The sequence below is a fragment of the Salmo salar genome, chromosome 09, assembly GCF_965601325.2.
Source record: "Salmo salar chromosome 09, fSalSal1, whole genome shotgun sequence".
Taxonomy (NCBI): domain Eukaryota; kingdom Metazoa; phylum Chordata; class Actinopteri; order Salmoniformes; family Salmonidae; genus Salmo; species Salmo salar.
Window position 1 is genome coordinate 62,816,836 of NC_138299.1, and position 144,179 is coordinate 62,961,014.

The window sequence follows — 144,179 nt, forward strand, 5'->3', positions numbered from 1 at the left end:
CACATGTAAATATGTTATTTGAACTGACTTTATAAATATTTCCTGTATTTAGTATGCTTACTTAATTGTGTAATTCTTATGTTTTTTTTCTTCCAGTAATACATTGTTATCGGTTATTGCATTGTTGGGTTTTGAGTTTACAAGAAAGGCATTGTACTGTACTTGTGCATGTGACATTGAAACGTAATAGTTTCCATTATGCACAGATTGTTTGCAAGATGTTCGCATAGGCTACGCAGCAGAATGTTGTAGCGAATTCGGAGGGCAGGCTGAAGCCCATTCGAGATTCGTGGGTAAAATCACTAGGGAAACCAGAAAAAAAGCCATATTAAAACCTAAGCGTTTTGATAATTGCGTTGTTTGCTTCATAACCTCTTATACCGCGGTCGCAAGTCATATGAATTATAAACCTAAAGGCTGAGACAATAAATCAAACACACCTTTGTTTTATCACAAAACCCGGTAGCAACATCATCAAATCATCTCTGTTTAGTCTAATACAGTGACAACTAAAAGATACCAGAAACAATTTAGTCCAATCAACGTAAGCAAATATGTTGTGGCTGTCCATCCTTCTGATTTCTGAATTTGTGTGTGCAAGTAGAAAAACATGAGAGACAGCGATATCGGGATCCTTGTAAGAGTCCGACAGCAATTGGGTAATCTGCCTCTACCATCATTCCTATTAGCCAACATACAATCACTGGATAGCAAAAGATGAACTACGATCACAAATATCCTACTAACGGGACATTAAAAACTGTAATATCTTATGTTTCACTGAGTCGTGGGTGAACAACGACATGAATAACATACAGCTGGCGGGGTTTAAACTGCATCGGCAGGATAGAACAGCCGTCTCTGGTAAGACAAGGGGTGGCAGTCTGTGTAAATTTGTAAACAACAGCTGGTGCACGAAATCTAACAGTAAGGAAGTCTCGAGGTTTTGCTCAACTAAGGTAGAGTATCTCATGATAAGCAGTAGACCACACTATTTACCAAGAGAGTTTTCATCTATAGTCTTCGTAGGTGTCTATTTACCACTACAAACCAATGCTGGCACTAAGACCTCACTGATTGAGCTGTATATGGCCAAAAGCAAACAGGAAAACGCTCATCCAGAGGCGGCGCTCCCAGTTGGCGGGGTACTTTAATGCAGGGAAACTTAAATCCGTTTCACCTCATTTCTACCAGCATGTTAAATGTGCAACCAGAGGAAAATAAACTCTAGACCACCTTTACTCCACACACAGAGACGTGTACATAGCTCTCCCTCGCCCTCCATTTGGCAAATCTGACCATAATTCTATCCTCCTGATTCCTGCTAACAAGCAAAAACTAAAGCAGGAAGCACCAGTGACTTGGTCAATAAAGAAATGGTCAGATGACGCAGATACTAAGCTACAGGACTGTGTTGCTAGCACAGACTGGAATACATTCCGTGATTCTTCCTATGGCATTGAGGAGTACACCACATCAGTCATTGGCTTCATCAATAAGTGCATCTATGACGTCGTCCCCACAGTAACTGTACATACATACCCCAACCAGAAGCCATGGATTACAGGCAACATACGCACTGAGCTAAAGAGTACATACAGCTGCCACTTTCAAGGAGCGGGACTCTAACCCGAAAGCTTATAAGAAATCCCGCTATGCCCTCCGACGAACCAGGGTAGGGGTAGGTAACAACACACCTGCCACGCTGATCCTCAACATGGGGGCCCATCAGGGGTGTGTGCTCAGTCCCCTCCTGTACTCCCTGTTCACTCATGACTACATGGCCAGGAACGACTCCAACACCATCATTAAGTTTGCAGACGGTAAACTTAATGTACCGGTACCTCCTACACAGTCTCGCTACTGTTATTTTACTGCTGCTCCTTCATTTTTTTTTTACTTAACACTTATTTTTCTTAACTGCATTGTTGGTTAAGGGCTTGTAAGTTGCATTTCACTGTGAGGTCTACACCTGTTGTATTCGGCACATGTGACAAATAAAATTTGATTTGACATGATGACTCACCCTACTTGCAGAAAAACGCCAATGTCATCCTCCTCTCTTTCATGTTGACGAAATGGTCTATCACTCTGTCTTACAGTACACACTTTTATTTTTTGTTGTCCTAGACTATCTGGCTAAAATGCTTGCTCGTTAGCCTAACTTCCATTCATGGGCAACGTTAGCTAGTTAACATTAGCCTTTTACATCTAGCTACATATTGAACTTCCATCCTCTCAGGCCAGGGGCACAACAATGTATGAATTAATGGTTGGATCAGAATCGCCGTTATAATCATTGGCCAGTACAGATAATTAAGTAAAACCACAAGTCCAAATCCCTATCTCCAACCATGGCTAATTTAGTAAAGGGACAACTTTAGCTAGCTAGCCATCGGAAGACAACACAATGAGATACAAGAATTCAAGTTCTTTCTATCAATGACGTATGCTCTCAATGCGATTTTGATAGGAGTGAAGCCAATATCCAAGCTGGCTTCCCTTGACACATTGTTTTGGTGTGCCAAGACCATTCATAGTTGAACTCGCACAGTTTTGCTCAACGCTGATTGGCAAATTTTTTATCAAGGGAGGCCAAATGCTCGGTGGCGTCCCTTGTATTTCATTCAACGCTACGGGCGGCAACAATGTCATACTCGTTTGGACCAGACAGCATCAGATAGATGGCCTACACATACAGTGACAGTGGGGCACTGTTTTGCTTGCTCGTATGCTTTCTCCGGTGAGATATACATTCAGCCTTTTGCGAATTTAAGGAAAATTGTTTTGTATGACCAGACCGCTTACGCATATGTTGATTTTGTTCACCTACACCAGACGCAATCTGGACATGCAGGTTTAAATATCAAAACAAACTCTGAACCGTTTTTTTCTCTTCACTTGGACCTAATACTCTTCCATACATCTACACATGACCTCTGAGAAGAGTGGAAGAAAGATGGCGGAAACAGATGTATTGTTTGAAACTGTTGGCGAGTTAGGCGAAGATGAGAGGACGGAGAGTAAGAATGAATGGGTTACACTGGCTTAAAGGAAAGTCAAAGTTGTGGTGGAAATTAGGAAACCCCTAGACTCTCTTTTTTTTCTGAGTGAAGGTTTAGGACCAACATAACCTGGACGATCCTTTGGAAGTTTCGTTAAATGTCATGGGTGTGTTGGTTGAAGTGGCATCAGTGAGAGTAACAAGAAGTGGGATTATTTTGTGTTTACAGCTGAGGCATTGCAATAAATCCTGTCAAAGGATGTTCCGCCCTCACAGGCCCCTGAGCCTGTATAGGGATGTGACTTGAATTGGAATGTGACCGAAGGAGTGGGATGTTTTTTTTATGTGCCATATTTTTTATATTGTTGATGATGTTGGTTTATCCCCTTCCTACAATGGATTTTCTTCTATAGTTTACCACCCGTGCTGTAGGTGGCGGCAGGCACCTCTAAGGACTGTTTGGGGACCGCAATAATACCATAAAAGAAGAAAATACTTCGTTTGGGAAGAACAATCAATCATAAGGCTTGGCGCTGCAGGTAAATAACAAGTGTAACTTATAGAAGTCAACCTCGTATATTGGCCTCATCCAATAATTTTGTCATGATGGATCAGCGTTTATCAAAAACGCTGCAACCTGCCGCGAACCAGGAAGCTAACATCCCTCCCCTGCTAATAAGTAGCCAACTAACGTTAAGCTAAAGCTACTGTAGATCCTTTTCATATAAGTTATCCACAATAATCAACCAATACTAAGTTGTATCTCCCCTAATATGCATGTGAGCGAATAGATTGTATAGATACTAGGCTGCTTTAAATCATATTTATGTGATTGGCATGCAAGACTCAATTGTGTAGACCGGCCTTGTGTTAGTGAATGGTGTTAGGCTAACGTTAACTAGCCAGTAAGCTACAAACAATGCAGATTCTCGTTCGCTCATTCCTACAAAATTGATTCTGCAGTAGTGATGAGAAGTTCGGCTCATTACTGACTCTGATCGTTTTGACTCGTAAAGTAAAAAACAAACAAACGAATCTTTCGACTCATTTCGCTAATTTGAGTCAGTAATGCCCAGAGCACGCAGGACCCCCTACCGGCGAACGATGAACTGAAAACTCGAAGGAGTACATTCTACATGCCTCTCGTTCACTATAGGGGCCTTATTGGAGTGGTCATTTGTGACTGAGACTTATTAACATTTGTTGATTGCTAGGCATACAAATAACATTATTTCATGATAGGCCTACATTTCAAATGAATTTGATATTTTCAAATACATGCAACTTAAAAGTTTTTAATATCAATACATTTTTATTTGAAAATCTTTTGGACATCTGAGCAACTTGAGGGAACCCTATTTGAGTCAGAAAATGATATTTGTATGATAGGTAAGATATACACAGTGGTGTAAAAATACTTGAAAGTACTGCTTTAGTTTTTGGGGGGAATTTGTACTTTACTATTTATATTCCGGACAACTTTTACTTCTACATTCCTGAAGAAAATGATGTACTTTTTACTCCATATATTTTCCCTGACACCCAAAAGTACTCGTTACATTTCTACTTTTATTTTATTCATCTAGGTAAGTCAGATAAGAACAAATTCTGATTTTCAATGACGGCCTGTCCCCGGCCAAACCCGGACAACGCTGGGCCAATTGTGCGCCGCCCTATGGGACTCCCAATCACAGCCGAATGTGAATCAGCCTGCATTCGAACCAGGGACTGTAGTGACGCCTCTTGCACTGAGATGCAGTGCTTTAGACCGCTGCGTCACTCGGGAGCCTAGCATGCTTGAATGCTTAGCAGGACAGGAAAATGGTTCAATTCACACACTTTTATCAAGAGAACATCCCTACTGTCTCTGATCTGGCGGACTCACATGCTTCGTTTGTAAGTTATGTCTGAGTGTTGGAGTGTACCCCAGGCTATCCATAAATAAAACAAGAAAATGGTGCCGTCTGGTTTGCTTAATATAAGCAATTTGAAATGATTTGTACTTTTAGCAATTCCATTTACTTTTCATACTGTAGTATATTTAAAACCAAATACTTTTAGACTTTTACTCAAGTAGTATTTAACTCGGTGACTCACTTTTACTTGAGTCATTTTCTTTTAAGGTACCTTTACTTTTACTCAAGTATGATAATTGGGTACTTTTTCCACCACTGGATATACAAAACCTTGCAGAGAGCCTACACTACCGTTCAAACGTTTGGGGTCACTAATAGGCTGACCACACTGCTCGCGGGCGTTGCAAAATAAATTTAGAAATCTATGTTATTCAATTATTGCACCCACACTGCTCGCGAGCGCCAACGAGCGTCTGCGTTGCCAAGGGCTAAAATAGAACTCCTTTCTATTTCAGACGCAGATCGCGCTGTAAGTCCTGCCTCTCCCATCTCCTCGTTGGTTTATAGAAGCAGGTACCCACATGCCATCTCCTCATTGGTTATACCCACGTGGGTGTTTGAAAGACAAACTGTGTTGCCGGTCGGTGTAGTAATACTATGAAAGTTTAGATGCCAATCACCATATAAGTTAAAAGATGAAAAAGCCTGGAAGGAGGAGAGATGAATAGAAAAGATTTGGTTGACCGTTTTATGTGTGGATTAATTGTCGGAGTAGAGAACTTTGTGCATTTCAGGTAAAATAACAACTCAATGTTTATATCCCAGGACAAATTAGCTTGCAACAGCAAGCTAGCAAAATAGGACACATTAGCTTGCAAGTGCAAGCTAACTAGCTAAATTGCCATAAATGTTTAATGCTTTTTGACTTGTTCCCAAATGAATGTAATTGGTTCAGTTTGTTTTGATATTTTAACCTACGTGTCGTGATTGTGTTTGGTGTCGGGGGACAAAATACATTTATGCACGATGGCGCACGCGCGCAGCCGGTTTGGGTTCCGTGTTAGAAATGTCCTTGCTTTTGAAAAAAAAGCACATTTGTCCATTTAAAATAACATCAAATTGATCAGAAATACAGTGTAGACATTGTTAATGTTGTAAATGACTATTGAAGCTGGAAACGGCTGATTTACAGAGGCCCATTATCAGCAGCCATCACTCCTGTGTTCCAATGGCACGTTGTGTTAGCTAATTCAAGTTTATAATTTTAAAAGGCTAATTGATCATTAGAAAACCCTTTTGCAATTATGTTAGCACAGCTGAAAACTGTTGTTCTGATTAAAGAAGCAATAAAACTGGCCTTTAGATTAGTTGAGTATCTGGAGCCCCTTGTTCAGGGGTAGAACGACAGATTTTTACCTTGTCAGCTCGGGGATTTAATCTTGCAACCTTTCGGTTACAAGTCCAACGCTTTAACCTGCTGCCCCAAAACATTTAACAATGTCTACACTGTATTTCTGATCAATTTGATGTTATTTTAATGGACAAAAAAAAGTGCTTTTCTTTCAAAAACGGGGACATTTTTAAGTGACCCCAAACTTTTGAACGGTAGTGTAGAAAACTAACAATTTCTTACAAAAATATTAACTACTGGAACCAAGACTTGAAAATAACTGATATTGGCACAAGATGGAGGGAATGTTGGAACATAACTAACGAAATTGTAGTTAACGAAAATGTACACTTAATCCAGTACAAACTAATGTGTAGTATTTATTACACAAGACAAATTTCACAAATTCTACAACACATCGCCAGTCAGGTCTTAAGTATAGAAATAACAATGACTCAATAATCCATGCTGTCTGGGAATGCTGGGAAGTCCAAAGTTATGGGCAGTGTTAGAAAGTTGTATTACAATGTAAATTTACTATTAATCTGTCTGTCTGCATATTTCAAGACATGGCATGAGTGATACAGGTGCTGGAAATGGGGGTGTTAGCAGGTGGTTCTGGGCAGGGGTGATATCATGGATGTATGTCTGCGTCTGTAAAAAATTACAGTTGGTGGTCGGAGCACGTCTCAGGAGTCGCTGAACCAGAGGGGCATGTATTCAGTCTGTTGTAGGATTCATTGCAGCCACCACTAGCAGGTCAAACAAACGACTAAATTAATGAGTCACTCAGTAAAACGAATCATGACTCTCAAGTCAGTAAAAATAGTAGTTAAAAAATAACGAATCGTTCTCGAACGGCACTTCACTATTGTATCGATCTTGACTTTTATTTTCAATTAAGGCTATAGTTAGTTAGCTAGCTAGCAGTGTAGTTAGTTTGCCAATTATTTTATTCACCACTCTAGCTTGTAGAACAGCTAGTATAATAGGTAGCTGACTCCTACCTGCTTTTAAAGAGTGACTGCCCCTAAAAAGTAACTTCTCACATTGAAAATGGCATATATGCCATCGATATGAGTCAGAAACATTTATTCTAGTGTCAAAATTGACTACAAAGTGTAAATAGGAGCATTTTTGGTCATAAAGTCAGTCTCGTTTAAAACTGAGATTTGCGAGATGATAGGAAAAAATTGTTTGTCACGGAATGAAGGTTACCATAACAGTTTTCCGTGGGTTGGGTTTATTTTAATCCTGTCCACAGCTGGCAGCACCCAAGTAATCATACATTTGGAGCGCAGCTTCATGCGACCTGTAATGTCCATGGTCAATTTGGTTTGACATTCGATATCCCTATGGGGTTAGATAGGGACCATCAGTAAATCACACAATGTACATGGGACAATATTTTAAAAGGTCAGTAGCTCCACATTTTAATGACCTAAAAACCTCCAACTATAAAATGTAATAATTCATATACAAATATTGAAAGCATTTGAGACAACTAAAAGATGTGCAACATGAAAATATCGTCAGATTTCCATTTTGTAATTCATTGACGGTCCCTAACTAGCCTTAGAGAAAGGCTATCCATAGTCAAACTATCTTTGCCACGGCAAGCCAGCTGAAGCTAATTGGCTAAATAATTTGGCTAACTCTTCCCACCTGTAAACACACAAGAGACATCCACATCAAACCACACCCCGAAACCAACTCGCGTTTGAATTCAGTCAAGGCCGCTAGCCTTTAATATTATTTTTTTATGATCAAAACACAGATGTTTTACGCTTAGTTATAGTGAAACACGTAAATTCTGGTCTTAATTTTGACAGTTTGTTGCAAAAGTGATATATTTTGGTCTTTCAGTTGTAAATCTAGCTCTTTTTGCCACTAGCAGTTCAACTCTACCATTGAAATCATGATGTAGTTACGTCATCTCAAGGGAGGGTTCGGTTTGGGATGTACTGGGTGGTACCACCTCAAGGCTTACTATAAAATCAGGTGACAGGGCGACCTTATTTGTCAATGGTCTTGATAAGTGGAGTGTGCCAATATATTTTTGCATGATGCTTCCTTGACAAGACAACTGGCATTACACAAAATGAAAATGACCAAATTCAACGTTTTTGCTTACCGTTTCATCTGTGCTTTTACAAAGAAAAAAAAAACATGTAGGCTATGAGGATTATATGTTTATATTCATAGCTACATCCAAAGTAACAAGAAATAGATGTTGTGAGTTCTAATTCCACATGGGGGCAGATATATTTTTTTCTCTCCAAATCCTTTACAGTATTCATCCAATGCCCACACACTTTAAGTCAAAAGAGTGAAATCATACCTGTGAGAAGGGGTCACCCTGGTGGTAGTAGTAGTTGTAGGTTTTTATACAGTAAGACCAATCTGTGAGTTAATTTGACCATTTGAAAAAGAGCTACTGCATAAATACTGCAATGCGAGTTGGATTGAATTGAGCCTCTAATCTTCATTTTCAACGTGATGATTGCACTTTTCTTCCCAACACAATACTGCAATAAACGTGAGTCCATAATTCAAATATATTTTTTGTGCCCCATTGGGGCTTGCCCCACACCCCCCCAAAGTTAATATTTATTAGCAATTCCCCTCACCCACAACTTCTCACCTGAATGCATTTTTTTAACATTTGAAGGGGTTGGGAAAATGCTAAATTGGGGTTGAGAGTTACCCTTTAATGAACCAAATCTAAAATGAGGCCAAATAAGGAAGTGTAGTCGCCCTTTAAAACAATGAGCTACTACAGAGATCATTAAATGATGACGAGATACTAATGTCTCCACCCTAACATATCTCCACCCTAACAATGGGAGTCGTTGTCCCAAAGGCAGGAAGGCATGCGACAACCTTAGGTCCAAAATAAGCATTGTGCTTATTTTGGACAGATTCTGACGAGCGTGAATCCTCTCGCTTCGCCTCTTCCTCTCTGGCTACTATGAATGCATGATTAGGTTACCCAACAAGAAGTGAAAGGCGATTTTAAATTTACTGGTAGTAGTGCAGTCAAGCAACTGTAAGACTTACTGGGGTGGAGGAAATGTTTTATATTGATAGAAAGACTGTCAAGTGAATGCATTTGTCATTCATTGCTTTTGTCTTCACTCCACAGGGATGTCGGGCCTGAAGCTGATCTCTGCAACTGACACCCGGTATTCAGGAACGGTGCTGAAGTCGATGAATAGACAGCGAAATAATGGATTGTTCTGTGATGTCACCATAATTATACAGGACCGTAAATTTAGAGCACACAAAAACATCTTGTCCGCGTCAAGTACTTATTTCCACCAACTCTTCTCAGTGGCTGGACAGGTGATCGAGTTGAATTTCATCAAGGCGGAAATCTTTGAGGAAGTCCTGAATTACATTTACAGTTCCAAAATTGTCCGCGTTCGTTCTGACATGCTCAATGAGCTTATCAATGCTGGGCAGGTGTTGGGTGTGAAGTTCATTGCGAATCTAGGCGTACCGCTCTCACAAGTCAAGGGCCTACCTGGTCTGTCAAAAGACACAGAAAACAATGAAGTAAGCTCCATGGAGAAAAGCAGTACAGACTCAATGGGGATGATGATGCCCATTGTCACCGAGTCCTTTTCACTGTCTGCAGAGGAGTTCAGTCAAACTGACAAAAGTGCAAACAAGAATCAGGACTCAGACGATGATGACATTATGTTTGTATCCAAAACGGACGCCACCAAGAAATGCAAACCCTGCGAAATCATCGATTTGGATGGACCCAATACAGAGGAAGACTCTGTGACAAAGCAACCGGGAGAGGCCAGACTCGCTTTGACAAAGGACCAAGAGAAAACAGTCAAAGCAGCCCCGCACCTCAACAGCTCCTCGCAGACCTTGCGAGGCCAAAGTCCTCTGATCAGACCCATGGTGTCCCCTGACACAAGCTCAGATATTCCGTCTTCACCCACTGGAGCCTCCTCTTGCAGCACACCCACTACGCCGGCTAGAATTGGCACTTTCACCCCCGAACCCATCAGCACCTCCCTGCCCTCAGAAAACCACCAGATAATAGGAATCCACAAGAAGCAGGTTACACTAGCTCGACAGAGTGACTTAAAAATCAAGCTCTCGGCCGTTAAGTCACCCGGCGGATTCATCAACGAGGCAGGCCTCAACATTCCCCAAATGTCCGCAACCACAAAAAAGACGATAACACTAGATAAAGCCTCAGAGATCGACTCGTTTTCTCCAGGCTGCAAGGTGTATGCCAATATTGGGGAAAACACATATGACATTGTCCCCATGAAGGACGACCCCGGGGAGGGAGATTCTAAAAACAGTAGAGGGGGAAAGAGGTCTCTGATGGCTACCCCTCTTCAACCTTTCAACACCTCTCAACTGCCACAGGGTGCCTCGATCAAGAAGACCAAAACAGAGCAGCAAGATCACTACGAGCTCATCATGGACGGGAAGACTTTCTTTGTGTGCATGGTCTGCAAGCGTCCCTACGTGTGCTTGACGAGCCTCCGGCGCCACTTCAACACCCACTCCTGGGAGAAGAAGTACCCGTGCCACTACTGTGACAAGGTGTTTGCCCTGGCCGAGTATCGGACCAAACACGAGATCCACCACACAGGGGAGCGGCGCTACCAGTGCCTGCTGTGCAACGAGATGTTAATCAACTACCAGCTACTGTCGACTCACTGCAAACAGGCCCACAACCAGGACCCATCCGGGAGGAAACAAAAGGACGACACCAACAACAACTTGTACCGCCTGCTCCCTTGCAAAACGGTGCAGTTCAAGACCTACTCATATGAGACAGACGATTCAGATTCACGAGGGGTCCCTATTATCCAAGAGGATGGGAGCGTCCAGCACATTAACCCTGGAAGGGGGCACCTGGCCAACCCAATACAGTTACAGTCCACCCAGGGCAAGATGTTGAACTGGGATGACATCTTTGTGGAGCCAGAGGCACAGCCTGGATCAGGTGCCCACCGGCCAGGGAGCCACCCTATCCAACCTCCCCCAGGCTCTTCTGAGTTTGAGTTTGTCATACCAGAGACGTACTGAGCAGGGTGGCTCACCGCTCTGTGATCTATGCCTTGTCAGTGGGTCCCCCTATTTGAATTTTGTTTCCTGGGTCCACGTCAAATGTTGTCTTTTTTAAAAATGTTAAACAGTTGTTTTAGCTAAACTGTACTGAAAAAAATATATATAAACGCAACATACAACCATTTCAAATATTGTGCTGAGTTACAGTTCATATAAGGAAATCAATTAATTGAAATAAATTCATTAGGCTCTAATCAATGGATTTCACATGACTGGGCAAGGTCAGCCATGGGTGGTTCCTGGGAGGGCATAGGCCCATCCACTGGGGAGCCAGGGCCATCCACTGGGGAGCCAGGACCAGCCAATCAGAAAAAGGTTTTTATTACAAACAGAAATACTCCTCAGCACCCTGTGACCACCCCCACCTCACCCCCATTCAGATGATCTGGCAGGTGAAGAAGCTGGATGTGGAGGTCCTGGGCTGGCATGGTTCCACGTGGTCTGCGGTTGTAAGGCTTGTTGGACGTACTGCCAAATTCTCTAAAACGACATTGGTGGCGGCTTATGGTGGAAAAATGAACATTCAATTCTCGGGCAACAGCTCTGGTGGACATTTCTGCAGTCAGCATGCCAATTGCACGTTCCCTCAACTTGAGACATCTGTGGTATTGTGACAAAACTGCACATTTTTAAAGTGGCCTTTTATTGTCCCCAGCACAAGGCGCACCTGTGTAATGATCATGCTATTTAATCAGCTTCTTGGTATGCCACACCTGTCAGGTGGATGGATTATCTTGGCAAAGGAGAAATGCTCAATAACAGGGATGTAAACAAATTTGTGCACAACATTGTAGAGAAATACGCTTTTGGTGCTTATAGACAATATCTGAGATTTTTTATTTCAGCTCATGAAACACAGGACCAACACCTTACATCTTGTGTTCATATTTTTGTTAAGTGTAGTTGTTTTTAGGAAATTCCTATGTGCTCTAGCTAGCCCATCCGGAGTGTAATGTGACTTTTGTTCTTATCAAGCGCTTGTCATTGAACTATGTATTGGCGCTCATTGTATTTCTACTTACCCTTTTTAATGGTAAATATTTGTGAGTACTCTGTCTGGAGTGCTCATGCAGTTCAACAGAAGGACCCTAAATCTAGGCATATGCATTTATTTATTGTTAGATCTTTATTTTTCATGAAATATATTTTTCTTATCAGGAGTCAAATTACCTTATGCCTTTGGGAAGATAAAATGTACAGTGGTGCTGAATGGTAACAGTTGATGTTTGTTGTTTGAACAGAGATTGGATCAGGATGCTGGATATTGATGGATGTCATTCATCCCTTTGTTTTCTGAAATCCACACTTAAAAAAAAAAAAAAAACTTTAATTAAAAACAACCACCGACTGTTTCCTCATTGCTGTTGCTATAAGATGAACCTCAACAAGGAAACGGTCAATGGTTGTATTTGACTAACCTTTTATTAAAAAGTATGGATTTCAGAAAACAAAGAAAGGCACACAACCACAGAGGACAAACATAGGTACAAGGTAAGCATTTCATCGTTTATATTTTTTTAAGTGTTGATCCACAAAGCCTGGCCTCTGCTTTACTCCGTTGGTGGAGTTCATCAGAAACTTCCTTTGCCCTGGAGTTGAGTTTAGTCAGCTACCTCCTACTCTGTATGTATACAGTTTGCCTACATAGTGTATCATAGGAATCATGTAACTTGAAAACCATTTCTTTCTGTTATGAAATAGCACCTAGTGCAGGATTGTTCTGCAGATCGTTATTTTGTTTATGTCCCTTTTTCTTCCCTTCCCCTTGTCAGTATGTATTTGAATTGAGTTGGACTGCGGAGAGCTAACTTGACTTTTTATACTGCTTCATTATGTCCTTCACTGCCAACTTTTATGGCTAAAAGAAACCTTACACAATTAACAGTGTACATAATTGTGACCTTTTTTCATTTTGAAAATGTTTCTGTTTTAAAAACGTATTTATTAGGTATAGTGCTAAACAAATGTTAATAAAAGTAAAAAATAAAGTGTGCCTCATTTTGGCAGAATGGAAGAAACCTATTGAATGAGACTACACAGCCTTTTAGTTTGAAAGAGTTTAAATCTGACAGTTTTCCTAAATCCCATAGTAATGAAGGCCCCTCCATTGGCATTTTTTCCCCTGGTGGATGGTTATTCTCAAAAATGGAAAATAAAATGCACCTTGTGAGGTAGGGATTTCATTAAGGATGATGCATGTTGACTATTTAACCTATATGTTGTCTATGGAAAAGAACACCGTACAAGCATTTTACACAATTACTTTTAATGGCGAGACAATCAATTCACTCCAGTCCGCAGAAGTCCATCTTCAGCGGTTGAGAAAGTGCTGTTCAAAACAAATTGTGCAAAAACAAAACTGACTACTTTAATCGATCATCTCAAGAGGCTGTACTTTTGAGGTCAATGCATTTTGTGATTTAAGACAACACAAAGCGGTGTTCTTTTGGTATACTCAAGTGTACGTGTCTAATAACCTATTATATTACACCCATAAAGAGACAGGAGAGTTTAGTGTTTATTCCCTTTACAAAAATAAATAACATTAGGAGTGATAATTTATTTGTCACATTCCTATGGAGCCAGATACCTGCCAAAAGGTTGAATGTACATATTGTTAGGATCGTAAGAAAATCCATACTTAAATTGTTAGGATCATAACAAATGCCAAGTGTGAAACAAACGTAAACGTGACATTTCATCTGTGAACATACAAACACCATGTTATGACTACGGACCAACATTTTAGGCTTGAACAAATCTTGTGTTGCAATTCTGACACAATAATACCTTAAAGAGTTTTGACAGTTTAATCTCGCCTACAACAAAAAACGTACACCGAACGGCCTGTGAGGAGTGCTACCCAAACAAGTATAACAGTATAAAAAAGAGGATGTCAGGGAAACCGGAAAGAGGTATCCTGCACGTTTTTAAGTTAAGTCTCCATTCTCTATTACTTGTAATGCTTCACGGTGGGAACCACACATGCGGAGATCACCCACTCTGCATCTCACAAGACACGGCGGTTGGAACCAAAAATCTCAAATTTGGACTCATCAGACCAAAACACAGATCTCCACCGGCCTAATGTCCATTGCTTGTGTTTCTTGGCCCAAGCAAGTCTCTTCTTCTTATTGGTGTCCTTTAGTAGTGGTTTCTTTGCAGCTATTCAACCATGAAGGCCTGATTCACGCAGTCTCCTCTGAAAAGTTGATGTTGAGATGTGTCTGTTACTTGAACTCTGAAGCATTTATTTGGGCTGCAACCTGAGGTGCAGTTAATTGCCGATTTCTGAGGCTGGTAACTCTAATGAACTTGGGGCTTCCTTTCCTGTGGCGATCCTCATGAGAGCCAGTTTCATGATGGCGCTTGATGGTTTTTGGTATTACACTTGAAGAAACTTTAAAAGTTCTTGAAGTGTTCCGGATTGACTGACCTTAAAGTAATAATGGACTGTGGTTTCTCTTTGCTTATTTGAGCGGTTCTTGCCATAATACGGACTTGGTATTTTACCAAATAGGGCTATCTTCTGTATACCACCCCTACCTTGTCACAACACAACTGATTGGCTCAAATGCATTAAGGAAAGAAATTCCACAAATAAACTTTTAATGCACACCTGTTAATTGAAATGCATTCCAAGAGGTTTAATGTCCATTGCTTGTGTTTCTTGGCCATGAAGGCCTGATTCACGCAGTCTCCTCTGAACAGTTGATGTTGAGATGTTTTTGTTACTTGAACTCTGAAGCATTTATTTGGACTACAATTTCTGAGGCTGGTAACTCTAATGAATTTATCCTCTGCTGCAGAGACAACTCTGAGTCTTCCTTTCCTGTGGCAGTCCTCATGAGAGCCAGTTTCATCATAGCGCTTAATGGCTTTTGCGACTCCACTTGAAGAAGCTTTTAAAGTTCTTGAAATTTTACAGATTGACTGACCTTCATGTCTTAAAGAAATGATGGACTGTCGTTTCTCTGCTTATTTGAGCTGTTCTTGCCATAATATGATCTTGGTCTTTTACCTAATAGGGCTATTTTCTGTATACCACCCCTACCTTGTCACAACACAACTGATTGTCTCAAACGCATTAAGAAGGAAATACATTTCACAAATTAACTTAACAAGGCACACCTGTTAATTGAAATGCATTCCAGGTGACTGCCTCATGAAGCTGGTTGAGAGAATGCCAAGAGTGTGCAAAGCTGTCATCAAGGCAAAGGGTGGCTACTTTTTGAAAAATCTCAAATATAAGATATTTTGATTTGTTTAACAACTTTTTGGTTACTATATGATTACATGTGTTATTTCATAGTTTGTCTTCTATTCTACAATATAGAAAATAGTAAAAAATAAACAAAAACTCTTGAATGAGTAGGTGTGTCCAAACTTTTGACTGGTAATGTACCTTGAAATGAACAAGGGAGAGGTTAAATGTAGGCTAAGTCTGGCATAAGCTTATTCCCACACTTCACAATAACTCTGTTGCAGTGGTCTTAGGTATTCTCCATACAGGCTATTCCCTCCATCACAACACTGCTGCCCAGTTGAAGAGCTTGTGATCTCCATGCAGCACCATGAGCCTTCAGAAAAGCAACCCTCAGCCTCAGAAGTTGCCCTTCTGGAGGCATGCAGTCAGAGTCATTATACCCTAATGTAGGACTATTTGCCTACTAGCCAAATAAAGTGTAGCGCATGCATGATGCGTGCAACTTGTCATTCCAACATATTTTAACATTTAATTAATCCTTCATTCAGTTCAGTCAGTATGTCTCTCATTCAGTCATTTGTCTGAGTTGCAATAGGATCTAAATCAAAGAGAATAGAAGTCTTTTCCATTTGTTTATTCCAAATACATTTTTTACAAAATAGTTAAAGCATGTGCAGTGGCTGATAGGAAAGTTTTCACTCAGGACAGGTTATGACCAAGACCTAATCAATATTTAGTTTTGTCTTGTTTTGGATATATCCTCTGCGTAATGGGGTTGTGCATCGCAAATGGCTATAACAAGCCTACATACCGAGTCAGATTCACAAACACAACAGTCAAAATGCCTAATATACAGTGGAGGAAAAAAGTATTTGATCCCCTGCTGATTTTGTACGTTTGCCCACTTACAAAGAAATGATCAGTCTATCATTTTAATGGTAGGTTTATATGAACAGTGAGAGACAAGAATAACAACAAAAGAATCCAGAAAAACGCATGTCAAAAATGTTATAAATTGATTTGCATTTTAATGAGGGAAATAAGTATTTGACCCCTCTGCAAAACATGACTTAGTACTTGGTGGCAAAACCCTTGTTGCCAATCACAGAGGTCAGACGTTTCTTGTAGTTGGCCACCAAGTTTGCACACATCTCAGGAGGGATTTTGTCCCACTCCTCTTTGCAGATCTTCTCCAAGTCATTAAGGTTTCGAGGCTGAAGGTTTTGAGCCACTCCTTTGTTGCCTTGGCCGTGTGTTTTGGGTCATTGTCATGCTGGAATACCCATCCACGACCCATTTTCAATGCCCTGGCTGAGGGAAGGAGGTTGTCACCCAAGATTTGACAGTACATGGCCCCGTCAAATGATGCGGTGAAGTTGTCCTGTCCCCTTAGCAGAAAAACACCCCCAAAGCATAATGTTTCCACCTCCATGTTTGACGGTGGAGATGGTGTTCTTGGGGTCATAGGCAGCATTACTCCTCCTCCAAACACGGCGAGTTGAGTTGATGCCAAAGAGCTCCATTTTGGTCTCATCTGACCACAACACTTTCACCAGTTGTCCTCGGAGTCATTCAGATGTTCATTGGCAAACTTCAGACGGGCATGTATATGTATTCTTGAGCAGGGGGACCTTGCGGGCGCTGCAGGATTTCAGTCCTTCACGGCGTGGTGTGTTACCAATTGTTTTCTTGGTGACAATGGTCCCAGCTGCCTTGAGATCATTGACAAGATCCTCCCGTGTAGTTCTGGGCTGATTCCTCACCGTTCTCATGCTCATTGCAACTCCACGAGGTGAGATCTTGCATGGAGCCCCAGGCCGAGGGATATTGACAGTTCTTTTGTGTTTCTTCCATTTGCGAATAATCGCACCAAATGTTGTCACCTTCTCACCAAGCTGCTTGGTGATGGTCTTGTAGCCCATTCCAGCCTTGTGTAGGTCTACAATCCTTGGAGAGCTCTTTGGTCTTGGCCATGGTGGAGAGTTTGGAATCTGATTGATTGATTGCTTCTGTGGACAGGTGTCTTTTATACAGGTAACAAGCTGTGGTTAGGAGCACTCCCTTTAAGAGTGTGCTCCTTATCTCAGCTCGTTACCTGTATAAAATACACCAGGGAGTCAGAAATCTTTCTGTTTGAGAGGGGGTCAAATACTTATTTCCCTCATTAAAATGCAAATCAATTTATAACATTTTTGACGTGTTTTTCTCTATATTTTTCTTGTTATTCTGTCTCTCACTGTTCAAATAAACCAACCATTAAAATTATAGACTGATCATTTCTTTGTCAGTGGGAAAACGTACAAAATCAGCAGGGGATCAAATACTTTTTCCCCCACTGTAAGGCCTAAGGTGCTCCAAATACTGGAAAAAGTGTGATTCATTAGATTACATGATCACCACAAAAGCCCCACGCGGCTATAAAATGAAATGATTCCATTATATAACACACAACAGCATGGCATATTTAGATAGCGGGCTAGAGTTGCTTGATTGACTAGCTAACTTCGACTAGCTACATTCGGTTCATGTCCTTTGCCGATGCCACATTACTGACAAAAGTTTGTACGCATAAAAAAGATCTGTAAAGGGATATGTAAAGTAAGAATTGAATATGTAAATGTTAATTCATAATCGTAACATAGGGTTTGTACATTGACAGATCTATTTTAACGTTTAAGTTTCATGTTTCACGCATGGTTTTTCTTACGATCCAAAACAATTTACATATGGATTTTCTTACGATCCTAATGATACGCATGTTCAACCTTTTGGCAGGTATCTGGCTCCATAGATTGCCCCCCAATCCACCCCACAACAAAGGCTTATTGGCTCTGCTATATCCCTGCTCACAATCTGCAAACCACAATGTGAGATAAGGAGTAATAGGGTGAACTGTGATCTATGCTTCAATACCTTCATTTTACATTACACTACGAGATACAATTGTGTACCTTTACATATGTCCAAGCAACGTTACAGATTATATTTCTAATGATGTACAGTAAATGACAAGCTATACACTTTTAGTCCTAATGGAAATACACAAAAAGTTGAGCTTGAAAGCAATCTAACAGTATTAATACTGGTTCAATGTGACATTTACCAAGGCGTATAAATCAGTCCCGAATCAGACAAACCATTCCCAAACCATGACACCAGTGTCATGTCACTTAAAGGAGATGCAAAAAATAAGGAGCAATCACAGTGCCACTTTTGACAGAAAGCATTCATACTATACTAAGGCAGAGAGAGAGACACTGACTGAGGTGCGAGTCAGAGGGAGGAGACCACATTGTCCAAGGTGGCGAGCTTCTAATCTGGTCAGGATAACTGGTGCTTCTCTGAGAGTCGACAGATATGGATAAGGCACATCTGTAGACAGTCCTGGTATCTTGAGCGAGGTAAGCTTGTTTTTGATACAAGTACAACCGATCCCAATTCGCACCTTGGCTCTAACTCTTCGATGTTTGCAGAACTTTAAGGTGTAAACGATAGGATGTTTACATCCCCCACTACACTGTTTATACCTATCCAGACCCCTGCAAACATAGAATAGTTTGGGCCAAGGGAAAGATGTAGGGAGCGAACTGGCACCGACAGAGAGTCTGCTGAGAAAAGTGTGTAGGGCAAGCAGCATCTTGTTATATCCCCCGCTCCATCCAGGTTGGGCTGAACTGAATCCTAACAGGCTATACTTATTGGGGGATGAATGAACCTTGCAGCCCTCCTATGACAAATGGCACTGGCTTCTAGTCACATCAGTGACGCATGCTATTTTTTTCTTCCAGTAACTCCTTGTCTCTGCATACACAAAGCCCAGGCAGGCTTGGCTGCTTTAGAAAGGTATGGAGCACCAGATGTAGCAGCAGCTCTCTTTCAAACAGGTTAATATTCAAGGCCCACCAACATCCATCAATGCCCATTGTTGTTAATGCAGCTGGAAAAAGAGGAGATGATGCTGGATGCCCTCCCCTGTTCTTTCCCAGGACCAGCCACTCTCCTAGGGGCTGTATGGTGGGGGCTTCTCATCGGGGGGGAAGTAAGGGGGAGAGTAGCGTGGGGGGACCAGGGTGGGCCACATGCGGCTGGCCTCTATGTGGCTAGCCCCTGACTGGGAGTCATCAGACAGGCCAGAAGAGTCAGGGAACATCATGCTGGAGCCCTGAGGAGAAGGGAGGGAGAAGATGAGCCGGAGTTAAAACAAGACAGATAACTCGAGTTTGCAGAGTACTCATAGTATGATCAAGCAGTAAGGACAGAATCTTAACTTGAAGTCCACCAGTGTAACTTGAATTTGTGCATATTTACCATTGACATAAATGCGTGATCTCCTCAAAAGTTTGACTCACCCACACATAGTTCAAGTTAGTATTCAGTCCTAATGCATTATTCCTGTTAGTTGTGGCTATGTGGGGGATAATGTATGATGGGTATTAGTAGTATATTACCTGCAGGTCGTAGGCAGTGTAGGGTGGCAGGTAGGGGGCAATGTTGTAATTGGGGTTGAACGAGGGGCTGCTGGGAGCTGGAAACACTAAGGTGAAAGGGGCTGCAGGAAGGGGCTCTGATTCAGACAAGTCAGGGGTCAGCATGGGCGTCTGTCCAAAACACAAAGATATAATGAGCAATACTGATACCTGTGGTTCATGGTGTGTGCACGTCACAAAGGGCAACACTAAGGGCCACATATACTGAGAATTTGCATCCGGGGGGGAATACCTGGACTTGTCTAATAATAACCGCTTGCTTTCCTTTTTTTCTGTTGAAAAACGCTTTAAAACGTTATGCTAGGATGTGCCCTAATAAATACAACCCTGCTGCTCGTCTCACCAAGTCCTTGAAACCTCCCAGCACGGCGGCGGTAATGATGCCCAGGAAGAGAGCGGCAATGTTGAGAATGATGACGGACCACAGCAGGTGGTAGAGGTGCACCACGTCCTCGCAGCTCCCCACTTCCGTATACTCATGGTAGCCCCCCATAAGCTCCACACGGCTGGGCCAGTGTGCGGGAGAGGTGGGTGGACGAGATCAAGAAGGAGAACGAGTAAAGACATACAGAAGTAAGAACCACCTTATTGAGATGCAAGGCTAAAGAGAAATGTGTAATACCTACGACATTCATTGTGTATTTTTGACAGGAAAATGACAGGCAGGCATAAATCCCAAATCAACAACATAGAAATGAACACAAGTGCACCTTTTGGTTGTAAAACGGATGACCGTTTCAAATCAAGTTGGAAAGGGGGAACTACTGTAGCTACAGCTACTAGAGAGAGAGAGAGTTGGGAAACAGGTATGAGGATTGGTCTTCATGTAAGAGTGAGGGCAGGGCATCCAATCATTCCCATGGTGTATTCCAAGCAGGAAGACTTATACACAGCTACTCTTAAAATCAACCACAACAATGTTTCACAAGGGGCTAAAAGAAAGGGACCTACTTCCAAATCATGGACGTTTTCCTAAACTTTTTCAAAACATCTTTATTCGCATGTCCCAAAAGAGGGTGTTCTCTGAAACATAAGCAGTGCTGACCTTAAAGAAACTAAAAAGACACTAAAACAACAAATGTATACATTTGAGGCAAACAAGTAAATAATCAAACAAAATTGAGCTGAGTTTAGCTGCCCCTCAGGCAGAAAAATAATCAAAATAATCCTCTAATGACAGGAATTTGTGAAGGAGGCTTAGCAAACTCACTTGCCACAGTTGTAGAGGTCACAGCAGTAACAGGTATTGGATTTCACACGTAAGTTACAGGTAGCCCGGGCTGCTGTCTGGCAGTGAACCTAGATTTAACACAGATAGTCACTTTTATGACATGATAATGCATATGGGCCATGCTCTATATTATGTGAAAGTAATGGATTTTCAACTCTAAGGCAACATTTAAACAATTTTAAGGCAACCTTTCAACAAAGTGGTGATATGAGGTCAACAGGAATTAAGTGTGCACTCACATCTTCATAATCAACAGAGGGTTTTGAATTGGCGTGGAAATCACAGCGACCGGCGTAGTAGGGTCTAAGGTCCTGGGGCGCAACACAAAGTCATCATATCCACATTTTATCCTACTGTTTAGGTTTTACACATCAGTAAAGAAACAACAGCAGTAGACCCTAGACCCACTCCAATTTGTATACCGCCCAAACAGATCCACATATGATGCAATTGCTATTGCACTCCACACTGCCCTTTCCCACCTGGACAAAAGGAACACTTATGTGAGAATGCTATTAATTGACTACAGCTCAGCGTTCAACACCCTAGTACCCTCAAAGCTCATCACTAAGCTAAGGATCCTGGGACTAAACACCTCCCTCTGCAACTGGATCCTGGACTTCCTGACAGGCTGCCCCCAGGTGGTGAGGGTAGGTAGCAACACATCTGCCACGCTGATCCTCAACACTGGAGCTCCACAGGGGTGCGTGCTCAGTCCCCTCCTGTACTCCCTGTTCACCCACGACTGCATGGCCAGGCACGACTCCAACACCATCATTAAGTTTGCAGACGACACAACAGTGGTAGGCCTGATCACCGACAATGACGAGACAGCCTATAGGGAGGAGGTCAGAGACCTGGCCATGTGGTGCCAGAATAACAACCTATCCCTCAACGTAACCAAGACTAAGGAGATGATTGTGGACTACAGGAAAAGGAGGACTGAGCACGCCCCCATTCTCATCGACGGGGCTGTAGTGGAGCAGGTTGAGAGATTCAAGTTCCTTGGTGTCCACATCACCAACAAACTAGAATGGTCCAAACACACCAAGACAGTCGTGAAGAGGGCACGACAAAGCCTATTCCCCCTCAGGAAACTAAAAAGATTTGGCATGGGTCCTGAGATCCTCAAAAGGTTCTACAGCTGCAACATCGAGAGCATCCTGACTGGTTTCAGCACTGCCTGGTACGGCAATTGCTCGGCCTCTGACCGCAAGGCACTACAGAGGGTAGTGCGTATGGCCCAGTACATCACTGGGGCTAAGCTGCCTGCCATCCAGGACCTCTACACCAGGCAGTGTCAAAGGAAGGCCCTAAAAATTGTCAAAGACCCCAGCCACCCCAGTCATTGACTGTTCTCTCTACTACCGCATGGCAAGCAGTACCAGAGTGCCAAGTCTAGGACAAAAAGACTTCTCAACAGTTTTCACCCCCAAGCAATAAGACTCCTGAACAGGTAATCAAATGGCTACCCGGACTATTTGCATTGTGTGCCCCCCCAACCCCTCTTTTTACGCTGCTGCTACTCTCTGTTTGTCATATATGCATAGTCACTTTAACTATACATTCATGTACATACTACCTCAATTGGGCCGACCAACCAGTGCTCCCGCACATTGGCTAACCGGGCTATCTGCATTGTGTCCCACCACCCACCACCCGCCAACCCCTCTTTTACGCTACTGCTACTGCTACTCTCTTTTCATCATATATGCATAGTCACTTTAACCTGTCTGGGCTAGGGGGCAGTATTTTCACGGCCGGATAAAAAATGTACCAAATTTAAACAAGTTACTACTCTGGCCCAGAAACTAGAATATGCATATTATTAATAGATTTGGATAGAAAACACTCTGAAGTTTCTAAAACTGTTTGAATGGTGTCTGTGAGTATAACAGAACTCATATGGCAGGCAAAACCCCGAGAAAAATCCAAGCAGGAAGTGAAAAGTCTGAGAATTGTAGTTCTTTTGATTCTCTATCGAAGCTCCAGTGTCTGTGGGGTGACGTTGCACTTCCTAAGGCTTCCATTGGCTGTCTAAAGCCTTCAGAAAGTGGTTTGAGCATTTTCCTGTCACTGGGCAGAGTATAGGAGCTCATTCACTGAGTGGTCTGCCTGGCAACAAAGGGATTGGATATTCTCGGTCCCGCGAGCGAGCCCCTCTTCTTTTTCTTCTTGAATGAATATGCTATTGTCCGGTTGGAATGTTATCGCAATTTTACGTTAAAAATACCATAAAGATTGATTTTAAACAGCATTTGACATGCTTCTAAGTACGGTAATGGAACATTTTGACTTTTCGGCTCTTGTTCCGCGCTCACGCGTTACCCTTTGGATAGTGCTCTGAACGCACGAACAAAACGGAGGTATTTGGACATAAATATGGATTATTTCGAACAAAAACAACATTTCTTGTGGAAGTAGCAGTCCTGGGAGTGCATTCTGACGAAGATCAGCAAAGGTAATACAATATTTCTAATACTAATTCTGAGTTTAGGTTGCCCCGAATTTGGCGGGTGTCTGAATAGCTCGCCTTGATGGCTGAGCTATGTACTCAGAATATTGCAAAATATGCTTTCTCCATAAAGCTATTTTAAAATCTGACACAGTGGTTGCATAAAGGAGTAGTCTATCTATAATTCTTAAAATAATTATGTATTTTGTCACCGTTTATGATGAGTATTTTTGTAAATTGATGTGCACATTCACTGGCCGTTTTGGTTTGGAATACATTTTCTGAATATCACGCGCCAATGTAAAATGCTGTTTTTGGATATAAATATGAACTTTATCGAACAAAACATACATGTATTGTGTAACATAATGTCCTAGGAGTGTCATCTGATGAAGATCGTCAAAGGTTAGTGCTTCATTTAGCTGAGTTTTGGGTTTTATTGACACATGTCCTTGCTTGGAAAATGGCTGTGTGATTATTTTTGTCTATGTACTCTCCTAACATAATCTAATGTTTTGCTTTCGCTGTAAAGCCTTTTTGAAATCGGACAATGTGGTTAGATTAACGAGAAGTGTATCTTTAAAATGGTGTAAAATAGTCGTATGTTTGAGAAAGTTGAATCATGACATTTTGTTGTTTTTTAATTTTCCGCCCTGATATTTCACTGGCTGTGTCCTGCAGGTGGGACGCTAGCATTCCAACTAGCCCATAGAAGGTAACCATATCTACATGTACATACTACCTCGATCAGCCTGACTAACCGGTGTCTGTATGTAGCCTCGCTACTTTTATAGCCTCGCTACTGTATATAGCCTGTCTTTTTACTGTTGTTTTATTTCTTTACTTACCTATTGTTCACCTAATCCCTTTTTTCCACTATTGGTTAGAGCCTGTAAGTAAGCATTTCACTGTAAGGTCAACACCGGTTGTATTCGGCGCACGTGACAAATAAACCACACCAGCAGAATACACTCCAACAACACAAGATGCAAATGAACTTGTATCATAATCTATACGTAAGTAACCTGTATGTAAATAATAATTTCTCATGGAAAATTGAAAAGGTACAAAACAATGGTATAATCAAGTGGCAATGGTCAGTTTATATATTAAATCCGTTATTGGTGTGGTTACTATGTAATAACACTGAAACATTGACATTCCATATGACTGCATGGTATCCTGTGCATCTGTCTTCTGTATGTTTGCTGCTTAGAACTTGGCTTACTCGCTGTGTTTGTTACTGGTACTCACAATGTGTCTTGCTGCAAACACCCCATCCACAATGGCACAGCAGAAGGCAGCCACCACTCCGAAACTGATGAACATAATGGACGCCACCAGCTGGAAGACACACAAAGAGTGACAAGAGAAACAAAGTGCTTTCCACTCAGACCTTTGTCTTATCTTCCATAGCAAAGTCAAATCAGGGGGAATATTCTCATTCCATGAATAAATCATTGTGTTTGTTGTTCTGCATCTAATGCTGTACATTTATTTATTTTATATGATGTATTACCTACTACATTATGTATTGAAGTTGTAATATAATTCATTTAATGTGGCATTGTAGCTGTTGCAGGTGCCCTATGATAGTGTGTGCATGACTACATGAGGTGAGTGTGTATATGAGTACACATGATGTAAGTCAAGTCACTGAGTATGTAGCCTGCGTGAGTATGAATGTTCCTGGCGAGGGGAGGGCAACAATGATAGAGTGCTCTGGCTGTCACCTTGGTGCCTGCACCACATCTGGCAAGGTACCCAGCTCTTTTCAGTCCCTTCCACTCCTCAGAGAAAGACAGCACGTATTCAATTACACACCAATTTCTATATTTTATCCATTTAGCAGATGGTCTTATCCAGAGCGACATACAGGAGCAGTTAGGGTTAACTGCATAGCTCAAGGGCACACCGACAGATTTTGACCCGAGTTGGCTCAGGGATTTGAACCAGCAACCTTTCGGGTTACTGGCCCAACGCTCTTAACCGCTAGGCTACCTGCCACCCACAACACCCTACAGCCCTCCCTGGAAAAAGAGGATAGGAGGGAAGCAGTAGCCAGTGACACAACACATTCAACAGCTACCAGCAAATGCAGGGACTTGTGTCTGAGCCAAGATTCCTTCCATGGCAATATATTCCATCTATGCTTACTAAATATGTTGATGTATATGTGGCAACATCAACAAAAATATTTCTAAATGTTGACATCTAAAATCATGCATACATGTGTGGATGTGGATGGTGCAAAATGAAACATTTGTATGTTGTTGGTTTTTTGCAACAGCTCCACTGTGTGAAGTAGGAGGAATGCACTAGGGTGCGTTGGATGTTTGTTGTTTACTGTTAGCTATTTGCTCCTCGTCCAGTTTTTGTGTATAAAGGCTGACACGCTACACACTCATTCTTCATTTCGGGAGCTAGGGGGAGTAGCTATGCCCCTGGCAACACCCCATGGCTCTCATCTGCAGGTCCATCCATACATTCCTGCGTGGACATCTGTCCCCCTCTTACACATGTTTATTTCTGGCTGAATCTCGCAAGAAGCCCTAAGATACATGTTCTGACAGTCATGGTAAAATCCATGTGAGCCAACTGTGACATTCTGCTAGTGAAGGTAGCAGTGTTTCTGTGCCCATGCCACATGAAGACCACAATTTGGGCGTAGTCTATCAATGTCAAGTGATTGTAGCTTGACGAATTTAATTGGGTTATTGGCGGTGTTCGTCTGCAGAGAACTATAGAGGTGTGGCATAGAAACTAATATGGAAGCGCAGGCGTAATATAAATACTCTTACCATCTGCCTCTTATCTTCTATCAAATGGGCTCCGATGATTCCGAGAAAGGAGCCTAAGCCCAGCTGAAAAAAGAGCACAATGTTGTTAGGTCACCAGTCAAACCGGACTAAATGGGAAATTCATTTGAACGGTAATAAAGACCAACAGCAAATAGAACACAACACTTCACTTCTGTTGACTCATTCAGGATCAGGAAATGGTCCTTCTACTTAGTTCACCCAAATTACTTTCCCTGGAAATAATCAATCCCAATTATTGTGATAGAAAATGACCAAGTTCAAATTCTGTAGAAATGTTTCCTTGACCTAAGTGTAGCACATGTGAAATGTGGATGTGAAACTTACTCCTCAGCCTGAAGTGTCCCCACTTGCGCCAATAAATAGCTAGATATTCGTGCGGCACTGACTGGTAAGACGCTTCAGGAGGGCAAGGCAGAGGTCTCGAGTTCATGCCAGGTATGGGCTGAATTGGGAGGAAGTAGTACTCGCTAAAGGCCTTTGCAGACTGTACGATTTTAGCCTAATTTATGCCATGATTTTGACTTCTCAGACCACGTTGTGGGCAAATTCTTAGGTCGTAAACAATCGTTGTACGTCTTGGCTTGTTCAGTGTGACAGGGTCTAGGTCTGATTAAGTACCGACAAAGTTCTAGTAGCATCCGACTTTTTTGCCTTTATCGTGTAGATGCAGAATCATCTGGCCACGTGCATAAAGTTCCCTCAGTGCTCACAACAAACAACCTCTGACAAAAGTCCCTCTACCTATATTTGAGGTGAAAATGATGAATCAGGTACCTTATTGATAGCAACAGCTCACAGTCCTCCTGGAATCAGATTTATTTTGGACTCAATGGAGGAACGTAGTCAGAGAAATGCTGATGGTCTTGCTCGAGTTGTGTATGCAACTGGTTCACCTCTGATGCACCTCGTCACGGTTCTTTCACGGCATCCCAGCCTCCAACCCTCTAGGCTACATCCTTGACGATGACTTCACAGGTCAAGCCAAGTTAATGCTGCAGAAGGTTGGAAACTGGAACTTTGATATTTTCCTGTTTGACAGACTTACGAACGGGAACAGCCTCGTCAACCTGACCTTTCACTTATTCAACACGTATGGGTTAATTGAGCTCTTCCAGTTGGACATGGTTAAACTTAGGAGATTTTTAGTCATGATTCAAGAGGACTACCACTGCCAGAACCCCTACCACAATGCAGTCCACGCTGCAGATGTGACTCAGGCCATGTATTGCTACTTGCAGGAGCCCAAGCTTGCTGAGACGCTGACCTCCTGTGATATCCTGCTGGGTCTGCTTGCTGCTGCCACCCATGATCTGGACCATCCAGGTGTCAACCAGCCTTTCCTCATCAAAACGGACCATTACCTTGCAGCACTGTACAAGAATAGCTCAGTTTTGGAGAATCACCACTGGAAGTCTGCGGTGGGCCTGCTCCGTGAATCAGACCTGCTGTCCCACCTCCCCACTGAAGACAGATTGAACATGGAGGAGAGGCTTGGATCCCTGATTCTGGCTACGGACATCAGCAGGCAGAATGACTATCTTTCAGAGTTCAGGACACACTTGGACAAGGGAGAGCTCTGCCTCACTAACGGAGGACATCGACACTTTATCCTTCAGATGGCTCTGAAGTGTGCGGACATCTGCAACCCCTGCCGCCCGTGGAAACTCAGCAAACAGTGGAGCGAGAAAGTGACGGAGGAGTTCTTCCACCAAGGTGACATTGAGCGGAAACATAATCTTGAAGTAACCCCACTCTGTGACAGGCAATCCAACTCGGTTGCCAATATACAGATTGGCTTCATGGCGTACGTGGTAGAGCCTCTCTTTGTGGAATGGTCACGCTTCTCTGACACACGGCTGTCCATGACCATGATGAGCCACCTGAGCCTGAACAAGCAAGGCTGGAAGGAGGGGAAGGACAAGCAGGAGGCTAGCTCTAGTAGGGTCTCAGAGGAACAGAGGACTCCTGCCACCAAAGACTCAAACTCCAAAGTATTACCTCAGGGAAGCAAAGGGTCATGACATGCCAAGCATGACTGGCGCCCACGGTGAGGTGAGAAAGAGTGAAATTTGTAAGTCGCTCTGGATAAGAGCGTCTGCTAAATGACTTAAATGTAAATGTAAATGATGCTCACAGGCATGTGTATTGGAAGAGATTTCTGAATTTTTCTTCTCCCAGCATACATCCCTCCAACCAGACATGCTTTATCTACTAATTTGCTGGATGCAGAGTTCAACAGAGTTCAAGTGAAGATCAAGCAAATCATAGAGAAAGCAGACTGTATTGCATTCATCTCTGATGGGTGGTAAAATGTTTGTGGGCAAGGAATAATTAACTACATCTCCACCCCTCAACCAGTATTCTACAAGAGCACAGACACAAGGGACAACAGACACACCGGTCTCTACATTGCATATGAGCTGAAGGCAGTCATCAATGACCTTGGACCACAGAAGGTATTTGCACTTGTGACAGACAATGCTGTGAACATGAAGGCTGCTTGGTATAAAATGGAGGAGTCCTACCTCACATCACACCCATTGGCTGTGCTGCTAATGCATTCAATCTGCTCCTCAAGGACATCATGGCACTGAAAACAATGGATACACTCTACAAGAGAGCCAAGGAAATGGTTAGGTATGTAAAGGGTCATCAAGTTATAACTGCAATCTACCTCACCAAGCAAAGTGAGAAGAATAAGAGCACCACATTGAAGCTGCCCAGCAACACCCATTGGAATGGTGTTATCATCATGTTTGATAGTCTCCTGGAGGGGAAGGAGTCTCTCCAAGAAATGGCCATATCACAGTCTGCCGATATGGACAGCCCCATCAAGAGGATCCTCCTGGATTATGTATTTTGGGAGAGAGAGGTAAGCAGCCTGAAACCTATAGAGGTAGCCATTGATGGATTGAAAGAGACAATGCCATCCTGTCTGATGTTCAGACTCTGCTTTCAGATGTAAGAGAATAAATCCGTACTGCCCTGCCCACTTCACTGTTGCTCCAAGCAGAGTTAACTGCAGTTCTGAAATACATCAAAAAGCATGAAGACTTCTGCCTGAAGCCCATACACTCTGCAGCGCACATGTTGGACCTCAAGTATGCTGGCAAGAGCATCCTGTCTGGTGCAGAGAACAACAAGGCCTATGGTGTCATTACTACCGTGTCTCGCCACCTTGGCCTGGATGAGGGCAAGGTTCTTGGCAGTCTGGCGAAGTACACTTCCAAGTAAGGGTTTTGGGATGGAGAAGCCAACATATCTGATCAGCCACCTGGTGGAAGGGTCCTTGTTTGAGAACGCAACTGGTCCTTGTTTGGGAACACACACACCAAAGCATGCAACAGGCTGACCAATACAAGGGTTGAAAAATTGGTGGCCATCCGGGCTTTTTGGTGGCCATCTGGGCTTTTTGAGCCTGACAACGAGACATCCTCAACGAGGTTGGAAAATTATAGTGAAGATGAAGCCTCAGAGTTTGATGTTCAAGAGGTGGACATTGAGGAGGTCCAGGGAGAAGACATGGAAGCCTGAGAGGAAGACCATGAAAGCTTTAGTTTCTAGACTATAATTTTACAGATGTATGTTGAAAACATTTTTGGGAGATGCAATGGATCATTGGGGATCATTCAAAATTCCCTTTCTTTTGAAGACTCAGCGCATTTAATTAAAGTTCAATTCGTTACATTTATTATTTTATATATATATATTGGAAGGACTTAAGAATTTGTAATTATGTCTACTTATGATGAGGTAAAGGGTTTATGTTTCTGTCTCCATTTGATATGGTAAATATATCCAATGCAAAAAATATCTACATTTTAAATTGTATTCATACACTGCTCAAAAAAATAAAGGGAACACTTAAACAACACAATGTAACTCCAAGTCAATCACACTTCTGTGAAATCAAACTGTCCACTTAGGAAGCAACACTGATTGACAATAAATTTCACATGCTGTTGTGCAAATGGAATAGACAACAGGTGGAAATTATAGGCAATTAGCAAGACACCCCCAATAAAGGAGTGGTTCTGCAGGTGGTGACCACAGACCACTTCTCAGTTCCTATGCTTCCTGGCTGATGTTTTGGTCACTTTTGAATGCTGGCGGTGCTTTCACTCTAGTGGTAGCATGAGACGGAGTCTACAACCCACACAAGTGGCTCAGGTAGTGCAGCTCATCCAGGATGGCACATCAATGCGAGCTGTGGCAAGAAGGTTTGCTGTGTCTGTCAGCGTAGTGTCCAGAGCATGGAGGCGCTACCAGGAGACAGGCCAGTACATCAGGAGACGTGGAGGAGGCCGTAAGAGGGCAACAACCCAGCAGAAGGACCGCTACCTCCGCCTTTGTGCAAGGAGGAGCAGGAGGAGCACTGCCACAGCCCTGCAAAATGACCTCCAGCAGGCCACAAATGTGCATGTGTCTGCTCTAACGGTCAGAAACAGACTCCATGAGGGTGGTATGAGGGCCCGACATCCACAGGTGGGGGTTGTGCTTACAGCCCAACACCGTGCAGGACGTTTGGCATTTGCCAGAGAACACCAAGATTGGCAAATTCGCCACTGGCGCCCTGTGCTCTTCACAGATGAAAGCAGGTTCACACTGAGCACATGTGACAGACGTGACAGAGTCTGGAGACGCCGTGGAGAACGTTCTGCTGCCTGCAACATCCTCCAGCATGACCGGTTTGGCGGTGGGTCAGTCATGGTGTGGGGTGGCATTTCTTTGGGGGGCCGCACAGCCCTCCATATGCTCGCCAGAGGTAGCCTGACTGCCATTAGGTACCGAGATGAGATCCTCAGACCCCTTGTGAGACCATATGCTGGTGCGGTTGGCCCTGGGTTCCTCCTAATGCAAGACAATGCTAGACCTCATGTGGCTGGAGTGTGTCAGCAGTTCCTGCAAGAGGAAGGCATTGATGCTATGGACTGGCCCGCCCGTTCCCCAGACCTGAATCCAATTGAGCACATCTGGGACATCATGTCTCGCTCCATCCACCAATGCCACGTTGCACCACAGACTGTCCAGGAGTTGGCGGATGCTTTAGTCCAGGTCTGGGAGGAGATCCCTCAGGAGACCATCCGCCACCTCATCAGGAGCATGCCCAGGCATTGTAGGGAAGTCATACAGGCACGTGGAGACCACACACTACTGAGCCTCATTTTGACTTGTTTTAAGGACATTACATCAAAGTTGGATCAGCCTGTAGTGTGGTTTTCCACTTTAATTTTGAGTGTGACTTCAAATCCAGACCTCGATGGGTTGATAAATTGGATTTCCATTGATTATTTTTGTGTGATTTTGTTGTCAGCACATTCAACTATGTAAAGAAAAAAGTATTTAATAAGATTATTTCATTCATTCAGATCTAGGATGTGTTATTTTGGTGTTCCCTTTATTTTTTTGAGCAATGTATTAATTTGAATATATTTCTGTTAATTCCCATATATTGCCACAGAAAGTTTCCACCTCTGAATATTCCCCAAAATGTGTAACCCTAAATCCAACCAATTCAGATCTGTGATTACTTCAAGGAAAGGAAGGACTTCAGGAAACAGCAGAGGGAGCACCCCCCTATCCACATCGATGGGACAGTAGTGGAGAAAGTGGAAAGTTTTAAGTTCCTCGGCGTACACATCACGGACAAACTGAAATGGTCCACCCACACAGACAGCATGGGGAAGAAGGCGCAACAGCACCTCTTCAACCTCAGGAGGCTGAAGAAATTTGGCTTACAGATGCACAATCGAGAGCATCCTGTCGGGCTGTATCACCGCCTGGTACGGCAACTGCTCTGCCCACAACCGTAAGGCTCTCCAGAGGGTAGTGAGGTCTGCACAACTCATCACCGGGGGCAAACTACATGCCCTCCATGACACCTACACCAGCCGATGTCACAGGAAGGCCAAAAAGATCATCAAGGACAACAACCACACGATCCACTGCCTGTTCACCCCGCTATCATCCAGAAGGCGAGGTCAGTACAGATGCATCAAAGCTGGGACCGAGAGACTGAAAAACTGCTTCTATCTCAAGGCCATCAGACTGTTAAACAGCCATCACTAACATTGAGTGGCTGCTGTCAACATACTGACTCAAATCTCTAGCCACTTTAATAATTAATAATTGGATGTAATAAATGTATCACTAGTCACTTAAACAATGCCACTTTATATAATGTTTACATACCCTACATTATTCATCTCATATGTATATACTGTACTCTATACCATCTACTGCATCTTGCCTATGCCGTTCGGCCATCGCTCATCCATATATTTATATGTACATATTCTTATTCATTCCTTTACACCTATGTGTATAAGGTAGTTGTTGTTAAATTGTTAGATTACTTGTTAGATATTACTGCATGGTCGGAACTAGAAGCACAAGCATTTCACTACACTCGCATTAACATCTGCTAACCATTTGTATGTGACCAATAAAATTTGATTTGGATTTGGATGCATTTCTGAAGTATTTAAACAGGGCTCATATCTATGATCGTGGCATTGATCTCCCAGTAAAAATTATGTAATGAAAGTACAACCAGTCTCAGCTCTATTCATACAAGTCTCACGATAACATTTTTCTTGATCTATACTAGTTAAGTTTTTCTTCAATACCTGCCCTATTCTTGTATCTGAAATGTGATTCACTGGTCTTTCTTCAGATGAATAACCATATATTATTTATTCTTAGAGACAACCTAGTCATCACGCACACTGAATATAATAGAGGCACTTTATTTTTCCTGTTAGGGAGCTTATTTTTTATAGAATATCATGTCTATAGGATCAACACAGTTGCTTTCTCCTGGGGCAGAATGCTGAGGGTTATATAGATGGGGTCTCTGAAGCCACTTTATAGGTGATCACATATATTTTAGCCTCTAATGACAACAATGCTAAATAATGAATGTGGGGAAAAATCCTCCTTCTGGGAGACCATCATTAGTTAGCACTCAAAATGAGGTAAAATACAGCTTACATCATCCAGAAGATATTACCCTTGATTGTATGTGTCACGTCCTGACCATAGAGAGCTCGTATTTTCTATGGTAGAGTAGGTCAGGGCGTGACTGGGGGGGTTTTGTCTAGTTTATTTATTTCTATGTTTGGTTCTAGTTTCTTTTTTCTATGTTGGGTTTTTGTCTAGTTTACATTTTCTATGTTGTGTTCTAGGCTCTTTTTTCAAAATTGGGGATCATATTTAAGTTGTTGTTTTTCCCACTAGTGTTTGTGGGAGATTATTTTGAGTTTATGCATGTAGCACCTCTTCGTCACGGTTTGTTGTTTTTGTTTATTGTCTGTCTTGCATAGTTTCACATAGAAATAAAGATGTGGAACGATACGCACGCTGCGCCTTGGTCTCTTTCATACGACATCCGTGACAGTATGGAATACCCTTTCGGTAACACTTTACCTAAAGTCTGCAGGTATAACACGCTTTAGAGTAGAATAGAATAGAATAGTAAATAATAACTTAATTTTTCATGTGAGGAAATGTCTTGTTTATAACTTGTTATTATATTATATAAGCATGTGTGAATGTATACGCATGTATGAATCTTTATAATGTATTATAATAATCACACTTATAATAAGGTATGTCTCTCCAACTGACTCGAAATGGCTGGTATTTAGTCAGGATCGAGATGATTATAAGACATTAAAAGAGGGTCATATACTCATGACAAGTCTTGCGATGCATTATAACTGCATCATAATGCATTCGTAGTGTTACCCTCTTTTCATTGAGATATGACATGTCTCTAAGACAGTAAGATGTTAGACTGCTACTTACAAGGATTCCTGGGTAGTAGCCACTGACGGTGATGTTCTGTGTCCTGGTGGTGGCTGCCAGTCCAAAGACAAGGATGAGCACAGACAGAATGAGCAACATCACAGTGACCATGATGGACTTCTGTTTCCTCTTCTTGAATGATCCTGGAAGACATACACAGCGTTAGACAATATACTTGTATATCCATTCAATATACAGATCATTTAACAGATCATCATAACAGTTTTTGCTACTGAAAGTGTTCCTGAAAACTTAACTCCTGCCATGGAACATTTTGGTTGGATTGTATGAACAGTAGACTAATGAACAAAGTACTAAAATATATTTGGACTGTAGTATCCCTGTGTTAGTCATTACGCACACCTCTTCAATGGATAGGGTAATATCAACAGGAGTGTGTTTTGGTTAGCTGGGTCATTCCGCCAATTAAGTGCCTTTCGACATTTACATTTACGTCATTTAGCAGACGCTCTTATCCAGAGCGACTTACACATTTTTTGAGTAGTGTTACTTAAAAAAATTTAATAATAGGAATTTTGTAGTCGACTTCAGAAGTTTTGCTTGTTATTAATGACACAACATTAACTCTCTCACTAGAGGATTGTACAATATAATAACACTATTAAAAGTGTTAAACCTGCCACAGTTTAAGTAACAAGCTGAGGGATGGGGCTGGAGAAATGCAACCACTCAAATCCATAGACTACGCTGTGAATGCAAGGACTGATCATCTGTGGCAGTGGTTCCCAAACTTTTTATAGTCCCGTACCCCTTCAAACATTCAACCTCCAGCTGCGTACAACCTTCTAGCACCAGTGTCAGCGCACTCTCAAATGTTTTGTTTTTTGCCATCATTGTAAGCCTGACACACACACACACACACACACACACACACACACACACACACACACACACACACACACACACACACACACACACACACTATACGATACATTTATTAAACATAAGAATGAGTATGAGTTTGTGTTACAACCCGGCTCGTGGAAAGTGACAGAGCTCTTATAGGACCTGGGCACAAATAATAATATAATAATAATCACTAATCCTGCTCTTTATTTAGCCATCTTAAAAATAAAACCTTATTTGTATATCAAAAACTGTGAATAACTCACCACAGGTCAATGAGAAGGGTGTGCTTGAAAGGATGCACATAACTCTGCAATGTTGGGTTGTATTGGAGAGACTCAGTCTGTGAGACGCCTAAGAGACGCCTAAGACAGCGCTAAGGGAGACAGGACGGACAGCTGATTGTCCTCGCAGTGGCAAACCACGAGTAACAACACCTGCACAGGATCGGTACAGTCGTGGCCAAACGTTTTGAGAATGACACAAATATTAATTTTCACAAAGTCTGCTGCCTCAGTTTGAATGATGGCAATTTGCATATACTCCAGAATGTTACGAAGAGTGATCAGATGAATTGCAATTAATTGCAAAGTCCCTCTTTGCCATGCAAATTAACTGAATCGCAAAAAAACATTTCCACTGCATTTCAGCCCTGCCACAAAAGGACCAGCTGACATTATGTCAGTGATTCTTTCATTAACACAGGTGTGAGTGTTGACGAGGACAAGGCTGGAGATCAATGTGTCATGCGGATTGAGTTTGAATAACAGACTGGAAGCTTCAAAAGGAGGGTGGTGCTTGAAATCATTGTTCTTCCTCTGTCAAACATGGTTACCTGCAAGGAAACACGTGCCGTCATCATTGCTTTGCACGAAAAAATGGCTTCACAGGCAAGGATATTGCTGCCAGTTAGATTGCTCCTAAATCAACCATTTATCAGATCATCAAGAACTTCTAGGAGAGCGGTTCAATTGTTGTGAAGAAGGCTTCAGGGCGCCCAAGAAAGTCCAGCAAGCGCAAGGACCGTCTCCTAAAGTTGATTCAGCTGCGGGATCGGGGAACCACCAGTACAGAGCTTGCTCAGGAATGGCAGCAGGCAGGTGTGAGTGCATCTGCACGCACAGTGAGGCAAAGACTTTTGGAGGATGGCCTGGTGTCAAGAAGGGCAGCAAAGGAGTCACTTCTCTCCAGGAAAAACATCAGGGACAGACTGATATTCTGCAAAGGGTACAGGGATTGGACTGCTGAGGACTGGGGTAAAGTCATTTTCTCTGATGAATCCCCTTTCCGATTGTTTGGGGCATCCGGAAAAAAGCTTGTCCGGAGAAGACAAGGTGAGTGCTACCATCAGTCCTGTGTCATGCCAACAGTAAAGCATCCTGAGACCATTCATGTGTGGGGTTGCTTCTCAGCCAAGGCAGTGGGCTCACTCACAATTTTGCCTAAGAACACAACCATGAATAAAGAATGGTACTAACACATCCTCCGAGAGCAACTTCTCCCAACCATCCAGGAACAGTTTGGTGACGAACAAGGCCTTTTCCAGCATGATGGAGAACCTTGCCATAAGGCAAAAGTGATAATTAAGTGGCTCGGGGGAACAAAACATCGATATTTTGGGTCCATGGCCAGGAAACTCCCCAGACCTTAATCCCATTGAGAACGTGTGGTCAATCCTCAAGAGGCAGGTGGACAAACCAAAACTCACAAATTCTGACAAACTCCAAGCATTAATTATGCAAGAATGGGCTGCCATCAGTCAGGATGTGGCCCAGAAGTTAATTGACAGCATGCCAGGGCGGATTGCAGAGGTCTTGAAAAAGAAGGGTCAACACTGCAAATATTGACTCTTTGCATCAACTTCATGTAATTGTGAATAAAAGCCATTGACACTTATGAAATGCTTGTAATTATACTTCAGTATTCCATAGTAACATCTGACAAAAATATCAAAAGACACTGAAGCAGCAAACTTCGTGAAAATTTATATTTGTGTCATTCTCAAAGCTTTTGGCCACGACTGTACATCCGATCATCCCACCTGCGGGACAGGTACAGGATGGCAACAACAACTGCCCGAGTTACACCAGGAACGCACAATCCCTCCATCAGTGCTCAGACTGTCCGCAATAGGCTGAGAGAGGCTGGACTGAGGGCTTGTAGGCCTGTTGTAAGACAGGTCCGCACCAGACATCACCGGCAACAACTTCACCTATGGGCACAAACCCACCGTCGCTGGACCAGACAGGACTGCCCAAAAGTGCTCTTCACTGATGAGTCGCAGTTTTGTCTCACCAGGGGTGATGGTCGGATTCGTGTTTATCGTCGAAAGAATGAGCGTTACACCGAGGCCTGTACTCTGGAACGGGATCGATTTGGAGGTGGAAGGTCCGTCATGGTCTGGGGCGGTGTGTCACAGCATCATCGGACTGAGTTTGTTGTTATTGCAGGCAATCTCAGCACTGTGCGTTACAGGAAAGACACCCTCCTCCCTCATGTGGTACCCTTCCTGCAGGCTCATCCTGGCACAACCCTCCAGCATGACAATGCCACCAGCCATACTGCTCGTTCTGTGCATGATTTCCTGCAAGACAGGAATGTCAGTGTTCTGCCATGGCCAGCGAAGAGCCCGGATCTCAATCCCATTGAGCACGTCTGGAACCTGTTGGATCGGAGGGTGAGGGCTAGGGCCATTCCCCCCAGAAATGTCAGGGAACTTGCAGGTGCCTTGGTGGAAGAGTGGGGTAACATCGCACTGCAACAACTGGTAAATCTGGTGCAGTCCATGAGGAGGAGATGGACTGCAGTACTTAATGCAGCTAGTGGCCACACCAGATACTGTTACTTTTGATTTTGACCCCCCCTTTGTTAAGGGACACATTATTCCAGTTCTGTTAGTCACATGTCTGTGGAACTTGTTCAGTTTATGTCTCAGTTGTTGAATGTTGTTATGTTCATATAAATATTTACACATGTTAAGTTTGCTGAAAATAAGTGAAAATTATGGTCAGTAAAGAAAACTTTAAGCTCGTCTCTCAATTTAAAAAAACGTGTCAATACTTTTCTCCTTGGTAACCAGCGCACTTCAGTATGTTGTAAAAGCGTTACATGGTCCCTGCCCATATCATTGCATAGTGCAGAAAATACACGAGAGTTCAGGGGCCTTGCTTTAACAAAGTTAACCATTTTCACTGTAGTGTCCAAAACGTATTTCAAGCTGCCAGGCATTCCTTTGGCAGCAAGAGCCTCTCGGTGGATGCTGCAGTGTACCCAAGTAGCGTCGGGAGCAACTGCTTGCACGTGCGTTACCACTCCACTATGTCTCCCTGTCATGGCTTTTGCGCCATCAGTAGAGATACCAACCCATCTTGACCACCAAAGTCAATTTGATGTCACAAAGCTGTCCAGTAGTTTAAAAATATCCTCTCCTGCTGTCCTGTTTACAGAAGAGGATGTCTTCCTTAATTGACCCCCCATAAACGTAACGGACAGGTCCGCCACGTCTGTTGACTCATCCAGCTGTAACGCATAGAATTCACTGGCTTGTATGCGAAGCAGTTGCAACTCTTCAGACACTGGACAGAGGAACCCTGCCTGAAGGCCAGCATCCCGGAGTTGCCTCTTCACTGTTGACGTTGAGACCGGTGTTTTACGCATACTATTTAATGAAGCTGCCATTTGAGAACTTGTAAGGCGTCTCAATCTAGACACTCTAATGTACTTGTCCTCTTGCACAGTTGTGCACCGGGGCTTCCCACTCTTTCTATTCTGGTTAGAGCCAGTTTGCGCTGTTCTGTGAAGGGAGTAGTGCACAGCGTTGTACGAGATCTTCAGTTTCTTGGCAATTTCTCGCATGGAATAGCCTTCATTTCTCTGAACAAGAATAGACTGACGAGGTTCAGAAGAAAGAGTCTTTGTTTCTGGCCATTTTGAGCCTGTAATCGAACCCACAAATGCTGATGCTCCAGATACTCAACTAGTCTAAAAAAGGCCAGTTTATTGCTTCTTTAATCAGAACAACAGTTTTCAGCTGTGCTCACATAATTGCAAAAGGGTTTTGAAAAGGGTGACCCCAAACTTTTGAATAGTAGTTTATATATAGTGGCAAGAAAAAGCATGTGAACCCTTTGGAATTACCTGGATTTCTGCATAAATTAGTCAGAACATTTGATCTGATCTTCATCTATGTCACAACAATAGACAAACACAGTGTGCTTAAACTAATAACACACAAATTATTGTATTTTTCTTGTCTATATTGAATACATCACTTAAACATTCACAGTGTAGGTTGGAAAAAGTATGTAAACCCCTAGGCTAATGACTTTTCCAAAAGCTAATTGGAGTAAGGAGTCAGCTAACCTGGAGTCCAATCAATGAGATTTTGGTTCGAGCGGCTTTGCCCTATGAAAAAAAACTCACACAATTTTTGTTTGCTATTCCCAAGAAGCATTGCCTGATGTGAATCATGCCTCAAACAAAAAGAGATCTCAGAAGAACTAAGATTAAGAATTGTTGACTTGCATAAAGCTGGAAAGGGTTAAAGAAGTATCTCTAAAGGCCTTGATGTTCATCAGTCCACAGTAAGAAAAAATGTCTATAAATGGAGAAAGTTCAGCACTGTTGCTACTCTCCCTAGGAGTGGGCGTCCGACAAAGATGACCACAAGAGCACAGTGCAGAATGCTCAATGAGGTTAAGAAGAATCCTAGAGTGTCAGCTAAAGACTTACAGAAATCTCTGGAACATGCTAACATCTCTGTTGACGAGTCTACGATACGTAAAACTCTAAACAAGAATGGTGTTCATGGGAGGACACCACGGAAGAAGCCACTGCTGTCCAAAAAAAAAACATTGCTGCACGTCTGAAGTTCACAAAAGAGCACCTGGATGTTCCACAGTGCTTCTGGCAAAATATTCTATAGACAGATGAAACTAAATTTGAGTTGTTTGAAAGGAACAAACAACACTATGTGTGGAGCAAAAAAAGGCACAGCACACCAACATTAAAACCTCATCCAAACTGTAAAGTATGGTGGAGGGAGCATCATGGTTTGGGGCTGCTTTGCTGCCTCGGGGCCTGAACAGCTTGCTATCATTGCCGGAAAAATGAATTCCCAAGTTTATCGAGACATTTTGCATGAGAATGTAAGGCTGTCTGTCTGTCAATTGAAGCTCAACAGAAGTTGGGTGATGCAACATGACAACGACCCAAAGCACAGATTAAATCAACAACAGAATGGCTTCAACAGAAGAAAATACACCTTCTGGAGTGGCCCAGTCAGTGTCCTGACCTCAACCCGATTGAAATGCTGTGGCATGACCTCGAGAGCGGTTCACACCAGACATCCTAAGAATATTGTTGAACTGAAACAGTTTGTAAAGATGTATGGTCCAAAATTCCTCCTGACCGTTGTGAAGGTCTGATCCGCAACTACAGAAAACATTTGGTTGAGTTTATTGCTGCCAAAGGAGGGTCAACCAGTTATTAAATCCAAGGGTTCACATATTTTTTTCCACCCTACACTGTGAATGTTTACATGGTGTGTTAAATAAAGACATGAAAACATAATTTTTTGTGTGTTATTAGTTTAAGCAGACTGTGTTTGTCTATTGTTGTGGCTTAGATGAAGATCAAATCAAATTTTATGACCAATTTATGCAGAAATGCAGGTAATTCCAAAGGGTTCACATATTTTTTCTTGCAACTGTATATCTGTATATATATATATATATATATATATATTTTTTTATATATATATATATATATATATATATATATATATATATATATATATATATATATTTTTTTTTTTTTTATATATATATATATATGTGAATCACATTTATATTTGGCATACCCCTGACGGCATTGCGCGTACCCCAGTTTGGGAATACCTGATCTATGGTATCAAAATTATAGATTTAAACTAGGTTATTTACATTTACTTTGTTTACCAAGATTGGAGTAAAACAAGCTTATATTTTGAGTACTGATGGGGTACAACAGTTGAACTATGCTCATGAGGCAAAATGCATGACATTTTTCAAGAATCAAGTACAAAAATGGATGTAACAACTAAGGACCGCCCCTTTAACTTCTCTAGGGTAGGGGGCAGTATTTTGATGTCCGGATGAAAGGCGTGCCCAAATTAAACTGCCTGCTACTCAGGCTCAGAAGGTAGGATATGCATAGTATTAGTAGATTTGGATAGAAAACACTCTGAAGTTTCTAAAACTGTTTGAATGATGTCTGTGAGTATAACAGAACTCATATGGCAGGGAAAAACCTGAGAAAAATCCAACCAGGAAGTGGGAAATCTGAGGTTTGTAGTTTTTTCAAGTCATTGCCTATACAGTATACAGTGACTTAGGGTTCATTTTGCACTTCCTAAGGCTTCCACTAGATGTCAACAGTCTTTAGAACATTGTTTCATACTTCTACTGTGAATTTGAAGCGAACAAGAGGGCCTGGAGTCAGATGAGTGAGGAAATGACATGAGCTCAGAGGCGCGCACTCACGTGAGAGTGAGCTGTGTTCCTTTTCTATTCTGAAGACATTGGAATTGTCCGGTTGGAATATTACTGAAGATTTATGTTAAAAACATCCTAAAGATTGATGCTATACATCGTTTGACATATTTCTACGAACGTAAATATAACTTTTTTTTACTTTTCGTCGTGACATTTACGTGCGCTTCCTGCATTTGGAGTAGTGGACTGAACGCGCGAACAAAAGGAGATATTTGGACATAAATTATGGACTTTATCAAACAAAACATACATGTATTGTGTAACATGAAGTCCTATGAGTGCCATCTGATGAAGATCATCAAAGGTTAGTGATTAATTTTAGCTGTATTTCTGGTTTTTGTGACGCCTCTCCTTGCTTGGAAAATGGCTGTATGGTTTTTCTTGTTAGGTGCTTTCCTAACATAATCTAATGTTATGCTTTCGCCGTAAAGCCTTTTTAAAATTGGACAACGTGGTTGGATTAACGAGAAATGTATCTTTAAAATGGGATATAATAGTTGTATGTTTGAGAAATTTGAATTATGAGATTTTTGTTGTTTTGAATTTGGCGCCCTGCTATTTCACTGGCTGTTGGCAGTGTGTCCCACATACCCCAGAGAGGTTAACAGGTAGTGACCTTCATACAGCAGAACTACTGTAGATGTGGTCACCCCAATTCCACCGGTGGAAACTCTGCAACTGCAACATGATAACACCATCTTTTCACATGTGAGGAGAATAATATTATTTAACCCCACATGTGAACTTGCAATTCCACATGTGAAAGTGAGATTTTCACATGAGGAGTTCTTTCATGTGAAACTGCAAATTTGATTTTAACTTTCACATGTGGAATGTCAAGTTCACATGTGAAAAACAATCGGATGTAAATCTAATTTGCAGTTTCATATGTGAAAAAATGTCATGTGAAAAAATGTCATGTGAAAATCTCACTTTCACATGTGGAATTGCAAGTTCACATGTGAAAAACAATCACGTGGAAGTTTTTAACATATGAAACTGCAAATGAGATTTTCACGTGATTGAATTTCACATGTTTAAGTGCAATTTTCACATGTGAATGTTTTCACATGTGAAACTGCATATCTGATTTTCACTGCAATTCACGTGAACTGAAAACATGTTATTCTCCTCACATGTAAAATGTTAACATGTGAACTCTAAATGTAGCCCTTTCCTGTAGTTAAATTACCAAATCACCCTCTAGTGGCCTCATGGATGGAATGTTATTAATAGTTTTCAGAATTTCCTAATTAACATTATTTATTTTTTTAAACGACGAAAATCCTGTGTTTCAATGTCAAACGATTTTGTTATATTTCAGTCTTCTGTGATGTATATAAAGTGTAATATTGGGATGCAAACTCAAAATTAAATACATTTCAACTGACATGGTACAGGTGTCTTTTTTGTTACCTTAAAATGAATCACTAATTACATGAAATAAATAATAATCTTCAGAAATGACTATGTCAAAGCATCAAAATAACTAGGGCTTTACAATGATGGTGAAAATTTGAATAAATGTTGGGTTGAAGTGGATAAAAAAAATTAAAAAAAGGTTAATATTAAAAATCTGATTGAAAATTCATTCAATGTTGTCTATATTAATGGGCATTTCATTTAATATAACAGGCTTTTACAATTCAATATTTGTGCACAAGTTCTACTTAAAATAACAAAGGCACTCATTTCATGGAAGGACCCAGCTGTGTATAAACCAAGGAATCTAAAGCTATGATTAAACTAACCATGTTGTTCCCCTCATCCCATTCACAATGGTTGTTTCTTGTGTAAATATTTTCCGTCTGGATTTTAATGATTTGTCATCTTGACATTGATCATTTGTTTCTCATTACTAACATGCTATACACCTTCCTAATATTGATTTGCACCCCCTTTTGCCCTCTGAACAGCCTCAATTCATCGGGGCATGGACTACAAGTTGTCGAAAGCGTTCCATAGGGATGCTGGCCCATGTTGACTCCAATACAAAGTTGGCTGGATGTCCTTTCGGTGGTGGACCATTGTTGATACACACAGGAAACTGTTGAGCATGAAAACCCCAGCGCGTTGCAGTTCTTGACACAATCAAACCGGTGCGCCAGGCACCTACTACCATACCCTGTTCAAAGGCACTTCAATATTTTGTCTTGCCCATTCACCCTCTGAATGGCACACATACACAATCAATTTCTTAAGGCTTAAAAATCTTTCTTTAACCTGTCTCCTCCCCTTCATCTATACTGATTGAAGTGGATTTAACAGGTGACATCAATAAGGGAGCATAGCTTTCACCTGGATTCACCTTGGTCAGTCTATCATTACACAAAATCCAAGATCGCGTAGCAGTCAGGCGTCTTTGTCTTCGTCTTGTCGTGTATACATCTTTATTTCTTTGCATATATTTCGTATATATATATATATATTTTTTTTAACCTCAACTCCAACATACTCTCCTGCAACTCGCCTCACCCAATGTGGTATGGATCTGCTCTTTTCTTTACTTTAGAACCGGAACCCCCAAAAGAAGCTAGCCAGCTAACTAGCTACTAGCTAGTAGTCAGCTAGCCACTGCTAGCGGTCATCAGCTAACCTTCAGCCCGGACAACTCCTGCCAGTCTGCACAGCACGATTCAACCCAGAGCATATCGGACATCTTTTCTCCACATCTCCGGATTCCTACCGCAAGCCCTGAACCTTTTCACCTGGATCATCGCAGCTAGCTAGCTGCTATCCGAGTGGCTGCTCCTGGCTAACGTCTCTGTCCTGAAGCAAGCACCAATTAGCCTGGAGCTAGCCAATGCTAGGCCCATCTCCCGGCTAGCTGAAGAGGTCCATCAGCCACAATACTACAATACTTATTTTGCCAATTGGCCTGGACCCCTTTTACTGCCGATACGGAGCCCCGCCGATCCATCACGACTGGACTACCGACGTAATCCGCCCGAGGGGGTTTTCAACAGGCTCCTCCGTCGTGACGTGACAGGCTCCTCTACCCGTCTGCTAGCCGCGGCCTGCTGGCTGTCTAGAGCATATCGGACTGTTAGCTGAAGAGGTCCATCAGCCAATTTCTTGGGCTACAATACCTATTTTGCCAATTGGCCTGGACCCTTTACCTACACGGAGCCCTGCCGATACATCATGACTGGTCTGCCGACGTAACCGCACGAGGGGGCTACAACAGACTCTTCCGTCGCGACTTCCCACTTAGGCCCTTCTGCTAGCCTGCTAGCCCCGGCCCGCTAGCTGTCTAAATTGCCGTGTCTCCAGCCCGCCTAGCTACTCACTAGACCCCATGATCACTCGGCTACGCATGCCTCTCCCTAATGTCAATATGCCTTGTCCATTGCTGTTTTGGTTAGTGATTATTGTTTTATTTCACTGAGGAGCCTCCAGCCCTGCTCAATATGCCTTAGCTAACCCTTTTGTTCCATCTCCCACACATGCAGTGACCTCACCTGGTTTAAATGGTGTCTCTAGAGACAATACATCTCTCATTGTCACTCAATGCCTAGGTTTACCTCCACTGTATTCACATCCTACCATACCTTTGTCTGTACATTATAGTTCCCTGTAGCTCAGTTGGTAGAGCATGGTGTTTGCAACACCAGGGTTGTGGGTTCGATTCCCACGGGGGGCCAGCACAGAAATAAATGTATGAAATTGTATGAAATGTATGCATTCACTACTGTAAGTCGCTCTGGATAAGAGCGTCTGCTAAAATGACTAAAATGTAAAAAAATGCCTTGAATCTATTCTACCGCGCCCAGAAACCTGCTCCTTTTACTCTCTGTTCCGAACGTACTAGACAACCAGTTCTTATAGGCTTTAGCCGTACCCTTATCCTACTCCTCCTCTGTTCCTCTGGTGATGTAGAGGTTAATCCAGGCCCTGCAGTCCCTAGTTCCACTCCCATACCCCAGGCGTTCTCATTTGTTGACATCTGCAAGTGTAAAAGCCTTGGTTTCATGCATGTTAACATTAGAAGCCTCCTCCCTAAGTTTGTTTTATTCACTGCTTCAGCACACTCTGCCAACCCGGATGTCCTAGCCGTGTCTGAATCCTGGCTTAGGAAGGCCACCAAAAACCCTGAAATTTCCATCCCTAACTATAACATTTTCTGACAAGATAGAACTGCCAAAGGGGGCGGAGTTGCAATCTACTGCAGAGTTCTGTCTTACTATCCAGGTATGTGCCCAAACAATTTGAGCTTCTACTTTTAAAAATCCACCTTTGCAGAAACAAGTCACTCACCGTTGCTACTTGCTATAGACCACCTTCAGCCCCCAGCTGTGCCCTGGACACCATATGTGAATTGATTGCCCCCCATCTATCTTCAGAGCTCGTACTGTTAGGTGACCTAAACTGGGACATGCTTAACACCCCGGCCGTCCTACAATCTAAGCTAGATACCCTCAATCTCACACAAATGATCAATGAACCTACCAGGTACAACCCCAAATCTGTAAACACTCATAGATATCCGCCTACCCAACCTGCTCTCCAAATACACCTCTGCTGTCTTCAACCAGGATCTCAGCAATCACTGCCTCATTGCCTGCGTCCGTAATGGGTCTGCGGTCAAACAACCACCCCTCCACCCAAATCCAGATAGCTGATATTCTGAAAGAGCTGCAAAATCTGGACCCCTACAAATCAGCCGGGCTAGACAATCTGGACCCTCTTTTTCAAAAACTATCCGCCGCAGTTGTTGCAACCCCTATTACTAGCCTGTTCAACCTCTTCGAAAGCCAAGTTAACAAACAGATCACCGACTATTTCAAATCCCACCGTATCTTCTCCACTATGCAATCTGGTTTCCGAGTTGGTCATGGGTGCACCTCAGCCATGCTTAAGGTCCTAAACGATATCATAACCACCATCGATAAGAGACAATACTGTGCAGCTGTATTCATCGACCGGGCCAAAGCTTTCGACTCTGTCAATCACCACATTCTTATCGGCAGACTCAACAGCCTTGGTTTCAAATCAAATCAAATCACATTTTATTGGTCACATACACATGGTTAGCAGATGTTAATGCGAGTGTAGCGAAATGCTTGTGCTTCTAGTTCCGACCGTGCAGTAATATCTAACAAGTCATCTAACAATTTCACAACAACTACCTTATACACACAAGTGTAAAGGAATGAATAAGAATATGCACATATAAATATATGGATGAACGATAGCGGGCCGTGTCAGTGGCACTGTATTGTCCTCAAAGCGAGCAAAGAAGTTGTTTAGTTGGTCTGGGAGCAAGACATCGATGTCCGCGACGGGGCTGGTTTTCTTTTTGTAGTCCGTGATTGGCTGTAGACCCTGCCACATACCTCTCATGTCTGAGCCGTTGAATTGCGACACTACTTTGTCTCTATATTGATGCTTAGCTTGAGGATCGCCTTGCGGAGGGAATAGCTACACTGTTTGTATTCGGTTATGTTTCCGATAGCCTTGCCATGATTAAAAGCAGTGGTTCGCGCTTTCAGTTTTGCGTGAATGCTGCCATCAATCCACGGTTTCTGGTTGGGGAAGGTTTTAATATCCACCGTGGGTACCACATCACCGATGCACTTGCTAATAAACTCGCTCACCGAATCAGTGTTTACATCAATGCTATTGTCCGATGCTATCCGGGAAAATATCTCAGTACCCGTGATCGAAGCAATCTTGAAGCGTGGAATCAGATTGGTCGGACCAGCGTTGAACAGACCTGAGCACGGGCGTTTCCTGTTTTAGTTTCTGAGCTGGTCATGGGTGCACCTCAGCCATGCTCAAGGTCCTAAACGATATCATAACCGAATGACTGCCTCTCCTGTTTCCCCAACTACTTCTCAGACAGAGTTCAGTGTGTCAAATCGGACGGCCTGTTGTCCGGACCTCTGGCGTTCTCTATGGGGGTGCCACAGGGTTCAAATCTCGGGCCGACTCTCTTCTCTGTATACATCAATGATGTCGCTCTTGCTGCTGGTGATTCTCTGATCCAACTCTACGCAGACGACACCATTCTGTATATTTCTGGCCCTTCTTTGGACACTGTGTTAACTAACCTCCAGACGAGCTTCAATGCCATACAACACTCCTTCTGTGGCCTCCAACTGCTCTTAAATGCAAGTAAAACTAAATACATGCTCTTCAAATCGATCGCTGCCCGCACCTGCCTGCCCGTCTAGCATCACTACTCTGGACAGTTCTGACTTAGAATATGTGGACAACTACAAATACCTAGGTGTCTGGTTAGACTGTAAACTCTCCTTCCAGACTCACATTAAGCATCTCCAATCCAAAATTAAATCTAGAATCGGCTTCCTATTTTGCAACAAAGCATCCTTCACTCATGCTGCCAAACATACCCTCGTAAAACTGACTATCCTACCGATCCTCGACTTCGGCGATGTCATTTACAAAATAGCCTCCAACACTCCAGTCAGCAAATTGGATGCAGTCTATCACAGTGCCATCCGTTTTGTCACCAAAGCCCCATATACTACCCACCACTGTGACCTGTATGCTCTCGTTGGCTGGCTCTCGCTTCACATTCATCGTCAAACCCACTGGCTCCAGGTCATCTATAAGTCTTTTCTTGGTAAAGCCCCGCCTTATCTCAGATCACTGGTCACCATAGCAGCACCCACCCGTAGCACGCGCTCCAGCAGGTATATTTCACTGGTCATCCCCAAAGCCAATTCCCCATTTGGCCACCTTTCCTTCCAGTTCTCTGCTGCCAATGACCGGAACGAATTGCAAAAATCACTAAACCTGGAGACTCAAATCTCCCTCTCTAACTTTAAGCACCAGCTGTCAGAGCAGCTCACATATCACTGCACCTGTACATAGCACATCTGTAAATAGCCCATCCAAATACCTCATCCCCATACTGTTATTTTTTTTGTTGCTCCTTTGCACCCCAGTATCTCTACTTGCACATTCATCTATCACTCCCGTGTTTAATTGCAATTATTTTGCCACTATGGCCTATTTATTGCCTTACCTCCCTTATCTTACCTCATTTGCACACACTGTATTTTCTATTGTATTATTGACTGTATGTTTTGTTTATTCCATGTGTAACTCTGTGTTGTTGCTTGTATCGCACCGCTTTGCTTTATCTTGGCCAGGTCGCAGTTGTAAATGAGAACTTGTTCTCAACTAGCCTACCTGGTTAAATAAAGGTAAAATAAATAAAACATTTAAATCATGGAAAGAGCAGTTGTTTCTAACGTTTTGTACACTCAGTGTAACAGTATAAATTCCGACCCTCTCCTCACCCCTACCTGGGCTCGAACCAGGAACTCTCTGCACACATCGACGCTGTCACCCACGAAACATCGTTACCCATCGCTCCACAAGATCTCAGAACGAGTGACGTCACCGATTGCAACGCTATTTGCGCGCACCACCGCTGACGAGCTAGCCATTTCACATCGGTTACAGCAGCGCATGAGATGATGCATGGTAGTCTACCTTTTGAAAATACACGTCTTTGTTAGATTTTTCATTTGAATCTATAGGTCTATTGGTGTTTTTCATGATTTCAACAATTGTCTGATGTAGAATTCTTCTTTCTTTTCTCTCCAAAACTCTTGAACGTGCCGTCCTTGGCCAGCTCTCCTGCTATCTCTCTCAGAATGACCTTCTTGATCCTAATCAGTCAGGTTTCAAGACTGGGCATTCAACTGAGACTGCTCTTCTCTGTGTCACGGAGGCTCTCCGCACTGCTAAAGCTAACTCTCTCTCCTCTGCTCTCATCCTTCTAGACCTATCTGCTGCCTTTGATACTGTGAACCATCAGATCCTCCTCTCCACCCTCTCCGAGTTGGGCATCTCCGGCGCGGCCCACGCTTGGATTGCGTCCTACCTGACAGGTCGCTCCTACCAGGTGGCGTGGCGAGAATCTGTCTCCGCACCATGCGCTCTCACCACTGGTGTCCCCCAGGGCTCTGTTCTAGGCCCTCTCCTATTCTCGCTATACACCAAGTCACTTGGCTCTGTCATATCCTCACATGGTCTCTCCTATCATTGCTATGCAGACGACACACAATTAATCTTCTCCTTTCCCCCTTCTGATAACCAGGCGGCGAATCGCATCTCTGCATGTCTGTCAGACATATCAGTGTGGATGACGGATCACCAGCTCAAGCTGAACCTCGGCAAGACGGAGCTGCTCTTCCTCCCGGGGAAGGACTGCCCGTTCCATGATCTCGCCATCACGGTTGACAACTCCCTTGTGTCCTCCTCCCAGAGTGCTAAGAACCTTGGCGTGATCCTGGACAACACCCTGTCGTTCTCCACTAACATCAAGGCGGTGACCCGATCCTGTAGGTTCATGCTCTACAACATTCGCAGAGTACGACCCTGCCTCACACAGGAAGCGGCGCAGGTCCTAATCCAGGCACTTGTCATCTCCCGTCTGGATTACTGCAACTCGCTGTTGGCTGGGCTCCCTGCCTGTGCCATTAAACCCCTACAACTCATCCAGAACGCCGCAGCCCGTCTGGTGTTCAACCTTCCCAAGTTCTCTCACGTCACCCCGCTCCTCCGCTCTCTCCACTGGCTTCCAGTTGAAGCTCGCATCCGCTACAAGACCATGGTGATTGCCTACGGAGCTGTGAAGGGAACGGCACCTCCATACCTTCAGGCTCTGATCAGGCCCTACACCCAAACAAGGGCACTGCGTTCATCCACCACTGGCCTGCTGGCCCCCCTACCTCTGAGGAAGCACAGTTCCCGCTCAGCCCAGTCAAAACTGTTCGCTGCTCTGGCACCCCAATGGTGGAACAAGCTCCCTCACGACGCCAGGACAGCGGAGTCAATCACCACCTTCCGGAGACACCTGAAACCCCACCTCTTTAAGGAATACCTAGGATAGGATAAAGTAATCCTTCTAACCCCCCCCCCCCCCCTTAAAATATTTAGATGCACTATTGTAAAGTGGTTGTTCCACTGGATATCATAAGGTGAATGCACCATTTTGTAAGTCGCTCTGGATAAGAGCGTCTGCTAAATGACTTAAATGTAATGTAATGTAATGTAGAATCAGGTGTTATTAGGCCTACAATGTAATTCATTAATGATTATAACATCTCATGGAACTACTTTGTAAGGAATTTGAATACAATGTAACCGTAACGTGTGTGAATGTTGTAAGAAAAGTAGTAAAAACAGAATCACGAACGAACACTTATTGGCTACATTATATTGTAACGACCCTGGGTTTATAACGTTGCTGGTTGCGAGCAAGAAGCACATCAATTACTTAGCTGATGTAAACTAGCGCTTTTCCAATATTTGAATAATGTACCGCTCCACTCCTGTCAAACACATTTTATATCCACATAGTCAGTATTACATCCTATCTAAATCATTTATCCTGTCAATATGACCACGTCGTCAAATTGTACCTTCCTTTAGATTGTTGACAACACCACACAAAGATAAACAGTCTGACAGTTCAATGTAGCTTACAGCAGTCAATAGGCTACAGACAAAATATGTTATTGTCGCCCACCCTGATAACCGCACAACATGTGCTTCGATGTTACCAAGTAACCTATATTGTTTTTGCTGCAACCACGCAGTTGATCTTGCACACACATACCCATTGGAGTTTCAGTCAGAAATCCGGGTTGTTGATTCTGTACGCGAGGCATTTTCTAATCAAACGAAGGAGCTGGATATAGGCCCAGAATTATGATTCAAGGTTAAACACTAGATACCTAACAAGCAGAACAAATAGTCCAACTTGTCCACTGCTATGAACTAATGCAGGCGTGATATTTGATTGCAGTGGCATTCTCTAAAGCAGACGTCCCCGCGCCGTTACGGTTGTTGTCGCTTTTACGTCAACATACATTGACATGTCCACTCTCTTCATCTGTCGTGAACAGCGGAGCATCAATAAGTGCAGTTTTGAGCAATAGTCACGCTCCAGTTACAGGGCTCGTCCTCTGCCCAGGCGTTGCCGACACATGCCAGATCTTACAGCGCCTGGATAAGGTTTTTAACCATCAGCTAACCACATCATATGTTATACCAATCTGTCAGTCGATGACGTCATCGATAACGTCGCACGTAACCATTGGTTGATGCGTGCAACGTCTGAGCAGGGAATGCGACCACATTCACATCAGACAGTCCAACTCAAGACAGAAGTCCATTTAAATCAGTCCTAAAATCATCATAGGAACATTTTCATATAGACTAAATCTGAAAAAGGCAAACACTCGTTTTAGCCTAGTTTTTTAAATCCAAAATAACTAGATATATTTCGTTCCTGCTTTTTTAATTCGTTTTTATTATTGTTATAATACAGTAGCCTAGTTGTAACAGTTATTTTGATCATACAGGACGACATATTAGCTGACAAGAGGCTCATTTTACGCAAGAGTGGACTAAAATAGAGAATTTGAGATGTTCGAGCGCCACCCCATATCAAAACTGAAAATAGTTTCCATCAACTCCTATAAACTGCAGGGTCTTACATAGTGTTCCCTTTCATTGTGATCTGCGCTAATAGGCCTACTACCCATGATTAATTACTAACCTAATCATACGATGTTGCGTGGCGTGTAGCACTGAGGCAGACATTATGCTGTATCTGATTGGATATTCAAGGTGGACGCAATTGATTTATTAAAAAAAAAAAGTAGTATTATATTTTACAATGATTTTAATTCAATTAGCCTATAGTCTGTTTAGTGCATCTACCTGGCCTTTCACCTGACCATCTCATATAAAAAGGCCAAGTCGTGATAATGTAACTAGGCTAATTGACAAATACCAGGGTACATAATAGATACATGATAAAAGATAAGTAAAGCAAAAATGATATAGCCTAATGTTATAATGTGTAACAAGATCTAGGCCTATAACACATATATCACCCTTCAGTAGGCCTAACAAGTAAACAATTTGATTAATTAGCAGTATTAAAATAGCTATCTACGTTTGATTAATAAGAAAAGTGTTAAAATAACTATCTAGGCCTACAACAAATATATCACCCTTCAGTGGGCCTAACAAGCAAACCATTTGATTAAGAAGCAGTGTTAAAATAACTATCTACATTTTATTTATAAGCAAAGTGTTAAAATAACTATTTTGGTGCGTGCGAGAACATTTCCTTTCACAAATAAGAAAAAAAAAAGGAGCACAATGGTAAATTAAATATGTTTTTCCATGACGACATGTCTCCTTTCATGTAAAACAATATCAAAAACGAAACAAAAAAACCAGCAAGTCCATGGGCTAGCAGATCGGGACGTGACTGGCGTGCAGATAGATAGCCCTTGATGATGAGATATATTTGAACTTCGCAGAACGACGTTTATGGTGATCATTCGATGATGGGCGGTTGCACACATTGGGTCTGTACTTTCAGAGTGAGATGCGGAGACTTAATGCACGATCATCAATACACTACTGAAATGTACCAGTTGCATGCCATTTTGCCTAGCCTTCAGCAAACAATGGCCATTTAAAAAAGCACAAACATAGATTCAAAATTAGTGATAAAACCCCAGTTAATCCAGATTTGTGCACGACGGTGTCTGACGGTAGCATGTTGGGAATGACAGAAATATTGTTTTTGGTGTGCTGCGGCTTTGCCTGAGTCTCAGCTCAGTTCAACAGACAATGGTGATCTGGTGTGCGTGTGCAGAATACCGTACATCGGGCCATGCACTGTTGCCAAAAGTTCTTCTCCGATAAAAAAAAAAAAGCCCTTGCCCCCCCCCCCCCCCACACACACACACCAGTTTTCCTCTTTTCAGTGTTCACTCATTCATTCTATGATGCTCGCCTAGTTGAGAGGATATTCTCTGTGCCCTGCTCCCGTTGTTTGCGTTAAACTTTCTAATGAAATCAAAAATTACTTTTTGACCAATTTAGAATTCGTTCTACTTAGGGTCAAGAGGGATTCAATACACTCAATTACTTTCCCTGCAAAAGAAAACTCCAGGTATGTAAAGATACGTTTTTAATATTTTTGGGAAATCAGACCCAGGAGTTGAGTCCCAAAAATGTTTTAAATAGTTTTTCAATGTAGTTTGGTCCTCAAACTTAAAAAAACTGCAATGGATTTCCATAACTTTCTAAGGATGTTAGGATGTGTCCCTTTAATTCCTTGGGGACGGTAGTAGATGTGATTGGTTTAACAAGTACCTTTCTCCGTGAAGAATTATGGAGCCCAATTGTACTGCGGGAGGGGCTGAGGAAGAGCACCATGGAAACTACTCACCAAATCCAGTAAGTCCGCTTTAGAATACAGACAATGACATGAAAACGAATTGATATCTGGGACTTATTCTACTTTCTACTAGTGCATGTCACAAGAGGTTTGGGGTACCATTCCTCATGAATTTAATTTATAATTAATTCAACTCCCATTTCTATCTGAATAGAATATAATAGGATACAATAGAATAGAGAGTTCTTAAAAACAAAACTCACCTTCATTAAGGAAGTGACATTCTAAAAACCCCAGGGGGTTCCACTGACCGCTGGGGATCTTTCTGGGGCCTCTCGATGCTGAGAATCAGTGTATAACATCTGGCTGTCACCGTGACCCTTCAGCTTGGCTGCAGCTGTTGCTCCAAGCAGGAAGGTCAGCCTTGAGGAGGAGAGATCTCCCAAAGAGAGCCACTGGGGTCACGGCGAATGTCAATTTAGCAGAACATGGTGGGACATGATGGAACATGATGGGACAGGACCATTGCGGAGTAGTGTTGCTATAGCGGATGTCATACAGTTAAAAAAAAGTAAATACTTGATACAAAGGGAATAATACCATTTATCTAAAAAATAAACATGGCGGTTAACCTAAAAAACATGGGTGATTATAATAATCAAAATATGTATTTCTGTGATGAGTTGGAACAAATAGATAGTGATTGTTAACATCGTGGCAAGGCAAAGTCAGACTGGGAAGATTCTTACCTTCCTTTTCCCGTCTCATTTTTCCTTGTGCCAGTCTGCCGAGGTGACGCCTGGCAAGCACGCGGTGGCAGAGGCCTTGGAAGAGGTGCAGGAGGAGTTGATAGAACATCAACCTCTGGAGCAGGAAGACCTGAACTTCGAGAAGTGGAAGCCGAAGCCAAAACCCAAGAGGACGCTCCACGAGAAAGCGTTCGATGTGAAGACATATCTATGGAACGCTGAGACCAGAGAGTTCATGGGCCGCACTGGGCATAGCTGGTGTAAGTAGAAGTGCTCAGTTTGCACAAGTGCTCAGTAGTAGCGGTAGTAACTGCGTGTTGCCCATGCAAATCATATCATACAAAATATATCACCCACAAGAAAATGAATTCTGTGTTCAAAGCTGCAACAGGCCTGATGACACATTGGTTCTTAATTTTTATATAAATCCATTAAGTTCTCTTTCAAGTGTAATCATTACAATTTTAATTGCCAATGGTTGAAGGCAAAAGTGCTGGTTTCGTGGCTTATTGATTTTGGATGATGGTTGGGGTGGGCTGGGGCAGTGGGTGGGCTGGGGGGTAGAAAGAAACGTGTCTCCCCAGTCCATCGGCCCTGCTCACTGTACTGCGAGTGTGTGTGTCCAAGCTGAATGTTTACATAGGTGCACAGACAACTCTGTCCCGATGCGGACAAAAACAAGGCTGCCTGGGGACGGTTTCCCGGTGGGAGTGCGCTGTTCTGAGTCACACGCTGGCCTGGAATCACATTCCTCATACCCCTCACCCAGCTTTCCACTGCCTTTTTCACAAAGCCCCCGTGACCTCCGCATTTGACCCTAGCGTGCTCGTGGCCCCACGGTCGCAGGCGAACACGTAAAGAGTAGACAAGCAAGTTTTTTTTCCGTAGACAGAAAAAGTTGTCAAATTTCATTGCCGGTTTGGCGCAGTCCGCCAGACAAACTTTATTGGCAGAGGCTGTTACCTAGAGTTTGTTGAGTCGGTGATGATGGAGCAGGGTTCTTGATCCGACAGCCTGGTTGCTATGCGATCTGACAGCCTCGTTACTATGTGACTCGTTTGGGTTTGAACTCCCTCAAGCCTAACCGATGCACCACCATTCGAGAGCACTAACATACGAGACCGGTTCAACAGGCCAAGCTTTGAGAAAATGACACAAGCAAGAGCATGTTCCTCCTTCCTTGTCTGAAAATGAGTGTTTTTTCCCTCATCGTGCCCAGTACTGAAGAAGACAAGAGGCCAGGCTCAAGACAGGAAGCGATTGCTTAAGAAAGCAATGTGTGCACACTTGTGAAGGAATGGGGCCCCATGTGCCTCCTGGCAAGAAAGGAGGGGGGACTGAGTTTGAAGTCGGTGATGTGTGTCCTGTGTGAGAGGAGTGTGAGAGGGGGACACAATACCAGAGTGGGGTGATCGGAGCTCCTTGGAGCTGGCCGCGGCTCTAAGGCTGCAAAAGACCGTCACTATGATGGCAACCGGAGGTTCACTGTGTTCCTGAGTGAAAGGACAGCTGGGAGAATTCTCACTGAGCTCAAACAGAAAGGCCTTTGTGGGCTCAGGGGACGCAAAGCTGGCTGCAACCAGTCTCCTGTGAAATTGCCTGCGCAGCAAAATCCATTTAAATTTAGGGAACATTTGGGTTTGATTAGTTGCTAATGGACTGTTAATTGTAATTTGGGGAGAACAATGGTAGTTCTCAAGGTTTCCTTTTTCACACAGTTCAGGTAATTTGAATGAGTTTGTTAACAAATTAGTTTCGTAACAAAGTACAAACTGATCGGAGTGATTTCCATTTACAGACGTGGAGAGGCAACACTTAATTATTGGTTAAACACATTGGTGAGCATCCTGAGCAAAGACAGTAGAAGTGTCTAGACAGCCCAGACAGTTCCAAATTCCAACATAATAACTGGAGATTCTTTATACTTCATTATTTTCCCCAACTCAAATCAAAGAATTTCCATTGTGATGCACTCTGATAGCCATAACCACAACTATTACCCTTACTGTTCTTCTTATGATCTCCATTAAACTGAGTTATAGTGACTGTGAATGTAATTCGTTCTCTATATCTGACCTCCATGTTACCTCCTTCTAGTTCTGATCATCCTCTTTTACACTGCACTGTATGCCTTCCTGGCGGCCATGTTTGGTGCCTGTATGTGGTGCCTCATGCTGTCCATCAGCCCCTACCATCCAACCCACAACGACAGGGTGATGCCACCAGGTAAATATGAATTCTAACCCCCCACTCCCTATTTCTCTCTCATTCTATCCCTTTATCCATCCTCTATCTGTCCATTCTATCTGAACGTAAGCACAGTTGACTGTCTATGGGTTTCCTTTGGCAGGTATGACGATGTCCCCACAACTGGATGGGCACTATGAAATCGCCTTCAACGCCTCCGACCGCAAGTCTTGGAAGAAGTATGCAAAGCTAATGGAGGAACAGCTAAGATGTGAGTCAGATACCAAACATGGTGGAATAGTTGGCATTTTGATAAACTTGAATAGTAACTTGCAGGAGTGTGGTCTGAAAGTTAGCTGAAGATAATGTATATTTTTGCTGGATTCGATGGGATTCAAATGTTGGGGACATGTTGGGGGTATGACATTGAAGCAGAGCAGGCACACAGTTAGTTAATCCTCTCCCCCTTACCTTCCCTACCTTTGTCCCCTGTCCCAACTGCCACTGGGAGAACTGCATGCTGGGAAGGGAAAGCCTCTTTGTGGGCAGAGCGTATCCATTGAGTTCTGCTGCTTTTTTTCCGTTCTTCAGCAGTCCGCTTTGTCAGACTGCCTGAATCAGAGGCCTGGCGGAGCAATCGGTTTATTTATGGGACCCCCCCTCCCCCCTCATGGCCCTTGTTTTTTAACATTCTCCATTTCCAAAAACAAAAAATAATTGTTTCATTTCTCTCTTTCAGCGTACAATGATGCCCTACAAGAGCAGAGGAACATCCAGTGTCCGCAGGATGCATACTTCATGCAGGACGACCAGGAGGAGAGCGCAGAGAGGAAGTCGTGCCAGTTCAAGAGGTCCTGGCTGGGCGAGTGCTCAGGGCTCCAGGACCCCCACTTTGGCTTCTCCCAGGGGAAACCCTGCATTCTCCTCCGAATGAACCGGGTAAGACACAGCTCAGATCAGATTTTATGAGATCTCCCCCATGGAGGGCCCCTCTGTTAGCCTGGTTCTAGATCTGTTTGTGCTGAGAGAACACCTCCTGTGGTCGTTGTCATGCCAAACATGATTGGCACTATCATAGGAGTTGGGAAAGACAGTCCAAACAGATCTGAGCTCAGGCTATCACTCTATAGCATCAGTCAAGTAACATGAACTTCATCCTAAAGCTGCATATATAATCAGCGATTGCTAAGAGGTAGTGTTATTTGTTATAGTCGTAAAGTGGAGTTTATCGATGAAATGGAGGAAGATGCCATTGAGGTAATCTGAGATAGATACAGACATTTCAGTGACATCTTGTGGCCATTGTGAGGAGCAGATAAAAACGTTATTGTAATGTGATTACAGCAATTCTGTGACTCTAGTCAATGTTATTGTTACCATTATATACTGTAGCCTAAAGTTGTCCCCATTTGGAAAATTCTAGAGTGAAACCTGGTGGGGATATCCAAAATGAATCTTATTGCTAGGTAGATGATTAGACACATTTTTTTAAATTAAATGTTAATAAATCCTGGCTTGGTAAAGTTGAACAAGACACAATATAAAGCTGGTCTCAGCTGGAGGTTAGAATGGAAACATTCAACCCAAAATTAGGTGGATGACACCTTATGTCATGATTGGTGAAAAGCCTCAGAAGAAAACTGAAGACAGCCACTGGGAATAATAAATATGCATAGATTTGCAACATTGTTTCTCAACAAAATGATGATATAACAATACAAGGGTCCTTTTATTGCTCTCAACCTGTAGATTCTTGGCTATTTACCTGGTCAAGGCACTCCAGTAAATGTGACCTGTGGAGTCAAGGTACAGTAGCAGACAGCATTCTTCCCTTCAAACATCTCAACCATAACCTGGCTGTAAAAGCTCTCTTCATAACTGAATATCATAACTGCTTATGGAACATGGTGTTAGTCACAAAAATATGACTCACTGTGAACTCTCACTCTTTCAGAAAGGAGTGCCAGAAAGCTTGGGAGAACTTCAGTTCTTCCCCAAAAGCATTTTCAACCTGATGTACTACCCGTACTATGGGAAGCTGAGACACGTAAGTGAGGATTTTCAGCAGCATGAATAACACTGCTGCTCTCGTGATCTAGATTATATGCATGACCATAGTGACGATAGCCACTCAAGTTGCTTTTGTCCCATATCCCTTCTCCCAGGTGAACTACACAGCGCCGGTGGTGGCCGTGCGCTTCAATGGGCTGCAGTACGACACCCACATTGTTGTAAAATGCAAACTCAATGGCAAGGGCATCATCAATGATTCACCTACCGATCGCTTCCTAGGCAGTGTGTCCTTCTCCTTTGATGTGGGCGCATAGTAGTATTCCCCATCCTACTGTTGGTGTGATGTCCTCATGACAACCAGGAGACAGGAGAATATAGGGGGGAAAAATCTCATTATGTTGAATCCTTGTTTTTCATAAAATAGTTGACCAGCTTCTCTCTTCTCCCATTCCCTGCTGTACCCTTGTGCCTTTTGCTGAAAATAGCTAAATATTTTTGAATGTTAATGGATCATAAGCACAGACACCTCACCCATAGTCCTGAGCACAAGTTAAGTAGACAAACTGAATATTACCATTGAATACTTAGCAAGATTAATACCACTAGCTAGGTTTATGAAATACAAGGTTCATCTCACAGGTATATTATTATACAGTACAAGCTGCCCTATAGTTAGTCTCTGTAGCTATGCAATTCCATTTATAATTTAAGACATTAATAGACCATTATTAATAGACAGAAATACATACTGCACAATAAGAATATAAGCGGAACATGTTAAGCACATTTCGATTTGAAATCAAATTCTGTACTAATTTCTTTTGAATTTGTATCTTTCAACATCATATCTATTGTGTTTTGTAGACTCCAAAGGCTACCATATGAACAATGGCAGGACACTTTTACTTACACAGTAAAAAAAGAAACAGTAAATGACTAGGTTACATTTCAGGTTGTGTTGTTTGATAGCTCCTTATTCCACATGTATTGATCATATATAAGCCCTATGCTGCAGTTTTGTTTCCTTTTGTATGAACACAACAAGACTGCTACTGAGAATGTAATACCGCAGGCTGACATTGATCACTATATTAGCTGATGGAAACTAAGATCTACTCTGTAAACAGACAGAGTTCACACCGTTGATAAACTTGTATACCAGTCTTGCACGCTCTTAACGAAATAACAGGCTATTTTGATATAGGCCTATACTTAATCCTTGTTACTGTATTTTTGCTATGATTCTACTAAACCTGGTATCCATGTTGTATTTATTCTGATGTATACTGTAATAAATACAATGTTGATAAGAACAATGTTTTTCCATAGGAATGTATTACCTAATTGTGTAGCAGGCCAAAATATATTATTTTAAGTGGTGATATATTTTTACATGAAACTCTTCTCTAATGTTGGTTGTCAAGCAGACTACATTAAACATAACCTATTACACACGCACAAACAAGATAGGTCTACTTTGCCCAGATATGTTCAAAGGCATTGCAGAATTATTTATTCATTTTATTCCATAATGTTGACATGGTGCAATCAATTATCAAAACTGCCTAAAGAATTGGAGATTCGAGCTGAGAATTATTCAAATAGTGAGCGTTATGCCAATTCATATTGTTTAATAAAACAATAACACTGTAGCAAATGTAAACAATAAACTTGAAACTGAATTGACTAATTTAACAAGGTGTATCTGTCATTGTGTACTGTTAAGAAATCCTGAAAAAAATGACCTGATTTGACACTTGTCAAGTATCAAACCACAGCATATCAAGTCAAATCAAATGACATTGTTTATTTGAGAGGCTTACTGATACGCAAAACAACAAACACTAAGGTTTAGGGATGCATTCGAATGGTTAAGGTTTGGGATAAGGATACGGTTAAACTTAAGTTCATGCATTAATTCTGAGTGGTTAAATTAAGGGTTAAGGTTTGGAAAGACTTAAAAAAACAAAAACAAAAACGAGTGTCTAGCACTGGGATTGAACACTCAACCCTCAGAGCCTGACGCCTCGATCACACCGACAGCATCATTGCATTTTGGTACACCAGAAGTACATTCATTTCCAATGGAACGCTGTGTTTGCCTTACAGCATTGCGTTGCAGAGGCAGTTGCAGTGCATTCTGTCTGTGGCATACGTTGGATTTATCGAACGTATGCGTCAAACTTTGCATAGAAGGCTTGACAGAAATGGTAGCAGAAGGTGAATGTTGCACACATTTTGTTGCACACCAATCCAGATGATGCTGCGTACCATTTTGCGTAATGACTGTCGGTGTGATCAAAGCACGAGTCTGCAGTTTAAACACAACAGATTAAACACAAGCCTACTAGATGGAAATAGGTGTTCACGTTGCCCCTAGAGGACAGTTTAGCTTCCACATTTTGCCAATTCTGGAACAAGAGAATACAAATACTCTTATCTTGACATATTCAAAGTTATATCATACGCTCTCTCCATGTCATATCCTTGTTCTCCACTGTCACTTCCCAGTTTGTGTGTGACTTCAAGTGTAATATAGATATATATATTTTTTTACAATATATTGAGGACTCCTTTTCTAACCAGCTGCATAAAAAATACACTCCAGGTTCTAACAGACAACAAATGCGTACGAATTACTTTTTTTTTTTTTTTTTTTACATTTTAGTCATTTAGCAGACGCTCTTATCCAGAGCGACTTACAGTAGTGAATACATACATTTCATACAATTTCATACATTTTTTTTTTTTTCTTTTTTTTTCTGTGCTGGCCCCCCGTGGGAATCGAACCCACAACCCTGGTGTTGCAAACACCATGCTCTACCAACTGAGCTACAGGGAAGGCTTCGTAACATATCCCTAACCCACCCACCCAAAAAATGTGAGGAAACATATCACAGGAAAAGGATGACATAGGACACAATTTGATGACGTAGTACACAAAAAAATGGGGCCCACTTTTGTCTCGTGAGCACCACTTTCAAAACTACTGGCTGAAATTATATATTTTTTGTGTGCACATAAATATGTCAAACACTTTTCTTGTTGAAATACATAGAATATCAAAAGTCAGGGTGTGGGACCATTGGCTTCTCAATGGAAAATAGTGAAATCCACAAAAACATTATGTAAAAAATATAAAAGAAAATATATATTTTTAAACTTTGTAAAATCGCCCACACAGTGCATTCGGGAAGTATTCAGACCCCTGAATTTTTGTTACATTGCAGCCATTTTCTAAAATTAAATTATTCTTTCCCCCTCAATCTACCTACAATACCCCATTACAACAAAGCAAAAACAGAATTACAAAAATTGAAATATCACATTTACATAAGTTTTCGGACCCTTTACTCAGTACTTTGTTGATGCACCTTTGACAGTGATTACAGCCTTGAATCTTCTTGGGTATGACGCTACAAGGTTGGCACACCTGTATTTTGGGAGTTTCTGCCATTGTTCTCTGCAGATCCTCTCAAGCTCGGTCAGGTTGGATGGGGAATGTCGCTGCACAGCTATTTTCAGGTCTCTCCAGAGATGTTCGATCGGGTTCAAGTCCGGGCTCTGGCTGGGCCACTCAAGGACATTCAGAAACTTGTCCCAAAACCACTCCTGCGTTGTCTTGGCTGTGTGCTTATGGTCGTTGTCCTGTTGGAAGGTGAACCTTCACTCTAGTCTGAGGTCCTGAGAGCTCTGGAGGTTTTCATCAAGGATCTCTGTACTTTGCTCCGTTCATCTTCCCCTCGATCCTGCTTAGTCTCCCAGTCCCTGCCACTGAAAAACATCCCCACAACATGATGCTGCCACCACCATGCTTCACCGTAGGGATGGTGCCAGGTTTCCTCCAGACGTGACGCTTGGCATTCAGGACAAAGAGTTCAATCTTGGTTTCATCAGACCAGAGAATGTTGTTTCTCATGGTCGGAGTCCTTTAGGTGCCTTTGGCAAACTCCAAGCAGGAAGTGCCTTTTACCGAGTGGCGGCTTCCATCTGTCCACTCTACCATAAAGGCCTGATTGGTGGAGTGCTGCAGAGATGGTAGTCCTTCTTGAAGGTTCTCCCATTTTTTGGTATCGTTCCCCAGATCTGTGCCTTGATACAATTCTGTCTCGGAGCTCTGCAGACAATTCCTTCGACCTGATGGCTTGATGTTTGCTGACATGCACTGTCAACTGTGGGACCTTATATAGACGGGTGTGTGCCTTTCCACATCATGTCCAATCAATTGAATTTACCACAGGTGGACTCCAATCTCAAGAATGATCAATGGATGAACAGCATGCATCAGAGCTCAATTTCAAGTCTCATAGCAAAGGGGCTGAATAGTTAAATAAGGTATTTCAGTTTATTTGTAATACATTTGCAAAACATTCTAATAACCTGTTTTTCTTTTGTCATTATGGGGTATTGTGTGTAGATTGACATTTTTATTTAATCCATTTTAGAATAAGGCTGTAATGTAACAAAATACAGAAAAAGTCAAGGGGTCTGAATACTTTCTGAATGCACAGGGAGTCATTGAAGAGGTAACATTCATGCAGCCATGTATGGCTATTCGAGATTATACAGTCATGATCCTAACCAAAGTCTCATCTTTGGGCCTGAACATTGCAGGTTTTTTTTGCCTAACACTGCCAGGGCTAGTTTTACAACTGTACAAACACACACACACACACAGAGAGAATGCCAGTCACGAGTGATGTCCTTGTAGTTTAACAAGCGCAATAAAAGGAAATGAGAACACCAACGGTGGTTAATGAAAGAGTCAGCAAATTGCTACAAAACAGGAAAGCAACTTTATTTAAATGTTTCCCTCAACTTTAGTTCAACGAGCTTACATCATTTCACATTCTTCATCAGATAGACAGACTTGGTTATGAGGGGAATAGTAGTGCAACAAAAAGGCACAAAACCACATCTTAGAGGCAAAATTAACCAGGATCTTTATAATCATAAGTATTGGTACAAAACATAAGTTCACACCGAATAATGAGCATGATACAAGAACAGTAAGGAAATATCATCCTTGGTCAAACACACTGAATTAATTTGACTGTTTTACAAAAAAATGTGGCTGTTAATTTACCCGCTCTGAGATGGGGAGGTTCAGAAAGGAGTCTCCTTCCTGTCCAAGCTTTGGTCATAAAATAATTTGTCAAAAACATTAATTCTTATACTTCATATTATGAGGTCTGGGTCGTGTTCAGAAGGATACGCGGTAGCAAAAAGGTTAGCAACAGAATTTTTTATTTTTTTATTGTTGAGGCAGTACCTCACGGTTCATGAAGTTTCAAAACATTCTCCCTACTGAACATGACCCAGTTCTTGTAGTAGATTTCTTAACTGGGCTATTTCTGATACCAGACCCAAGACTATGCCGCCATCCTCCTTTCCCTGAGGGGACTTAACATTAGTGAAAATACAAACATCAAAATCACATTTACGCAACTGCTCCAAATGCTGGTTAGTAGCTATGTGTCTTTGTAAAGTTAGTGTCCCTTTCATTGAGTCATGGCTAGAAAAGAACACGCCCTGTCAAATGTATCTAAATTTCCTAACCTTAACCTAATTCTCCTAACCTGCTGTGTAAGTTCTCCTAACCTGCCATGAAAAGTCAAATCTGACAAAAGCTGTATCCATTCTAGTCAAAACCCTTTTATTGTACTACGACTAGGAGAAGATAAGTGCAGGGGGTACAATCACAATTAAGAATCTGCTCATTTAATGAGGGAATTCACAAAAATAATGGCATTTCTAATTCTGCAAAGATTTACCAATGGATACTTAGATATAACAACATTGGCTCTAAATTTTAATGCGCTTTCAATGTTCAGTATAATTTGACATCTCTATTCATCAAAAATGAACATTCATTCTATACAAGAGAGCAATTAAAATGTACACAAATATAATACAGGATAAACAGAACAGTGAGAGAAAACAGCCACATTCATATGAACTTCTGGGAATAAACAACTGATGCCCTGTTATTAAGGAGGAGCCATGATACTCCATGCAATTTACATCCAAACACACTTGGTGTAATACCACTGATCTTTTTGACAGGTTTTGTTGCTTGATGATTTCAGTCATATGAAAAAGGACAGTCAACTTTCAAAAGTACTGTTGGGTAGGGTGAGAATTAGGGTAGGAGTCTGAAAAGGAAATTTGCTGGGGGTAACATCAAGGAAAGACCCATGGGAAATGGAAAGAAACATTTGGATGCCATAGAAGCTTTGGGGATGGGGAGGCAACAGGGAAAATGTTGTGGGGGCTTGGAGGATGTGAGGGAATGGGTAGAGGCAAAAGCAGCTGTGATTGGTTGGATTACACAGACTGGTAGCCAGTGCGACTCTTCCTCCGGCCAATCAGGTAAGAGATAAGCACAAGGATGATTAGGAAGCTGAGGGCCACGCCCACAGCAATGGGCACCAGAAAGCTCAAATCAGAGTCCATGAAGCACTCCACGGCTGCCACAGAGAAGAGACAGAGAAGAAGGGTTAGCAATGATAGCATGCTAGTGATTAGTCAGCAGAAAAGACAAGAGGAGAGAACAGGATTTGGAAGAAATTAGAATTTTTAAAAAGCAGCAAGTTCAGAACCAAGACATATTCATCGGGGTCCATCAGAGCATGGGCAGTGATTGCAATTAGGAAAACATTTGGTCATCAGCCGTCTATAGTCAACCATGTGATATGAGGAATATAAGATGTGTCAATCAAAATCAATCAATTCTAATTACACACAGCTGTTACATGCCAAATGTTAACGGAGAAAAGCTAACACAGCCTCTTCTCCAAGTCATTGTTTCATGAGAAAGAGCTTTCCATCCGGAGAATTCCACCATTAAGTTAACTCTGCACAGTATATTAGTCAAATTAAATCAATAATTATCCCGATGACCGAAGTTAAAGCCTCAGCATAGTGAGGATCATTTAGAAGTGCTCATAGCCAGTGCCCTGGTTTCGCTTTCTTCCAATGAAATAGGCGACCAACACAATGAGGACCAGTAAAGTCAAGGCAACCCCGACCGCTATAGGAACAAGCCAGCTCTCTGTCGTATCATCTTGGCAATCCTCCGCTGGGTGACAGTAAAGAAGGTGGGCATGAAGGGGGGGGGGGGGGGGGGGGGGGGGGGTTGCAGGGTGGAAGAAAGGTAAAACATCAAAATGGTGAATGCATGGTCAATCATACAGAGATGCTTCTCAGTCAAGAATAGTTGGGAAACAAAGGAGGGATTTACTAAAATGTCCGGGGGACCAATTTCATTGTAAAATATTAAAATGGTCCACGCCAGTTTATGCACAATTTCCATTCCCATTTATTACAGCTAAAAGCCTATTGAAAAGGAATTCAAAAATTAACATTGTTCAGCACCACACAGAAGAAAAGATAATGTACAGTTTAAAAAACATTATGAACATCTTGCTTTTCCATGACAGACTGACCAGGTGAATCCAGATTAAAAGTATGATCCTTATTGATGTCACTTGTTAAATCCACTTCAACCAATCAGTGTAGATGAAAGGAGACAGGTTAAATAAGTATTTAAGCCTTGAGACATCGATTGTGTATGTGTGCCATTCAGAGGGTGAATGGGAATGACAAAATATTTAAGTGCCTTTGAACAGGGTATGGTAGTAGGTGCCAGGCGCACCGGATTGTGTCAAGAACTGCAACACCGCTGGGTTAAGACACAACAGTTTCCCGTGTGTATCAAGAACGGTCCACCACCCAAAGGACATCCAGCCAACTTGACCAACTGTGGGAAGCATTGGAGTCAACATGGGCCAGCATCCCTGTGGAACGCTTTCGACACCTTGTTGAGTCAGTCCATGCCCCGACGAATTGAGGCTGTTAAGGTAAAAATATTAGGAAGGTGTTCAATGCATCTTAATTTGAAGAATGGTCTGTCCTGTGATTTCCCGTTTATTAACCTGTCTGGGCTAGGGGGCAGTATTTTCACGGCCGGATGAAAAACATACCCAATTTAAACAGGTTACTACTCTGGCCCAGAAACTAGAATATGCATATTATTAGTAGATTTGGATAGAAAATACTGAAGTTTCTAAAACTGTTTGAATGGTGTCTGTGAGTATAACAGAACTCATATGGCAGGCAAAAACCTAAGAAAAAGTCAACCAGGAAGTGGAGGATCTGAGAATTGTAGTTCTTTCTAGTCCCTTTCAAAACTACAGTATCCGTGGGGTTACGTTGCACTTCCTAAGGCTTCCATTGGCTGTCTAAAGCCTTCAGAAAGTGGTTTGAGCATTCTCCTGTCACTGGGCAGCTAATAGGAGCTCAGTTTCTGAGTGGACTGCCTGGCAACAAAGGGATTGGATATGCGCGGTCACGTTGTTCCTTCTTTTTCTCCTTGAATGAATACGCTATTGTCCGGTTGGAATATTATCGCAATTTTACATTAAAAATACCATAAAGATTAATTTTAAACAGCGTTTGACATGCTTCTAAGTACAGTAATGGAACATTTTGACTTTGGTTCCGCGCTCGCGAGTTATTCCTTTGGATAAGTGATCTGTACGCACGAACAAAACGGAGGTATTTGGACATAAATATGGATTATTTGGAACAAAAACATTTCTTGTGGAAGTAGCAATCCTGGGAGTACATTCTGACGAAGATCAGCAAAGAGAATATTTATAATACTAATTCTGAGTTTAGGTTGCCCCGAACTTTGGCGGGTGTCTGAATAGCTCCACGTGATGGCTGAGCTATGTACTCAGAATATTGAAAAATGTGCTTTCTCCGTAAAAGCTATTTTAAAATCTGACACAGCGGTTGCATCCAGGGGTAGTCTATCTATAATTCTTTAAATAATTGTTATATATTTTGTCAACGTTTGAGTATTTTTGTAAATTTATGTGCACATTCACCGGACGTTTTGGTGGGAATACATTTTCTGAACATCACGCGCCAATGTAAAATGCTGTTTTTGGATATAAATATGAACTTTATCAAACAAAACATACATGTATTGTGTAACAATGTCCTAGGAGTGTCATCTGATGAAGATCGTCAAAGGTTAGTGCTTCATTTAGCTGTGTTTTGGGTTTTATTGACACATGTCCTTGCTTGAAAAATGTCTGTGTGATTATTTTTGTCTATGTACTCTCCTAACATCAGCTAATGTTTTGCTTTCGCTGTAAAGCCTTTTTGAAATCGGACAATGTGGTTACATCAAGGAGAAGTGTATCTTTAAAATGGTGTAAAATAGTTGTATGTTTGAGAAATTGAATTATGACGTTGTTTTTGAATTTTCCGCCCTGATATTTCACTGGCTGTGTCCTGCACTAGCGTCCCACCTAGCCCATAGAAGTTAACATGCTGCTTTATGAATTCATAAACTAGGAAAAAAAAAAAGAGCCAAATAATCCTATTCATTAATGTAAATGTAATCAAACCTGATTTAATCTCAAAATGGAGCTGCTTCGTTGAGCAAAGCACAAAATGGTCAATCATAACAGTTGATCATATCAAGTGAATGAAAATTGGGTATAGTAAATGTTTTCAAAATTGTATTTTAGAATTGATTGTATACACGGCCAAGAAAAAAAATACAATTTTAAAACCAAAGTAACAAACAGAATTTGTACAAAAGCAGTCAATTTTCCAAGACAACACACTGGAATGTAAAGCAATAATCAATAAGAATATATTTGAAAAGGAAAAAAAAGCTAATCATTCACATATACAGCACCTTAAATGTTTTGGGGTTGACTGATTGATCAACAGAAATTAAAGGCAGCAATCAAATTTCTCCATGTCTCATGCAGACCACCTCACTACGACAAAGCGATAATACACAGCAACTAACCATTTTCACCTGTCCTTCTAACAGTACAACAATATACACATGTACTGCATATCCTGTGGACAATAATCCTTTCTCCTACTCTATCGATTGGTGAAACTTACAAGCGGTCAACTGGGCAGGGTTAGAGTCAAATCCATTTCATAATAAGTCAATTCAGGAAGTAAACTGAAATTATAATTCCAATTTTCCTCATGAAAAAGCTGCGAGGCAAATTGGAATTAGAATTTCTTAATTGGCTTAATTGAAATGGAATAGACCCCAGCCCTGTTCACAAGTGCCCCCTTACTAACTGGCAGCAAGAGCAACACCGCAGCAACGGCTATAATATAAACAGGTAACATTGCAGCACACATTTTGAATTTATGTCAAACTTAAAGAACAATTTAGTGCATTTAAATGTAAAAAAAAAAAATAAAAAAAAAAAAATAACCATCTGCGAAGAATAGGTTTGAATGACAGCAAATAACCAGAGCTATCCCTTTTTTAAACCTAATGCCAACATTTAATGACAGGAGGGGTTGTGTTTTACCTTTCTTTTCAGGTTTGTTTTTTACATCCTCAAACTTGGCATGGACTTTTCAAAGTTAATTAAACACTTGGTAGATTTCACACTACACAATGTGAGCCAGTCAGTCAAAGTCAAAGACAGACTGACATTGGTGGCAACCATATGTCAAGTACTGCTGTGCGTGAATATAAACGACAGATGCCTTGTTTTGTCAAATCAACTTAGAGACGGAACTATATGCCAGTAATAGCACCTTTTCTTTTTACCCGAGTTGCGGCCACACATTTGTCAAAAAGTCACATTTCCAAGTTCAAACTACTGACTGACTAGGGGATGATCAGTAATGAGCTGTAAGAACGAGGAGCGCAAAGCAGCAGACCTTTATCCTGGTTAGTTAGTAAGAGTTCCTGAGCCAAATCAACAAAGCTACTCAATGATGTCTCATTGAGCCGCGAGGCAAATGTGCAATGTTCAAGTCTGTCAAAGTGTTACGCTGCTACGATGAATTGTGAGGATGAATAAAACCACAAAAGAAAGGTTGAACTAAAATGTACACAAAAATTCAATAAGAACATAAAGAAAACAAAAAAAGGAATGCCGGAGGGAGGGAGCAAGTGCATGATTCATAGTGAAAAGGGCACAGCCCCCAATTGTCACAGGTCCTCGTGAAAATGTGCAAACTGTAGCACAAGCACTTTAAACTGGTGTTTCTATGAAATGTGCTACTTCATAAAAAGCGTCCCTATCCTGAATGAGAATCCTCCAGCAAGTAATACAAGGAATGTCAGATGCAATCACTGAGAATTTTCAATAAATATGGCCTTTACTGGTTCCAAAGGATTCAACAAATTGCACTGGCTAAAACAGAGGGCAAATAATCCTGCACTTGCTCCTTTACAACGGAGAAGAAAAAAAAAGATTAAGCAAATCAAACAAAACAGAAATCACAAACAAATAACAGTCGAACCTGGTCCTGGAGAGCATTTTGAGTCTTCAGATTTACCTGAATAAAGCTACTCATGACTGAGCCTAAGCAAAGCTATTCTAAGCTCAAGTCTACAACTAAGCAAAGCGAGACTAAGCTCAAGTCTACACCTAAGCAAAGCTAGACTAAGCTCAAGTCTAAGAGCAGCTCTTAAGAGTGGCTGAAGTAAGGAGATGATAGTCTGACTATTCCAGTTGTACAAGTCAGTCGTCAATTGAAAGACTGCACTGAGAGCCAGGACCAGGCTTTGGGACCGCCACCCCACACAAGGATCAACCTGTGTTCTTGATTAATTATCACAGATTGCTTTTTAGAGGGTCTGATATCCCACATAGGTCTTCCTACGACCAATCACGTAAGCAATCACTACAATGAGAATCAAGCCGGCCAGGGCGGCACCAACAATGATTGGGATTAAGATGCTGGTGTCATCCAGTGAACATTCATGGGCTGCAGACGAGAGAGAGAATCAATGAGCACAACTTGGAACATATCTTCTCATGATCATTTGGTTGTTAATCAGTTTTAAAAAGGTCAGAAGCATGACCTCAAATACTTACCGTTTCACCAAACTGGACATATTCTACTGAAGCCCATAATGGTTATTACAGTCTATGTCTCAGTTTCAAGCATGTTAGCTGCATTTGGCTCTAGTAACCCTAGTAAGCTGTAGCATACCACTAACATAAGGGTAATGATGCAAATTCACCATCTCAGAAAGTCACCTACCTGTAGCGAATTCGCCTTTGTTGACTTCGAAGGGCTGGACACGAAGCTCGAACGTGTAGAGAGTGAGCGTGTCGGTGACGTTTAAGGTCTGCTCCTTGTTGCACATGTAGGAGCTGCCTACCGCCGCCGCCCAAATGGACATGTTGTTATTGACTGCAATGACGGGATCCCCTGGACATAAACACAGAGTGAGCAAAGCTCTAATATGCATTGCATGTACTGTGCAGGTCGAGTGTGTAATGTATACTGTTTATTTATTTTAAAGCCGCACTGTTTCCAAGAAAAATGGCACCATTGGGAGAATAAAGTTGATCCTATCCTAACATCCAATTAGGGACTTTGTTTCTGAAGGGGTTTGTAGTGCATTGCTGCTTACCAGTGGCTGGTTTCACTGTGACCTTCAGAGCGTGCAGGTGGAACTTCTTGCCATCCTGTAATGTGCAAGGAAACACTTATCAGCTTGACTGAAACAGACCTTATTCTGTATTTGTCCAACTGTCTACATGCTACATTTAAATTTAAGTCATTTAGCAGACGCTCTTATCCAGAGCGACTTATATTAGTGAATGCATTCATTTCATGCATTTTTTTTTTTGTACTGGCCCCCCGTGGGAATAGAACCCACAACCCTGGCGTTACAAACACCATGCTCTACCAACTGAGCCACAATGCAGACGACCAGGATAATACCGGCCTTGGTTTCAGATTTTTTTACGTGTCTGGCTTCGTCGCCTTACGTTGCTGAACGTGAACATGATGGTGATTGTATCCGATGTCAATATGAGATCGCTGCTGTTGGCCCCACAGGCTCCGCCCACTTCAGTTATATTGGGCACCAGGTTGATGGTCTCCTCTTTCTAATAAAGGGGAAAACACAGATCGGTAAACAACACTAACATACTAGCAACAAAGACCTATCTTCATAGACAACAAAATCATGTTCTCTGACAAACATATCTGAAACTTCTCCATTGAACAGACTATTGCATGCTAAAATAAGAAAACATCAAAAGGGCCTACTTTACAATCGCTATCCTACTTGTATACATACGTCTCCTTGCTTGTAACCAATCTGTAGGCCGAAGGTGGCCATCAGGCAGGCTGTGCTGTTGACGTCGGGTGCGATGCTGTACTTTCCAGTAGTGGGCGTGGGCAGTGTAGGGGTAGAAGTGGGGGCAGCTGTGCTGGTAACGGTCGTGGTGGGCGCCACAGTGGTGGAGGTCATGTCAGCGGAGCATACGGTGTCTTGTATAGGGAAAACAGAGAACCTATTAAGTTCAGAGAACCAACAGGGTTGGGATCATTTCCATTACAGGAAGTAAACTGAATTTCAGTTCACTTCCTGAATTGACCACTTCCTGAATTGACCCTTTTTAATTGGAATTGACCTCAACCCTGGAGAAAACACAGTAAAATAGTTTGACATACAGTGCAATCGGAAAGTACTCAGACCCCTTGACTTTTCCCACATTTTGTTACGTTACAGCCTTATTCAAAAATGAAAAATCAAAAACTGTTGTTTTTTTTTTAGACAATTTTGCAAATAACACATTTACAGAAGTATTCAGACCCTTACTCAGTACTTTGTTGAAGCACCTTTGGCAGCAATTACAGCCTCGAGTCTTCTTGGGTATGACACTACAAGCTTGGCACACATGTATTTGGGGAGTTTATCCCACTGTTCTCTGATAGATCCTCTCAAGCTCTGTCCGGTTGGATGGGGAGTGCCGCTGCACAGCTATTTTCAGGCTGGGCCAATCAAGGACTTTCAGAAACTTGTCCCGAAGCCATCAAACCAGATTTCCTCCAGACGTGACGCTTGGCATTCAGGCCAAAGAGTTCAATCTTCGTTTTATCAGACCAGATAATCTTGTTTCTCATGTTCTGAGAGTCCTTTAGGTGCATCTTGGCAAACTCAAAGCAGGCTGTCATGTGCCTTATATTGAGGAGTGGCTTCCGTCTGGCCACTCTACCATAAAGGCCTGATTGGTGGAGTGCTGCAGAGATGGGAGAACCTTCAAGAAGGACAACCATCTCCACAGAAGAACTCAGGAGCTCTGTCAGTGACCATCAGGTTCTTGATCATCTCCCTGACCAATGCCCTTCTCCCCCGATTGCTGTTAGAGCTGGCTGCCTAGACTAGGAAGTCTTGGTGGAGCCAATCTTCTTTCATTTAAGAATGATGGAGGCCACTGCGTTCTTGGGGACCTTCAATGCGGCAGACAATTTTTTGTACCCTTCCCCAGATCTGTGCATCGACAAAATCCTGTCTCTGAGCTCTACGGCCAATTCCTTCGACCTCATGGCTTAGTTTTTGCTCTGACATGCACTGCCAACTGTGGGACCGTATATAGACAGGTGTGTGTCTTTCCAAATCATGTCCAATCAATTGAATTTACCACAGGTCGACTCCAATCAAGTTGTAGAAACATCAAGGATGATCAATGGAAACAGGATGCACCTGAGCTCAATTTCGAGTCTCATAGCAAAGGGTCTGAATACTTAGGTAAATAAGGTATATGTTTTTATATTTAATACATTTCCAAAAACCTGTTATTTTATCTACTTTAGAATTAACTAAATGTGGAAAAAGTTGAGGGGACTGAATATTTTCCGAATGCACTGTATTATTGTGGCACAGTTGATCTTACAATGGCCTGATGCTCGTACTACCTACCGGTGTCACTTTTGCTGCCGTTAATCACAAACGCCTGTAGAGCAACATCATACAGTGTCTGAATGACAGACTCTACTGTCAGGACATTTTCACTCTTGCAGGAGTAGTAGGTGTCCACACTCACGTTGGTGATAATTGACTTCACCGTCACAAACTTGGTTTCTAAAACCAAGAAGGATTGTCAAATATCAGCATGTGTCATATCAACTACAGTACCAAATTGGTATATCGTGAATTAACAGTATCATGACATGGCTGTGTAGTCACTCGTTTGTTACCTTTTGATGTAGAGTTGGGGAAGACGCTTGAGTCATTGAGATTGTAGGAGAAGACAATGGTATCTACTTGGTAGGTTTTGTTCTTTTTAGTGAATTCCACTGTCCAACTGTGCCCGTGTCCAAAACTAAGTTTCAATGTCGATGTTGTGTTATCGCAGGTGCTCCCTTCGGTTGTCACATTTTCAGGCAGTACAAAAATAACAGTTTCATTCTGAAAGGAGACGAATATATTGGACAGTCATTAAAATATGGATTCCCTTTTATCATTTCCCGCCAAGTACTTCCTCAGGAACAGTGCCATTTCGCATGGTTGCATCATGACAAAATAGTACAGTTGACATAACATAAGTGTGTCCATTTTAATGATGGATTAGCAGGGGGGGGAAAACGAAATATTTAATGTTCTGGGACAACGGGTGGGTCTAATCCTGATTGGTTAAAACCGCCTTCCTGCCGGTGTCTATTCCACAAGTTACCACTGGCTAAATCTATGAAGGTAAAATGTCTATTTACTCTGTTCCATCTGACTGCGCAATCCAATGTCTCATCAGCCAGCCAAGCAATTTATAAACTTGGTCTCTACTATAAAAAGCATAGACATAATCTAACATTTCTTCTAAACTACCGTAATTTCCGGACTATTAAGCGCACCTGAATATAAGCCGCACCCACTGAATTTAAAAAAAAAGTATTATTTTGAACATAAATAAGCCGCACATGTCTATAAGCCGCAGGTGCCTACCGGTACATTGAAACAAATGAACTTTACACAGGCTTTAACGAAACACGGTTGTAACAAAAATAAATAGACTTTAACGAAACACGGCGTGTAACAAAAAAACAAAAATGAGCAGTAAACAGTAGGCTACCAAGAAAGTCATTGGTCACCATCTTCCTCCTCCTGTGCACTGAAACCATCTCCTTCGGTGTCAGAGTTGAATAGCCTCAGAATTGCTTCAGCCGATATCCGATCGTTTTCATTGTCGCTCTCGTCACTTTCATCCGGAGGCAAATCCCCCGCTGAGCCATCTTCAACATGCAGCAGTCCAGCCTTTTGAAACCCGTTGATGATAGTGGATTTTTTGACAATGCTCCACGCCGTCAGGACCCACTGGCAGACTTGACCATAAGTTGCTCTTCGCATGCGGCCCGTTTTAGTGAAGGATTTCTTCCCACTTGTCAATCCAAGCCTCCCGCTGAACACAGAGTGCCACCTTAAATGCACGATTTATACTGATGTCGAGTGGCTGCAAATACTTTGTTGTACCCCCAGGAATCAGGGTGACAAAAGGACTACCGTAATCAGAATGATGGAAAGTTTGAGAGCGCTCGATTTAATCTAAACAGTAAACAAAAAAGTTGTTTGACCTTAACCCGTTCGGCAATTTCATTGGTCTAATGAAAGCTTCATGCCGCCAAAAAACTGAGCACGTCACAGAATGTGTTTTTTTGGGAAAAAAATTTGAAAGCGGGAAAAATCCATATATTATCCGCGTCATTGTTTAAACCTCGAAGTTCAAAGCGTGGGGAAAAAGTTGTGGCTTATAGTCCGGAAATTACGGTAACAGTTTTCAACAGAGATTTGTATAAACCTTACTGTCCGTCTCTGACATTTGCAACATTGAATTTGAATATTGAAACAATCTCCACCTGTCTCATAGTAATGAACGTGGGAGTCGGGACGAGACAGACAGGCAGCGTTTCACAGCCGGTTGAAATTATGAATCAGCTGGCATCATTTTTATGGATATATAACAAGAAATGTCAACCGAAAATGGATAAAATGAAATGCAGCTAGTTTGCAGTCTTGCCAGCTTCAGTTGAAAGTGATTGTAATAGCTGTGTTGGCTAGCTCCTATGAACAACTGTGTCTTGACGAGTGAGCAAATTTTCCATGCCAGGCAAAACCACTCCTCATTAGCTCAGTGTTATGGATGTATCCAAATAAATGTCAATAGAAAACAGCTTAAACAAATGCAAATACAGCTACTTTGCTGTTATTCTGGCTGCTTTTTGAAATGACTAAGTTCGCTATAGTTGGCTAGCTAGCAAGCAAGCGATAAGAATGTTGCCAGCCAGTATGACAATGGAACATTTAGAATGAACGACTGGGTCGGGCCCATAGACACAGAACAAAAAGACTGAACGACTGGGTCACGTCTCGGTCACGTCTCTAGCAACCGAACGACCAGCCGGCTTGGGTAGCAATCCTAGATTTGTGCAGGGACTATATCTTGTGGGTGGATGAAATAGTATTAATAAATTCATCAAAATAACATTTAATGAAAATATGCCAATCATTATTTTAATACATTGCTAAGAGCCTAACAACACATACCAATATATCCTCCAAACACTGGCTCCGAGGGCATTTTCACCTAATTAGTCTTTTTTATTGCTTGGGACAATAACTTTGACAAACCCTGGTGGAACAAGACAAGCCATGACAATTACAGGATAAACCACTGAACAGACAGAAGACTTTTCCTCGCAGTTACTCCCTCTTGTTCCCTCCGTGATTATATTAAGAACTATATTTGTCAAAGTAGACGCTCAACTCAAAACTTATTAAGCAGAGTGACAAATCATTTCAAGAGTTATTTATAGGCCTAGGTATATTAACATGCAGAAAAACATTTAAAGAGTAAATACACACCTTATTTACACCAACTTCATATGTGACTGAAAAGTTGACCATCAAATTAGCATAGAGGCATAATTTGTTCTCCGTGTTGTTGACTGACACTTCAGTCCCATGTGATAGATGGAGTTCTGAAATAGAAATCAACATCCATTTTCTTGATTTGTTATGAGGCAGAATGTTGGGGGACTCCTGAAAACAAACACCATTTCAATAAATTCACAGTAAACACACATCTTACCAGCATAGGTAGCCTAACATGAGTTTTAGTTATTTTCTACTTGCGTTTTATAAATACCCAATGGATTCAAATTCTTGTAAAACTCCGAGTGGGGAACACACCATAGGCTAACAATTTCCAAACCTTCATTGTTGTTAAAGTGTTCATCATCTGATCAATCTCACATGGAACTAAATGGGCCCGGTTTCCCGATAGCGACGGAACTTAGGTTTACAGTTGTTTTAAAGAGGCATCGTTCCTACCACACAGAGAGAATGTTTGAAGTGTTAATCTTAGTTTAACATTAGAGTTACCCCACAAAACTGATGACAGATCAGCTCCTAGAACAATATTAGCCCCTATGGCTGCAAATATTGAAGGGGCTTATTATGCTTAGGCTTCCCAACAATAATGCACTAAATTATAGATTGGGCAGATCACTGCACACATGTTACACCATCATGAAATGCATTGAGGCAAAATAGTTAGACAGTAGCCTATTGGCAAAATAGAACTCAATTGATTGAAAAAATATATATAAGGCCCATGTGGACTTTTTTTTTTTTTTTTTTACATTTATTAAACCTTTAACTAGGCAAGTCAGTTTAATGCAGTCATCTCAGTTTTTATTTGAAGTATATTTCCATCCTTTACTTGATTGTAACAATTGTAAAGACTTTGGCAACTTTGTATTTGCAGTCAATTTCGTTCTGAAGTTATCAGCAGTCAGTCAGAGCGATAAATATTTTGCTTCTATGTTTAGCAGAGATAATCTATGAATAATGTGACATGGAAGGACAAAAAAGCTCTAACTATGCACTAAGCTGTTCTAGTGGTCTGAAGCAGTCAGTTAATAACAAGCGTTTCCAAATGTAACTTTAGTACGGATTATTTTGGGAAACAGCTGAGATTTAACGATGCTCCTACAAAAGGTTCTAACAATGAACTATGCCTTAAGATACTTTTGTGAAACCGGCCCTGGTAGGTTATCACGAGTGACCCTGTGGCCTGTCACCCTGAGTGACTTGATATCAGAGGCCTTAGCATGCAACAGAGGACTGGGGCCATTTCTCAACTGAAAACATTCAAATTAAAATGGAAAAAATTGCAAGGGGAAAAAAACCTATTAGGATTCTGACTTGAATATCAAGTGAGTCCTGGCAACACCATGGCAGGAGGCCAAAACCTATACAGGCTATAAAAAAAAAAAAGATATGCATTGGCTCAATGTGCAAATTCCTTCTATCAATCATAACAAGGGGATTGGTTTATAGACAGCAACTGCTATAGCAATCACTTAGGTAACTGTGCAGGTTTAAAATGTTACTGCAGCTGTTTTACAATTACATAACAAAAGGTCAATCAGCAGATACTTGGTCACGAGACAACTTCCTGATCAACGCGCAAGGGCATATATCATAAATAAGATACAGCTAACGTTACTGAAGTGAGAATGCTTAATGTAAATTTAGCTAAGATTTTGGATTGAACTGGATTTACAACAGTATAGTAACGCTAACGTTATCTAGCTGGTATATTACATATTGATACCTAAGCAAATGTGTGACTAGTAGCTACCTAGCAAACTACGAGTTGTGAACCTATTTCAGTCATCGAAAGTTAAACATGTTCCAAATGAACAGGGCGAATGAAGCTGGTCGATGTTGTCGTTGACATGTTTGCTAACGACACATAAGGACGATACTGCTAACTAAGCCAAATGAAAGACAATGCCAAACATTACTTGGTGTTTAAGAGGCAGGTGTTATTTTCCCTGTCCACCCAGAAGTCCTTTCTGTAACATGACCTGTCAACTAAGACAAAACCGATATTAAACCCACAACTAACGTTAGCATGACAGGTCAACAGTGCCATAAACTTAATGTCTTAGATTGAGTCTTTGATTGCCGGTAGTGAAATTCACATGAGTAAGTGTTACCTTTTCATTTATTTGTTGAGTTAAACTTAACTACAGTTAATGTTTGATAGAAAACTAGCTAACTAGCCGAGCTAGCTACTGGCGCAGCAAAGAAATAACGTAGCTAGCTAACGTTAGCTCAAGCAATATGGCTGAAGACAGGCCTAACCCGAAGTGACGGAGCACCGAAAGTTTCCTCTTATGACTTACAACATTACCAAAAAAATGACACAAAGCAGTATTTCGCTCAATTCTGTAAACATACCATTTCCAAGAGCCAGGAACAAAATCAAAAACGCACAGCGAAACATGATAACTTGGTAGCCAAAAGACTTGTTCAGGAAGCGACAACAGCTTACGACTTCAGCTACCTTCCAAGTGCAACTCGAGCGCATCGTCTCGTCACCAATACAAAAAAAAAAAAAGTACTTCCGCGTCACGGGATTTCGGAACAATAAAATAAAAGTCCCCCGCGTAATAGTAAAAAAGTGTCCTTAATCTGTATTTATCTATGATATATGAAAAATAATTTTCTAATCATCAACAATGATAAATATTTGTTCATATTTAAGTGAAATGTGCATTAAATGTGGGTTTAAAAACATGTTCCAAGGTCAAATAAATGCTCCCAATGCAATACACTGTATATGAAATACATATTGGTTTACAGATAGAAAACTATTCTTGGTGCCGAAGTAAAAGATGGGTTGGGATTACTCACCAGAGTCTATAAAATCTATATATGGTGTTATTTCATGGGGGACTCCAATCTAAATACCCAGCAACACCTTCTACTCAACCCACTCCATAGCCCCCAATGCAATACATTGTAGGTCTTTAAATTACATATTGAGAGAAAAAAGGTATTCTATGAACCGATGTAAAATGTATTATGCCGATGTACACTACCATTCAAAAGTCTGGGGTCACTTAGAAATGTCCTTGTTTTTGAAAGAAGCAAATTTTTTGTCCATTAAAATAACAAATTAATCAGAAATACAGTGTAGACATTGTTCATGTTGTAAATGACTATTGTAGCTGAAACAGTTGATATTTAATGGAATATCTACATAGGCGTACAGAGGGCCATTATCAGCAACCATCACGCCTGTGTTCCAATGGCACGTTGTGTTAGCTAATACACATTTAGCATTTTAAAAGGCTAATTGATCATTAGAAAACCCTTTTGCAATTATGTTAGCAGAGCTGAAAACTGTTGTACTGATTAAAGAAGCAATAAAACTGTCCTTCTTTAGACTAGTTGAGTATCTGGAGCATCAGCGGGTTTGATTACAAGGCTCAAAATGGCCACAAACAAAGAACTTTCTTCTGAAACTCATCAGTCTATTCTTGTTTTGAGAAATGGAGGCTATTCCATGCAAGAAATTGCCAAGAAACTGAAGATTTCATACAACGCTGTGTACTACTCCCTTCACAGAACAGTGCAAACTGGCTCTAACCAGACTAGAAAGAGTGGTAGGCCCCGGTGCACAACTGAGCAAGAGGACAAGTACATTAGAGTGTCTAGTTTGAGAAACAGACGCCTCAAAAGTCCTCAACTGGCAGCTTCATTAAATAGTACCCGCAAAACACCAGTCTCAACGTCAACAGTGAAGAGGCGACTCCGGGACGCTGGCCTTCTAGGCAGGGTTCCTCTGTCCAGTGTCTGTTCTTTTGCCCATCTTTTTATTGGCCAGTCTGAGATATGGCTTTTTTTTCCAACCCTGCCTGGAAGGCACCTCTTCACTGTGATTTTAATGGACAATTTCCTTTTGCTTTACTTAAAAAAAAATATATATATTAAAAAAGGACATTTCTAAGTGACCCCCAAACTTTTGAACGGTAGTGTATGTGCTGCCCCTCTTCCCTGATTCTATGCTGGGCATGCAATATCAAGTGTGCCTCTATTTAGTGTTGTCTCAAACAAATGATCCATAGCCTATAGGCCTAGGCTATATGAAATGCATGCTCGGAGAAGCACAGGACAAAGTTATATTTAGAATAAAATATACTTCCTTATTTTGCGCTGCTGGGATGGTGTAAATAAAACTATCCAAACATTAGCCCTGGCATGCCCTGCTCTTGATGATGTAAACCTTTTTGTGGTGCCTAACCTATCACGACTCAGGATATGACCCAGATGCAGACACGGGAGGCGGATAGTACAGGTCCCAGATTTATTACAAACACGGGGCAGGCAAAGGGCATGTCGAGGGCAGGCAGATGTTCGTGATCAGGTCAGAGTCAGGCAGGTACAGGACGGCAGGCAGGCTCGGGGTCAGGGCAGGCAGAATGGTCAGAACCGGGAGAAACAGGAGACAAAGGGCTGTGAGACATAGGTTTAATCCTAGACACATGAAAAGTGGGATGTATACAGAGGGTAGGGCCAACAGAAGACAAACAGCAGAGGGGCTAAGGATCTTGGAGATGGGGAAAGGGCTGATAAAACGGGGGAGGGGGGGGGGGGGACAGTTTGCGGGACTCTACCTGGAGGGGCAGATCCCAACTGGACAGCCATACCCTCTGCCCGAGATGATAACGGGGGGCCAGGGTCTGGTGGCGGTCCACTTGTCGTCAATACCTGGAGGTGGTCTTGAGAAGAGCCGACCGGGCTCTCTTCCAGGTACAGCGACAGCGGTGGACAAACATCTGGGCTGAGGGTATGCTTACCTTCCTCTTGCAACGGGAAGAGCGGGGCGAGAGACCAGTGGCTGAGCAAGGGAGGGTGTTGTGGGCGTACTCTACCCACAAAAGCTGGCTCCAGGTGGTGGGATTGGCAAAGACCAGGCAGCGAAGAGTCATCTCCGGTTCTTGATTGGCCCGCTCTGACTGGCCGTTAGACTGAGGGTGGAACCCGGAGAACAGGCTGGCCGACGACCCAATGAGCGTGCAGAACGCCCTCCAGAACTGACGAGAACTAAGGACCCGGGTCGGAGAGCATGTCCTCTGGAAGTCCATGGATCCGGAAGATGTGCTGCACCATGAGCTGGGCCGCCTCCTTGGCTGAGGGTAGCTTGGGGAGAGGGAAGTGGGCGGCTTTGGAAAACCGGTCCACCACGGTAAGGATAACCGTGTTGCCATCAGATGGGGGAGACCAGTGACAAAGTCCAGGGATATGTGACCAGGGACGGGAAGGGGTTGAAGGAGGCCAGCTGGAGCTGGCAAAGGAGTCTTATTCTGGTCACACACGGTGCAGGTGGCGACAAACGCGGAGATGTCAGTAACCAAGGTGGGCCACCAAAAACGTTGTCGTACAAAAGGCCAGGCTCCGATGGGAGCGAGGCTGGCAGGCCAGTCGAGAGGAATGAGCCCATTCCAGAACCGAGAATGGATAGAGTCTGGGACAAACATCTCGTTAGCCGCCCCCCCGAGGTGCAGATATATTCCAGGTTTTTGTGATCTGTCCATACTATGAATGGGTGTTCCGTCCCCTCTAACTAGTGCCTTTATGTGGGGTTGAGACGATGAGAGAAGAAAGCGCAAGAATGCAGCTTTTGGTCTTGGGCTGAACGCTGGGACAGGGCAGCTCCCACTCCGACGTCCGAAGCGTCGACCTCCACCACAAACTGCCGGGACGGATTAGGATGGGGGCGGTAGTGAATTAGTGTTTGAGGTCCAAGAACGCCTGGTATGCAGCTGGAGACCATGTAAATGGGACCTTGGGAGAGGTGAGTGATGACATGGGGGAAGCCCGAGTGTTGTAGCCCCGGAAGAACCGGTGGTAGAAATTGGCGAACCCCAGGAAGTGTTGCAGCTGCACTCGAGGTGGGTTGCGGCCAATCCACCACCACTCTCACCTTTTCAAGATCCATCTGGATGTTGCCTGCAGCTATGATGTACCCCAGATGGTGGAGCGATGGAATTCACATTTTTCCGCTTTGACGTACAGCTGGTTCTCCAGAAGACGCTGGAGGACTTGTCTGACATGGAGGACATGTTCTTGAGCCGAGTGGGAAAACACGAGGATGTCATCAAGGTAGATGAATACGAACCGGTTCAACATGTCCTGGAGAACGTCATTGACCAGGGCCTGGAACACAGCAGGAGCGTTGGTCAGTCCGAAATACATCACCAGGTATTCGTAGTGCCCGCTAGCCATGTTAAAGGCAGTCTTCCACTCACCCCCTTTCCGGAGGTCCATCTTGGAGAAGATAGTAGCCCCCTGGAGAGGCTCGAAAGCCAAGGCGATGAGTGGTAACTCCTTGTGTCTTCCAATGGTGGCTCCCTGGGAGGAGACGGTGTAGCGGAGCTGGTAAGAGTCTGCTGGGTCAATCATGGCCTGTTCGTACAATCACGACTCAGGATATGACCCAGATACAGACATGGGAGGAGGATAGTATAGTTCTCAGATTATTTATTAGAAACACGGGGCAAGCAAATGGCAGGACAAGGGCAGGCAGAGGCTTGTGAGAATCAGGACAGCAGGCAGGCTCGGGGTCAGGGCAGGCAGAATGGTCAGAACCGGGAAAAACTAGGAAACAGAACTAGAGCAAGAGGAAGACGGGAAAGACCACTGGTAAGACCTGACAAAGACAAGACGAACTGGCAACAGACAAACAGAGAACACAGGTATAAATACACAGGGGATAATGGGAAGATGAGTGACACCTGTAGGGGGAGTGAGACACACACAAAAACAGGTGAAACAGATCAGGGTGTGACATAACCAATGGCTGTGCACCGTGGCACTTCAGGAGGCGAAAGGCTTCTTCCAAAAATCATTTTTGATTTGTCAAAAAAAACTTTTCAATGTCCAATTGGAAAACCAATTGTCACTAGTGTCAAAAAATCTTAGGAATATGTGGGACAAGAATAGAGGTAACATTCAATGTCTTGTTAATCAGATTGAAGAACAGCTTGAGTTGACCTACCCTTATAGCCCGTCACCTATATGTTTCTTTTTTTATTTAACCTTTATTTAACTATGCAAGTCAGTTAAGAACACATTTTTATTTACAATGAGGCCTACCCTGGCCAAACCCTAACGATGCTGGGCCAATTGTGTGCTGCCCTATGGGACTCCCAATCACGGTAATGTAATGAGATAGGAGATGAGGATGACAGCACAAATGTAAGTCAGTGCAACACAGTCAAGACAAACTAATTGATACAAAAACACCAATCAAACACTGAGTGGGGAGGAGAAATGCAGCGAAATGTAAATATGGTGTTTCTATAAAACACCAAATAACAGTAAACAAGCAATTTTAGCATGTGATATCTGTGCAAATTGGTATCACTTTGATTCTATTGGCCTACCTTCCGATGTGGGCCAATTTTCAATGCAACTCAAAATCATGTCAAGTTCAAGTACATCCATTGAAAAATGGATTTAGCCTTAAAGCGGACTGTGACACATTTATACATTCTATTGCTAGAGACAACAAGGTGAAATTTAAGAAAACACTACAATCTATCACACCCTGATCTGTTTCACCTGTCTTTGTGATTGGCTCCACCCCCCTCCAGGTGTCGCCCAACCTACATTTACATTTACGTCATTTAGCAGACGCTCTTATCCAGAGCGACTTACAAATTGGTGCATTCACCTTATGATATCCAGTGGAACAACCACTTTACAATAGTACATCTATCTCTTTTTTGGGGGGGGGGGGTTTAGAAGGATTACTTTATCCTATCCCAGGTATTCCTTAAAGAGGTGGGGTTTCAGGTGTCTCCGAAAGGTGGTGATTGACTCCGCTGTCCTGGAGTCGTGAGGGAACATGTTCCACCATTGGGGTGCCAGAGCAGCGAACAGTTTTGACTGGGCTGAGCGGGAACTGTGCTTCCGCAGAGGTAGGGGGGCCAGCAAGCCCATTATCCCCTGTGTATTTATACCTGTGTTCTCTGTTTGTCTGTTGCCAGTTCGTCTTGTTTGTCAAGTCAACCAGCGTTTTTGTTCTCAGCTCCTGCTTTTCCCAGTCTGTCTTTTTCCTCGCCTTCCTGGTTTTGACCCTGACCTGACTCTGAGCCCGCCTGCCTGACCACTCCGCCTGCCCCTGAGCCTGCCTGCTGACCTGTACCTTTGCCCCACCTCTGGATTTTTGACCTCTGTCTACCCTGAGCCGGCCTGCCGTCCAGTACTGTTACCCCACCTCTGGTTTACTGACCCCTGCCTGCCTTGACCTGTCTATTGCCTGCCCCTGTTGGAATATTAAACCACTGTTCATGTGGCATTGTCTGCATCTGGGTCATAACCTTCATACCTGATACAAACAGAGAATGCAAATGAGGATCAGGTACAAAACCTATTGCCTGTAGAGAGTTTAAATGAGGGTATGCCAACTGCTCAGAGAAGACCCTCAGACTGCCAACTTAATGTGTAAAACGCACACTCACTTTTGAGGATAAAGAACCTGCTGCTGATTCTCATCCTGATGTAGCCAAGAGTTCATACAGTAGATAGAGTGTCAGTGGTGCAGCCCAATCGAATCTCAGATACCAAAGATATTGGGAATGAATACTACCAACTACAGACAGGAAGTTGTGGTAGAGGTTTATCAGATGAGGAAATCATAAGCTCTATGAAAACTGAATCAGAGAGCAGCATGTAACTGGAGAGTTTGACATCAAAATAAGCGACGATACACTGAAGTGTTTTGTCAAGTGAGGCAAATTTTGGCGGGCTCATGCTTACCACTCCAAATAATGGTATCTTTATGTTGACTCGTGATGAATGGGAAAGTGTCCATTCAGAAAGAAGTGGTACATATTTTAAAAAGTTCTCACGGGTAGGCCTATTTGCACCACCAAGAAACAGGGTCCAGAAAAGTCGTATCCGTAGCCTCTGCCTTTTTAAAAACAATAGCAGTTGTGGTGCTTGTGTGCTTGTTCTCTAAAGCAGTGTTATGAGAGGGCAATGTGAATACGCTTTTCCACAATGGCATGCAAGATGTTGTTTTACATGACTTATCAGAGAGGAAATTACTTAGTTGAAAGAAGTTAAGGTTTTAAGCTTGAATGATACAGCAGACTTCTGGAATGATGCTATATGCCTAATAATGAAATGATACTTAAATATAAATGTGTTATTTATTTAACGTCGTGGTGGGCACCAATATTGCTAATTTGATATGATATTGATACCATTTAATATCAATATGATCAAGGCATGTTGTGATATTGGTTTATTCTTCCTGTTAACCTACACTATTCTGTAATAAAGCCTACATAACTGTTCCTGCATGCAGAAGGCCCTTTCACAGCCCTTCTCACAGGCTGCTCAGCATACTTTAAAAAACATACAAAATCTAACACTAAAACAAAAACAGGCTGCTTACCATCAACTATGGATGGGGTGTGGTGTGGATGGGCTTCCCATTCTAATGAAAATGGTTAGGTAGGTTTATGCCACCAGAATACACCTGGCCCAATGGGCAATCCACAAGCAGTTGTCTGGACTTCACAGAAAAGTGAACATTCACACAGTTGCAATGTATTTTCTACAAACCGCTATGATATCAATATCAAACTGAAAAAGGTGTCACACCCTGATCTGTTTCGCTTGTCTCCACCCCCCTTCAGGTGTCGCCCATTTCCCCCATTATCCCCTGTGCATTTATACCTGTGTTTTCTGTTTGTCTGTTGCCAGTTTTTCTTGTCTCGTCAAGCCTACCGTACTCCTGTTTCTCGTTAGTTCCTGTTATATAGTTCTCCCGGTTTTGACCATTCTGCCTGCCCTGCCCTGGATTACTGACCTCTGCCTGCCCTTGACCTGTCGTTTGCCTGCTCCGTTTTTGTAACTAAATATTTAATATTTCGAACTGTCTGCATCTGGGTCTTATCCTGAGGTCTGATAAAAGGCAACTGATATCGATATATAGATTTTCCATATCGGTGCCCATCACTAATATCATTAATTTATTCAATGAGGGATTGAAATTACTGAATGTAGATATCATAGAGTGTGTTAGACCATACATTTTTTGCCTAAACATTTCATAAAATGGGGGACTGACATGAATGAATGTATCCTAGAGTGTGTTTGAACCATGAATTTTAACTGACTCATTTTGTAAAATTGGTGACTGAAATGACTGTACCTATAGCCTGGTTGATATTCATTACATTTAAATTGTAAATAAATTACATTTTTGCTTTGACTTAAAGTTTTGCCATGTGTTTGTTTTTGAGTGTTGATAGTTTAGTGTGAATATAGGCATTGCCTTCAGGACCATGGATATCACCGGACCATTTGAAGGTGGTTTCTACAGACCGTACTGAGTACTCCCACCCACACTTTTATTTCTGCACATAGAATATATATTTTTCTATACAAGCCAATATGAAATGTATAGGCATACAATGTATTGCATTGGGACCAATGGAGTAGAAAGTGTTGCCGGGTATTTAAACCTCAGTCCCCCATGAAATAACACAATATATAGATTCTACAGACCCTACTGAGTACTCCCAACACCACTTTTACATTGGCTCATAGAATAGTTTTTGATCTATAAACCAATATGTAATTTATAGGCCTAGAATGTATTGCATTGCAGTGAATGTAGTGGGTAGAGTAGAAAGTGGTGCTGGGTATTTAGACCTCAGTCCCCCATGAAATAACACCATGTCACGTCCTGACCAGTATAAGGGTTATTTGTTATTGTAGTTTGGTCAGGACGTGGCAGAGGGTATTTTGTTCATGTGGTTCGGGGTGGTGATTTATGTAGTAGGGTGTTTGATTTATTATTTCCGGGTTTAGGTCTATGTTCTATGTTTTGTATTTCTATGTTCTTTCTGGTTTGTGGTATTTCTATGTGTAGGTTAATGGGGGGGGGTTGGACTCTCAATTGGAGGCAGGTGCTTTCTCGTTGCCTCTGATTGAGAGTATGGGTAATTGTTTGGTTTGTGTTGTGGGAGATTGTTTCTTGTTTTGCCTGTGTGAGTGTGACAAGACTGTTTTGTTGTTCGTGCGTTCTTCATTTTTGTTATTTTGGTGTTCTCTTGATTTAAAATAAATAACAAGATGAGCATCCACATTCCTGCTGTGTTTTGGTCCTCTATTCCTGATGACAACCGTTACACACCATATATACAGTCGTGGCCAAAAGTTTTGAGAATGACACAAATATTAATTTTTACAAAGTTTGCTGATTCAGTGTCTTTAGATATTTTTGTCAGATGTTACTATGGAATATTGAAGTATAATTATAAGCATTTCATAAGTGTCAAAGGCTTTTATTGACAATTACATGAAGTTGATGCAAAGAGTCAATATTTGCAGTGTTGACCCTTCTTTTTCAAGACCTCTGCAATCCGCCCTGGCATGTTGTCAATTAACTTCTGGGCCACATCCTGACTGATGGCAGCCCATTCTTGCATAATCAATGCTTGGAGTTTGTCAGAATTTGAGTTTTGGTTTGTCCACCTGCCTCTTGAGGATTGACCACAAGTTCTCAATGGGATTAAGGTCTGGGGAGTTTCCTGGCCATGGACCCAAAATATTGATGTTTTGTTCCCCGAGCCACTTAGTTTTCACTTCTGCCTTATGGCAAGGTGCTCCATCATGCTGGAAAAGGCATTGTTTGTCACCAAACTGTTCCTGGATGGTTGGGAGAAGTTGCTCTCGGAGGATGTGTTGGTACCATTCTTTATTCATGGCTGTGTTCTTAAGCAAAATTGTGAGTGAGCCCACTGCCTTGGCTGAGAAGCAACCCCACACATGAATGGTCTCAGGATGCTTTACTGTTGGCATGACACAGGACTGATGGTAGCACTCACCTTGTCTTCTCCGGACAAGCTTTTTTCCGGATGCCCCAAACAATCGGAAAGGGGATTCATCAGAGAAAATGACTTTACCCCAGTCCTCAGCAGTCCAATCCCTGTACCTTTTGCAGAATATCAGTCTGTCCCTGATGTTTTTCCTGGAGAGAAGTGGCTTCTTTGCTGCCCTTCTTGACACCAGGCCATCCTCCAAAAGTCTTTGCCTCACTGTGCGTGCAGATGCACTCACACCTGCCTGCTGCCATTCCCGAGCAAGCTCTGTACTGGTGGTACCCCTATCCCACAGCTGAATCAACTTTAGGAGACGGTCCTGGCGCTTGCTTGACTTTCTTGGGGACCCTGAAGCCTTCTTCACAACAATTTAACCGCTCTCCTTAAAGTTCTTGATGATCCGATAAATGGTTGATTTAGGTGCAATCTTATTGGGAGCAATATCCTTGCCTGTGAAGCCCTTTTTGTGCAAAGCAATGATGACGGCACGTGTTTCCTTGCAGGTAACCATGGACGAAAGAGGAAGAACAATGATTCCAAGCACCACCCTCCTTTTGAAGCTTCCAGTCTGCATGACAGAGTGATATCCAGCCTTGTCCTTGTCAACACTCACACCTATGTTAACGAGAGAATCACTGACATGATGTCAGCTGGTCCTTTTGTGTCAGGACTGAAATGCAGTGGAAATGTTTTTGGGGGATTCAGTTCATTTGCATGGCAAAGAGGGACTTTGCAATTAATTGCAATTCATCTGATCACTCTTCATAACATTCTGGAGTATATGCAAATTTCCATCATACAAACTGAGGCAGCAGACTTTGTGAAAATTAATATTTGTGTGATTCTCAAAACTTTTGGCCATGACTGTAGATTCTACAGACCCCACTGAGTACTCCCAACACCACTTTTACATCGGCACATAGAATAGTTTTTGATCTATAAACCAATATGTAATTTATAAGTCTACACTGTATTGCATGGGGACCATTGGAATGGGTGGAGTAGAAAGTGCTTCAGGCTGGGTATTTAGACCATAGTCTTTTTGTCTTTTCAGTTCGCTGCAGCTACCGACTGGAACGAGCTGCAACAAATACTCAAACTGGATAGTTTTATCTCAATATCTTCATTCAAAGACTCAATCATGGACACTCTTACTGACAGTTGTGTGATATATTGTTGTCTCTACCTTCATGCCCTTCGTGCTGTTGTCTGTGCCCAATAATGTTTGTACCATGTTTTGTGCTGCTACCATGGTATGCTGCTGCCATGTTGTGTTGCTACCATGTTGTTGTCATGTTGTGTTGATGCCATGCTATGTTGTTGTCTTAGGTCTCTCTTGTCGTGATGTGTGTTTTGTCCCATATTTCAAAAATAAATGTGTCCGTCCCCGCAGGTGGCCTTTTGGTAGGCTGTCATTGTAAATAAGAATTTGTTCTTAACTGACTTGCCTTGTTAAATAAAGGTTAAATAAACCATAAAAATAAAAAAAACTAACAAGTGTTGACACCTCAGTTCTCATAACTTGTTTTTCTTTCCACAGTGCAGTGCATTTCAAACGCTCCTTGCTTGATGCGTGTTCTGAGCGAATCCTTTGGTTCAATCAATAGCATGCTTCCACTTAGAATACCTGTCTTGGATGAAGGCATTGTCTGTGTTAGCATTGGACCCAATACAGAACTTTCAACATGGTAACCAAAATGCCAAATCTGCAGTAACCCAGTATTCCAGCCACTTTCTTCCGATGAACCAGTTGCTATTAAATGAAAGTTATTGGACAGAAAACATACAACTAAGGTAGGATCCTAGGCTAACCTGGGCTCGCTCCTATGTTCCAAGATCGTCAGGAACGGGCAAAGGTGGAAGGGGCTGTGGAGCCATTATCCTAGTGGCACTTGGGGAAGGGGGTAAGCTCTTCATGCAGAGCTTGCTGGGGCTCGGCAGCATCATCGCTGCTGGGTTTGGCGGTGGCCTCGGTGGTTTGATTTCTGATATCCATCATGGCAGTGGCAGATTATCTGGTTACAGCTATACAGCTAGCTAAGAAGCTAACTAAACTCTGTAGTGATGGGGCGTGAGGCAGAGTTGAGTGAAGCAGCTTCAACTATAAACTTGAACCCGTCCTTATAAATCAAGATCAAATATTACAGGCAGAGATGTATTACGTTATTCACGTAGCCTACCACAGATGAGCAGCGTTTGTGCCAACCAGTCACTCAATCATTTTTAGCTATTTTTATATAGGGACATAAAACTAAAACTGAGGTGGCACAAGTTTCAACTGAGGGGGCTAAGCCCCCTTTTGCCCCCTCGCAGAGCTGAATACAAACTTAAACATGAACTCACTCATAAAAACAGCAGATCTTGGGCCTCCAGAGTGGCGCAGTGGTTTAAGGCACTGCATCGCAGTGCTAGCTGTGCCACTAGAGATCCTGGCTTGAGTCCAGGCTCTGTTGCAGCCGGCCGTGACCGCGAGACCCATGGGGCGGCGCACAATTGGCCCAGCGGCATCCGGGTTAGGGGAGGGTTTGGCTGGCCGGGGTGTCCTTGTCCCATCGCGCTCTAGCGACTCCTGTGGAGGCTTGGCTGGGTCGTGTTTCAGAGGACGCACGGCTCTCGACCTTCGCCTCTCCCGAGTCCGTACGGGAGTTACAGCGATGGGACAAGACTGTTACTATCAATTGGATACCATGAAATTGGGGATAAAAAGGGATAAACCCCCCCCAAAAAACAGCAGATCTTTGCTGTATCCTTTCACAGTCTCTCTCTGGTTATGGTTGTAAAAGCTATGAAATCTCAAGTAGGCTAGTATCACAACTAGCTCTCATAGTCTTATGTCAGAATTAGACGTTCATCCATGTTTCTCAAACATCAAATTTTGAAGTGTTTTGGGTAAAGTTTAGGCATTAATGCCGAAATCTTAAGGTTAGGCATTAACTCAGAAATGGTTAAGGTAAGTGTTAAGGTTTGGGAAAGCAAAAAAAAAACGTTCTATCGCTGGATTCAAACTTGCAACCTTTGGAATTAGAGGCAGATGCCCGCCATCCCCGTCCACTGCGCCCTAGCAAAACCAAACCTACTTAAAGGTAACAGCGCTCACTGTTGCCCCCTAGTGGCCAATTTTCACATCATCTCCTGATGTCCTCAGACATGGATGGAAGTCGAATACTGACTTTCTAATTTGTCTTGCTCCATTGGCGGTAGGTGCACTTGATCCAGCTGCCAAAGACACCAAGTAGGCAAAGTCTTCCCATTTTCAACCATTTCATCTGAAGGGACAAACTCCACCTACCTGGTGGATCCAGAGAGCTAAATCAAGTATGCCTACTGCTCTGGCCAATCCAATAGCTCAAATCACAGAACATGCAGCTTCCGCTATCCCACAGCAAAGTAGACATCATGCAAGACTACTAATCCCTGCAAGCTCCTGCACAAAAGTGTCTCTAGCTGTCACTTTTGCTAACAGGTCTTGTTTCAATTTAAAACTTGCACAAGACAGTTCACATTACTGTCTAGTTAAAGGAATGCAGAAAATGTATTCATTACTACTTTGTAGTTCTTTATGAAAGCCACATTAGCAGGTAATTAGCATTTAATTTGTGGGTGGTAAATACAGGCGAATATATTGATAAAAGTTACCTTGTCCGAGAGAGATTTACATGGTTATCGAATCGTCACGCCAGGGTAAGCCTACACGAAACACAGCCCTTATTTTAAGTGTTTCTGAAACGTCCCTCTGACAAATGTATGGTGGAAAAACAATTGGAACCATTTCCCTGTTTGACCGCTAGGTTTTATGGGTATTATGACTCTTCCACTGTGGGACTCTATTGGAATCGTCTTAATGCACATTATGTACATTAACATTTAAAAGTTTGGGGTCACTTAGAAATGTCCTTGTTTTTTTAAAGAAAAGCACATTTTTTTGTCCATTAAAATAACATCAAATTGATCAGAAATACTGTATAGACATTGTTAATGTTGTAAATGACTATTGTAGCTGGAAACGGAAGATTTTTTTATGGAATATCTACATAGGCATACAGAGGCCCATTATCAGCAACCATCACTCCTGTGTTCCAATGGCACGTTGTGTTAGCTAATCCAAGTTTATCATTTTATAAGGCTAATTGATCATTAGAAAACACTTTTGCAATTATGTTAGCACAGCTGAAAACTGTTGTTCTGATTAAAGAAGCAATACACCAAGGCATGTACTCTGGAGCGGGATCGATTTGGAGGTGGAGGGTCCGTCATGGTCTTGGGGCGGTGTGTCACAACACCATCGGACTGAGCTTGTTGTCATTGCAGGCAATCTCAACGCTGTGCGTTACAGGGAAGACATCCTCCTCCCTCATGTGGTACCCTTCCTGCAGGCTCATCCTGACATGACCCTCCAGCACGACAATGCCACCAGCCATACTGCTCGTTCTAAGCGTGATTTCCTGCAAGACAGGAATGTCAGTGTTCTGCCATGGCCAGCGAAGAGCCTGGATCTCAATCCCATTGAGCACGTCTGAGACCTGTTGGATCGGAGGGTGAGGGCTAGGGCCATTCCCCCCAGAAATGTGCAGGAACTTGCAGGTGCCTTGGTGGAAGAGTTGGGTAACATCTCACAGCAAGAACTGGCAAATCTGGTGCAGTCCATGAGGAGGAGATGCCCTGCAGTACTTAATGCAGCTGGTGGCCACACCAGATACTGACTGTTACTTTTGATTTTGACCCCCCCTTTGTTCAGGGACACATTATTCCATTTCTGTTAGTCACATGTCTGTGGAACTTGTTCAGTTAATATCTCAGTTGTTGAATGTTGTTATGTTCATACAAATATTTACACATGTTAAGTTTGCTGAAAATAAAGGCAGTTGACAGTGAGAGGACATTTCTTTTTTTGCTGAGTTTATGTGATAGGATATATAGACATTATGGACAGTATGTGGATATAATATTTTGTATATCTGTAGAATACTCAGGATAGACTAGTGTACAGTGCATTTGGAAAGTATTCAGGCGCCTTGACTTTTTCCACATTTTGTTACGTTACAGCCTTGTTCTAAAATGGATTAAATCATTTTGTTCCCCATCAATCTACACACAATACCTCATAAAGACAAAGCAAAACAGGTTTTAGACATTTTTGCAAATGTATTAAAAATAAAAAACTGAAATATCACATTTACATAAGTATTTAGACACTTTACTCAGTACTTTGTTGAAGCACCTTTGGCAGCGATTACAAGCTTGAGTCTTCTTGGGTTTGACGCTACAAGCTTGGCAAGCCTGTATTTGGGAAGTTCTCCCATATTTCTCTGCATATCCTCTCAAGGTCTGTCAGGTTGGATGGGGAGCCTTGCTGCACAGCTACTATTTTCAGGTCTCTCCAGAGATGTTAGATCGGGTTCAAGTCCGGGCTCTGGCTGGGCCATTCAAGGACATTCAAAGACTTGTCCCGAAGCCACTCCTGCATTGTCTTGGCTGCTTAGGGTCATTGTCCTGTTGGAAGGTGAACCTTCACCCAGTCTGAGGTCCTGAGCGCTCTGGAGCAGGTTTTCATCAAGGATCTCTCGGTACATTGCTCCGTTCATCTTTCCCTAAATCCTGACTAGTCTTCCAGTCCCTGCCTCTGAAAATAATCCCCACAGTATGATGCTGACACCACCATGCTTCACCGTAGGTATGGTGCCAGGTTTCCTCCAGATGTGATGCTTGGCATTCAGCCCAAAGGGTTGGTTTCATCAGACCAGAGAATCTTGTTTCTCATGGTCTGAGAGTCTTTAGGTTCCTTTTGGCAAACTCAAAGTGGTCTGTCATGTGCCTTTTACTGATGAGTGTTTTCCGTCTGGCCACTCTATCATAAAAGCCTGATTAGTGGAGTGCTGCAGAGATGGTTGTCCTTCTGGAAGCTTCTCCCATCTCCACAGAGAAACTCTGGAGCTCTGTCAGAGTGACCATCGGGTTCTTGGTCACCTCCCTGACCAAGGCCATTCTCCCCCGATTGCTCAGTTAGGCTGGGCGGCCAGCTCTAGGAAGAGTCTTGGTGGTTCCAAACCTTTTCTATTTAACAATGATGGAGGCCACTGCGTTCTTGGGGACCTTCGATGCTGCAGACATTTTTTGGTACCCTTACCCAGATCTGTGCCTTGACAATATCCTGTCTCCGAGCTCTACGGGGAATTCCTTCAACCTCATGGCTTGGTTTTTGCTCTGACATGCACTGCCAACTGTGGGACCGTATATAGACAGGTGTGTGTCTTTCCAAATCATGTCCAATCAATTGAATTTACCACAGGTCAACTCCAATCAAGTTGTAGAAACATCTCAAGGATGATCAACGGAAACAGGATGTACCTGAGCTCAATTTGGAGTCTCATAGCAAAGAGTCTGAATGCTTATGTAAATAAGGTAACTGTTTTTTATTTTTAATACATTGCAAACATTTCTAAAAACCAGTTTTCACGTTGTCATTATGGGGTATTATGTGTGGATTGATGAGGAACAAAATGTATTTAATCAATTTTAGAATAAGGCTGTAACGTAACAACATTTGTTAAAAGGGAAGTGGTCTGAATACTTTCCGAATTAACTGTATATACAGCAATAGTTGAATAGGATGGCATTGACTAGAATACAGTATATACATATGAAATTAGTAAAACAGTATGTCAACATTATTAAAGTTACCAGTGATTCCATGTCTATGTACATAGGGCAGCAGCCTCTAAGTTGCAGGGTTGAGTTACCGGGTGCTAGCCAGCTTGTGACAGTGACTAAGTTCAGGGTAGGATACTGGGTGGAGGCCGGCTAGTGATGGCTATTTAACAGTCCGATGGCCTTGAGATCGAAGCTGTTTTTCAGTCTCTCGGTGCCAGCTTTGATGCACTTGTACTGGTCTTGCCTTCTATATGATATAGGTGTGAATAGGCCGTGGCTCGGGTGGTAGATATCCTGAATGAAATTTTTGCCTATGGATGAGCTGGCTATATGTTCTCAATTTAAAATGACACCAGTAGATATCTGGCTAACCCAAAGCCAGATTTTCTACATCAGTTGTTTAGTGCAAATCCAATGCTTGTATTCTAGGTACAGTACTGTACATGAAAATAACTAGCTGGGAATCTGTAGGCTAATTCAAAATGTCCAAAAAGAAAATAATTTGGTGTGGGAAGCGTTCTAATTCCACCTCGTTTGTTTGCTGAGAATGATTTTAGAATAAAGAAAATCAGAAGGTCAATGGCATGGAGGATTGCAGAGATGTTGGCGTTGATGGTGGGAAAAAAGAGATTTGCACAACAATGTTTGCAAGTCAGAGCCACAATTTCCTTTACCCAAAGTATCCATTCATGTGCATACAGGCCAATGTATTTTACAGGAAGTGAGCTAATCATCAATGTCATGACACAAGTATAATGAAAGATCCACAAGCTATACAGTGGGGGGGGGGGGAAAGTATTTGATCCCCTGCTGATTTTGTACGTTTGTCCAATTACAAAGAAATGATCAGTCTATAATTTTAATAGTAGGTTCATTTGAACAGTGAGAGATAATAACAACAAAAAAATCCAGAAAAACGCATGTCAAAAATGTTATAAAATGATTTGCATTTTAATGAGGGAAATAAGCATTTGACCCCTCTGCAAAACATGATTTAGTACTTGGTGGCAAAACCCTTGTTGGCAATCACAGAGGTCAGACGTTTCTTGTAGTTGGCCACCAGGTTTGCACACATCTCAGGAGGGATTTTGTCCCACTCCTCTTTGCAGATCTTCTCCAAGTCATTAAGGTTTCGAGGCTGACGTTTGGCAACTCAAACCTTCAGCTCCCTCCACAGATTTTCTATGGGATTAAGGTCTGGAGACTGGCTAGGCCACTCCAGGACCTTAATGTGCTTCTTCATGAGCCACTCCTTTGTTGCCTTGGCCGTGTGTTTTGGGTCATTGTCATGCTGGAATACCCATCCACGACCCATTTTCAATGCCCTGGCTGAGGGAAGGAGGTTCTCACCCAAGATTTGACGGTACATGGCCCCGTCCATCGTCCCTTTGATGCAGTAAAGCTGTCCTGTCCCCTTAGCAGAAAAACACCCCCAAAGCATAATGTTTCCACCTCCATGTTTGACGGTGGAGATGGTGTTCTTGGGGTCATAGGCAGCATTCCTCCTCCTCCAAACACGGCGAGTTGAGTTGATGTCAAAGAGCTCCATTTTTGTCTCATCTGACCACAACACTTTCACCAGTTGTCCTCTGAGTCATTCAGATGTTCATTGGCAAACTTCAGACGGGCATGTTTATGTATTCTTGAGCAGGGGGACCTTGCGGGCGCTGCAGGATTTCAGTCCTTCACGGCGTAGTGCGTTACCAATTGTTTTCTTGGTGACTATGGTCCCAGCTGCCTTGAGATCATTGACAAGATCTTCCCGTGTAGTTCTGGGCTGATTCCTCACTGTTCTCATGATCATTGCAACTCCACGAGGTGAGATCTTGCATGGAGCCCCAGGCCGAGGGAGATTGACAGTTCTTTTGTGTTTCTTCCATTTGCGAATAATCGCACCAAATATTGTCACCTTCTCACCAAGCTGCTTGGCGATGGTCTTGTAGCCCATTCCATCCTTGTGTAGGTCTACAATCTTGTCCCTGACGTCCTTGGAGAGCTCTTTGGTCTTGGCCATGGTGGAGAGTTCGGAATCTGATTGATTGATTGCTTCTGTGGACAGGTGTCTTTTTTACAGGTAACCAGCTGCGGTTAGGAGCACTCCCTTTAAGAGTGTGCTCCTAATCTCAGCTCGTTACCTGTATAAAAGACACCTGGGAGCCAGAAATCTTTCTGATTGAGAGGGGGTCAAATACTTATTTCCCTCATTAAAATGCAAATCAATTTATAACATTTCTGACATGCGTTTTTCTGGATATTTTTGTTGTTATTCTGTCTCTCACTGTTCAAATAAACCTACCATTAAAATTATAGACTGGTCCTTTCTTTGTCAGTGGGCAAACGTACAAAATCAGCATGGGATCAAATACTTTTTTCCCCCACTGTATGTGAGAATCATAATGTTAAGATAGCATAATCGAATTGGTAGCACATTATATGGGGAATTCATGCTTAGTGTATCATTTACAATGTTATAATCCATGTCACTGGTGATTTATATCCTTTGGTGGGCAAATTTCACAACTTAAGTTACTCAACACTTTCACAAATGGTGGCTTTGATCACATTTATGAGGTTTAAGTTGCTTGCTGTTCATATCTAGCTAGCAGCACAAGCAAACGTTGTGCAAATCTCTCTTCACCCAATCTCTGCAATCCTCCTCCAACAATCTCTGGAATCCTCCTCGGCAAATGACCTTATGATTGTTTATCTGTACTCTTGCAAATCAAAATCATATAGACAGTGATGATTGGCTTTCCTCCATCTCTTTGGTTGTGCTTGCCCGGAACTAATGACAGGCGAAACTATGTTTCATGAATGGAATATTTTCAACCAAACATCTGCACGGCAGCGGTGGCCACGTGCAATTTGCAGAAAGTAGAGCAGAGCTGAACTTTTTCTATTGGTCCTTTAGCAGTGTTCGCACCACTCAACTTCCCACAATCCCTTGCGCATTTCTCCGCATGCTACCGTTGAAAATGAATACAGGTGGAACTTCGTCTGGCAAATTCGGAAGTGGTGAAAACCTAGCCTTCCCTGTAGCTCAGTTGGTAGAGCATGGTGTTTGCAACGCCAGGGTTGTGGGTTCGATTCCCACGGGGGGCCAGCAAAAAAAAATGTATGAAATTGTATGAAATGTATGCATTCACTACTGTAAGTCGCTCTGGATAAGAGCGTCTGCTAAATGACTAAAATGTAAATGTAAATGAAAACCCTACGTTACCGCTCGAACACACCCAATGTCCTTCGCCCCTGCCTGTCGGGCATTGCTGTTCCGCAGTTCTATTTCGCTTGAGGGACTATGCTAGTCACTCAATGGGATATCCTTCCGGCTGGCGGCAGGATGAGACGAGATATTAATATCAGAGTAATTTCGTGCCACAGGTGTGATGCGCGTGCCCCCAACCCTTATACATACCTAGGAGCGTAGCATCACTTCCTCTTTTCTTCCCTCGGCTACGCAAGTGAGTTTTGGATGAAGACTCTATGTTTTTCGTTGAGTGTGTAGAGTATACTCCAATCTGGGCGAAGCTTGCTCCTCCCAGGAGGGCTCTGCAGCGTTTTGTCGTCTGTTAAGTTTTTTTCTTACAGGTCGACACCGTGCTACGAATATGGGTGAATGGGCTGGGCCAACCTGTTTACGGTGAAAGGCTTAATCGTCTTGTCTGTGTCTGTCTGCCGGTTAGCCTCCCGGCTAATTGCGTTACCTGTTGCTTGTTAGCTTCAGCTGGACACTAGTCTATATCCATATAATATAGTATTACTTAATTTACATATTGCCCTGAGAACAGAACTACTTTATACTTACACCTGGTATAGTATTAAAGGGGTGTTACACATTATCTGTTCTATAAGACGTCTGTATTTCTGCTTCTGTCTAGACAATGAGAAGATTATCCATGTCATACTGCGATATATGCAATGCTGGCTTGGCTTCAGCTGATGTCCATTCCACCTGTATGATGTGCATAGGCTTAGAGCATGCCATTCAGGCTGTGGATTCCCCCTTCAGCTGCATGTATTGTGCTACTCTTGGCCCACGCCTATGTGAAGCACAATTAGCTATGATGGAGACCAATGCTCTGGGAGCAGACTCAAGTGTAAACAACCCTCCTCAGTGGCGGGCCCGCCCACCGAGCAGTCCAAGGACAGGAGACCTGCTCTGGATGAGTTGGAGGCCCAGACAGCCTCTTTGTCTTCGCAGCTCTGCTCTCTCAGCCCGACAGGCTCCGTTGAAGACTTAGCATCAGGATCCTGTCTTATCTCCATCTTTAATGGTAATGACCTAGACAAAGAGACCTCTGAGGCCGGTTCTGGGTCAGCGAACCATGGCTCAGAGAGGGCTGAGAGTGAAGGGCCCTTTTCATCAGCTGATATGCAGGAGCTCCTCTCTTGGGTTCTGAAAGCTTTGGATATTCATCCAGACCCTAAGTGCTGCCCAGGATGAGTGGACATTCCTCAGTGCCCCAAGTTTTTCAATGAACTGCGTCAAACCTTCCAGTTACTGGCCCAACACTCTAACCACTAGGCTACCTGCAAGCCTGAAGTACGAACCCCTCAGTCATCCTGATGAGTGTGCCCCGGTGTCAGCCGAGTCTTCCACGCCCATCGGGCAAAGTGGGAGAAGCTTGTGGTGTCCCCCCTGGGTGCTGGACTCAGTACTAAAGAATTAACGTAGGTTAGAAGAATTAGGTTAAGGTTAGCAAAAATGTTTTCTTAACCTTGCTACGAAAATCACTTTGGGCGAAGTGGTGTTTTTAGGGAATCCCGTTTACTTTCTGCATCTACGTCATATCGCTGACTTAAAATGTGATTTTAAACCTAACCACACAGCTAAATGTATTCCTAACCCTAACTTTAAATTAAGACAAAAATATAAATTAAGACAATACAGCCAATTGTGACTGTGGTAACTATTGACAACCGTTCCAAATCGAATGCAGTCAACACTAACCTGGTTCACCGGGGCATTAATAGAATCCCCTCAATAAGTGACAAATTATGGAATTAATAGAAAACATGTAACCTATCATGTTCCAGCTTATTTTGTGACACATCACCCAAACAAACAAACCCTACTCTTTCCTCATTCTTCTTGAGGAAAACACATTTAACATTATCGTGTGACAATATGGATTACTTTTTGTAAAAAAGATAATTCCAGCTGGAAACCCAATATATATTGCATGCAAAACTCTCTCACTCTTGGGGAAATATATAAATAAGCCTTTCAGGATAGTGAAAGAAAGGGGGGAAACATTTGTTGTACCTCTGATAATAGGAGTATTAAAATTGTTAAAATGCTGATATTAATCTTCTATGGAATTTAAACAAGAAAAATCTGTCCCGATGAGAAATCATAATTATTGATTCTTCAAGACATTTCATCCTCTCATAATTTATTAGGATGTCAACTTCGCCTTGCATTGTGAGAAACTGCAAGAATGTCTAGGAAAATTAATAGATGGGGGTGAAAAAAAACAACATAGAAACACTGACAATTACTTTAATCTGAAGCAAGAAAACAAACTATTTATTCAGACACATGGCAAAGTCCAGTCAAGCATGATTTCTCAATAAACAAAGTATTTTTATCTGTTGCGATTTCAAAACAACTCCATTAATGCCCAAATGCAAGGCCTGCAGAGAGGACTTACAAAGAATATAACGCTTGTAAATTGAGATATTATACTTGGAAACGTGAAGGGTAACAGGGACTGATGTCGCTGTGCTTTTAGTAGTAGATTATCTCTAGGAGTTAAGAAAAAGACCTAAAGGCGACGTGACTGTCCAAGTTTGTTTGCACTTAAAATGTCAATGCATTTGTAAAGTCTTGTATATACAAAAAGCAAACATTGAAACAATCAGGGCAAAAGTGAAATGGAAAACTAAATGCATATAACAAGTAAAAGTTAGTGTTTGGTTAGCAGCATTTACAACCCTATAAGAAAAGTGCTCCATTTTTGGCACGTACTGTCAATTCCTCATAATATCGCCTAGCTACTTAATCGTCTCATTGATTGCTGTTGATGAACAGGAGTAGTTTGAGACTAATAGCTATGGAGAATCGTATGACTTGGCTGCAGGTGTCCACATCTGACACTGAAATCCACCACAGAAAAATAAAATCCTACTGTGAATGTTTATCCATGGGTCTCACATGCAACATTGAGACAAGCTTCAGTTTTGTTTCGCTCTCTTCCAAGTGTAGTATGGTAAGAGCAATGATATGCATTTGAACATTTGCGCATGGGATAGTAGAGTGAATTAAAAGTAAAAAGTAGTGACTTAAATAAACAAGGCGCAGAACGCCGATGGACAAAGATCTACGTTTGAAAAGAAACTTTTTCCCCCCCCCTCTGTAAAAAAAAGAAAGAAAAAAAAGAACTGAACATTGGTTTGTCTGCTTTTCTTCTTGTCCAAGGTAGCTAAGTCCAATTCTCACTGAGCGGGACTGAGAAAAGAATGGACGATATTCTTGTTTTAATGGGCATGCAGTCCACAGGAAAACAGGCCCCTGACAAAGTCCCGCAGAGCAGTATCCATTCAGTTGTCGGTCGCTGGGTTGAAGAGGGTAACGCTGACATCCAAGGGACCGAGTGATCAGAGAAGACTTCAGCCTGACTGGACCACCTGCCCCCCTCCCTCCTTCCTCTTCAAGCCACATAGTTGTATTGGTTGGGGTTCTCCTTGTCACGCTCCATGTAATCTCTGTCAATGAGAGACTCTATTCTCTTCTTTAGGTCAGCAGGCTGTTGAGAAGATGAGTGTTAGCAAACATGAAACCTGAAAATAACAGTCCACTATGAAGTGCTTGTACAGTTTAGATGCATCTTAATACAACGGATGGGTCTAATCCTGGATGCTGATTGGTTAAAACAGTGTTCCAGCTGATGTCTATTTCACAAGTTACCGCTGGCTAAGTCTATGACGTTGAAATGCCTATTCAGCAATCCACTGTCTCATCAGCCCAGCTAGGTCATTTAGAAACTTGATCTCCACTGTAAGAAGCATCTAGACATTATCTCCCATTTGTTTTGGTTTTCAACAGCAGAGATTTGAATAAACCATGCTGTCTCTCTGATATTTGCAACATTGTTTCAATATTGAAATTTGATCTCCAGCTGTTCCATAGTAATGAACGGGTCGGGAGTTGGAATGAGAGACAGGCAGGCAGCTTTTCTCACCCAGTCGAAATCATGGATTAGCATGATTTTTATGACAAAAGAAATTTCAATAGAAAACTGGTCAAACACAAAAGCAGCCACTATGCTTTTATTCTGGCTGCACTGTTTGACTTGACAATATTAGCTAGCAAGCAAGGGATAAGAACTGGCAACGGAACATTTACAACGAACAACTGGGTCGCATCCACAGATATAGAACTCAAGGCTTCACGACTATGGCAACCTAACCGATACAATGAACAAACTGCTGGCTTGAGTAGCAACCCTAGATTTGCATTGGGACTATATGTCGTGGAAGGATGAAATTTGCATTGGGACTATATGTCGTGGAAGGATGAAATGGTATGAATAAATTCATCAAAATAACATGAATGAAAATATGTCAATCATTATTTCAATATAATGGTAACCCATTTTATAAAAGTGATAATGCCCTCGAAGCCGGTGTTTGGAGGATATATTGGCACGGTTTGCGTCCCGAGACGAAACACCCGTGCCAATTTATCCTCCAAACACAATTACATAACCCTTTACTCAGTACTTTGCTGAAGCACCTTTGGCAGTGATTATAGCCTTGAGTCTTCTTGGGTAAGACACTACAAGCTTGGCACACCTGTATTTGGGGAGTTTCTCCCATTCTTCTCTGCTAATCCTCTCAAGCTCTGTCAGGTAGGATGGGGAGCGTCGCCGCACAGCTCTGGCTGGGCCATTCAAGGACATTCAGAGACTTGTCCCGAAGCCACTCCTGCATTGTCTTGACTGTGTGCTTCGGGTCATTGTCCTGTTGGAAGGTGAACCTGTGCCCTAGTCTGAGGTCCTGAGCAGGTTTTCATCAAGGATCTCTGTACTTTGCTCCGTTCATCTTTCCCTCAATCCTGACTAGTCTCCCAGTCCCTGCCTCTGAAAACATCCCCACAGTATAATGCTGCCACCACCATGCTGCACCGTAGGGATGGTACCAGGTTTCCTCCTGACGTGACGCTTGGTATTCAGGCCAGAGTGTTCAATCTTTGTTTCATTATATTTACATTTTAGTCATTTAGCAGACGTTTTTAATCCAGAGCGACTTACAGTAGTGAATGCATACATTTCATACATTTTTCCCCCCGTACTGGTCCCCCGTGGGAATCGAACCCACAACCCTGGCGTTGCAAACACCATGCTCTACCAACTGAGCCACACGGGACCGTGAGAATCTTGTTTCTAATGGTCAGAGTCCTTTAGGTGCCTTTTGGCAAACTCCAAGCAGGCTGCCACGTGTCTTTTAGTGAGGAGTGGCTTCCATCTGGCCATTCTACCATAAAGGCTTGATGGGTGGAGTTCTGCAGAAATGGTTGTCCTTCTGGAAGGCTCTCCCATCTCCACAGAAGACTCTGGAGCTCTGTCAGAGTGACCATTGGGTTTTTGGTCACCACCCTGACAAAGGCCCTTCTCCTCCGATTGCTTAGTTTGGCTGGGCAGCCAGCTCTAGGAAGAGTCTTGGTGGTTCCAATCTTCTTCCATTTAAGAATGATGGAGGCCACCGCGTTCTTGGGGACCGTCAACGCTCCAGAATCTTTTTGCAACCCTTATCTAGATCTGTGCCTCGACACAATCCTGTCTCGGAGCTCTACGGACAATTCCTTCGACCTTGTGGCTAGGTTTTTGCTCTGACATGCACTGTCAACTGTGGGACATTATAGAGACAGGTGTGTGCCTTTCCAAATCATGTCCAATCAACTGAATTAAATCACAGGTGGACTCCAATCAAGTTGTAGAAACATCTCAAGGATGATCAGTGGAAACAGGAGGCACCTGATCTCAATTTCAAGTCTCATAGTAAAGAGTCTGAATACTTATGTAAATAAGATGTTTTTTTTTTATACATTTGCAAAAAAAAAAGTAAAAAAAGTTATCCACTTTGTCATTATGGGGTATTGTGTGTAGATTGATTAAATAAAAACAATCAATTTTAAAATAAGGCTGTAACGTAACAAAATGTGTAAAAAGTCAAGGGGTCTGAATACTTTCCGAATGCACTGTAGGTTGGCCAGTTACTTTGGGTCATCAAGAGAAATAAAATACCACATTAGCCACAAGGCGTTTGGGAACCTCAACCGAGTGAATAGTTATCTTCTTGCACACAAGGTCATGTGTTTCAAACATGTTTGTTCCCCATTTACTCACCTTGACGGGGAACTTGAGTTGGTTGTACACTTCCGACACCAAGAGATTATGGCTCAGAGTCTTCCTCATCTTCATGATCCGGACGATGGCGGCGTCGATCTGATACTGCCGGTCCTGGTAGACTCGTTCCGTGGTGCTGGCTTGCTCTTCCACCTACCAAGGACAATTCACCAAATGAATAAGTGGCTAATATTCCCTTTTCCCTAGTTTTTTCTGCTTTATAGACAGTAAAAATAAACCAGGTTTCCATCCAACCTTCTTATGCGAGTAAAATGTTGAATAAAAAAAAAAAAAAATTATCACGACATGGGCCCCCCGAAACATAACCCACGTGGCCGCCCTACTTCTTATCACACTGCTCGCTTAACACGGAAGTCAGCCACACCAATGTGGAGGAAACACAGTTTGACTGACAGCCAAAGTTATTATTATGTGCACTACGTCATCACGCACAGACTTATCCACAACGACTCAATTTGATGGTAACACATCTCTGGTGGGAAAATTTTATTTATGTGGATATTACAATATTTGCATGAAAACCTGTTGCCAATTGAATGGAAACCTAACTATTGGAGGAGACTGATGAAGTGGGAACATATAGTGGCGAGTGACAGACTTGGTATTTGAACACTCTAGAGGGCATTGGCTAGCTCTGTACCATCAGTGCTACAACTAGACTAGACTGGCACTCATATTACTATTTGAAATGCACCAAAACTGGAACAGGCAGGGACTACCTGGACCCGTCCCCCCAAAAAAAGAGAACAAAAATAAAACTGCAGTCCAATAAAAACCTTTAAAAAACTATTATCCTAATGAACACAACGCTGCTGTGAGTGAGAAAATTTACCGTTTCTTTCATCTGGATCTGGTTGATCTTGATTCTGAAGAGTTTGTGTTTGAAGTCATCGTTGCAGGAGAACTTGTCTCCGTCCTCCACGTCTTTGCTCTTGGGGACTTTGTGGATGACCCGTGCCTTGCCACACGCCAACGACTGCAGGGTCCGTCGCAGCTCGCCGTCCTCTGCACATATACAGTGCCTTCAGAAAGTATTCATACCCTTTGACTTATTCCACATTTTGTTGTGTTACAGCCCAAATTCAAAATGGATTTAGATATTAAGATAACGTGTTTAGATATTTTAGCATATTTACTGAAAATGAAATACAGAAATCTCTCATTTACACAAGTATTCACTCTGAGTCAATACTTTGTAGAAGCACCTTTGGTAGCGATTACAGCTGTTAGTCTTTCTGGATTGTGCAATATTTGCACAATTCTTCAAGCTCTGTCAAATTGGTTGTTGACCATCTTCAGGTCTTGCCATAGATTTTCAAGTAGATTTAAGTCAAAAGTATAACCTGGCGCGCTCAGGAACACTTACTTTCTTCTTGGTAAGCAACTCCAGTGTAGATTTGGCCTTGTGTTTTAGGTTATTGTTCTGCTTAAAGGTAAATTCATCTCCCAATGTCTAGTGGAAAGCAGACAACCAGGTTTTCCTCTAGGATTTTGCCTGTGCTTAGCTCCAATCCATTTTTTAAAAATATATATATAAAAAGGAAAACTCCCCAGCCCTTAACGATTACAAACATACCCATAACATGATGCAGCCACCACTATGCTTGAAAATATGGAGAGTGATATTCAGTAATGTGTTGTATTGGATTTGCACCAAAGGTAAGACTGTATTTAGGACAAAAAGTTATTTGCTTTGCCAATTTTGTGTTAGCAGTACTACTTTCGTGCCTTGTTACAAACAGGATGCATATTTTGTGATATTTGAATTCTGTACAGGCTTCCTTCTTTTCACTGTGTCTTTTAGGTTAGTATTGTGGAATAACTACAAATGTTGTTGATCCATCCTCAGTTTTTCTACTATGACAGCCATTAAACTCCAAATGTTCTAAAGTCACCATTAGCCTCATGGTGAAATCTCTGAGCGGTTTCCTTCTTCTCTGGCAACTGAGTTAGGAAAGACACCTGTATCTTTGTAGTGACCGGGTGTATTGATACACCCTCCAAAGTGTAATGCATAACTTCACCATACTCAAAAAGATAATTAAAATGTCTGCTTTTTTAAAATACATTTTACCCATCTACCAATAGGTGCCCTTCTTTGCGAGGCATTGGAAAACCTCCCTTGTATTTGAATCGGTGTTTGAAATTGACTGCTCGACTCAGGGATCTTACAGATAATTGTATGTGTGGGGTACAGGGATCAGGTTGTCATTCAAAAATTATGTTTAACACTATTATTTCACACAGTCAGACCAGGCAACTTATGTGACTTGTTAAGCACATTTTTACTCCTGAACATATTTAGGAATGCCATAACAAAGGGGTTGAATACCTATTGACTCTAGACATTTCAGTTTTTCATTTTTAATTTATTTGTAAGAATTTCAAAAAATATTATTAAATTGACATTATGAGTTATTGTGTGTAGGCCAGTGGAAATCTCAATTTAATCAATTTTAAATTCCGGCGGTAACAAAAATGTATTTTTTAAAGTCAAGGGGTGTGAATACTTTCTATTGGCACTGTACATAAGCACGCACATCCCACTTTAAGTCAACACAAACTCAATCCAAAAGGACTTGGCAGAAGATTGTGGTTCTCACATCAAAACAAAAGATAGATAATTTCTACTGTTTAAGCAAAATCTCTGAAAATAAATTGATCAACTTCAAGATGACTGCTATATTTGATCTATTATGATTTGTGTGATGACAGACATTCAGCAGAATGTGCTACATTGTGATCATACAAACCTATTCCTGTAGCTAGCTTGATATCCTCCAAGGTGAATTCCTCTCCTTCGTTGAACATGAGCAGCACTAGCGTCTGAAACAGGGACACCTGAAGCTCTTTTCTGCCCTATTTGGGAAACAACAAACAAGACAGGGATACGAAAAGTAAAAAAATTAATTCTGTCTAAACCTACTACACTGAACAAAAACAACATGTAGAGTGTTGGTCTCATGTTTCATGAGCTGAAATAAAATGTCCCATATGCACAAAAACCTTATTTGGCTAACACCTTGTGCAAATTTCTTTACATCTGTTAGTGAGCATTTCTCCTTTGCCAAGATTATCCATTCATCTGACAGGTGTGGAATTTTAAGAAGCATGATCATTACATAGGTGCACCTTGTGCTGAGGGCAATAAAAGGCCACTAAAATGTGCAGTTGTATCACACAATACAATGCCACAGATGTGAGATGAGGGAGCAGGCAATTGGCATGCTGACTGCAGGAATGTCCACCAGAGCTGTTTGCAGATAACCTAATGTTCTTTTCTCTACCAAAAGCTGCCTCCAATGTCGTTTTAGAGAATTTGGCAGTACGTCCAACTGTTCTCAACGCAGACCACGTGTAACCACACATCCAGCTTTTTCACCTGCGGGATTGTCTGAGACCAGCCACCTGGACAGCTGATGAAACCGTGGGTTTGCACAGCCGAAGAATTTCTACACAATCTGTCAGAAACAGTCTCAGGGAAGCTCAGCTCGTTGTCCTCACCAGGGTCTTGACCTGACTGCAGTTCGGCATCGTTACAGACTTCAGTGGGCAAATGCTCACCTTCAATGGCCAGTGGCACGCTGGAGAAGTGTGCTCTTCACAGACGAAATCCGGTTTCAACAGTACTAGGCAGATGGCGGATAACGTGTATGGCGTTAGGTTGGCGAGTGGTTTGCTGAACATTTTGAACCATGGCGGCCGTGGGGTTATGGTATGGGCAGGCATAAGCTACGGACAACGAACATAATTACATTTTATCGATGGCAATTTGAATTCACAGATACCATGACGAGATCCTGAGGCCCATTGTTGTGCCATTCATCTGCTGACATCACTTCATGTTTCAGCATGATAATGCATGGCCCCATGTCGCAAGGATCTGTACACAATTCCTGGAGGCTGAAAATGTCCCAGTTCTTCCATGGCCTGCATACTCACCAGACATGTCACCTATTGAGCATGTGTGGGATGCTCTGGGTCAACGTGTACGACAGCGTGTTCCAGTTCCCGCCAATATCCAGCAACTTCGCACAGCCATTGAAGAGGAGTGGGACAATATTCCATAGGCCACAACCAGCCTGATCAACTCTATGCGGAAGAGATGTGTCGCGCTTCATGAGGCAAATGGTGGTCACACCAGATACTGAACGGTTTTCTGATCCACGCCCCTACCTTTTTTTTAAGGTATCTGTGACTAACAGATGCATATTTGTATTCACAAGTCACGTTTCCTTATATGAACTGTAACTCAGTAAAATCTTTGAAATTGTTGTATGTTGAATTTATATTTTTGTTCAGTGTAAATGAGTGAAATATTATTCAAAAGATGGGTAGCTACCTCTTTAAATTCAGCTTTTAAAACACAATGGCCTAATGTCGACTGCCACTGTAGCTTCCTGCCGCTGTGCTTGCCCAGATAAAACGTCTTGAAAATCTCCTGCAGTCGCACCATCTGGACAAGAGGGGCAGAAGTGTTAAACAATAAACATTGAGGACAGGTCGATAAAAAAAATTAATGACCTAGATAATAATTGTGGTGATTAGGCTTTGCTGTACCGTTGTTTCTGAGTGGCCTAGATGGGAAAAAAAGCGAGCACAGATATGTTTTTCTTCCTATCGTGGATTGACGGGCCTCATTTTACATTCATAAACCATGTTGCGGGCCTTTCCAAAACCACTCGGGGGGCGGGGGCATTTGTTTACACCTCGTTCAGTCATGTTGCCTCATTAGCTAGCTAGTTAACAACTTGGTAACTTTACCAGTATATCCAAACATTTGGGGGCACAGAAAGAAAGAGAAAAGGGATAGCTTTTTCAGGATGTCATTGCTCACAAAATTGATGTTCTTAAAGAAACAGTGCACAATTTAATGTAACGCATGCCAATAGGTATTGATTTTACACAATATAGAAACCTAATATGCCATAAATGACTTTGTAATTTCAATGATTAGAATTTTTTTTTGTATCAACATTTTTGCTTTTTATAATAAACCAATTCCCAGTATAGTGTACTACTTTTGAGTCCTATGGGTCCTGGTCAAAAGTACAGCACTATAAAGGGAACAGGGTGCCATTTGGGATACCAACCAAATGTATTACATATCAGGCCATAAAACAAAAGAGCCTGAAGGGTTCGATATTTGTAACCTCTGCGGGCAGATGGACCTCCATTGGGATGTAGGTGGGCCAGTATCCCATGGTGAGGATGTTCACCGTCAGCTCAATGTTACCAGGGATGTTTTGACACTGCATGTAATAGAGAAAAGGTAGAAAAAAATACATAGGCTAATATTTCAAGTTATTTCGATGTCCAAATACTGCCACAACTACAAGCTTTTTCCCCCTTACATATCTATAGCTGACTGCGTAATGCATTTGATATTGTTGCCCTAAAACTGAGATATCACTACTGATGGTCTTTCCTATTCCAGAAGCATGTGTACGTACCTGTTTGAACTGCACCATGATGTCCTTGGAAAGCTCCATGTCCTTGAACATGCCTTCCAGCTTGCTGGTGAATGCTGCTCCACATTCTAAAGAAAGGACCAAGATTACGAGTTAGTGGTCTCATTCAGTATCACATGCTTCATAGTTGTTTGTTAAGAGTTGTATTTGTATAGTTTATAGTAGTAGCTAATGGCAGTGGTGTGTTCTGATGTAGACAGTGGTGTATGGGGCAGACCTTGGCAAAATACTACTAAAAATATTTATATTATTTTGAGCGTTTGATTGAGCCTGCCTCGAGTGTCAGATGGTAGGGTTGGTGTTGCAATTATGGGACTATTCCATTGCATCAGTCAATCAAGCACAGCCATTTGATAGAAAATGTATACTATTTTAAACCAAGTCTGATGGGGAAACACACTGACCATGTTTCAGTTTCGACAGCATGGACTTCTCGGCATCCACGGAGGCACTCTTTCCCACCAGCAACCTCTTGGCCAGATCTTTCTTGTAGAAGGCCTCAAAAACATCTTTGCCTATTCAAGAATCCAAAAGGTTAATATAAAGTTCAAGTACAAAGACAGACTTCTAAGAGACCTGTCAAAGAGGAGAGAGTTAAAAGGACCTGGAAGTAGATGGTTGGCTGAATATATGGGACTACATTACCATAACTCAATATGTTGGGACGACATTACCATAAATGAATCGGAAGATGATCATGATCTTGTCCAACATCTTCTCCAGCTCCTCGTCCGTCGCCTCCTTGTTACCCGCCCTAAGCTTTGAATCCACGTGTTTTGCTACAAAATATAACCATGTGTTGTTTTATTAAAAAAAAAATTGTAGTTCACTTATGAAAATCTGGAAAATAAGTTTTGCTTAATAGCTTTATAAGGTAGCTTTCAACTGACAGGAGCATAATACACACAAACATGTTGAAAAAGGGGAGCTCTCTTTCTGTCATTTTATGTAGTAGTGTCATAATTTCTCCCATAGCGATAGCACTAGATCTAGTTTCCTTCCTTCATGGAACCAAGATTACATTCATAAGATGATCATCATGCAATACCAACCTATGAGCTCAGCAGGTTTGTTTGGTCTCTTGTTGATGAAGGTCTCAAAAGCCTCCTTCATGGCATTGACAAACTTCTCGTTCTTTATGAAGCAGATGTCGATGATGTGGTCCACCTTGTCCTTGAAGTCCAGGAGCTCCTGTACCATGGTCTTGTCCTTCTCAGGGTTAATGACGATCGTACTTCCAAAGGCCTGTGAGAGGTTCGTAGGTGTCAAGGGTCACTTTTTTTTTTTTTTTAACTAGGCAAGTCAGTTAATGACTGCCTACACCGGCCAAACCCGGACGACACTGGGCCAATTGTGAGCTGCCCTATGGGACTCTCAATCATGGCCGGTTGTGATACAGCCTGGAATCGAACTAGGGTGTCTGTAGTGACGCCTCAAGCACTGATTTGCAGTGCCTTAGACCGCTGCACCACCCAGGAGCCCCAATATACTGTACAAATTAATGATCCAATTTTTCTACTGTTTTGTACTTGGAAGGAAGTGTCCCCACACCTCCAAAATGTTAATTAGTAAGAGGAAATTACTGATTTGGGGGTGGAATTGCTGACCTAAAGACCATTGACCTTTTCAAGCATACCTTGATGTACTCGATCCAATGCTGTAGGAGGACTAGCACGCCCCCTCTCACGCGACTGAAAAGCTGATAGAGAAGACACAAGTCCTGGATTCTGTTCTCATCTAGCAGGTGATTCAAGCCTGGAGATGGAAAAATAGCAATTTAGTTCATGGTACTAAACAGTCCATATATATATAAATAAAAGAGAGAGAAAGAGAGAAAGAAAGAGAAAGAGAGAGAGAAATAATGTCCTCATGTGATGACAATAACATTGCTATTTTTACACTGTTAAACTGTCACGATTGTAAGCAAATAAATAAATGTCCCAGTGTGTCAAGTCGGTAGTTTCTAATATATACCTTTCTGCAGAGTTGAAGTGAGATGTTCACCCAGTAGTTGCTTCTCCACAGTGGCAATGAGAGGTTTTCTGAAGAAAATAAAAAGAGGGAGGAAATGAGGAGTCAATCAATCACTCTCTTTTCATCCTTTATATGCACACTGGTAGATCCAGTTGAGACCGGTGCCAAGAAGGCAGCAAAGCAAAGATTAATTGCGTCAAATGTAGAACTTAAAACAGAGGACCACAATACTCACAGGCTTTTGGAAGACTAGCCCCTTTGTATTCTAAAAGTGATCCAATCAAGTAAAAAAAAACAACAACAAAAAAACTCACTGTGTGCTCTGGTCTAGATACGTGATGACTCTGTCCGCTTCCTCCTCTAAGCGTTTGTTGACGTGATGGAGATACTCTGGGACCTGAAAAGACATTAGTCATTTGGGATACGAAGCCAAACAGCAGCCTATCCTTACAGGGTGAAACAAACATCTAGTATATGTAAAATCACCCCACATATCATATCAACCCAAAATAACAAAGCAGTTCAAATATTTTTTTACCAGCAGTAACTATAGTAACTAAGTTGACTCAAGACTCAAAATGCAAACAGACCTGGTCCCAGATCGGTTTGTGCTGTATAGCCAAACATCAAATTTGAGTAAAATCAAATAAAAGTTTCAATTTGCAGAAGTTATCGCAGGTGGAGTGAAATGCCTATGATTCTAGCACCAACAGTGCAGTAATATAATAGTAATGTGAAGATCATAGAAGTTGGCAAGAGAGCAATAACAGATCTTACCAACTCCTATGATCATGGTCAAGTTTGGCAGTAGTGTCATTTTTGGCTATACAGTACAAACAGATATGGGACCAGACTATCAAAATGCTGCCTCCAGTCAGACTCAGACAGTTAGCGGTGTTGCGCTTCCTGGAGGGATATTTTCACCTCTCTCTCCTGCATCAGTCTCTGTCCCTCAGCAGCATACAGCCGATTAGTCTCCTCCAGAAAGCGCTGCTCAAAGGAGTCCTGATAAATCTGTCAGGAGAGGGGAGAACATTGGGTGTCATTAAAGCCATTTCTCAAGTGGCGGAGCTGAGATCACATCAACTCGAATCCAGATGCAGGTGCTGCTGATTGCAAATAACAACTGACAAACACCCCTTGCTTTGTCAGACTTGTATTTATTTCACTGTATTTAACTAGGCAAGTCAATTAAGAACACATTCGTAGACACGGCAGTGTTTGTATTACTGTATGGGCGTATTGAATGAATTGGAGTCAAAGAACCAATTGCATGGTCCAGGATAAGCATTCCAATCCTTTCAGATCTACACAAGTGCTTAGTGGGTAGGGGCTAAGGGGTGTTTCTGGACCGGGCCAATAGAACAAGATATCCACTGAGTAGACTTTCCCTACGCCCTGTGTGAAGGGGCAGAGCCATACCTGCAGGTCAGAGAGCATGCTCAGTAGGCTCCGGAGCAGGCTGCGGTCGATGGTCTCGCCGCTGCGCTCCCTCTCGATGAGCAGCAGGATGCCATAGATGGTCTTGCTCTGGACCTTCATGTCGCTGATTATGTAAAACCTAAACAACTCTAGGCCCATGTCCCTGAAGAGAACAGGGGTGATATAAATAACCATAACTATTGGCATAATATGGCTAGAGATGGACAGAATGTTTATTTGAGGAAGAGCAACTCACCAGATTGATGGGAGCATTGAGTTTTGTAAAACATAGGTGCGGTCCAAGAACAAAAATATACTTCTAATCATGATCTGTAAAAATATTTTACAAAAAATTATTTTCGGTAAAGAAATCATGTATAATCATATTCATTATAAATTCATTGAATAACACCTATCAAATTATATCCTGTCGAAGACAAGAGTCATAAAGACATACCATTTGTCTGCAGTGATCTTGCCAACAGTTGTCTATTTTCTTCAGGAAGAGGGTACTGTCCAGTACATCCGTGAGCACAGAGTCAAGGATGTAGCAGGTACATATGCATAACAACAAAGCAGCAGCAGTGTCATCTCAGTACATATGATTAAAAAGACATGCATTCAAGGGCCTCCTGAGTGGCGCAGTAGTCTAAGGCACTGCATTGCAGTGCTTGAGGCGTCTCTACAGAGCCGGGTTCAATCCCAGGCTGTGTCACAACCGGCCGTGATCAGGAGTACCATAGGGCGGCGCACAATTGGCCCAGCGTCGTCCGGGTTTGGCCGGTGTAGGCCGTCATTGTAAATATGAATTTGTTCTTAACTGACTTGCCTAGTTAAATAAAGGTAAAAGAAAGGCTGACTTCGGTCGTCAGTTGAACAGCGTTTCCTCCAACACATTGGTGCAGCTGGCTTCCGGGTTAAGCAGACAGGTGTTAAGAAGCACAGTTTGGAGGGTCATGTTTCGGAGGGCGCATGACTTGACCTTCGACTCCTGAGCCCGTTGGGGAGTTGCAGCGAAGAGACAAGATCAAAATTGGGGAGAAAATACCAACCAAAATAAATGTAGAAAAAAAATGTCAAACTACAAAAAACACATGCATTCAATATCAAACTTCATAATGACATGATTTGAGTTCCTGTACTTCAAATATAAAATAATTTGACTTATCATAATAGTTTTGAGTGATCAAGGACTGAACAATGTCTAAACATATATTGAACTGTATTAAACATGTTATCTTTCTAGTACTATCTGTTTACACCCAGAAAAGGATATTCTCTGAATTGATCGATTTGTGCCTTGATGTGATCTTCACAAACCACCCGTAGCTGTTTGTAGAGCCTGGCAGATATCTTATGGGAGCAGAGGTTCTCGACAGCCTAAACAACAAAAAGATAAGCACTATCAAGTTTATTGCATTTTAGGGTTAAAACACTGATTATCTATGCATGTCATACCCTACAGAAAACTACACTCACGTCATATAATCTGAACATCCCATAACCAAACACAGCTATTAAATAGTGCAGACATATCACGTGAATTATTGTCAAGCTCTTTCACAAGATACTGGCCTAAAGACATGGTGAAAAAAAAAAAAAAAGAGATTGTTTGTTCAGACTGTGTTTAGCTTACCGACTGCTAAATCACAGGGCTTGAATAAGAAGCCAAGGTCATCAAACTCACAGGGGAGGATGAAGACTTCCCATCTGTGGCCAATCATAATAATAACTACAGGGTCGTATTCATCAGGGCACAAAGCATAAAACGTTTAGCAACGGAAAACGAAAAAAGGCAATTATTTTTGGACATTCAAGGTTGCAACACCCTGTTTCAGTCTGTTTTCTTCCGTTTGGTGCCTAACGAACATGACCCAGGGCTGTTCTGAAGGGAAATGAGGCAGGTGCAGAATTTTCTGGTACCTGGTAGAGTTCCTCAAGATTGTACTTGATTGAAGTGCTGTTTTGAATGGCCTCAACCGCCTCCTTTAGTTTTTGCCAGGTCTCGTGTGTGTAGTTCTCTGGCAATTTGGGCTTTTCTGTGAAGAAAATTAGCAGGGAACCGTGTGAGAACGGTCATTTTCTGTTGTGTCCTTTCAACTGTACTACAGTTAATTTAAAACAACATATGTAACTATAACAATACTCAGACAAATGAGCTTCATGTCAGGCATTTAAATAGTGTATCATTGTGGATTTTACTGACTCACATATTCACTTTAAACTTGCATAGCTAGATTAGCCAGACTAAAGCAGATATAATTTTAGGCAAAGTAATTAGCACCATTTTAGTAGAAACTTTCACTAGAAGGGACTAATATGAATACTGCATGCACCACTTGAATGTTTTGAATATACTACCTTTAAAGTTCTTGATTACTAGTTTCTTTGCAGCTCCAGGTTTGCTGTTGGAGAAGGTAGTGGAGCCTGCAGTCTTCGTCAGCCCGTTTGCATGATGCCCAACAACCCCAGCCAAAAAAACTGTTTTCGTCTTGTTAGAAGAACACGATGCAGACTCCTCAGCCATTTTCACACCCAGTCCTATGAAATCTACTGAATCTTCGAACCTCAACTTCTTCTGGATTTGTTGCGAGGTGGAGGAAGAAGAGGAATTGTTGGTTTTAGGAGATGCCGATATTGAATCAATGTCTTCCCTCTCAGAACGGTTTATTTTCCTCTTCTTCGAATTCGTAATACTACTGCTGTCGTTATTTACATCTGAAGCTGCTGGTCTAGCCTCTTGGGTTGGCGGTGGGGGATTAGGGGAAGGTAAACCTGTTGGAAACATGAAAAAAATAAAATATAGCCAGTCTACTAATCATAAACCTCCAGGTGTGCCGTGGGTGAACGAGTCGTGTATCCAAGCTTTATCTTGCTATATTCCAAAATATGAATCCGGTCTTTAACAAGTAGCTAAGAAACATACAATAAAATGCAAACTACAGCCACACTAAGATCCTCTCTTTTCTTGTTATGTTTGCTGCTAGCAGAATAAAGATGGTTGATTATTGCTTCCTCTTGTCTTGGCTTCTCGCGAATATCCACGTTGTGGAGTTGTACTTACTTTTATCGGCAACAAATAAAGTATGTTATTTCTTGGCGAAATATATAATGTGATAAATGAAAATAAAATAACAACTGAAAAGTTCAGTATCAAAACGTACCTGCTACAAGCGATTCCATGACCTACCGGAAGTACTTTGTCCCACGTTCCTGCTGCAAAAGTGCCTATGCTAGTTAGCAAGCGTTCTTTAGCCGCCAGAGACGGTGTAAATTCATCGCCGTGTAGTGGAATCTCTCAAAACACTGATTTATTTATGTCATGGTCTAATAATGTGTTTTAATGCACCCAGCTATGTTTTACTTTCTAAAGTTTAGGATATATTTTCAACGTATTGAAAGGATAGAAGGAAAAGGGGACGGGAGGGCACACGTAAATATTCTGGACCTTCGGTTTGGGGGTCATCGCTAGAAGGGATTCAGCTTTTGTCAAATTAACGACAGAAGTTGTCATGTTTAGCATTTTAGCTATCCCTAACTATTTTCCCTAACCTGTTACGTTCATTCTCCTAACCCGCTACAAAAAAAAATGTAACGAATTTAAAAGCTGAATTAAATATTTTTATAACTAAAAAGGTCGTTTCTAATCGGAAAAATGAGTCATAGTGGGCTGAGCCAAGCACGAGCTAGCGACATCCTATAAACCCGTTCTATCATACATCTGCATCTTTCCGTTAGGGAACGCCTACTCTGTGCAATAATTCAATTCGCCTTTGCGCTCCTTCGAAACAAAGCGATTTTTTTTTACAACTTTGGCAAAGGTTAAGTCTACAAAACGTAGTCTACTCTGTTCATAACCGATTCTAGTTTAGTGAACAGAACTGAACTGTACTGAGAACAGAACTGTACTGAGACCAAATGTTTCATCGATGAGACATTTTGCAGAATGTCGACCAAAATCCATCTTCTCCCACTACCATATTTCCTCTCACTGTGGAAACGCTAAGGGGATTCTTCACATGTATTCATTCATCAGGTGAAATATCTGTTCCATCTGTGGCTGGATCCCTTCTAGCCGTGACCCGGTTGGGGTTCGGCGAATGTATGGCAAGTGACGTCACTTGCTGCCAATAAACTGCGAAACTAGCGTGGAAGGACTATTTAATTGATAGATGAATTACATCTTATTGGATTTTTGTTTATCAAACATCAAGCAAAATAGTAGATTAAAGACTTGTCTAGGTAGAGAAGAAACACTGAGCGCGACCAACGAGGATGTTTAAAAAGTAGGTGTTGTGCCTGATTTCCCTAGCTAACTAGCATCGTTACCATGGGGACTGGCCCCAATCGCAACCTCAGATGGCTAGCTCGATAGTTAAGCAGCTAAATCAAATCAAATTTCATTGGTCACATACACATATTTAGCTAGCTAAATAAGCTAGTTCCGTGTGTGCACATAACACCCACAAATTGAGCACTATACTCAAATGTAATGTTGACAGTTTGAGGTTGACGTTCTTTCTGGCCATGTAGTTAGCTAAACAAATGACGTTAACATTACCAAGTTTAGGCTTGCCAACTACATGACCAGGTAGCTAGCTTCTTGGCTAGTTAGCTAACTATTCAATGTTGTTAGTCTTCCACGTAGACTTTAACTACACTCTTGATTAGCTTTCAATTGAGTGAAGGGTCACGCTAACGTGAATGTGTTTCCATTTTCTCATTTCAGATTTGATGAGAAGGAAAATGTTTCCAACTGTATTCAGTTGAAGACCTCTGTAATCAAAGGCATCAAAAACCAGCTGTTGGACCAGTTTCCAGACATTGAGTCATGGCTCAACCATATCATGCCAAAAAAGGACCCTGTCAAAATAGTGAGATGGTAAGTCAAGAAGCTAACATTTTCTCTCCTTTTCAATTCAATTTGCTTTATTGGCATGACGTAAAAATGTACATATTGCTAAATCTTACTTTGGATATTTACTATACGAAAATAATAAATCTAAATTGTCAACCGGACAACAGTAACAACAATAACCAAGGGTCAAAATAACCATACATTGAACAATAACAATAAGCATACAGTAGAGGACATGTGCAGGTTGATTGGTCTGTCAGACACTGTCCCTCAACTTATGGCAGGCGGCAATGTAGTGCGCTGCCAACCCACAGCTCTCTGCGTCCTCCCCCAACAGGACGGGTAGCCTACTCTCATCAGAGAGGTCTTTGAAACCTTGAATAAGGGTTTCAAATTTGGGGAAATGACACTCTCTAATTGTTTTATATTTTTCACATTTTGTCAGGAAATGCAGCTCCGTCTCAGGTTCTGCTGTTGTGCAGTGGCTGCACAGCCTTTCCTCTACAGGGAGCCAGGTTTTCCTGTGTCTACCCTTCTCAATGGCAAGGCTGTGCTCACTGAGCCTGTACTTTGTCAAGGTTTTTCTAAGGTTTTGATCAGTAACCATGGCCAAATAGTTAGCCATGGTGTACTGCCGATTTAGGGCCAGATAGCACTGCATTTTGCTTAGCACTGCATTTTCTCAGTGGCTGTGTTTGAGAGCGTCAAATCCATTACACTTGCTGTACACCTTTTTAACACAGTTGCAGCCGATAACACTTTTCTAGTTTCCTCCTTCCATTATACACAGGTGTTTGGAGATGCTGGTTAGCTAACTAGAAACAGGTGGTCGCCTTTCTCTTCCATATGTGGAAGTATGGCCATCTGGGATCAGTTTTAAAAAGGTCTATAGTAATATAACTGTTTTTTTGTAAAATATATTTTTTTACAGGTGATATGAAAGTAAAGTTCCAACGGTTCACGAAACCATATTGCAAGTAATAACGTTTAGACAGCGTCGGGGCTGTTGTACACATTGACATTGCCGCATTGCATGCTTAAGTTGAGAACCCAAGAGGTCTGCGTATAGCCCCCCCTTGGGTGAATGAGAGCAACTGTTGGACATGTTATGTTTTGTCTTCCATCATCCAACCCATAGCCATGAACACATTGAAATCTTGACAGTGAATGGAGAATTGCTCTTCTTCAGACAAAGAGAAGGACCGTTCTACCCAACTCTCCGACTGCTCCATAACTGTAAGACCTCCGCTCTTTTTGATGTGCAGGTACTGTGTCTGTGATTGAATCCATTTGACTCAATCACTTTTTGACAGCACCCCTTTTGATTTGAACGAAACTTACCATACATATTTGCCCATAGTAGAAGTGCTCAGGAAGTGACTTTATGCCAAAATGTTAACTTGAATGGGAAAATCTGTTTTAAAGTATACTGTCAATCCTCCATAGGAAACCTATTGATCACAGAAATATAGATGATAGAATAAACATGTTACTCTTAAATAACACAGACCCCAAAGCAAATCAAGGGGAGAAAAATAGGTTTATTCAAAGAGGACAAATCATAGATGTTATGTGAGAGGTAGATGTTCATTCTCCCATGTCCTCAGTGATTCTTCCACAGAACAAATGGACAGGATGTAATTTAAAACCCCCAAACCTAGCCTGCGGTTGACCAATTAGAATTTCTTGCAGTAAAATTGGGCCAATGGCCAGATTTACAAATATTTTGTATCAGACTCGATGTATAGACCATTCGAACCAATGAAAACTTCACACACGTAGCTATGAGTTCAGGACTGACATTCCTACACACATTCTAAACAGATGAACTGAAAAACAACTATTTCCATTGATCGTTTATTCCCTATTGACCTCTAGTCCTCTGCGTTGTGTATTATCTTAAAATATTCAGACAGACATGAACATTTAAGTTGATATTTGATGGTGGGTGGACCCGCGGCCATCTTTGTGGTAGTAATTAGAAGTAAAAATTTCAAATCAATTGACATTTCAATGGTGTACCAGCTAAATTGCAGTGGTCTGAAGGGATAAGTCCGTTCAATTAATTATATTTCTGTTTATGAAATTGTTATGAGAATTTTGTTCCCAATGTTCATAAACTGAACTTCAATTAAACTACTCAGTCTGCACCCCAGAGTTTGTAAGGTTCTGGTTAAATGACACAGACGGAGGCCCAGCCTACAATAGTCAACCAAGTTTATTCACGAGAGCTCTGAATATCATACAATGTACACAGCCTTTTATACCTAACATTTGGTCATACCATATGTCATACCCCTTACAAATGCCCCTCCTCTTCTTTAACACTGTCAATGCTTATTTACAAGTCTTCTCCATCACATACATTGCTTATCATATCCTGCCCCATGTTACATAATCTACTGCAAGCCTAAAGGTTTCTCCCCTCCCTGGGTGGGGAGACCTTCTTCCTGTTATCAATTTCACAGTGGTCACAAGTTGTCTGCTGTCTGTTAACAGTTCTCCTTTTCCTTGAATGTCTCACTTATATTGCTAAATAGTAAAGTCTTAGCTTGTCCTATGCACACACAGTTACAGAATTAGTATTATAATCACTCAGTTATACATTTTCAGGGTGGAATCATTTAGTCAAAACCTTAAACATATAAATTATTTTATCAGAAATGCACATTGTTATATTTGGTAACACATTTTCCTTGACTCCAACCCCATTCACTGCACTGAACGGATGTGGGTGGGCAATGTCTACATAAGGGTGCAATTAAAAACTCTGACGAAGGCCTTGAGGCTGATACGTAAAGCGTAATACTAGCAAGAGCAGCGTGCAGGATCCTATTTTATCTCATATTATTGTAATGACACCCACCCTATATTCAACTGCATGTTGTGTCTCAATTGAGGGCGGACACAACCTCAGATGATGTTAGGGTAGGGTCTAAGCTACAACACATGAATATGTACAACATATGCAAATAATATATATTTTTTAAGTAGTTGACGTTTTTTTTTTTAGATCATTCATGTTAAAGGAAAATGTCAATTTCTATGATTGCATTTATTTTTTAAGGATATTATGAAATAGTTAGACAAGCTTGTTTTGTAAGCTTTTAAATGTTATCAACTGTTTATTTTCCAGTGATGAAGACATGGATGTCTCATGGTATGGTGGGGTATGCAAAATGGGTCAATTTTAAGCACCTTTATCTCCTGAATGTTTTGGCATTCAGGTCTAAAAGTAACTTTCTGACCACTTCTTCCATGGCCAAACATGTATGGAAAGTTTTTGATTAAATCAAAAGGGAGGCTGTCAAAAAGTGAATGAATTCAAATGCATTTACCCTATGTGCTTTCTGTACTTGTACTGTTTGGTAAGTTGCTCTTTTCTTTCTGTTCGTATTTTACAGACCCCTTTATTCTTCCACACCAACAAGTAGACAAAGGGGCCATCAAGTTTGTCTTAAGTGGAGCCAATATCATGTGCCCTGGATTGACATCCCCAGGCGCCAAACTCTACCCTTCTGCCTCAGAAACAGTAGTTGTATCCTTCCTTTGACCGATATGCTGATCATGTACAGTGCCTTGAGAAAGTATTCATACACCTTAACTTATTCCACATTTTGTGTTACAGCCTGAATTCAAAATTGATTAAATGCTTTTTTCTCTCAAATGTATTGAAAATGAAATGGAGAAATATCACATTTACATAAGTATTCATACCCCTGAGTCAATGTCAGAATCACCTTTGGCAGTGATTACACCAGGATTGTTCAATATTTGCACATTCTTTTTAAACTTATTCAAGCTTTGTCAAGTTGGTTGTTGATCATTGCTAGACACCAATTTAAGTCTTGCCGTAGATTTAAGTCAAAATTGTTATTAGGCCACTCGGGAACATTCAATGTGATCTTGGTAAGCAACTCTAGTGTATATTTGGCCTTGCGTTTTAGGTTATTGTCCTGCTGAATGGTGTATTTTGTCACCCAGTGTCTGTTGGAAAGCAGACTGAACCAGGTTTTTTTTCTAGGATTTTGCCTGTGCTTAGCTATATTCCATTTATTTGTATCCCAAATAAATCCCTTGTCCTTGCCGATGACAAGCATAGTCATAACATGATGTAACCACCACCATGCTTGAAAATATGAGAAGTGATACTCAGTGATGTTGTTGGATTTGCCCCAAACATAATGCTTTGTATTCAGGACAAAAAAGTACATTTCTTTGAAATGTATTTTCCAAGTTTTACTTCAGTGACTTATTGCAAACAGGATGTATGTTTTGGAATGTTTTTATTCTTTACAGGCTTCATTCTTTTCACTCTGTCATTTAGGTTAGTATTTACTCCACAGTACTATGTTGTTGATCCATCCTCCGTTTTCCCCTGTCACAGCCATTAAACTCCACAACTGTTTTAAAGTCACCATTGAGCTCATGGTGAAATCCCTGAGCGGTTTAACTCCACTCCCGAAACGGAGTTAGGAAGGACACCTGTATCTTTGTAGTGACTGGGTGTATTGATACACCATCCAAAGTGTAATTAATAACTTCACCATGCTCAAAGGCATATTTAATGTTTATTTTTACACATCTACCAATAGGTGCCCTTCTTTGTGAGGCATTGGAAAACCTCCCTGGTCTTTTGTGGTTGAATCTGTGTTTGAAAGTCACTGCTCGACTGAGGGACCTTACAGATAGTTGTATGCGTGGGGTACAGAGATGAGGTAGTCATTCAAAAGGTCATATTGCACACATTGAGCCCATGCAACTTATGTGACTTGTTAAGCACATTTTCACTCCTGAACTTATTTAGGCTTGCCATAACAAAGGGGTTGAATACTTATTGACTCAAGACATTTCAGTTGAAAATGAAAACAAAAACAGAATTCCACTTTGGGGGTATTGTGTAGGCCAGTGACACAAAATATCAATTTAATACATTTTAAATACAGGCTGTAACACAACAAAATGTGGAAAAAGTCAAGGGGTGTGAATACTTTCTGAAGGCACTGTTTGTTCAGTACAATGTCTTACTTGGCCCGTTTTCTACATGGACGAGCCTTTAGGATCAGGCGCCGTCCATGTAATCGTATTCATTATGGTCATGATGATGCTTTCAGAAACTCAGAGTTGGAAATAGCTTACTACTAGATCGGCCCTCAATAAATCTGGCCCTCAATAAATCTGAAACTCAGACCAGAATGTTGATACCCGAGTTTGCGAGTTGTGATGTTTCTTCACTTACCTTTTAACTCTCTAACCAAAAGATTGTAAAACAAAGCCATTTACAATGCAGTTTGACCCATACAGTATAGTACAGTGTATTCAGATCCCTTCCCCTTTTCCACATTTTGTTACGTTACAGCCTTATTCTAAAATTTATTAAATACATTTCTTCTACTCAATCTACACACCCCATAATGACTAAGCAAAAACAGATGTAGAATTTTTAAAACAGATACCTGACTTGCACAAGTATTCAGACCCTTTGCTATGAGACTAGAAATTGAGCTCAAGTGCATCCTGTTTCCATTGATAATCCTTGATCTTTTTACAACTTGATTGGAGTCCACCTGTGGTAAATTCAATTGATTGGACATGATTTGGAATGGCACACACCTGTCTATATAAGGTCCCACAGTTGACAGTGCATTTCAGAGGACCATGTATGTTGCATTGATCTCATCTGTAATAGACTATGGAGGTATAGTGTATAGTTCGGCAGCCCGGACATCTTTGGAAAGGCTAGCTGTCATACAGGGGCAAGGACTCAGAATATGTAGTGGGGCGTTTCGGAAGTCCCCAGTGGCTGTACTACATGTGGAGATAGGGGATATGCCATTGCAGATTAGGAGACAGCAGCTGGCAATTAATTATTGGGTTAACGTACAGGGACATGGGGTGTCTCATCCTGCAAAAGGGATTTTACAGGCCTGCTGGGAACATGAGCGAAGACAGAATACAAGCTTTGGGTGGGTGGGTAATATCTAGGCGAAGGAGATGGGACTGTATGGAAGGGAGTTTAGTCCAATGGTAGCTATTCCTGTAAATCCACCATAGCTACTCCTGACTCCAGTAGTTGATGTAGAAGTGTTGGAGAGAATACAGAAAGATAGGGAGGGTGTTGATCCATCTGATTTGTTTAAGAGATGTCTGGATACTGTGTATCAGGATTTTGTGGCCATTTACACAGATGGTTCAAAAGATCAAGGACAGGACGTATTGGGTCGGCATTTGTAGTGCAGGAATCTGGGGTGGAAGTCAGGAAACGTATTACAGATCATCTGGCTGTATATACAGCGGAGCTGATGTCCATACTGTTGGTCTTGCAGTGGGTGGAGGAAGTCAAAGCAGATGGAGTAGTTATTTGCTCTGATTCATGTGCAGAGTTGATAAGTTTCCAAGTCCTTTAGGTCATGTAGCAGACAAGACCTGCTTTATGAGGTGCTACAAACCCATGGCAGAATTAGACAGATGGGTATATAGATAAGGTTTACTTGGGTCCCAGCCCATGTGGGGATGGAGGGGAACGAGGCAGTTGATGTACTGGCTAAACAAGCACTTAGAAGTGGGAATGTTGATGTTGTAGTTACAATGAGCAAGGCAGAGGCGAAAAGCCTGATATGGACCGTGGTGGTGCAGAGATGGCAGGAGCAGTGGAATAAAGATGCTAAGGGCAGGCATTTACTTCAAGTACAGAGGAAAGTCAGGGAGGGGAAGACTGCAGGATGGGACAGAAGAGAGGAGGCTATTAAGGGTGGGACACAGCCAGTTGAATAAGTCCTTAAATGTGATAGGAAAGCATCCAACAGTAAAGTGTGATTTATTGCCAGGAAACCGAGACGTGGAGCATGTATCGCTACAGTGTGGGCAGTTTAGAGGGAAAGAGAAGCTGAGATCTAGTATGAGGGAGAAGGGGATACAGGAAATTAGATTTAAAGAGGTATATTGAGTAGAACGTCATTAGATATAGTCTCAAATATTTTATATTTTTTAAGAGCAACAGGGCTGGCAGGTAGGATTTAGTTTCTCCCGGTCTCTGGCCCACACTCCAGTACAGTAGGTGGCGGTAATGCACCAAAACATTTCTGCAGTATCGAAGGTTCCCAAGAACACACTGGCCTCCATCATTCTTAAATGGAAGAAGTTTGGATCCACCAAGACTCTTCCTAGAGCTAGTCGCCCTGACAAACTGAGCAATTGGGGTAGAAGGGCCCGATGGTTACGCTGACAGAGCTCTAGAGTTCCTCTGTGGAAATGGGTGAACCTTCCAGAAAGACAACCATCTATGCAGCACTCCACCAATCAGGCCTTTATGGTAGAAGGGTCAGACGGAAGACACTCCTCAGTAAAAGGCACATGACAGCCCGTTTGGAGTTTGCTAAAGGCACCTAAAGACTCTCAGACCATGAGAAACAAGATTCTCTGGTCTGAAGAAAACAAGATTGAACACTTTGTCCTGAATGCCAAGCGACACGTCTGGAGGAAACCTGGCACCATCCCTACGGTGAAGCGTGGTGGCAGCATCATGCTGTGGGATGTTTTTCAGCGGCAGGGACTGGGAGACTAGTCAGGATCGAGGGGGAAAATAAACGGAGCAAAGTACAGAGATCCTTGATGAAAACCTGCTCCAGAGCCCTCACAACCTCCGACTGGGGCAAACGTTCACTTTCCAACAGGACAATGACCCTAAGCACACAGCCAAGACAATGCAGGAGTGGCTTCGGGACAAGTCTCTGAATGTCCTTGAGTGGCCCAGCCAGAGCCTGGACTTGAACCCGATCGAACATCTCTGGAGAGACCTGAAAATAGCTGTGCAGCGACGCTCCCCATCCAACCTGACAGAGCTTGAGGATCTGCAGAGAACAATGGGAGAAACTCCCCAAATACAGGTGTGCCAAGCTTGTAGCGTTGTACCCAAGAAGACTTGAGGCTGTAATCGCTGCCAAAGGTGCTTCAGCAAAGTACTGAGTAAAGGGTCTGAATAATTATGTAAATGTTTATTTTGAATACATTTAAAAAAATGCCGGAACCTGTTTTTGTTTTGCCATTCTGAGGTATTGTGTGTAGCTTGAAAGGGGGAGGGGGGATGATTTAATCCATTATAGAATAAGGCTGTAACATAACAAAATGTGGAAAAAGTCTAGGGGTCTGAATACTTCCCGAATGCACTGTTTTGACACATTGTCAATGTAAGCAAGCAAACTAATGTATTAATAGCTACATTAATCTTACTGGTTGAAAAGCACTAATGCATTCATGTCTTAGTTATGACTCACCAACTGGGAGTTAACGAGTTTCTGAAAACCTTCCGAACGCACCATTATGTCAGCCTGTAATTGTCATACACCAACATTGGTGTTTTGACACTTCCTGTTAGTATCAAGTGCATGTGAGGTGGTGTTTCCTTGACAGTTGGTTTCAGGCCATAATGGCGGAGGGCAAGCAATATGCGCTTTGTGTCGGAGTCATGAAGATGTCTGCAGAAAACATGTAATTATCACATGACTTTTCCTGTTTACACCACAGAAATGTACTTGTACACATACACTACATCACCAAAAGTATGTGGACACCCCTTCAAATGAGTGGATTTGGCTATTTCAGCGACACCCGTTGCTGACAGTATCAAATCGAGCACATAGCCATGCAATCTCCATAGACAAACATTGGCAGTAAAATGGCCTTACTGAAGAGCTCAGTGACTTTCAACATGGCACCGTCATAGGATGCCACCTTTCCAACAAGTCAGTTTGTGAAATGTTTGCCCTTGTAGAGTGGCCCGGTCAACTGTAAGTGCTGTTGTTGTGAAGGGGAAACATCTAGGAGCAACAACAGCTCAGCCATGAATTGATAGGCCACACAAGCTCACAGAATGGGACCGCCGAGTGCTGAAGCGCATAAAAATCGTCTGGCCTTGATTGCAACACTCACTATCGAGTTCCAAACTGCCTCTGGAAACAATGTCAGCACAAGAACTGTTCATTGGGAGCTTCATATAATGGGTTCCATGGCCTAGCAGCCGCACACAAGCCTAAGATCACAATGCGCAATGCCAAGTGTCGGCTGGAGTGGTGTAAAGCTCGCCGCCATTGGACTCTGAAGCAGTGGAAAGACGTTCTCTGGAGTTATGAATCATGCTTCACCATCTGGCAGTCCGACGGACGAATCTGGGTTTGGTGGATGCAAGGATAACACTACCTGCCCGAATGCATAGTGCCAACTGTAAAGTTTGATGGAGGAGGAATAATGGTCTGGGGCTGTTTTTCATGGTTTGGGCAAGGCCCCTTTAGTTCCAGTGAAGGGAAATCTTAACGATACAGCATACAATGACACGATTCTGTGCTTCCAACTTTGTGGCAACAGTTTGGGGAAGGCCCTTTTCTTGTTTCAGCATGACAATGCCCCCGTGTACAAAGCGAGGTCCGTACGGAAATGGTTTGTCGAGATTGGTGTGGAAGAACTTGACTGGCCTGCACAGAGCCCTGACCTCAACCCCATCGAACACGTTTGGGATGAATTGGAATGCAGACTGCGAGCCAGGCCTAATCGCCCAACATCAGTGCCTTACCTTGCTAATGCTCTTGTGCCTGAATGGAAGCAAGTCCCCTCAGCAATGTTCCAACATGTAGTGGAAGCCTTCCCAGAAGAGTGGAGGCTGTAATAGCCAATGTTCTCTCTAAGCTGCGCATGCGCAGCAGCCCAGAGACTACCGCGCAGCTCCTCCGGGACTGCAGCACAGAAATATCAGCCCACAGAGAGAAGCAGGAGATTGAAATTCAAACGATAAAGCCTTGTGTTTCTATTTTATTAGTCTTGGGGTGTTGGCGGTAGATGCACCCGATTCAGCTGCCCTGCGTGCCGAGTAGGCGAACTATTGCCATTTTGAACATTTACATTTACATTTAAGTCATTTAGCAGACGCTCTTATCCAGAGCGACTTACAAATTGGTGCATTCACCTTATGATATCCAGTGGAACAACCACTTTACAATAGTGCATCTAAATCTTTTAAGGGGGGGGGGGGGGGGGGGTTAGAAGGATTACTTTATCCTATCCTAGGTATTCCTTAAAGAGGTGGGGTTTCAGGTGTCTCCGGAAGGTGGTGATTGACTCCGCTGTCCTGGCGTCGTGAGGGAGCTTGTTCCACCATTGGGGTGCCAGAGCAGCGAACAGTTTTGACTGGGCTGAGCGGGAACTGTGCTTCCTCAGAGGTAGGGGGGCCAGCAGGCCAGAGGTGGATGAACGCAGTGCCCTTGTTTGGGTGTAGGGCCTGATCAGAGCCTGAAGGTATGGAGGTGCCGTTCCCTTCACAGCTCCGTAGGCAATCACCATGGTCTTGTAGCGGATGCGAGCTTCAACTGGAAGCCAGTGGAGAGAGCGGAGGAGCGGGGTGACGTGAGAGAACTTGGGAAGGTTGAATTTCAGACGGGCTGCGGCGTTCTGGATGAGTTGTAGGGGTTTAATGGCACAGGCAGGGAGCCCAGCCAACAGCGAGTTGTAGTAATCTAGACGGGAGATGACAAGTGCCTGGATTAGGACCTGCGCCGCTTCCTGTGTGAGGCAGGGTCGTACTCTGCGAATGTTGTAGAGCATGAACCTACAGGATCGGGTCACCGCCTTGATGTTAGTGGAGAACGACAGGGTGTTGTCCAGGATCACGCCAAGGTTCTTAGCACTCTGGGAGGAGGACACAAGGGAGTTGTCAACCGTGATGGCGAGATCATGGAACGGGCAGTCCTTCCCCGGGAGGAAGAGCAGCTCCGTCTTGCCGAGGTTCAGCTTGAGGTGGTGATCCGTCATCCACACTGATATGTCTGACAGACATGCAGAGATGCGATTCGCCGCCTGGTTATCAGAAGGGGGGAAAGGAGAAGATTAATTGTGTGTCGTCTGCATAGCAATGATAGGAGAGACCATATGAGGATATGACAGAGCCAAGTGACTTGGTGTATAGCGAGAATAGGAGAGGGCCTAGAATAGAGCCCTGGGGGACACCAGTGGTGAGAGCGCATGGTGCGGAGACAGATTCTCGCCACGCCACCTGGTAGGAGCGACCTGTCAGGTAGGACGCAATCCAAGCGTGGGCCGCGCCGGAGATGCCCAACTCGGAGAGGGTGGAGAGGAGGATCTGATGGTTCACAGTATCAAAGGCAGCAGATAGGTCTAGAAGGATGAGAGCAGAGGAGAGAGAGTTAGCTTTAGCAGTGCGGAGAGCCTCCGTGACACAGAGAAGAGCAGTCTCAGTTGAATGCCCAGTCTTGAAACCTGACTGATTAGGATCAAGAAGGTCATTCTGAGAGAGATAGCAGGAGAGCTGGCCAAGGACGGCACGTTCAAGAGTTTTGGAGAGAAAAGAAAGAAGGGATACTGGTCTGTAGTTGTTGACATCGGAGGGATCGAGTGTAGGTTTTTTCAGAAGGGGTGCAACTCTCGCTCTCTTGAAGACGGAAGGGACGTAGCCAGCGGTCAAGGATGAGTTGATGAGCGAGGTGAGGTAGGGGAGAAGGTCTCCGGAAATGGTCTGGAGAAGAGAGGAGGGGATAGGGTCAAGTGGGCAGGTTGTTGGGCGGCCGGCCGTCACAAGACGCGAGATTTCATCTGGAGAGAGAGGGGAGAAAGAGGTCAAAGCACAGGGTAGGGCAGTGTGAGCAGGACCAGCGGTGTCGTTTGACTTAGCAAACGAGGATCGGATATCGTCAACCTTCTTTTCAAAATGGTTGACGAAGTCATCCGCAGAGAGGGAGGAGGGGGGGGAGGGGGAGGAGGATTCAGGAGGGAGGAGAAGGTAGCAAAGAGCTTCCTAGGGTTAGAGGCAGATGCTTGGAATTTAGAGTGGTAGAAAGTGGCTTTAGCAGCAGAGACAGAAGAGGAGAATGTAGAGAGGAGGGAGTGAAAGGATGCCAGGTCCGCAGGGAGGCGAGTTTTCCTCCATTTCCGCTCGGCTGCCCGGAGCCCTGTTCTGTGAGCTCGTAGTGAGTCGTCGAGCCACGGAGCAGAAGGGGAGGACCGAGCCGGCCTGGAGGATAGGGGACAGAGAAAATCAAAGGATGCAGAAAGGGAGGAGAGGAGGGTTGAGGAGGCAGAATCAGGAGATAGGTTGGAGAAGGTTTGAGCAGAGGGAAGAGATGATAGGATGGAAGAGGAGAGAGTAGCGGGAGAGAAAGAGCGAAGGTTGGGACGGTGCAATACCATCCGAGTAGGGGCAGAGTGAGAAGTGTTGGATGAGAGCAAGAGGGAAAAGGATACAAGGTAGTGGTCTGAGATTTGGAGGGGAGTTGCAATGAGATTAGTGGAAGAACAGCATCTAGTAAAGATGAGGTCAAGCGTATTGCCTGCCTTGTGAGTAGGGGGGGAAGGTGAGAGGGTGAGGTCAAAAGAGGAGAGGAGTGGAAAGAAGGAGGCAGAGAGGAATGAGTCAAAGGTAGACGTGGGGAGGTTAAAGTCACCCAGAACTGTGAGAGGTGAGCCATCCTCAGGAAAGGAACTTATCAAGGCGTCAAGCTCATTGATGAACTCTCCAAGGGAACCTGGAGGGCGATAAATGATAAGGATGTTAAGCTTGAAAGGGCTGGTAACTGTGACAGCATGGAATTCAAATGAGGAGATAGACAGATGGGTCAGGGGAGAAAGAGAGAATGTCCAATTGGGAGAGATGAGGATTCCAGTGCCACCACCCCGCTGGCTCGATGCTCTAGGGGTATGCGAGAACACGTGGGCAGACGAAGAGAGAGCAGTAGGAGTAGCAGTGTTATCTGTGGTAATCCTTGTTTCCGTCAGCGCCAGGAAGTCTAGGGACTGGAGGGTAGCATAGGCTGAGATGAACTCAGCCTTGTTGGCTGCAGACCGGCAGTTCCAGAGGCTGCCGGAGACCTGGAACTCCACGTGGGTCGTGCGCGCTGGGACCACCAGGTTAGAGTGGCAGCGGCCACGCGGTGTGAAGCGTTTGTATGGCCTGTGCAGAGGGGAGAGACCAGGGATAGACAGACACATAGTTGACAAGCTACAGAAGTGTTGTTTCTTGTATTATTGTCTCTTGTGTCTTTAGAGAACTGTTTCACTTTGATATCCTTTTTCTTCTGTCCTGATTTTCTCTTTCTTTTCTTCTGTTAACTAGATATTCTTTGTTGTTCTTCGTTAGCTAGCTAGCTTCTTCCAAAAGAGTCCCTAGCAACTGCTTAGCAACTGGTAAACAATTCAGCTAGCTAAGATAACTACAATTTTATGAAGTTATTTTTCAAAAGCCTATCTTCTTTGTTTGTTGCTTGTTTTTTCTCCTATTCAGTCTTGCAGTTTTCTTTTGCTTTTTTACGATGTACTTCACTCTAAAAACCATGTAAATTTCAATATTTGTAGGAGCTCATTTTTCAGCTGCTGCTGCTCAAATTGGAGTTCCGGAACAATTGAACAATTGAATGTGTCTGAAGGTACAAACTCTGCGGGCCCAGAGAGCAAATCAAGTGTACTATAGGTCTACCGCTGGCCAATCGGATGGCTCAGATAAATAAAATCACCTGGGAGCATGAGCAGCAGTGTGCAGCGTTTTCCTTTCTGTTTTCCATGAGTTTGCCTACAACTCTAGCACCTGCTGTAAGTGCCTGGATGTGCGTATGTTCTTCAGCTTTCATATATGGATCTGGACCATTCACTATGAACTGGACTGTGATAAGGCTAAAGTATGAGCGGTGCGAGTTTTGAGATTAAAGCGAGAGCTGCATGAGGCCACGTGTGGACATTTTGTTCATATGTTATTAGCCCAGTTATAGATCATTTGTAGTCAGCAATAGGGGAGTGATTGCTTCCTACAAGAGCACAAAGCGAATACATTTCTAGACATCTTTGAAAAGCGAGTCGGGTAAAAGCTCTTTTTTTTTTTTTTTGTCTCAGTGACAGTGTTGTAATTTGACACACCTTATTTTAAGCTTAAGTAACCAACAGGCAGAGGGTAGCATAATTGTTCTGATTCTCTGTAATAATGGTATGGGAATAATAATGCATTTTATTTTGTAAAGTGGTTTCTTGCATCAAACAACACATTTTCAGTCACCTTATCTGAAGGACAAGTGGATAGAAAGGTTAATGTCAAGCCATGCATGTTTTTTCCCCCCAAAAGTCTCATGGAATGTAAACCTACATTGAACAACACACATTGGCTGAATGATAGAACAGCTATTTCCTTGTTAAAATGTTATGGAATACATTTTCTCTGTTGTTTTACACCACTCTGGTAGGCCTACATTATGATAAAATAGCCACAGTAGCCTACATGGCCACTGTTAAAACTGTAACATAAAGTGGGTACAGCCTCAGTGTTCACAATAAACACGTGCTGGAAGTTGCACTGAATTTTCACAACGTTCAATTTGGGCTCAGCAGACCTGAAATTTGCTCAATGCTGAAAAAATTAAAGGGAACATTTATTTTAGCAGCAAAGGGGGGACCAACTTCATATTAATGCCCATGATTTTGGAATGAGATGTTAGAAAAACCGGTGTCCACATACTTTTGGTCATGTGTACTTGTATATACTACAGTACCCGTATAAACTTTCCTGACGCTCATTCCACTTCACTTTTTGTGAACAGAGAGAAAGTCAACAAGGGAGTAGGAGTTGAAAATGTTCATTATCTTAATGACGGACTGTGGCACATGAAGACGTATAAGTGATGTCGTTACCCACCCCCTGGACAACATGGAGCTGTTGACAGCGAGGCTGCCAGTCAATTGTTTACACCAACGGACTTAGTTGTGTAACTAGCTGGAGGCTTTGAACCTACCTCCAACTGATGCACAAATAAAAACCTGCATTTAAAGTTATTTTCCATTCTTTTGCACTGCCTTTACATTTCATGGTTTCTTTGCTAAAGTCATTGGGACTCACTTGCTACCAGGAGAAAAACATCTGTAATGGATTGTAGATCATAGTGCCATGTATATGCTGTTACATGTATTTATGACATGAAATCAATAAAGAATACTCTGGCGAGTTGGAGGCTAAAGAAAGATAAACTCAGATTTTTTTAGGGGGGTCAGTTACATTCTCTCTTTGCAGTGAACATTTAATTGCCAAAGTTTCGGCACGCATGGTCTTCATTAGGTGATGTATTTATGAAAACTAAAGTAATCTAGCAGACACTTCCATATGCCAGGATGTACAATGATGCTTGATGGGGCATGAATACAGACAGGCATAACTGGTAAACATTCGAAAAGAATGTCACATTCACAGTTTAATGAAATAATTTTTTTATAAATGGCAACTCGAGTTGAGGATAGTTTGTTTGGAGCTCTGGGAGAATCAATTGTTTTTGCTCGGCGACTACGTTTTCTTCTCACCGTGGAAACAATACAATAATCAATATGAAGGTACATGGAGAACAAGTATAGCCTACATAAAAATACTCAAACTACAGTTGGGCTAGGGGTACAATAACACATAACATAAAGACGTTAAGGGATTTACAGTGCATTTGGAAAGTATTCAGACCCCTTGACTTTCTACATTTTGTTACATTACAGCCTTATTCTAAAATGGATCCTGTCTCGGAGCTCTACGGACAATTCCTTCGACCTCATGGCTTAGTTTTTGCTCTGACATGCACTGTCAATTATGGGACCGTAAAAGACAAGTGTTTGCCTTTCCAAATCATGTCCAATCAATTGAATTTACCAAAGGTGGACTCCAAGTTGTCGAAACATCAAGGAGGATCAATAGAAACAGGATCAATTTTGAGCTCAATTTTGAGTCTCATAGCAAAGGGTCTGAATACTTATGTAAATAAGGTATGTTTATTTTTAATAGTTTAGCAAAAATGTATAAACCTGCTTGTTGCTTTGCCATTATGAGGTATTGTGTGTAGATTGAGGAACAGTTTGTATTTAATCCTTTTTAGAATAAGTCTAATGTAACCAAATGTAGAAAATGTCAAGAATACTTTTTCCTATGCACTGTACATTTATAATTCTAACCTCTTTTTTGTTGTTGGTGGAGTATTAAAATACTGTTCAATTTCCTTTTGTAAGGTAAGAAAAAGGTATAGCTTGTATAACAGTGTAAATTTGCTGTCCCCTCAAAATAACACAACACACAGCCATTAATGTCTAAACCGCTGGCAACAAAAGTGAATACACCCCTAAGTGAAAATGTCCAAATTGGGCCCAATAAGCCATTTTCCCTCCCCGGTGTCATGTGACTCGTTAGTGTTACAAGGTCTCAGGTGTGAATGGGGAGCAGGTGTGTTAAATTTGGTGTCATCGCTCTCACACTCCCTCATACTGACTGGTCACTGGAAGTTCAACATGGCACCTCATGGCAAAGAACTCTCTGAGGATCTGAAAAAAAGAATTGTTGCTCTACATAAAGATGGCCTGGGCTATAAGAAGATTGCCAAGACCCTGAAAGTGAGCTGCAGCACGGTGGCCAAGACCATACAGCGGTTTAACAGGACAGGTTCTACTCAGAACAGGCCTTGCCATGGTCGACCAAAGAAGTTGAGTGCACGTGCTCAGCGTCATATCCAGAGGTTGTCTTTGGGAAATAGACGTATGAGTGCTGCCAGCATTGCTGCAGAGGTTGAAGGGGTGGGGGGTTAGCCTGTCAGTTCTCAGACCATACGCCGCACACTGCATCAAATTGGTCTGCATGGCTGTCGTCCCAGCAGGAAGCCTCTTCTAAAGATGATGCATAAGAAAGCCCGCAAACAGTTTGCTGAAGACAAGCCGACTAAGGACATGGATTACTGGAACCATGTCCTGTGGTCTGATGAGACCAAGATAAACTTATTTGGTTCAGATGGTGTCAAGCGTGTGTGGCGGCAACTAGTTGAGGAGTACAAAGACAAGTGTGTCTTGCCTACAGTTAAGCATGGTGGTGGGAGTGTCATGGTCTGGGGCTGCATGAGTGCTGATGGCACTGGGGAGCTACAGTTCATTGAGGGAACCATGAATGCCAACATGTACTGTGACATACTGAAGCAGAGCATGATCCCCTACCTTCGGAGACTGGGCTGCAGGGCAGTATTCCAACATGATAACGACCCCAAACACACCTCCAAGACGACCACTGCCTTGCTAAAGAAGCAGAGTGTAAAGGTGATGGACTGGCCAAGCATGTCTCCTCCTCGAAGTGGTCCAACGCCGCGTCTTCCTCTCCCCACACAGCGTTTGTCCCCACTCCAGAGCTCTCCCTGAGAGGCATGAGACGAGGGCGGACACTCTCTCCCTTCCTGAGTGAGCTGGGTGAACGGTGGCCAGGTATAGGTCCAGTTGTAAGAGGAACCCCTGGCACTGTGCGGCCGTCCCATCATACTGCCTGGGAAGGGAGAGATGCGTACAAAAACACGTAACACGCAAACAATCTTACACAAAGACATGAGGGGGAACAGAGGAATAAATACATGTAGTGTGATTGGGGAATGAAAACCAGGTGGGCAGGGAACAAGCCAAAACAAATGGATACATGAAAAATGGAGCGGCGATGGCTAGAAAGCCGGTGACGTCGACCGCCGAACGCCGCCCGAACAAGGAGAGGAGCCGACTTCGGCGGAAGTCGTGACACATTCAGATATAGTGTAGTGTCGTGCTATAGTCATTTAGTAGCTGTGCTATAGTCATTTACCAGTTATGGAAATACGTTGTACAGGACTTATTCACTTTTATTGTCATTCAATTTCACTATTATTCACTTTGGTTTTAGAAGTGGGGGGACATAACCTTGGGGAGGACACCCAGACCCCCGCCAGGTTATGTCCCCGCACTTCAAATGTCAATAATTTGATTCATTTGACATTTGAAGTGGGGGGAGATAACCTGGTGGGGGTCTGGGTGTCCTCCCCCAGATTTTTTGGGGGCAACTAAAGCTAATTTCCTGCATTTTTACACAATCCAATATGTTGTCTCCATTTAGAACAAAAAGTAAGCAAAAATACCCACTGTCATCAAGCTAGGTAAGAGATCATTATTAAAAATGTTTAAGTGATTAATAAGACTGAACTAAATAAAAGGTAATTCAATAACAAATAGTGTTGCACCGTTAACCAGTAGCCTAACAAATGAACCACTCTTGAAAAAAAACAAAGACTTCATTGTCTTTATTAAGACATCCTCTATATAAAATTTCAACCAGCCAGTCCGAGCCACCTGTACACCCAACCCCCACCAGTCTAGTCAATAACTCAACTCTCTTCCAACACAATTTCCTTCCCAGTTCAGACCTTGATTTTTTTTAATTCCCAAGGGAAAGGTTTGGGGAAAAAAAAAAAAAAAAAAACACATACACCTCAAATATATATTAACACACAGAAACTGCAAATCCTCCATATAATTAATCTCAAACGACTAATAGTAGTAGAGCTCTTTTTAGTTGCACACAATATAACTGTCACCCCATTCTATCCCTAGGGGTCTAACACCCTACAGCTCCCCAACCCACAGCTCTCCAACCCAACACACCCCACCCCCGCTTTAGGATCTTAGTTAAACATTCATTATTGGTTTTGGGTGTGTTAGGCCAATGCCAGAGTGACAACCCATAGGACGGAAGACCACCAGGGCCAGGACTGAGCTGCCCAGCAGCTAGGGATTGCCTAAATGGACATCTCCCCTGACGTGAGCACGTTTTCAATACAGATATCTTTAGTCATACTGTATTCCATATAAGGCATCCAGACCTTATGAAAGTTGCCCAATATACCCTTAATCTAGTGATACATAACTTATATATTACATTTACATTTAAGTCATTTAGCAGACGCTCTTATCCAGAGCGACTTACAAATTGGTGCATTCACCTTATGATATCCAGTGGAACAACCACTTTACAATAGTGCATCTAAATCTTTTAAGGGGGGGGGGGGGGGGGGGTTAGAAGGATTACTTTATCCTATCCTAGGTATTCCTTAAAGAGGTGGGGTTTCAGGTGTCTCCGGAAGGTGGTGATTGACTCCGCTGTCCTGGCGTCGTGAGGGAGCTTGTTCCACCATTGGGGTGCCAGAGCAGCGAACAGTTTTGACTGGGCTGAGCGGGAACTGTGCTTCCTCAGAGGTAGGGGGGCCAGCAGGCCAGAGGTGGATGAACGCAGTGCCCTTGTTTGGGTGTAGGGCCTGATCAGAGCCTGAAGGTATGGAGGTGCCGTTCCCTTCACAGCTCCGTAGGCAATCACCATGGTCTTGTAGCGGATGCGAGCTTCAACTGGAAGCCAGTGGAGAGAGCGGAGGAGCGGGGTGACGTGAGAGAACTTGGGAAGGTTGAACACCAGACGGGCTGCGGCGTTCTGGATGAGTTGTAGGGGTTTAATGGCACAGGCAGGGAGCCCAGCCAACAGCGAGTTGCAATAATCCAGACGGGAGATGACAAGTGCCTGGATTAGGACCTGCGCCGCTTCCTGTGTGAGGCAGGGTCGTACTCTGCGAATGTTGTAGAGCATGAACCTACAGGATCGGGTCACCGCCTTGATGTTAGTGGAGAACGACAGGGTGTTTTCCAGGATCACGCCAAGGTTCTTAGCACTCTGGGAGGAGGACACAAGGGAGTTGTCAACCGTGATGGCGAGATCATGGAACGGGCAGTCCTTCCCCGGGAGGAAGAGCAGCTCCGTCTTGCCGAGGTTCAGCTTGAGGTGGTGATCCGTCATCCACACTGATATGTCTGACAGACATGCAGAGATGCGATTCGCCGCCTGGTTATCAGAAGGGGGAAAGGAGAAGATTAATTGTGTGTCATCTGCATAGCAATGATAGGAGAGACCATGTGAGGATATGACAGAGCCAAGTGACTTGGTGTATAGCGAGAATAGGAGAGGGCCTAGAATAGAGCCCTGGGGGACACCAGTGGTGAGAGCGCATGGTGCGGAGACAGATTCTCGCCACGCCACCTGGTAGGAGCGACCTGTCAGGTAGGACGCAATCCAAGCGTGGGCCGCGCCGGAGATGCCCAACTCGGAGAGGGTGGAGAGGAGGATCTGATGGTTCACAGTATCAAAGGCAACAGATAGGTCTAGAAGGATGAGAGCAGAGGAGAGAGAGTTAGCTTTAGCAGTGCGGAGAGCCTCCGTGACACAGAGAAGAGCAGTCTCAGTTGAATGCCCAGTCTTGAAACCTGACTGATTAGGATCAAGAAGGTCATTCTGAGAGAGATAGCAGGAGAGCTGGCCAAGGACGGCACGTTCAAGAGTTTTGGAGAGAAAAGAAAGAAGGGATACTGGTCTGTAGTTGTTGACAACTTGACATTGTGGGAGGATAACCAACCTAACAATTAATTGCAATGCATTTCTTAGCCGCTATAACTGCTTGGTTACACAGTTTCTTCAGATAACAGTCTCCAGTATCAACATTTCCAAGCAAACAAAACAGGGAGAAGGGAGATTCTGTAGACATGCTGAGATAAAAGAACACACTATTTGGCAGAATTTAGCCAGCCTTCATAAGACCAAAACATATGCAAATATGTCCCCTTTTGTGTTTTACACCTCCAGCAGAGGAATGACATTTGTGAGTGCATGGAATTCAGTTTCACTGGCAAATAGTACGTTCTATGGATGGCCTTAAACTGCAGTCATTTATGTCTGAGATGATACGAACACGACTGGACATTCAAACACATCTGTATCCATTCATCATCATCAATAGCTTTTAACAGGTCTTCCTCACATATACTGAAAAATGTACCTGAGCTCCGTAGACTGGTCTTCCCTGGCTGTCTGAGCATGCTGAGACCCCAGTCTCCATCTGATCCTGCTAAGACACGATGAGCATAGTTTTGTGTACTGACTGCACAAGAGGGCTGCATTCCCGTGGGATGCTTGTGTAACAGGGTTGGTTATGTTTCCACTTGCCTCTAAAGAAAGGTGTGTTTAATGTTCAAGCATTCTTATTGCATTCTTATTCTTATCCTTCGCCGCTGTGCAATCCGGTTTCTGAGCTGGTCATGGGTGCACCTCAGCCACGCTCAAGGTACTAAAAGATATCATAACCGCCATTGATAAAAGACAGTACTGTACAGCCGTCTTCATCGACCTGGCTAAGGCTTTCGACTCTGTCAATCACCGTATTCTTATCGGCAGACTCAACAGCCTTGGTTTCTCAAATGACTGCCTCGCCTGGTTCACCAACTACTTCTCTGATAGAGTTCAGTGTGTCAAATCGGAGGGCCTGTTGTCCGGGCCTCTGGCAGTCTCTATGGGGGTACCACAGGGTTCAATTCTCGGGCCGACTCTTTTCTCTGTATATATCAACGTTGTCGCTCTTGCTGCGGGTGAATCCCTGATCCACCTCTACGTAGACGACACCATTCTGTATACATCTGGCCCTTCTTTGGACACTGTGTTAACTAACCTCCAAATGAGCTTCAATGCCATACAACATTCCTTCCGTGGCCTCCAACTGCTCTTAAACGCTAGTAAAACCAAATGCATGCTTTTCAACCGTTCGCTGCCCGCCCGACTAGCATCACTACTCTGGATGGTTCTGACCTAGAATATGTGGACAACTACAAATACCTAGGTGTCTGGTTAGACTGTAACTTTCCTTCCAGACTCATATTAAACATCTCCAATCCAAAATCAAATCTAGAATCGGCTTCCTATTTTGCAACAAAGCCTCCTTCACTCATGCCGCCAAAGCCCCTTATACCAAAGCCCCTTATACCACCCACCACTGCGACCTGTATGCTCTAGTCGGCTGGCCCTCGCTACATATTCGTCGCCAGACCCACTTGCTCCAGGTCATCTTTAAGTCTATGCTAGGTAAAGCTCCGCCTTACCTCAGCTCACTGGTCACGATAACAACACCCACCCGTAGCACTCGCGTCAGCAGGTATATCTCACTGGTCATCCCCAAAACCACTTCCTTTGGCCACCTTTCCTTCCAGTTCTCTGCTGCCAGTGACTGGAACGAATTGCAAAAATCGCTGAAGCTGGAGACTTACATTTCCCTCACTAACTTTAAACATCAGCTATCTAAGCAGCTAACCGATCGCTGCAGCTGTACATAGTCCATCTGTAAATAGCCCACCCAATCTACCTACCTCATCCCCATATTGTTTTTATTAACTTTTCTGCTCTTTTGCACACCAGTATTTCTACTTGCACATCATCTGCTCATCTATCACTCCAGTGTTAATCTGCTAAATTGTAATTACTTTGTTACTATGGCCTATGTATTGCCTTACCTCCTCACGCCATTTGCACACACTGTATATAGACTTACTTTTCTTCTATTGTGTTATTGACTGTAGACTTGTTTATTCCATGTGTAACTCTGTGTTGTTGTTTCTGTCGCACTGCTTTGCTTTATCTTGGCCAGGTCGCAGTTGTAAATGAGAACTTGTTCTCAACTAGCTTACCTGGTTAAATAAAGGTGAAATTAAAAAATAAAATTGGTTGGTTGATTCAATTCCGATGACAATAAGGCGTGTTGTTATTGGCCCCGCTTGCAGATAGGGGGAGATTGCGAACGTCAGGTCTCCCCAGTATGAAAATGTGAAGCAAGGGTAGGTCACGTTCTGAATACTATTTTATATTTTACAACGTTTTTATATTTTACAATGTGTACAAGTTTGCTGTACATTGCTGATTTATGCATATGGTACCTGTTAGGGATTGAGGGGCTTTCTGGGATGTGCTTTGGTATATGATTATTGTATATAAGTGTGTTAGCTAGCATGCACCGATGTAATGGTCACATAAGCTCACTGCAAACACAGTTGTTTTCATGCTACAGATTTTACCATCGACAGCCATCAACATAATTAAGCCCTGCACAACTAATGTGCTGTTTCCTACAACAGGTATTTACACACGTTATATTTTGTTTATGCCCCAGTATGAAAATGTGATGCAAGGGATTTTACCATCGACAGCCATCAACATCATTAAGCCCTGCACAACTAACGTGCTGTTTCCTATTTAACAACAGATAATAAATAATGCTCAACTGGGACCACTGGCTGGGGTGAATTATTTGGACAAAACACAATGTAAGGAGAGTACGATTAACAAATGTTACCCTTGAGGGACCTGCGTTTCATGCTACGGGCAGTCAGACAGACGATTTTGGGATAAAAATGTTTTGGTGTCCCACAGATTATTTGGAAACTATCCTCTTTCTGCATTGTATGCGTTGGCCTACGTGTATTAAAAGCACATTTTTGGCATTATTCACACACAGAATTCGCAGCTTCAACTTCAGTAGCCTACCTCTCTCCTAATTGGGCGTGAGAGTTCAAGTGCGCCTAGTATGTGTGATCTCTTTGAAATAGAGTAGGCTGCCTACATGGATGGAGAATCACATGGCAGTTAACTTGAATATGAAATGAACTTAAATATGATTAGACTGTAGTTTACTACTGTGTCTGTAAATTGATAATGGAAAGAAGTGGAGGGCGCTCAAACAACGTGAGTTGAAGTGCAATCAAAAAATGTAATCGTGCCCACTTAACCTTAGACCACTGCGCCACTCGGGACGCCCCACAATCAATTTCAAAAGAAAGTTTGCAAAAATAGATAAGATTCTGCAACCATGGAGAGGTAAATACTTGTCTATTTTTTGAAAAAATCACATTGATGAACTATTTGGTCCTATCACAGTTTACTTACTTACTAATGTGTAATGATGTGCGCTAAGAGTCGGGAAGCAAGTTCTTGGAGTGAGAGTTTTAATAAATAAATAAATGAAACAACACACAGACATTTAACAGAAACAATGACGCCTGAGGAAGCAACCAAAGGGAGTGACATATATAGGGAAGGTAATCAGGGAAGTGATGGAATTTTGTTCAAAGTATCGCCCTTTCTTAAACATGCCATACAAAGCTGGTTACAATTTCAGTTTTATCCTACAGAAAAGATAGAACAAATGTTATGGTTAAACTTAAATATACTCATTAATTAAAAAAAAAAACATTCTAGATGGATAAAATGTTTCCAAATTGTATTATATTTATTAATGATATTGTGAATATAAACGGAGGAATTATGTCACATATGCAGCTATCGAAAATATATGGGAACGTCTGCTCAATCCAAACTTACAACCAACTGATTGCAACATTACCACAAAAATGGAGGCAAGTGGAGAAGGTAGGGAACTTGTTTGCCTGCCATATCTTAAAGATACAAATTGGCTGAAAGGAATTGGCATAGATAGAAATAAAATACAGGTTGCAAAATAAATGGGAAGAGATTTCCGATGTACCAATTCCATGGCACAAGGTTTATGAACTCTTACAAAAAGCAACACTTGATTCAACACTTCGAGTTTTTCAATTTAAATTATTATACAAAATTCATGCCACCAACAGAATGCTATATATATGGGGCATACAACAATCTCATCTCTGTAGATTTTGCTGCGAAGAGACAGAATCATGAGAACATTAAGTCTGGTATTGCCCCTATGTAGCTCGTTTCTGGTCACAGGTTCAGGAATGTTTAAAAGAAAATCGCCACCCATTGCCTTGATGACAGTTTTGTACACTCTTGGCATTCTCTCAACCAGCTTCACCTGGAATGCTTTTCCAACAGTCTTGAAGGAGTTCCCACATATGCTTCCTTCACTCTGCAGTCCAACTAATCCCAAACCATCTCAATTGGGTTCAGGTTGGGTGATTGTAGAGGCTAGGTCATCTGATGCAGCACTCCATCACTCTCCTTGGTTAAACAGCCCTTACACAGCCTGGAGGTGTGTTTTGGGGTCATTGTCCTGTTGAAAAACAAATGATAGTCTCACTACGCACAAACCAGATCGGATGGCATATCGCCAGTGGTGTAAAGTACTTAAGTAAAAATACTTTAAAGTACTACTTAAGTAGTTTTTTGGCTTATCTGTATTTTACTATTTATATTTTGGGCTACTTTTACTTCACTATATTCCTAAAGAAAATAATGTACTATTTACTTCATACATTTTCCCTGACACCCAAAAGTACCCAAAGTACATTTTGATAGGAAAATAGAAAATGGTCCAATTCACACACTTCTCAAGAGAACATCCCTTGTCATCCCTACTGCCTCTGATCTGGCGGACTCACTAAACACAAATGCTTAGTTTGTAAATTATGTCTGAGTGTTGGAGTGTGCCCCTGGCTGTCCATCAATAAAAATAAATACAAAATTGAGTTGTCTGGTTTGCTTAATATAAGTTACTTGAAATTCTTTATACTTTTACTTTTTATACTTAAGTACATTTTAGCAATTCCATTTAGTTTTGATACTGAAGTATATTTAAAACCAAATAATCTTTGACTTTTACTCAAGTAGTATTTTACTGGGTGACTTTCACTTGTCATTTTCTGTTGAAGTATCTTTACTTTTACTCAAGTATGACAATTGAGTACTTTTTTCACCACTAGGTATCACTGCAAAATGCTGTGGTAGCCATGCTGGTTAAGTGTGCCTTGAATTCTAAATAAATCAGACAGTGTCACCAGCAAAGCTCACCCACACTATCACACCTCCTCCTCCATGCTGGCAACCACACATGCGCAGATCATCTGTTCACCTACTCTGCGTCTCACAAAGACACGGCGGTTGGAACCAAAAATCTCAAATTTGGACTCATTAGACCAAAGGACAGATTTCCACCGGTCTAATGTCCACTGCTTGTGTTTCTTGGCCAAAGCAAGTCTTATTATTGGTGTCCTTTAGTCGTGGTTTCTTTTGCAGCAATTCGACCATGAAGGCCTGATTCACAGTCTCTGAACAGTTGATGTTGAGATGTGTCTGTTACTTGAACTCTGTAAAGCATTTATTTGGGCTATAATTTCTGAGGCTGGTAAATCTAATGAATTTATCCTCTGCAGCAGAGGTAACTCGGTCTTCCTTTCCTGTGGCGGTCCTCATGAGAGCCAGTTTCATCATAGCGCTTGATGGTTTTTGCAACTGCACTTGAAAATTTCAACGTTTTTGAAATTGTATGGATTGACTGACCTTCATGTCTTAAAGTAATGGACTGTCGTTTCTCTTTGCTTATTTGAGCTGTTCTTGCCATAATATGGACATGGTTTTTTACCAAATAGGGCTATCTTCTATA

At 42.4% G+C, this 144,179-nt stretch overlaps 7 protein-coding genes across 17 annotated transcripts; 4 read left to right on the top strand and 3 right to left on the bottom strand.

Annotated features, from left to right (window-relative positions):
- Positions 1-2,611: 2,611 nt before the first annotated feature.
- On the top strand, positions 2,612-13,347 carry LOC106611518 (transcriptional regulator Kaiso-like). Of its 3 annotated transcripts, XM_045723829.2 has the most exons (4): positions 2,612-2,743; positions 3,418-3,543; positions 5,376-5,433; positions 9,396-13,347. In XM_045723829.2, the coding sequence occupies exon 4, from the start codon at positions 9,398-9,400 to the stop codon at positions 11,315-11,317; it is 1,920 nt and encodes a 639-aa protein (XP_045579785.1). In that variant the 5' UTR covers positions 2,612-2,743; positions 3,418-3,543; positions 5,376-5,433; positions 9,396-9,397; the 3' UTR covers positions 11,318-13,347. The 3 variants fall into 3 exon arrangements, with proteins under 3 accessions (XP_045579785.1, XP_014067276.1, XP_014067275.1); XM_014211800.3 differs by lacking the exon at positions 5,376-5,433 and having other exon boundaries at positions 2,614-2,743; XM_014211801.3 differs by lacking the exons at positions 3,418-3,543; positions 5,376-5,433.
- Positions 13,348-16,185: 2,838 nt separating this feature from the next.
- LOC106611519 (transmembrane protein 255A) lies at positions 16,186-51,796 on the bottom strand. Its single transcript, XM_045724970.2, has 9 exons — positions 51,372-51,796; positions 34,371-34,513; positions 26,541-26,603; positions 24,994-25,083; positions 21,524-21,595; positions 21,264-21,352; positions 20,397-20,592; positions 20,015-20,164; positions 16,186-19,728 (listed from the first exon to the last, which is right to left on the bottom strand). Exons 1-9 carry the CDS (start codon positions 51,421-51,423, stop codon positions 19,567-19,569), a joined length of 1,017 nt encoding a protein of 338 aa, XP_045580926.1. The 5' UTR covers positions 51,424-51,796; the 3' UTR covers positions 16,186-19,566.
- Positions 27,471-28,700, top strand: LOC106611493 (high affinity 3',5'-cyclic-AMP phosphodiesterase 7A-like). The gene has a single exon (XM_045723830.2). It carries the CDS (start codon positions 27,551-27,553, stop codon positions 28,580-28,582), a length of 1,032 nt encoding a protein of 343 aa, XP_045579786.1. The 5' UTR covers positions 27,471-27,550; the 3' UTR covers positions 28,583-28,700.
- A 1,823-nt stretch (positions 51,797-53,619) lies between the features above and the next one.
- On the top strand, positions 53,620-60,604 carry atp1b4 (ATPase Na+/K+ transporting family member beta 4). Its single transcript, NM_001173956.1, is given in 9 exon segments — positions 53,620-53,732; positions 53,950-54,019; positions 54,744-54,969; positions 56,807-56,935; positions 57,060-57,167; positions 57,636-57,835; positions 58,646-58,702; positions 58,851-58,943; positions 59,062-60,604. Coding segments are annotated over 8 exon segments (1,041 nt in total). The 5' UTR covers positions 53,620-53,732; positions 53,950-53,953; the 3' UTR covers positions 59,224-60,604.
- A 3,082-nt stretch (positions 60,605-63,686) lies between these two features.
- On the bottom strand, positions 63,687-79,139 carry lamp2 (lysosomal-associated membrane protein 2). Of its 3 annotated transcripts, none has more exons than XM_014211751.2 (9): positions 78,966-79,139; positions 76,578-76,693; positions 73,922-74,132; positions 73,644-73,805; positions 72,018-72,211; positions 71,704-71,823; positions 71,343-71,397; positions 70,967-71,137; positions 63,687-65,379 (listed from the first exon to the last, which is right to left on the bottom strand). In XM_014211751.2, the coding sequence occupies exons 1-9, from the start codon at positions 79,093-79,095 to the stop codon at positions 65,237-65,239; spliced, it is 1,302 nt and encodes a 433-aa protein (XP_014067226.1). In that variant the 5' UTR covers positions 79,096-79,139; the 3' UTR covers positions 63,687-65,236.
- A 21,413-nt stretch (positions 79,140-100,552) lies between these two features.
- On the bottom strand, positions 100,553-116,732 carry cul4b (cullin 4B). Of its 5 annotated transcripts, none has more exons than XM_014211752.3 (21): positions 116,468-116,732; positions 115,665-116,078; positions 115,227-115,342; positions 114,580-114,683; positions 113,761-113,830; positions 113,560-113,633; positions 113,304-113,466; positions 112,806-112,895; positions 112,196-112,278; positions 111,882-111,949; positions 111,544-111,662; positions 110,960-111,152; positions 110,582-110,686; positions 110,312-110,422; positions 109,890-109,975; positions 109,590-109,688; positions 108,779-108,892; positions 107,190-107,295; positions 105,269-105,441; positions 104,416-104,568; positions 100,553-101,814 (listed from the first exon to the last, which is right to left on the bottom strand). In XM_014211752.3, exons 1-21 carry the CDS (start codon positions 116,484-116,486, stop codon positions 101,719-101,721), a joined length of 2,556 nt encoding a protein of 851 aa, XP_014067227.1. In that variant the 5' UTR covers positions 116,487-116,732; the 3' UTR covers positions 100,553-101,718.
- Positions 116,733-117,131: 399 nt separating this feature from the next.
- Positions 117,132-135,891, top strand: mcts1 (MCTS1 re-initiation and release factor). 3 transcript variants are annotated; one of them, XM_014211808.3, is made up of 6 exons: positions 117,132-117,339; positions 118,033-118,185; positions 119,300-119,397; positions 121,566-121,699; positions 126,581-126,648; positions 132,741-135,891. In XM_014211808.3, exons 1-6 carry the CDS (start codon positions 117,233-117,235, stop codon positions 132,820-132,822), a joined length of 642 nt encoding a protein of 213 aa, XP_014067283.1. In that variant the 5' UTR covers positions 117,132-117,232; the 3' UTR covers positions 132,823-135,891. The 3 variants fall into 3 exon arrangements, with proteins under 3 accessions (XP_014067283.1, XP_014067284.1, XP_014067285.1); XM_014211809.3 differs by lacking the exon at positions 117,132-117,339 and adding an exon at positions 117,382-117,589; XM_014211810.3 differs by lacking the exon at positions 117,132-117,339 and adding an exon at positions 117,625-117,894.
- Positions 135,892-144,179: the final 8,288 nt, after the last annotated feature.

Excerpts from the sequence above, each read along its gene's own strand:
- LOC106611518 (XM_045723829.2), top strand. The coding sequence starts at position 9,398 with ATGTCGGGCCTGAAGCTGATCTCTGCAACTGACACCCGGTATTCAGGA.
- LOC106611493 (XM_045723830.2), top strand. The coding sequence starts at position 27,551 with ATGCTGCAGAAGGTTGGAAACTGGAACTTTGATATTTTCCTGTTTGAC.
- LOC106611519 (XM_045724970.2), bottom strand. The coding sequence starts at position 51,423 with ATGCCTCGCGTACAGAATCAACAACCCGGATTTCTGACTGAAACTCCA. Across the intron at positions 21,353-21,523 it reads CCTCTGTTGATTATGAAGAT|GTTCACTGCCAGACAGCAGC; the intron begins GTGAGTGCACAC and ends TGTTAAATCTAG. Across the intron at positions 20,165-20,396 it reads TGGGAGGTTTCAAGGACTTG|ACGCCCATGCTGACCCCTGA; the intron begins GTGAGACGAGCA and ends TGTTTTGGACAG.
- lamp2 (XM_014211750.3), bottom strand. The coding sequence starts at position 79,095 with ATGCGCTCGAGTTGCACTTGGAAGGTAGCTGAAGTCGTAAGCTGTTGT. Across the intron at positions 71,138-71,342 it reads CACAGTGAAACCAGCCACTG|GGGATCCCGTCATTGCAGTC; the intron begins GTAAGCAGCAAT and ends GTTTATGTCCAG. Across the intron at positions 65,991-70,966 it reads CAAAGGCGAATTCGCTACAG|CGGAGGATTGCCAAGATGAT; the intron begins GTAGGTGACTTT and ends ACTGTCACCCAG.
- cul4b (XM_014211752.3), bottom strand. Across the intron at positions 109,689-109,889 it reads TCATGGTGCAGTTCAAACAG|TGTCAAAACATCCCTGGTAA; the intron begins GTACGTACACAT and ends TATTACATGCAG. Across the intron at positions 108,893-109,589 it reads AGGTCCATCTGCCCGCAGAG|ATGGTGCGACTGCAGGAGAT; the intron begins GTTACAAATATC and ends CCTCTTGTCCAG.
- mcts1 (XM_014211808.3), top strand. The coding sequence starts at position 117,233 with ATGAGACATTTTGCAGAATGTCGACCAAAATCCATCTTCTCCCACTAC. Across the intron at positions 117,340-118,032 it reads CACATGTATTCATTCATCAG|ATTTGATGAGAAGGAAAATG; the intron begins GTGAAATATCTG and ends TTCTCATTTCAG. Across the intron at positions 121,700-126,580 it reads CTGCCTCAGAAACAGTAGTT|GCCATAATGGCGGAGGGCAA; the intron begins GTATCCTTCCTT and ends AGTTGGTTTCAG.